This window comes from Callithrix jacchus, chromosome 3 (genome assembly GCF_049354715.1).
Source record: "Callithrix jacchus isolate 240 chromosome 3, calJac240_pri, whole genome shotgun sequence".
NCBI classification, from domain to species: Eukaryota; Metazoa; Chordata; class Mammalia; order Primates; family Cebidae; genus Callithrix; species Callithrix jacchus.
In genome coordinates, this window is record NC_133504.1 from 141,602,812 (window position 1) to 141,746,990 (window position 144,179).

At 40.5% G+C, this 144,179-nt stretch overlaps 1 protein-coding gene across 3 annotated transcripts; it reads left to right on the top strand.

Annotated features, from left to right (window-relative positions):
• The first annotated feature begins 25,890 nt into the window (after positions 1 to 25,890).
• Positions 25,891 to 73,770, top strand: KDR (kinase insert domain receptor). 3 transcript variants are annotated; one of them, XM_002745820.6, is made up of 30 exons: positions 25,891 to 26,259; positions 30,699 to 30,792; positions 33,098 to 33,294; positions 36,498 to 36,628; positions 36,861 to 37,029; positions 37,653 to 37,792; positions 38,429 to 38,606; positions 41,092 to 41,206; positions 41,294 to 41,457; positions 43,948 to 44,104; positions 45,016 to 45,139; positions 45,903 to 46,011; positions 46,839 to 47,180; positions 49,338 to 49,484; positions 49,818 to 49,949; positions 52,988 to 53,094; positions 53,520 to 53,655; positions 54,026 to 54,130; positions 55,557 to 55,670; positions 56,233 to 56,321; positions 56,956 to 57,109; positions 59,223 to 59,320; positions 61,827 to 61,949; positions 62,415 to 62,526; positions 62,748 to 62,847; positions 63,253 to 63,358; positions 64,466 to 64,617; positions 69,615 to 69,714; positions 70,206 to 70,291; positions 72,079 to 73,770. In XM_002745820.6, exons 1-30 carry the CDS (start codon positions 26,193 to 26,195, stop codon positions 72,299 to 72,301), a joined length of 4,071 nt encoding a protein of 1,356 aa, XP_002745866.2. In that variant the 5' UTR covers positions 25,891 to 26,192; the 3' UTR covers positions 72,302 to 73,770. The 3 variants fall into 3 exon arrangements, with proteins under 3 accessions (XP_002745866.2, XP_078224100.1, XP_008991591.1); XM_078367974.1 differs by lacking the exon at positions 69,615 to 69,714; XM_008993343.4 differs by lacking the exons at positions 69,615 to 69,714; positions 70,206 to 70,291; positions 72,079 to 73,770 and adding an exon at positions 65,239 to 65,307.
• Positions 73,771 to 144,179: the final 70,409 nt, after the last annotated feature.

The following is a 144,179-nucleotide window of genomic DNA, read 5'->3' on the forward strand; positions in this document are numbered from 1 at the left end:
TATTTATCATCTATTGCTTGAAGAAAATTTGGTTTTCTGTGAAGCAATGACCAATACTCTTCAATTAAGAAAAACCTGTGCCTAGTGGCCATTCTCCTGCTTAATGGTGGACTTGTCTGAGTCTGCTTCACTTTGAGTCTCTAAGTCATTTGCTGGTTAAACAGAAGATCTGAAAATCAAAAATTTGAATATTACATATATACATGTATATTAAACTATTTAAAAAATTATAAATGTAATGTATATTTTAAAATCTTGACCAGCAAAGAAAAAAATAGAGTAAAAAACTAAGTGGCAAATGCTAATCCCACTGATATTAACATTATTAACAATTTTTCATATTGCCTCCAGAATTGGTTTGTGCATGAGGTACATGCATGGGGTACAGGTATTCTTTCTGGTTGTTGTTTTAGCTAAGTGGAGTCATACTAGACATTGCTGTTTGGCAGCTTGCTTTTTGTCCATGAGCAATATATATATATATAACTCCTCCCTACTGGTAGGTATTAAAGTTATTTCCATTTTTTAAACCTTTTCATCATCTAATTTTGTAGTGAATATCCTCATTATAGGCAACTTGTAGACTTGTGCATATTAAAATAATTACATTTTGGTGTGTGTTACTCAACTCTAGTAAAGGTTTCAAAAACTAGAAATGAAACCTGAAGGCAAAAATAAAGGGTGTGCTATATCTCTAGATTTATCCTTGCCAATCTCTACCCTCAACTGCAGATATATATATATATAACTGCAGATATATATATATATAACTCCTCCCTACTGGTAGGTATTAAAGTTATTTCCATTTTTTAAACCTTTTCATCATCTAATTTTGTAGTGAATATCCTCATTATAGGCAACTTGTAGACTTGTGCATATTAAAATAATTACATTTTGGTGTGTGTTACTCAACTCTAGTAAAGGTTTCAAAAACTAGAAATGAAACCTGAAGGCAAAAATAAAGGGTGTGCTATATCTCTAGATTTATCCTTGCCAATCTCTACCCTCAACTGCAGATACATTGAATATTGACTATAGGAAAATAAGAGAGGCAGAAAATAAACATATTTAGGAAACATGAACACAGATTTTCTTGGGTGTCCTGGGATTCAGGTTTTAGGAGGGTTATGACTTGGTCATTTTCATCCTGGTAAACCATTTAAAAGAAAATGATTTCATTTGTCATGACAATGAAATCAGTTGCTGTTTTCAAGTTTCATCACCACTGAGGTTCTCCTATCACCCCAGCCCTTGGCTATTGCTCCTTCCAAGGAATGACTGTGATAGTTACTACTTACCCCGTAAATTTGATACACTATCTAGCTTTACATACTTACTTTCTAATGTACCAATTCCGAGTTCCTAATCTTATAAACCTCTTCAGGGCAAGTTTTAGGCCTTTCTACATTCTTAGTACCATCTGTGCAGCAATATGCAATGTTTTAGAAAGGATAGTGAATGATTAGTCTCTCTATGAATTGGATTCTCTAGACTCCAAGGTCTAGAACCCCACCTTACTTTCTAATGAACACCAACAGTTGAAGAAGGAAAATATTTTTTTCCCATAGTCCCGGCCCCTTCTTACGGTAGACTGATGCTTGGCATTCTAACTAAGTTTCCCAATCTGGGTGGACCAAAACATGACATTTTGGGAGACAATAGCCATGAACCTTTATTTTGTTTCCCTTCACAGGTCAGGTGGCCCTATCTGGCACATAAGTAGAAACAGATGTTGAGAAGAGTAAGGAGGTATGAAGTGCCAGTGTCTCAGTTCTTGGAAAAGGAAACACTTCACGAAAATAGGTGCCACCTGTAGGGGGGTTGCAGTCTGCCAAGTGAAACCAGTTTGGCTAAAGATAATTCAGTGTCTCAGTTCTGGGAAAAGGAAACACTTCACAGAGAATAGGTGCCACCTGTAGGGGGTTGCAGTCTGCCAAGTGAAACCAGTTTGGCTGAAAATATTCCCCCAGGGTATAAGGTAATGTTTGTTTGTGCATGAAACTGAATGAGGGTGTGTGTGTCTACGTGTGTGTGAATGCATGTGTACCTTCTGCGTCATCCACTCCAATGAACCCTATTGACCTATTCATGAATCCAGTTGCTGAAAGAACAATTTTTATTTAATATTTGACCTGTCAAAAAATAGAACTGTTAAATAAATTTTTAATAGGTGCTGAAGAAATAATTTTAAATTTTCTTATGTTTCAACTACCTCACTGAGATTTGCTAAGCTATCCAAAAGAGATTTGGTGCTCTGAAGAACTACACAAAATGCTACACAATGATTCAATATGACTTACACACCTTTCTCAGCAAAATTTGGTTACATTTGGGGGATTCACTATACTCAAGACTACTAAATGAAATCAAATTGAAAAGCCATCTCTCTGGGCAAACTGCTAAACTTCTTGTGCTTCAGTTTCCTCATCTGTAAAATGGACATAATAATTGTACATACCTCAAAGAGTTATTGAGTAGAGTGAATATTCTATGAAAGTCACACTATATAACACATGGAAAGTTATTTACGGCTACTACACTACTACTATTATGACTTCCACCACCCCTCCATCCCTTCATCTTTCCCCACCTTTCTTTAATTCAGAAAGGGTCTTCAATAATTTAATTTAAATATAAAATTCTACTGAAATTTGTAATATTTTCTAGATATGGGGATCCATAACTTTCTTTGATGTTGGAATTTAAGTCATGAGCCCTGATGTCATGAACAGAGCACTTCATTAGTGGTCCTGCAGCTTGGATTTAGTTCCAGTCCTCTTACTTACTAGTTCAGTGACCTGGAAATGCTGCCTTTTCTGAGCCTCTCTTTCCTCAACTGAAAAATGGGAATGGGTGAATGAATGGGATGATTTCTTAAGTCCCTTCTGGGGAACACTTGGGAAGATCTGAATTATGTTACAGAGATGTAGAAAAATAATTGTCATGTTTTATTCTATAAGTTGAACTCAATGGTTACTTTCTTTTAAAGAAGCAAAGTTAAAAATTATCCACTAGAAGTGAAACATCTTAGATTAGAATTGAACATGAATATTTTCTAATATGACTAAACAGGACTGAAGATTACAACATCAGACTATAAAATCTTCAGTGGCAGGGACAGTGCATTAATATGTGTCACTGTATCTTTAGAGGTTACCAAGAGCCTCGGTACATAGTAGATGTTCAAGTAAAGTTTGCTAAAATGGATCTAACAGAATTCAGAGTCAATGCGGCTTGTGAACTAAATTCTTTTCTAATCGAAGAATAGTATTTGAGTGAAGCCGGAGTTTAAATTGTGAGAAGGCTTCAAATTTCTGAGATCGGAAACATTATATTAGAATAGAAGTTCTCTGTGGTTGATGGGCCAACATCATAATTATTACCTGGAAACTCATTAGAAAGGCAGAATCACCGAACATGGTGGTTCACGCCTGTAATCCCAACACTTTGGGAGGCTGAGGCAGGTGGATCATGAGGTCAGTAGGTTGAGATCAGCCTTTTCAACATGGTGAAACCCTGTCTCTACTAAAATACAATTAGCTGGGCATGGTGGCAGGCACCTGTAGTCCCAGCTACTGGGGAGACTGAGGCAGGGGAATCACTTGAACCGAGGCGGCAGAGGTTGCAGTGAGCCAAGATTGCACCACTGCACTCCAGCTTGGTGACAGAGCAAGACTCCATCTAAAAAAAAAAAAAAAAAAGAATGAAAGGCAGAATTGTAGACTCTACTTCAAGCCTACTGAATCAGAAACTCTGAAGATAGAGTCCAACATGTTTTTTTGTTTCTCTTCTGCTCATTTAAATAGACTTTATAGTTTAGAGCTGTTTCATGTTTACAGCAAAATTGAGTGAAAAGTACAGAGCTGGCATACACTCTTGGTTCCACATATGCATGGCTTTCCCCCTCTAAATATCCTGCACCAAAAAGGTACATTTATTACAGCTGATGAACCTATATTGACACACCATTATCCATAGTCCAAAATTGACACTAGGGTTCACTCTTGGTGTTGGATATGCTCTGGGTTTTGATAAGTGTGTAACATGAATCCATCATTGTAATGTTATACAAAAGAGTTTTACTGCTCTACGCAATGTGTATTTTATTTTATTTTGTTTCTGAGATGAAGTCTCCCTCTGTCCCCTAGGCTGGAGTGCAGAGGTGCAATCTCAGCTCACTGCAACCTCTGTCTCCTGGGTTCAAGCAATTCTCCTTCCTCAGCCTCCTGAGTAGCTGGGATTGCAGGCATCTGTCACCACGCCAGCTAATTTTTGTATTTTTAATAGAGATGAGGTTTCACCATGTTGGCCAGGCTGGTCTTGAACTCCTGACCTCAGGCGATCCGCCTGCCTCGGCCTCCCAAAGGGCTGGGATTACAGATGTGAGCTGTCGCACCTGGCCAGCAATGTGTATTTTAAAAAGCTCTCTCATGCACATTAAAGTGTGACAACCATTGCATTACAGAATGGTTTGTCAAAGCTAAGTTGAAGAAATAGCCAAGAAATTAAGACGGTTTTAAATCCTACCTCTGAATTGAAACTGTACTCAATGTATCCTACCCTCCTCTTAATACACATTTGGATGCTAATAATCAGTACAGTCATTGAAAGGATTATGAACTCTGTCTAAATCCCTACTTCTCCCTTTGGTGAACTTTTGAGGTGCCCTCCTATACTGTCATACTAATTGGAAAGTAGAATACAGCTGTGGAAAGGACGCTGGTTTATTTTTACAAGAAAATATTTGGCCAGCCACAGTGGCTCACATCTTTACTCCAAATACTTTGGGAGGCTGGGGACGGTGGATCACTTGAGGTCAGGAATTTGAGATGAGCCTGGCCAACATGGTGAAACCCCATCTCTATTAAAAATATAAAAATTAGTGGAGATTGTGCCCACTGCACTCCACCCTGAGTGACAGACAATATCCTGTTTCAAAAAAATAAAGAAAATATTTTATTATTGAAAATATCATACATACACAGAAGAGCAGATAAGTGTTATACATCCTTAAATCATCATTGCTATCTTCAATAATTATCAACTCCTGGTCTATCCTATATCATCTATATTCAACCATCCCTCTCTCCATCCAAAATAATTTAAAGCAAGTCCAAGAGAATACCATTTTACTTGCAATTATATATGGTTCAGCAAATAGAATAAAATACTTCTTACTTAATTTTATGAGGCTATCATTGCCAAGATAACAAAACAGAAACAAACAAAAAAAAACCCTGAAGACCAATATCCCTCATTAATATATGTTCAAAAGTTCTTAACAAAACATTAGCAAATCAAATCTAGCCATACATTTAAAAAAACAACAGGAGGCTGAGGCAGGAGAATTGCCTGAACCCAGGAGGAGGAGGTTGCGGTGAGCCGAGATTGCACCACTGCACTCCAGCCTGGGTAACAAGATGGAAACTCCATCTCAAAAAAACAAAAACAAAAAACAAAAGCACATTACATCTAAGTGGTTATTTTTCCAGCAAGGTTGACTCAACATTCAAAAATCAATCAATGCAATTTGACAAAGCAGCAGATAAAAAAGAGCAACTATACTAATTATTCCAATAGAGTCAGAAAAAGCATTTGACTAAATTCAACCTCTATTCATCACAACTTCCAGTAAGTTAGAACTTCTTCAGCCTGATAAAAAGTATCTATGAAAAACCTATAACATCATACTTAATGATAAAAAACCATATACTTGCTTCTCAAGCTTGAATATGAGACAAGGATGTGCATTCCTGTTACTTCTATTCAACATTATATTAGAGATCCTAGTCTATGCAACAAGCCAAGAAATAAATAAAAGGCATACACTTTGGAAAAGAAGAACTAAGACTTTCTTTATTCATAGTAACTTTATTACCTACACCGAAAAGCCCCAGATCTATCAAAACCTACTAGAACCACTTTGTGAGTTTAGCAAGGGCACAGGTTACAAGGACAATATAAAAATTAATTGTATTTCTATGTAATAGCAAAGAACCATTGGAGATTAAAACTTAAAAATGATACATTTCATATTCTTTGATGTAATTGTAAATGGCATTATTGTAAATGACATCAAAGATATGAAATACTTCGGGATACATCTATTAAAATATGATCAGGATTTGGATGTTGAAAACAATAAAACACTAATGTAAGAAATCGTAATCGACTCCAAGAGGGTCCCAGTGGCCCCTGTCCCTGGTATGAAAGTACTAGAATTACTGTTCTCCCACAGTGAAGAGGACTGAACTGTAGACTAATAGGATATTGTGGACATGGCAGTATATGACTTCCAGGTCTAGGAAGGTGTGGCTTCCACCTTGCTATCTTGGGTCATTTTGCTGTGTGGAAGGCAGCTTTCATGTCATAAGGTCACTCAAGTAGCCCTATAGAGACTCCCAATATTCAGTGAAGACCTGAGTCTCTTGCCAATAGTCATGTGAGTAAGTCACACCAGAAATGTATTCTTCAGCCCCAGTCAAGCCTTCATATGACCACATCCCTTGCTGACATCTTGACTGAGAGCTCATGAGAGACTCAGAATCAGAACAACCCAGTTAGACTGTGCTCACAGATCTGCAAAAACTCTGAGGTGACAAATTGTCATTATTTGAAGCCACTAGGTTTTGGAGTCATTTGTTATGCAGGAATAGAAAATGAACACAGGTTTTTGTACCTGGAAGTGAGATGCTGCCATAACAAATATTAAAAATATGAGAGCATTTCTGTTCATGTTCTCTTACCCACCTGGGAAGATGAGATATTAATAAAGACATTGCCCAGTTGGAAAGAATGAGTGCAGTTTTAATGGCTCTTTTAAAATTCAAAATTTTAATCATATGCTTATTATTTATAATTTTCAATTATAAATTATTAATGAAAATATTCAATAATATGAAAGAATATAGAGTAATAAATAAAATCTCTTCCATCATTACTGCCCCATTTGGGTTCTCAGGAGTAATTAAGTTTCATGTGAGCCCATAAAAAGTATTATGTGATTCTTGAAAAAAATTTGAGTCATTCATATTTTTCTCATTGGGGAATAATCACTGCTAAATTTTGATGGGTATGTTTTTAGTGTGTATTCTGTACACAAGCACACACATACAGATATTTTAAAACTTTTTGAAACACAAGCTTATAAAGAATTTTAAAGGCGGCTATAGTCTGGGGTATTCATTCTAGACCCTAAAGAATTCTTTTAACTGGATGTGAGTTAGTTCTAATGTTACTCCAGTTTATTAGAATCTGACTTTTGATTTTAGGAGCTAGGAAGGTCAAAAGACAACACCACATATTCCATTATGTTCAGCAATATTTCTAGATCAGATCAACTGATTTAGATGATTTACCTTTCTTGAAACTCAATTTTGGTGTCTTCCTCCCACCCAGTCCCTGTCAAGCAGTTCTTCTTTCATTCATAGTAGCTTTTAACAAAAAGCATAACTCAGAAAAAAAGGAGAGCGTTGCCTCAACACACATAAAAAGCTTATCTTCTGTTTGAAGCTAAGACTTGGAAAGCCGTAATTCCTATCAGAATGAATTATTAGTACCAGACTGTTGACTTCAGACTTTTTTTACTTCTACTTTTTTTCCAGGGTTAGGTAGAAACATTTCGTCTAGTCAAATATTAAACAGCAATTTGAAATACTCAAGAATGCTTTAAGAACTTGTTATGAGTGCCCTTACATGTGGAAGACTCACCCTGAATCATGGCAAACATCTTAACATTCACTTACATGAAACAGAATATGGGGGGTAAAAAGTATTTAAAAGTATTCTTTTTAATTTTGAGTTTGTTAGGAATAAATTATTTTGCTCTTACGTGTTATGCTTTTCAAATTTCTCATGTGTTTCCAAAGGTGCTCTTTGGAAAGCTCACTGTGGCTCTTGAACCACATGGATGGAGTCATCCTGAAGCTATAAAGTTTTTATTTCTAAATGTTGGAAAGATATTTCTGTTCTCATGAACCAGATTTTAACATGATGTTTCTCTACTTTGGCTGCACAGCAGAATTACAGTAGAAAACAAATAAACAACAAAATAATCTGTTAATCAAATCTCCTCCCTCCAACTCCCCCCGAAGATTTTGATTTATGGTGTAGGAAGATGCCAGGTACCAGGTTTTCAAAGCTCCCCAGACCCTGCAGATTCTAATCTGTAGCCAGGATTGAGAACCACTGATTTCACACTAATAAATAAATTATCTAATATATCTCAAATAAGTAATTAAGTTAAAACTTAAAAATAAAATGATGTATATCTTGGCTGGCACGATGGCTCAAGCCTGTAATCCCAGCTCTTTGGGAGGCTGAGGTGGGCAGGTCACGAGGTCAAGAGATCTAGACCATCCTGGCCAACATGGTGAAACCCCATTTCTACTAAAAATACAAAAATTAGCTGGGCGTGGTGTTATGCACCTGTGGTCCCAGCTACTCGGGAGGCTGAGGCGGAAGAATTGCTTGAACCCGGGAGGTGGAGGTTACAGTGAGCTGAGATTGCGCCACTGCACTCCAGCCTGGTGAAAGAACAATACTCGGTCTCAAAAAAAAAAAAGCATTATCTCATAAATACTCTAAGAAAAGGAACAATATGGTAACTTCTTCGCTGAAGGGTTTGGGATCTGTAGCGGGAGTGGGAAAGCCAACTATTGAAAAGAATAGTCTTGAGAGGACTCAAGATGGCGCTGTGAGAACAACCCAGGATTGGAGCTCGCGTTGAATCCGCAAACGGTGAGTCAGAGCTGTATTTACAGACTGAACTTTGTTGCCCACAGAACGGGGAAACTCCCAAGTATAAAAAAGACACGGGATGCCAGGCAGTAGGTCTGCCTGGTGAAGCCGGCAGCCGGGGCGGCGGAGACCGGCCCTACCCAGCAATCCCCACAGGGCGCACGTGTCCGGGTGCCCTGTTGAACCGGCAACCTGAGACTTGAGAGGGCTGGACTTGAGACTGAACGAGACTTGGACAGTAGCCCAGCCCAGGGGATTGCAGGGACAGATCATTTGGGATACCCAGTGGGACGAACAAAACCGCGATTTCAAACTATCCCGAGCAGACGGTCCGAGACGCTCTGTGGGGGAGGGGCATCCGCCACTACCGAGGCAACCCGCCCCAACTGAGATACACGCCCACTGCTGACGCAGCCAGCCGTTGCCGAGGCAACCCGCCCCAACTGAGATACACGCCCACTGCTGACGCAGCCAGCCATTGCCGAGGCAACCCGTCCCTACTGAGATACATGCCCACTGCTGACGCAGCCTGCCGTTGCTGAGGCAACACGCTACAACGAAGAGACTCCGCCGCAGGGCATGGTGGAGACCACAGCAGAGCCTGCAGGAACAGGGCGAATCACACAACAGCAGGGCGGAGCCTCGGCAGCCAAACAGTGGCTAGTCTGCCTTCTAGCTGGGCAGGACACCTCATTGGACATCGAAAAATAAAGCCCGAACCCCCCAACACAGAGCATTTGAGAAAAAAAGGGTTTTTTTTAATGAGCTCTGTTGCAGCAGGATCAAACATAGCAGCCTAACAGCCCTGAATGAACAACAGAGCGCACAGCTCAGCAATTAAGCCCGTATAAAGTACAAACTGTCTCCTCAAGCAGCTCCCTGACCCCTCTATATCCAAAAGACTGACATTAGGCAGGCATCATCCTGGGACAAAGATAGCAGAAAAAAAAACTGGTAGCATCCCTCGCTGTGCCACAGCTGCTAGAGGTGCACCCCAGACAAGCAGGGTCTGGAGCGGACCTCAGCAGTCGTACAGCAAAGGGGCTAGACTGGTAGAAGGAAAACCAAGCAACAGAAATACTTCATCATCAACATTCCAGGTGTCCACTCAGAGACCCAATCGAAAAGTCAGCAACTACGCAAAAGACCAGCGGACAAATCCACAAAGATGGGAAGAAACCAGCGCAAAAAGGAGGAAAACACCCGAAACCAGAACACCTCGCCTCCTAGAAAGGACCAAAACTCCTCACCAGCAAGGAAACAAAGCTGGACGGAGAATGACTGTGACAAAATGACGGAATTAGACTTCAGAAGATGGATAATGAGAAACTTTTGTGAGCTAAAAGATCATGTATTAAATCAATGCAAAGAAACTAAGAACCTTGAAAAAAGATTTGAAAAAAGATTCGAGGAAATGATAACAAGAATGGATAACTTAGAGAGGAATATGAATGAATTAAAGGAGCTGAAAAACACAATATGAGAACTTCGCGAAGCATGCACAAGTTTCAATAGCCGAATTGACCAAGCAGAAGAAAGAATATCTGAAGTCGAAGACCAACTCAATGAAATAAAATGAGAAACCAAGATCAGAGAAAAAAGCGCAAAAAGGAATGAACAAAGTCTCCAAGAAATGTGGGACTATGTGAAAAGACCTAACCTACGTTTGATAGGTGTACCAGAAGGGGACGAAGAGAATGAATCCCAGCTGGAAAATACTCTTCAGGACATCATCCAGGAAAATTTCCCCCACCTAGCAAGACAGGCCAACACTCAATTGCAGGAAATACAGAGAACACCACAAAGATATTCCGCAAGAAGAGCAACCCCAAGGCACATAATCGTCAGATTCAACAGGGTTGAAATAAAGGAGAGAATACTAAGGGCAGCCAGAGAGAAAGGTCGGGTCACCCACAAAGGGAAGCCCATCAGACTCACAGCAGATCTCTCGGCAGAAACACTACAAGCCAGAAGAGAGTGGGGGCCAATATTCAACATTCTTAAAGAAAAGAACTTTCAACCCAGAATTTCATATCCAGCCAAACTGAGCTTCAGAAGTGAAGGAAAAATAAAATCCTTTGCAAACAAGCAAGTACTCAGAGATTTTGTCACCACCAGGCCTGCTTTACAAGAGCTCCTAAAAGAGGCACTACACATAGAAAGGATCAACCAGTACCAGCCATTCCAAAATCACACTGAATGCTAAAGAGCTTCAACATAATGAAGAATCTACAACAACTAACAGGCAAAACAGCCACTTAGCCTCAAAATGGCAGTATCAAATTCACACATAACAATATTAACCCTAAATGTAAATGGACTAAATGCACCAATCAAAAGACACAGACTGGCAAATTGGATAAAAAACCAAAACCCATCAGTGTGCTGTATCCGGGAAACCCATCTCACATGCAAGGATACACAAAGGCTCAAAATAAAGGGATGGAGGAAGATTTACCAAGCTAATGGAAAGCAAAAAAAAGCAGGAGTTGCAATTCTCATCTCTGATAAAATAGACTTTAAAGCAACAAAGATCAAAAGAGACAAAGAAGGCCATTACATAATGGTAAAACGATCAATACAACAAGAAGAGCTAACGATCCTAAACATATATGGACCCAATGCAGGAGCACCCAGATACATAAGGCAAGTTCTTAAAGACTTACAAAAGGACTTAGACTCCCACACCATAATAGTGGGAGACTTTAACACTCCACTGTCAGTACTAGACAGATCAACCAGACAGAAAATCAACAAGGATATCCAGGGCTTGAACTCAGACCTGGAGCAAGCAATCCTGATAGACATTTACAGAACTCTCCACCCCAAATCCACAGAATACACATTCTTCTCAGCACCACATCACACCTACTCTAAAATTGACCACATAATTGGAAGTAAAGCACTGCTCAACAAATGCAAAACAACTGAAATCATAACAAACAGCCTCTCAGACCATAGTGCAATCAAGTTAGAACTCAGAATTCAGAAACAGACCCAGAACCGCACAGCTTCATGGAAACTGAACAACTGGCTCTTGAATGTTGACTGGGTAAACAATGAAATGAAGTCAGAAATAAAGAAGTTCTTCGAAACCAATGAGAACGAAGACACAACGTGCCAGAACCTCTGGGACACATTTAAAGCAGTCTCTAGAGGAAAGTATATAGCAATAAGTGCCCATATGAGGAGAATGGAGAGATCCAAAATTGACACCCTATCGTCAAAATTGAAAGAGCTAGAGGAGCAAGATCAAAAAAACTCAAAACCCAGCAGAAGACAAGAAATAACTAAGATCAGAGCTGAGCTGAAGGAGATTGAGACACGAAAAACCCTTCAAAAAATCAATAAATCCAAGAGCTGGTTTTTTGAAAAGATCAACAAAATAGACAGACCACTAGCCAGATTGATTAAAAATAAAAGAGAGAACAACCAAATAGATGCAATAAAAAATGATAAAGGGGAAATCACCACAGATTCCACAGAAATTCAAACCATCATCAGAGAATATTAAAAACAACTCTATGCGCATAAACTAGTAAACCTGGAAGAAATGGATAAATTCCTGGACTCCTGTGTCCTCCCAAGCCTAAACCAGGAGGAAGCTGAAACTATGAATAGACCAATAACAAGGTCTGAAGTTGAGGCAGCAATTAAGAGCCTACCTCACAAAAAAAGCCCAGGTCCAGACGGGTTCACAGCCGAATTCTACCAGACACACAAGGAGGAGCTGGTACCATTCCTTCTAAAACTATTTCAAACAATCCAAAAAGAGGGAATCCTTCCCAAAACATTTTATGAGACCAACATCATCCTGATACCAAAACCCGGCAGAGACCCAACGAGAAAAGAAAACTTCAGGCCAATATCCATGATGAACATAGATGCAAAAATCTTCAATAAAATATTGGCAAGCCGATTGCAACAGCAAATCAAAAAACTTATTCATCATGATCAAGTAGGATTCATCCCGGGGATGCAAGGCTGGCTCAACATACGCAAGTCTATCAACGTAATTCACCACATAAACAGAACCAAAAACAAAAACCACATGATTATCTCAATTGACGCAGAGAAGGCATTTGACAAAATTCAACAGCCCTTTATGCTAAAAACCCTCAATAAACTCGGTATCGATGGAACGTATCTCAAAGTAATAAAAGCTATTTATGACAAACCAACAGCCAATATCATACTGAATGGGCAAAAACTGGAAGCATTCCCTTTGAAATCTGGCACTAGACAAGGATACCCTCTCTCACCACTCCTATTCAATATAGTACTGGAAGTTCTAGCCATAGCAATCAGGCAAGAAAAAGAAATAAAGGGTATTCAAATAGGAAAGGTGGAAGCCAAATTGTCTCTATTTGCAGACGACATGATAGTATACCTAGAAGACCCCATCGCCTCAGCCCAAAAACTCCTGAAACTGATAAGCAACTTCAGCAAAGTCTCAGGATATAAAATCAATGTGCAAAAATCACAAGCATTCGTCTACACCAATAACAGACTTAAAGAAAGCCAAATCAAGAGCGAACTGCCATTCGCAATTGCTACAAAAAGAATAAAACACCTTGGAATACAACTCACAAGGAACGTAAGGGACCTCTTCAAGGAGAACTACAAACCACTGCTCAACGAAATCAGAGAGGACACAAACAGATGGAGAAACATTCCATGTTCATGGTTAGGAAGAATTAACATTGTGAAAATGGCTATACTGCCCAAAGTAATTTACAGAATCAACGCTATCCCCATCAAGCTACCATTGACTTTCTTCACAGAACTGGAAAAAACCACCATGAACTTCATATGGAACCAAAAGAGAGCCCGCATAGCCAAGTCAATTCTAAGCAAAAAGAACACAGCGGGGGGCATCACACTACCGGATTTCAAACTATACTACAAGGCTACAGTAATCAAAACAGCATGTTACTGGTACCAAAACAGAGATATAGACCAATGGAACAAAACAGAGGCACCGGAGGCAACACAACATACATACAACTATACAATCTTTGATAAACCCGACAAAAACAAGCAATGGGGAAAGGATTCCATGTTTAACAAATGGTGTTGGGAAAACTGGCTAGCCATGTGCAGAAAGCAGAAACAGGACCCCTTCCTGACACCTTACACTAAAATTAATTCCAGATGGATTAAAGACTTAAACATAAGACCTGGCACCATAAAAACCCTAGAAGGAAATCTAGGCAAAACCATCCACGACATAGGAGTAGGCAAGGACTTCATGAACAAAACACCAAAAGCATTGGCAACAAAAGCCAAAATAGACAAATGGGACCTAATCAAACTCCACAGCTTCTGCACGGCAAAAGAAACAGTCACTAGAGTGGATCGGCAACCAACAGAATGGGAAAAAATTTTTGCAGTCTACCCATCTGACAAAGGGCTGATATCCAGAATTTACAAAGAATTCAAACAGATTTACAGGTAAAAAACAAACAAGCCCATTCAAAAGTGGGCAAAGGATATGAACAGATACTTTATGAAAGAAGACATATATGAGGCCAACAATCATATGAAAAGATGCTCATTGTCACTGGTCATCAGAGAGATGCAAATCAAAACCACATTTAGATACCATCTCACTCCAGTTAGAATGGCGATCATTAAAAAATCGGGAGACAACAGATGCTGGAGAGGATGTGGAGAAAAAGGAACACTTTTACACTGTTGGTGGGAGTGTAAATTAGTTCAACCATTGTGGAAGACAGTGTGGCGATTCCTCAAGGCCTTAGAAATAGAAATTCCATTTGACCCAGCAATCCCATTACTGGGTATATATCCAAAAGACTATAAATCGTTCTACTATAAGGACACATGTACACGAATGTTCATTGCAGCACTGTTTACAATAGCAAAGACCTGGAATCAACCCAAATGCCCATTGATAATAGACTGGATTGGAAAAATGTGGCACATATACACCATGGAATATTATGCAGCAATCAGAAATGATGAGTTTGTGTCGTTTGTAGGGACATGGATGAATCTGGAAAACATCATCCTCAGCAAACTGACACAAGAACAGAAAATGAAACACCGCATATTCTCACTCATAGGTGGGTGATGAAAAATGAGAACACATGGACACAGAAAGGGGAGTACTAAACACTGGGGTCTATTGGGGGGAAAAGGGGAGGGCCAGTGGGAGGGGGAGGTGGGGAGGGATAGCCTGGGGAGAAATGCCAAATGTGGGTGAAGGGGAGAAGAAAAGCAAAGCACACTGCCATGTGTGTTCCTACGCAACTGTCTTGCATGCTCTGCTCATGTACCCCAAAACCTATAATCCAATAAAAAATTAAAAAAAAAAAGAAAAGGAAGAATATATCTAGTGCATGGGTAATACTTTTCAAACATCTAAAATGCTGGTGTTTGTCTAGACATGTTATAATTATCTTGCTATTAGAAAGCAGGGTAATGAATGAGTAGAGATTGCTTAGCAATCTGCGATGTGTGCTCAAAGAGCAGGCCTCTGGCACTGCAGCAGGCTGCTGGGCACAGAGCATGGGGTGAAACCTCATGGTGCGCCCCGTCACAGTCACGCACTGGGAGGAGAAGTTCTGGATTTCCAAGTGTGGTTGTGGAGCATCTTTTCAATGTCTCTTTAAGATGCTAATAATCAAGAGTAGTCTTTAGTGGTTAATTGATTCCTGACTGAAGAGAAGGCACTGGATTGTACAATCTCTGAAGGGTTCTCACATTTAAATGAGTTCCATCTCAGAGGCTGGACAACATCAAAGGGTCAATTACCATGCTGTCCCATATGTCTTATTGTCCCAAGTCACTATAGATATTTAACTTCTGATGGTCTTATTTTCTTCTGATTATGGACTGAAAGACGTTACACCTTTAATATTGGAGATCAGGTTAGGTAGAAAAATACTGAGGCTAGGATTAGAGTTTGGGGTAGGAATATGAGATGGATTGATTCTTAAATATGTAAGTCTAGAATTCTAGCCAAGAGATGTTCAGAATTTGAATGGTCAATTTAATGGAAGAATAAACCATAAAGGACAGATACATTGAAAAAAAGAATTGGCAAGATTGAGTAATAGTCTGAATGGGTGGACTGAAAGATAAGTAGCTTTTTAGTGATTGTTTTACCAGGAGGTACATTTTATTGAGATTAATAAATATAACCAGCTAAGAGTCAGCTTCAGAGTGTAGACTTTGGATTCACATTGCTTTGGCTCAAATCCTAGATTCACAAGCTACTTGGGATTGGGCAAATTAACCCTCCGCAGCCTTAATTTCTGCATCTAAGAAATACGTAGGTTGATGGTGAGGATTAAGGGAGTCAACACATGTAAAATGCTTACAACGGACCTGACGCGTGGTAACTCAATGCATGTTAGTTATGATGATGATGATGATGATACTGTTGGATGCAGAAAAAAATATTTCAGAAGAATGAAAAGCTTGTCATTAATTATTTGGAAGTTTAGAGAAAACAATTATGTAAACCACACTAAACTTGTCTTTCATCTCACAATATAATGAGAGAGACAGAGACATCTACTTAAACCTGTTATGGGGCACAATATCCTGTAGGCCACAACAGATATTCTTGGAGCATGGGGAATATTGTGATCATTGATTGTTTGTCTCTTTAACATCCATTTCCCTCTACTTCCTAGAAAAATACTTCAATTTTTTTTGGAGGAATAGTTTCTTTTCTATTTTAATTATGTAGTTTTGCTGTTATTGAGCCTATTCTTAATTGCAAAAATAAACTCTGATTGACATAGCCTATCAGATCCTTCCTGCCTCTGGAAATTGGTTTAGAGATAAGGCAATGGGATGTAAGATGTGCTTAGGTCAAAGGATCTTCCCTTTTACTGCTCAAGAGACACTGTCTTTCTGCAGACAGTGTGGAGTGAGAATGTGCAGTCATTTTTTTTTTTTCTATTATGAGGACAGCCTGAAAGCAGAATTGAGAAAATCACAAAGAAAAATAGCAGGATGACGCAATGAGACTCTGGACAAAACTATCTGAAGCCAGCCCATAACTTCCAGCAACATGATCCTATGCATTCAAGCTAAAGTGAGTTGGTTTTCCTGTTGCTTACAACTTAAGGAATCCTGACTCTTGCAGGCATAGAAAGAGTAAGTCGGAGGGGGTGAGGAGAGGAGTAGGGATACCAGAGATTTTGGGGCCTCTTATTTTTATTTATTTATTTTTTTTTGAGACGGAGTTTCGCTCTTGTTACCCAGGCGGGAGTGCAATGGCGCGATCTCGGCTCACCGCAACCTCCGCCTCCTGGGTTCAGGCAATTCTCCTGCCTCAGCCTCTTGAGTAGCTGGGATTACAGGCACGTGCTACCATGCCCAGCTAATTTTTTGATTTTTAGTAGAGACAGGGTTTCACCATGTTGACCAGGATGATCTCGATCTCTTGACCTGGTGATCCACCCTCCTCGGCCTCCCAAAGTGCTGGGATTACAGGCTTGAGCCACCGCGCCCGGCCAAGGGGCCTCTTTTTAAAGAGGGGCCAACTGCATGTGGGCAGATATTGGAATAAAGCACATTCAAGGCATAGAGCATGCAGTGAGCAAGAAACAAAAAAGTATAAAGCTTCTTCTGGAGGTAGCTAGTGAAATCTAGAAGGTCGAACTAAGAGTGTGTCCATGGTATATGGGAGGTAAGTTGTATAAATAGGAAGCAGCAAAGAACAACACCTTTAAACACAAGGCTTAGAATTTGGGGCTTTGTGCTGTGTAAATGGTCAACTGTCCAAGGTGAGGGATAGATGAACTTTGCGTTTTAGGAAGATAACTTTGGCAGTGGAGTGATGAATGGACTGGCATATTCAAAGAAAAAGGCAAACTGGTCATGAGTCAAAGCAGTCTGATGAATGAAAACAGGAGATGGAGATGAGGGAAGTAAAGAATGTAGATAAAATTAGATTTGAGAGGAAAAGAAAAGGCAGGGGAATACCATGGTTCCATGGAATGAAATATAAGCATTCAAAGGGACTTTGAACTTGAGAAGGCTGACGGAGGCAGGGTAGGTGTAAAGAGACAAAAAAGTTTGGTTTTGGGCACTTTGAATTTAAGAAATGGGTGGAACATACACAGAGATGTCCAGGAAGAATTAGAGATTAGAGGCTGGAGCTAGGGTAGAAAATGAGAGTTAGAGAGCACAATTTTTCAAGTTTTCTCCATAAGGAAGATAGTCAAAGGCACAAGAAGAAACAAAATCCCTAAGAAAGTCATGGAAGAGTACAAGGCATGGTGACCAAGAATGGATTTGGAGATCCCTATGTTTAGGGTTGAGCAAAGGAATGTCAGTCAGTGAAGGACATTGGTTGGTAGGTAGGAGTGTACCTATGAGTGTTTCGAGCTTCAGCAAAGACAGAGGTTCAAGAAGAGGGTGGACAATGAAATGGCTGTTGTGGAGATGCTGGCAGAGTCAAGACCAAGAAGTTATTGCACCTGAGGAGAGAAGGTGACGGACTACCTTTTATCTTTCAAGAACTTGTCTGAAGGAAAGGTCAAACAAAGTACCAGACTACTTCAGGGAAGCAAAGTACCAGACTACTAAAGCTTGCTTTAGGGAGCAGCAAGCTCAACTTTTCTTAGGATAAGGAAATACAAGCATTTTTGCATATATCCAAAGACCATTTTAATGAGGAATATTTTTGACGTGATGCTTTAGTTACTAGAATCATTTTCTCCACAGCTGGGTCTTCTATTTATATTATGTGATCAGATGCATGAAAAGACTCCCTTACAGCCTTTCATCTGCCTATAATCAGCCTGACCAATTTTTGGATAATTATCAATTAGATCTGAATCTGTATTTTTCATTTTATTTTAAAATTTCTCTTTGTGAGCCATTCCTTGGTGAGTTTTTAAAATTATTATTATGTGGAGCAAGGCAGTGATGTATTAGAAATGAACGTTCAGAAACACTGCTCAAAGAAAACAATTTTATTTGTGCCTCCAGGGACTATTCACCAATGTTTTGGAAACTCTGGAGACTAAATTTAAATACAAAAAACATAAAACTTTTCTGCTGTCATTGACTTACTATCAACACTGGTGAAGTAGTATCACTGGGAAACATTATCTTTAGTCTATAAAAATGTGAACAGTATTGCAAACGAATACAACTAACCTGGAAGTGTATACAAGCTTCTTGTAAGGGAATGGTAATCTTTAGCACTCCTCTGGGAACCGAAAGTATTTTTTGCACTGCAAATGACACAGACGCAACATTTCAATCACGTGTTTCGTGTATAGTACGTACAAATCTTATCGATGCTTTATTTCTTTTTCTTCATTGTACTCAAAATCAAAAACAAAAATCTTCAGTCCCCACTGCTTAGTAAATTAAGAACCAACTCTTTCACTCTGTTGTGTCTATGTTGAAGTTGCATTGTTCCATTTATTCCCACAAGTTGCTCTCTGTAAAGACAAAGGCATTTGTGAAGGATACCCAAGAGGCGTGTGATTCTGGAGAGAGAAAAAAAAGCAAAGAAGGAACAAAGAGCAGCAGAAATGGAAATGACAAAAATAACTTGGGCATCATCAATGTGCTGAAAGGTGAGTATGCAGAGGGATTGTGTTAGGGCCTGGGAATACAAAATCAAGGTGAGCTACTCCCTGATTTGAGAAACATTTGCACAAACGTGTGATTATGTTATCAGATGTGCGTTAAGTGCTATGTGTACACAAGAAAAGGAAAATAATTTCCTAGTTCTGTGAATAACAAAATAGTCCACATTAATTTGTCAATGATAAAGTCTAAATTCAGTATAACTGGTTGTATTTATTAAATGGATGACTATTACCTAAATGTGGATTTAAGAATAGTCATATAAAGTACATTTTATATAGCTAGTACATATAATATTAACCCCAAAGTGTCTTTTTTTTTTTTTTTTTTTTGTGATGGAGTTTCGCTGTTGTTACCCAGGCTGGAGTGCAATGGCACGATCTCGGCTCACCGCAACCTCCGCCTCCTGAGTTCAAGCAATTCTCCTATCTCAGCCTCCCGAGTAGCTGGGACTACAGGCACGTGCCACCATGCCCAGCTAATTTTTGTATTTTTAGTAGAGACGGGGTTTCACTTTGTTGACAGGATGGTCTCGATCTCTTAACCTTGTGATCCACCTGCCTCGGCCTCCCAAAGTGCTGGGATTATAGGTGTGAGCCACCCGTGCCCGGCAAAAATGTCTTTATAATAGTTTTATTTAATTAGACCTACCACAATAAGTCTATAGTATGCAAAATAGATTTTATTAATAGACATCATCATCATGTCCTTAACCATTTCTATTAGACCTTAACAACCATCCTTCCAAACTTAACTATTTGCTCAGGTAAGATTTATCTTTGCCTATTTTTCCTAGGAGGGTCTGAATTGAAGAAGATAGCTGAATAGAAAACAAAACATATCACTTGGGACAGATATTTGCACTGGGTATGGAAGGAGGTCCAGGAGGACAAATGGCAAAAATTCATGGAAGAAAAAAATGTCCTAAATATGCAAGTGATTATTTGTATAGTAGCAACTACTTCTTTTTCTTTTGGAGAAGATCTGTGGTTTGGGGGTTGGGTGGAAGGTAGATATCCAATCAATGTGGCTGGGATTCTGCAGGTGGGGAGGGCAAGATCTAATTACCTTCTTTACATTCTTCCTTGGTCAGCCATCTCAGAGTGCCTCTTCTAAGTCACTCAGCCTTTCTTAGGAAAATGGAAGCCATTGTTATGTAGAGGCACAGGAAGTCAGTGGCATCAATTCACTCATGCCTTGAATGAGATTAGTCCCCCCAAAAAACAAAAAAAACAAAAACAAAAAGCTATTTGTATGTGTTTGGAGGGGTCTGTTTTGGATGCTTAATACCTCTCCATGTTTAAATCCTGATCCCACCACTTATAGCTATGGGACATTCGAAAAGTTACTTAACCTTTCTAAACCTCATTTCCTCACCTCCCTTAAATGAGAATAATTATAGTATCTTTTCTACTGAGTTATTATGAGCATTAAATAAAATAATCCAAGGGAAATACCTGACACATAGTAAGTGCTCCAAAAATCTACCCCTTCTTTTTATTATTATTGAAAAATGCAAAGAATGCCCTGCCTTTTATCATGTTGCTAATTAATGATGAAAAAACTTCATTGATTATTTACAAAGCAATATAACAGCTTTTTTTTTTTTTTTGCAAGACTTTTAGGAAGGCAAAGGGCTATTTACTTAAATTAAGAATAAATATTTTTTCCTCTTTGCTTCTCTTCTTTCTAAGGAATACTAATAGTGCTTGCCACCTCATGGGATGTTATGAGAAATGATGAAATGACAAATAAAGTATTCAGAACAGAGCCTGCTCATGATGTGCTCAAAAAGTGTTGGCTCTTATTATTTTTTAGCATTCTTCTCTGGTGCTGAGTGGGCTTTCAGTTGATTATTTAAATTCTTTGCATCTTTTACACATTTAAAAATTATTATATCTACTCTTATGTAAGCTATTCCAAGAAACTGTATGGGAGAGTTTGGGACTGGCACATAGTTGCACATATTTATAGTAACAAAGTTTTTTTTTCCTTTGCAGGGAGCGAGTAATCAAGTTCTCTTCAATCTCTTTCATAAAGAGGATGGAGAGTTTGCTTTCTGTTTACTGCAATATAAGGCATGATGAATTGAATCAAATACTGTTGGACACATTCAAGGCAGGCCTGGCTTTGTGGTGACATATCAACATTCTTGTTGTGATGACATATTCCATTCTTTTTCTTGAATACACAAATATATCTTAAGTTAAATGTATAAATCACACAGAGAATAAAATAAACTTAGGCGTGTGAAGAAGGTAGATAATGAGAAACGAAGGTCTGCTCATATCTCCCAAGGCACAGTTGTTTTAAGTATGGATGGGCTGTGAAACCAAGCCAACATCTGGTGAGGTAGTCAGAGGCTCTGGTAAGTTGAAAATAAATGAATATGGAAAGTGAAATAGAGTTAACATGAGAAAGTGTCATGCAAATATGTAATCAATAAATGGTCATATTAAAAAATATAACAGCCCCTAGAAAAACAGAGTGTTGATCTCTTTTATAGTATTTTTTATTTGTAAACAGGATTTATAGTATTTTTTATTTGTAATACTTGTAATACTTGGTTCGAAAAAAATTATAGAAGTATATGAAGCAAAAAGTACAAGTTCTCATCCCCCTGCCTCTGTGCCTCAACCAATTTCCAAAGGTAGGTATTTTTTGGATGTGTATCCTCTTAGATATTTTCTGCAAAATTTTCGATTATGTATATATATCTCAATGCATCTCTTCTCTATTTATATAGTTATTTCTATATCGATATGTCAAAGAAAGATAGGAAATATTTTTTTTTTAGTCAGAGTCTCACTCTGTCACCCAGGGTGGAGTATAGTGGTGCCATCATAGTTCAGTGCAGCCTCAGCCTCCTGGGATCAAGCAGACCTCCTGCCTCAGCCTCTTAAAGTGCTGGGATTACAGGCATGAGCCACCATGCCTGGCTAGGAAATACTTTTGAACAGTTGATATTCTTAATGTTGAAAACAATTTTCAGGCGATGAAGGTATGCGTGGAAGACACCTAATTGAAGGCGTTGGTAACAAGTACTTTAGGAAAAAAATTAAACATCTATTCACTCCTTATTACCATCACCACCATTTTACAGTTTATAGAGCACTTCCGTGAAGTGGTCTCATCTGAGTCTTAACAGTCCTTGAGATAGGCTAGCTAAGAATTATTTTCATTTACAAACAACGAAGCTGCTGCCTGAAATGACTGAAAGCTGCTCAAGGACATTCTAAATCCTTCTTTTCACGATATCAAGGAAAAGACAATGGAAAAGCTGGTGTTATATTGGCCTGGGCAAAATGACTTTGATTATTGTCATTTGAAACAGATTTTTTTTTTTTTACTTATGGAAACTTTCAAACACGTAAAAGTTGGTAATGTAACAAAATTTGGACAGCATGGAGGGTAATTTATGCAGTGTGCTTTGAATATGAACAACGTATATTCTGTATGTACAAGCCCAAAAAAGTAACTGGAGACAAGAAGTGCTTAAAGATTAAATTAAATTTGTCTTGGGGAGGCTGTTACAATGATCCCTCACTTAAGCTCATCTTGCTATTATTTTCACCATTGTAACCCCAGTTCCTGGTACAGAGCCTCGCGTGTAGTAGGTGCTCAAAAACTGTTGTTGAATGAATTAGCCTTCTTTGCAGTTTAGTTCTCAGCAGCACAAAGAAGACCATGCATTGTAGAATAACTAACCTTTGCAGAATGTTTCTTAATGTGTATCTAGTACTTACTGTGACCAAAATCTTGTGCTTACTAGTTGCTGGGGCTTATTCCAAGTGCCTTACATGCAGTAACTCCTTTAATTTTTGATGGAACTCTATGAAGAAGGTATTATTATAATCTTTTGTGTATTTCATAGTTAAGTTACTAGTAAGTCGGTCAAGATCACACAGATAGTAAGTGGTAGATACAGGAATAAAATCCAGGCAGTGACCCCAGAATCTGTGCACTTAGCTACTACTCTGCTGTTCTCTAGTGAATGTATCTTAATAGCATCTGTGGAACACTCAACACGTTTGGGGCACTTTTGCTAGGTGCTTGCCGTACTGCTGCTTAACTCACAAAAGTCACTGCTTTGCAATGCCAGATAATAAGAGGTTGCTGCACATGGAACAAACTAACTTTCTTTCTTTCTTTCTCTTTCCTTCTTTCTTTTTACTTTCTCTTTCTTTCTTTCTTTTAAATAGACTTTGCCATTTTTTTGTGAACCTAAGGTACTTCTAAATGCTGTGTGGGAGGGAATGTGGTAGACTGATTTCATTGAGATCCTGCCAAATTCTGGCCTTGCAGCCATCAAAGACGTATCATTTCCTCCAAGACTTCTAAAGGGGGCTATTACCACGGGCCTGCAGGTTCTGGTTTGCATTCAGAGGAGACACTATCTTCCTAAATGAGACATGGAAGAGGAAGTGTCATGAATTGTAAATAAGGCTGAGAGGGAGTTGTTTGGTGATGGAGATGGAGAAAAACTGCCTTCTCCAAACCGAGTTCCATTTCCCACCTCTTTGTCCAACTCTGCCAGAGTCCATCCTGTTTTATTTGCTAAGTTTATTAGCAGGAGGAGAGGAGTTTCTTTAAAGATTCTCTCCTCTCCCCAAATAAATACCTCCCAGATAAATATGAGTATATCTATACAGTGGAGCACCATGTCAACATTAAAAAGATGGAAAGATGGAGCTTTGTTCACAACCAGCTTGGGCAACATAGTGAGAACCTGCCTCTATAAAAATGAATGAATGAATGAATGAATGAATGATGGAGCTTTAAAGGTTGATATAGAATGAATCTCCAATGTATATTATAAAGTGAAGACTGGGCAGGGTGGCTCATGCCTGTAATCCCATTAGTTTGGGAGACTGGGGCAGGAGGATGGATTGAGTCCAGGAGTTGAAGACCAGCCTGGGCAACATAGTGAGACCTTGTCTCAAATGAATAAATCAAATTTAAAGAGAAAAAAGCCAAAGCTCAAACAGCATTGATACCAAGCAACTGCGGAAAGAGGAGGGTGATACATCTACATACTTGTGTTTAAGAATCTGCTTGGGAAAAAAGATAACATAAAAATGCCTCTGCCGAAAGAAAGTCTTTTCACTCTAAACTTTTTTGTGCTTTTCCAAAATATTTTTTGCCATACCTATTCATTATATTTCAGACAGTGTTAAAATATTTCAACTGTCAACCTGACAAAGTAGAAGCGTGAATACAGTAAATATTTAAAAACAGATGAAGATAAGCAACAGGCTACATTAATTGTATACAATCAATCTAGTTTGAATTAGGTGTAGAGATAATAATTCCATGTGTTTATCTTGGTGAAGGATGGTCCCTTAGGTTGTCACTAAAAAGCACCCCTAGGAGATATGAGACATAGGAATCTGGAAGATTCATATTTAATGAAGTTAGGGGACATTTGATGACACTCCCCAGGTGTGGGGAGATATGCACAGAAAACAAGAAGGAACGAATTTGGTCAGGAAGGAATTGGCCTTCCCCTCCAAACAGCTGCCTTAAATTAAATTTTGTCTTGGGTGAGACTGCCACAAGAAGTTCACACACTGGAGACAGTGTTGCAGTTTGGTCACGGAGCGTCCTAGCTGCTTTTGCTTCACTGCTCCTCCACTGAAGCTTGCGAGCAGCTGGCCTCCTTCCCCTGGGCCTAAGGGTATCTTAGCTGGAAGCTCTGCTCTGAAAAGGGGCCTGGCCAAAATTTCACTAGGGCTCTTCTTTGGGGAACACGATGGACAAAAGCCTTCTCTCACGGAGAGCCTCAGACCAGGGACGGGCCCTGTATACCTCCGTTCCCTGGAGCCCTGCTACAGGTTTTCTGGCGAGAGCCAGGCAGGGGTCCCAAATGTAAATGCCTTCTTGGGGCTAGGCAGGTAACTTCAAAATATTTGGAGCCGCCAAATATTGTGGGAAATAGCAGGAATGTTGGCGAACTGGGCGAGTGCGTTTTCTGATTAAGAGCAACCAGATTCAGCTTTTTAAACTACAATTACGCCGGCCAAACAAAACACCCTAAAACAAACACTCTAATACAAAAAGCAAAACTGCTGGCTGGATTCGCTGCCAGTTTGCGACCCAGCATACTTGGCTCAGTATCCGCTTCTCCCTCGTGGCTCCAAACTGCAGCAGATTCTCGGCCACTTCAGACGCTCGCGATGACGAAGAGGGTCCTGCACTTTGACGCGCCTGGTGAGGGCGCAGTGTCCCTCGCTGCGGTCCCGGTGATGCTCCCCAAATCTCTGGGGCTAGTAAGCGATTGAACCCTGGAGTGGCTCAGCGCCCGTTACCGATTACTTTTTATTTACACCAGAAACAAAGTTGTTGCTCCGAGATGTTCTCTCCTGGGCGACTCGGGGCCCGGCGCAGTCCGGGGCGTGTGGGGAACTGCGGAGATGTAAATGGGCTTGGGGAACTCTAGATCCCCGCTGGGTACCCGGGTGAGAGGCGGGGCTGGCCGCTAGGGAAAGCCCCGCCCCCGCCCGGCCCCGCCTCGCATGGCCCCGCCCCCGCACTCTAGAGTTTCGGCTCCTGCTCCCACTCGGCACTGAGTCCCGGGACCCCGGGAGAGCAGGCGGTGTGTGGTCGCTACGTTTCCTCTGCCCGCGCCGGGCATCACTTGTGCGTTGCAGAAAGCCCGTCTGGCAGCCGGGATATCCTCTCCTACTGGCACCCGCAGACGCCCCTACAGCCGTGGTCGGCGCCGGGGCTCCCTCGCCCTGTGCGCTCCAGGGTCCTGCGCCGCGCGGTGTCGCGCGTTCCACCTCCTCGCCTCCTTCTCTAGACAGGCGCTGGCAGAAAGAACCTGTGCTCGAGTTCTGGGCATTTCGCCCGGCTCTAGGTGCAGGATGGAGAGGAAGGTGCTGCTGGCCATTGCCCTGTGGCTCTGCGTGGAGACCCGGGCCGCCTCTGTGGGTAAGGAGCCCACTCCCGAGTAGGAAGGTGGACAGGTCGGGTGCGGGCGGAGAGGATCTGGAGGCCCGAACTAACTTGGAATCATAGAGCTGGAGAGTTGGACGGGACTTGACACTTGCGATCTTTCATTTACCAGTAGGGAAACTGAGGCTCGGACACTTGCCCAAGATTACCCAGGGAGTCTGTGGTCGCCTGTGCTCTAGCTCAGTTCCTTTTCCAGAACTCTGGTCTCGGACTGGGACCTCGGCTGTAGCGCATCTTGAGATGCCGACACACCCTCGGGCTGTCGGGAGGCGGGGGTGGGAAGGCGCCGGCGGCTGGCAGGCAGGAGGTGCCTCTGCCGGCGAGAACAGGCGGTGAAAAGTTGTCTGGCTGCGCGCAACATCCTACTAGCCCGGGGAAGGTAACCTTGCAGGGACCTCAGCCGGGTCTCCCAGATCGCACCGTACACTCGGTTCTGCCTCTTTGCGAGTAGAGCCGAGACCCGGCTTGCTGTTGTCTTCATGCCCGAACACACACGCACACCCGCTGCGTGAAGTGGGATCTGGTGAGGAGAAAAAATTTTGTCCTTCCTTGGTGCAGGACACCGCTCTGCTTGCAGAGAGAAAAAGGAGGAAATAGGGACTTGTCCTGGGGGCTGAGACAGCTTCTCTAAGTGTCTCCAAGTAATAAGTCAACTGTCCTGCGTAAAGCGTTGCACATCTTTCAAAGCGCTATGGTCCTTGGGGTAAGTTGCACATCTTTCAAAGCGCTATGGTCCTTGGGGTAAGAAGCTCAAGCTCTGAAAACCTTTCCCGACGGACTTGGTACCTAGTTTTAGCGCCATTCCTTCCTCTCCCTGCCGCCCAAAATTTCTGTTTCTTTGAATTAGGAACACACAGGCTCTTGATGCAATAGCTGTCTGTCTTGTCTCCCTTAGTTCCCTTTCTTTCCCAGTCCTTTAGATAATTATTTCTTTTCTGCAGCCAGTTTGCTGATTTTCAGATTTCCACCCTTTCAGGGCGAGAAAGGGGAAAAAGGATCAGAGAAAGAAAAAGAAAAGTCGAATAATTCAGGGAAAAAATATTCTTATTTCCTAAGACAAGAATCTCATGTCTTAAGAGACACGCACACCCACATACAGTACGAAGATCATCTGTCCAGGGTTATTGAATTTTCTTTATAATGACTTGGTTCATCAGGTCCAGTTCCACCATGGACACTCATTTGTCCCCGACAAGCCCTCTCTCTCCCCCTTTATGGGAAGAGAGTGAAGGTCTGGAACATGTGGTTGCTCTGTATTCCACAAACAAGTGAGTTGCTTTTAAGCCTGGGGTGTTTCTTAGTGCAGTAGTAACGGCACTGGGGTTGCCTTGAATGTAATGGTGAACTTGCCCTTTTGGAGCGCATTACTTGCTTAATTGGATTGGGCTGTAATTGGTGCCATCAAATTCTAGAGACAGAGGCACTGTTGTTTTTCCTTCCCGTCTTTGAGCTGGAAGGGTAACAGTGCACAAATTAATTAATATTGGTTATGGGATTTGAACATAGAAGGGCTTTTTATTGAGTAGTAGCATATGTACCTCTTACAGTTATTTCTTTAGAACTTTCTATAGAGCCCAGCTCAAGCTTGCCAATGAAAACTAATGAAGTTTAATGGAGGAAAAAAAAACCTCAATGTTGGTCTACAGATATGAATTTGAAGTTACTGACTGTCTTGTTGAACAGATTTTTGTTGTAGACGTGTCTCTAGAATAAAACATGATATACAATTCACACTACAATCCAAATGAGAAAGAGCCCATTATTTGGCCACATTCTTGTGAGAAAAAAAAAAAGGCAGTAAAAATGACTCTCAATTAGCGATGAGAGTCATTTTAGAATAGTTCGGCATTCTAGAATAGTTTGGCATTATCTCAGCTTCCTATGAATGAAGGACATACCTTTTCTTTTCTTTTCTGAGACAACAGTCTCGTTCTGTCACCCAGGCTGGAGTGCAGTGGCGTGATCTCGGCTTACTGCAATGTCCACCTCCCTGGTTCAAGCAATTCTCCTGCCTCAGCCTCCCAAGTAGCTGGGACTACAGGCACGTGCCACCACGCCCAGCTAATTTTTGTATTTTAATAGAGATAGGGTTTCACCATGTTAACCAGGATGGTCTCAATCTCTTGACCTTGTGATCTGACCCCCTCAGCCTCCCAAAGTGCTGGGATTACAGACGTGAGCCACTGCGCCTGGCCACCTTTTCTTTTTAAAAATATTTGTTACTTAGGAAAGTGTGTCTAGAATGTGATCTGTGGCAGTGAATTATGAGGGACCTTCAAGAGTTTCTTATTTTGGTAGCAGAGTGGGCATAGCTTATTGAGAGTCATTTTTACTGCCATTTTTTTTTTCTTACAAGAATGTGGCCAGATAACGGGCTCTTTCTCATTGGGATTGTAGTGTGAATTGTATATCATGTTTTCAGCATCTTTCTCAACCTAGTGTTCCCCAGTCAAGTTTGAAATCTGTGTTATCCAAATGAATTGTTTTTATTTTCCTTTTCTTACACAAAGTGGGACTCCATTACTGGAAGGTTTCTATTTTGCTTTTAAGCATTTTGGTTTTTTGTTTGCCTGTTTTGGGGTGCAGTTACTTCTTTCATATTAAAAAGCACTGTATAGGCCAGGTGCAGTGGCTCACTGCTGTAATCCCAGCGCTTAGGGAGGCAGAGGAGGAAGGAACGCTTGAGCCCTGGAGTTCAAGAAGTGCCAGGGCAACATAACGAAACCCCATTTTCTATTTTAAACATGAATATAACCCCCCTTCCACACACAAAGTACTACGCAAATTAACTAAACATGACCACTCAGACCAGCAGCTGTCCAAGAGTGGCCCATAGACCACTGGTGGCAGGGTAACTTGAAATGCTGGTTAAACTGCATCTAAAGTCCAAATGATCTAAAGTCTCTAGATCTCAAAAGATCTAAAGTCTTAAGAACAAAACTGTCCCAAATGTAAGTCAGTACCAATGCCAATGAATTTCTGAGATATATTGATATCACTTAATTTCCAGTTTTTAAAAAACCATGTTATTGATCAACAGTCTATGGTTATGTCAGCACCCTAGTTTGCACATCTGTGCAGGTGTGTGAGAACACATGCAGTCACTAGTTCATTCTGCCTGCAGTTGTTCACATTGGGGTCCACAGATTCAACGCATTGGATGTTTGCACTGGATATTTACTTATACTCTCTATTTATACTGTCTCATACCTCCTTCTATTTGTTCATACTCTCTTATTTGCCCTACAAGGTCAATGCCAGTTTAGGCCTAGAAAGTTGGTTTTTCTTAGTTGATGTGACTTAGAAAGCTTGGGTGCCTGCCCAGCATCAATTACTTTTTTAAAGCTGGTATTTTCAAGGTCTTAATCTGTGTTAAGACCCTAGCATAATGGACAGTTTTTCTTTCTCTCATGCTTTTCAACATGTCATAGCTCTTCACATTTAAAAAAAATTGGGGAAATTTCACACATACAGAAAAGTATATTAATATGCATGGCTGGGTGTGGTAGCTCACACCTGTAATCCCAGCACTTTGGAAGGCCAAGGTGGGTGGGTCACAAGGTCAGGAGATCGAGACCATCCTGGCTAATCCAGTGAAACCCCATCTCTGCCAAAAATACAGAAAATAAGCTGGGCATGGTGGCAGGCGTCTGTAATCCCAGCTACTCTGGAGGCTGAGGCAGGAGAATCTCCTGAACCCAGAAGGCGGAGGTTACAGTGAGCCGAGATGGCGCCACTGTACTCCAGTCTGGTGACAGAGCAAGACTGTCAAAAAAAAAAAAAAAAAAAAATGCATGTATGTGTGGAATTGGAAAATGTTTTCACTTCCTCGATTCCTCTCCCTTGCTTTTAATGTACAGTCTCTATAAGCTTATTTCAGCTGTGGCAGTTTGGTCACCAGAGGAAGCGCACTAGAAAATTGATAAAGGAAAATGAGACAAGGTCATAGATTCTTTCACTCCCTTCAAGGTACATAGATGAACTGTATAGAAACCCCTCTAAGTGGGATTCATTAATCAGCAATTTAGTCAAATGTGTACATCCTATGTTTTATAAGAAATGTCAGTGGGTCCTTTCCCAAGGGAGTGAGATCATCAGATGAAGGTTCATTTGGTTTCAATGTCCCATATCCTTTTGTAAGACCTTGAAGTTGGCAATGCAGGAAAACAGGAACTCCACCCTAGCTCCATGAATTGCAGAACTGTTGTGTTGGTTTATGACCATCTGCCCATTCTTCCTGTTATGACACAGCTTGTGAACTTTTACTGAGAATGGTGAAAAGTAAATTCCCAGTTTTATACAATGAATTGCTGAGGAGGCCTTTTAAAGTATGGAGTACGCATTGTTGATGGAAGATGTTTCCTATGAGGTCTAACTCAGTGGCAACTACATTCATTTGTTTAATTTGTTTCTAGGTTTGCCTAGTGTTTCTCTTGATCTGCCCAGCCTCAGCGTACAAAAAGACATACTTACAATTAAGGCTAATACAACTCTTCAAATTACTTGCAGGTAAGGATTCATTCTAGATCTAGATTTCCTGTGTTAAGTAACTCATTGTTTATTGAACGAAAATAATTTCCAGTAGAACAGAATTGTAATAGAGCTTGTAGTAATTGTTCATAAGAGGTGAGGTTTCTAAGAAGCGATATAATAATGAAAAATGAGAAGCATCTTCTCTCAAAAATTCTGTACAATTTTGCTGGTGTTTTTTATACTATTCTCTGCCAACATGCATACACACACACATACGCGCACACACAAATACACACACATGCCAATAACCAGTATCGACACCTGGCATATAGGAGACATATACTCAATAAATACGAATGAATAAATGAAGTTGAGGGCTATTCCCTTAATACTCCAGATATACATTTAAGGAATAGAGTTGAAGAAGTTTGGGACCATATTTGTTATGCTCAGTATGACTGTTGGACATCTTATTAGCCCTTTCCAAAAAGTTTACTTTATAATACAATTATTATAATAATTTTAATATTTAGGCAGTAATATTTAACAGCAATTTAATATTTAGCCAGTAATATTACTGAGTGCATAATTTGCATAAATAATGGACTTCCGGCTCTGCCTTGATATTTTGGAATGCCTCTTTCTCCACTTGCAGGCAAGAATCATGCTATTGATTTTTGATAACTGGAGAAATAGACTTCTTTGTCAAGAAGAAGATGTAAATGCTGCCTTTCAGCCCTTCCCCCAGAATGAAAGATAGAAGACCCTTGAGTTTAATGTAGTGATCTCACACCAAAGGCATGAAGGTGTCTTAGGACTGTGTGTTTTTGGCAGAGGCTGTGACAAGTGGAGATGATGTTGCCCTCCTGGAAGAGTGCTGGGGGTCCACAAAGGACCTTGGGTCGCTTATTGCCATTGCTTCATACTTGATGAATACTAAGCATTAAACAGAATGACACAGTTCTATTTTAGACTGCAGTATAAAGGATACTCTAGTCCCCTTACCCATACTCAGCCCTTCAGGAAAAACACAGTAGCAGATGCTGTTTCTCTAGCTTTACTAGTTCAAGACACATTTCCCACTAGATTTTCCTTTTACTAACCCTCGATAACAAAGCTTATTTGAAATCCACAAGGATTCCATGATCTCTTTTTTAAGCCCTGCATAAACATTTCTTATGTTCTGAAAAAAACCATGGAGTGTGTTAAAAGTAATTTGATTGATGTAGCCAGAACTTCTTGGAAATTTCAAGTTCTTTGAATGAAAGGCCAATAATGTTACATTCTTCTTGGTGTTGACTATCTTCTTATCTTCCTTGGGGCCTTGTAGAGAAATGCTGCAGTACAAGCCATCTATGTTTTAATGCGAGGTCCTTACAAGGTCCAATGGAATCTTAGTTCCACCTCCTTCCTTCCTAACCCCACTTCTTCCCCCTCTTTGCCCACTCTTACCTTGCTGCTCTGGCTTCCTGGCTCTTCCCTTAATACTCCAGATTTGCACCCGTCCCCGGGCCTTCCCATGTGCTGCTTTTGCTCCTGTATTACTGTTCTTCGTGATGTTCATATGACTAGCTTCATCAAGACCACCTCCTGCAGAATTATTTACCCTTTTCTTTGCATCTTCTATATTTTTCTCCATAGCACTAAACACCATCTTTCATACAATCAGTTTTACTTATTCTTTAATTGCCTGTTTTCTCCAGTTAGACTGAGGTTCCACAAAGACATTGATGTTTGTCTGATTTGTTCACTGCTCTTTCTCCAGTCCTTAACAAGTTTGGCGTGTAGTAGATGGTTAATAAATATTTGTTGAATGAAAGAATGTATTAATTAATAGAAAACTCAGGAATCTCTGTAAGTGACCTCTGAGTTTGTAACTTTCCATCATATGTCGATCCAACTTGTTGTTGGTAGAAGACTTTTTTTTGTTTTTTGAGATGATGTTGCCCTGTTGCCCAGGCTGGAGTGCAGTGGCATGATTTTGGTTCACTGCAATGTTCACCTCCCTGGTTCTAGCAGTTCTCATGCCTCAGCCTCCTGAGTAGCTGGTAATACAGCCATGTGCCACCATGCTCAGCTCATTTTTGTATTTATAGTAGAGATGGGGTTTCACCATGTCAGCCAGGCTGGTCTTGAGCTCTTGGCCTCAGGTGATCCACTTGCCTTGGCCTCCCAAAGTGCTGGGATTACAGGCCTGAGCCACCATGCCTGGCCGGTAGAAGACTTTGACTATGTCTGGTAAGAGTTTACTTAAGTTTGAGAACTAAAGTTTCTCTTTTCTTAGAAATAGCCTCATAGTCAGGCACTTCACTTTAATACCTCCCTGAAATTAATTTTTCAGGGGACAGAGGGACTTGGACTGGCTTTGGCCCAATAATCAGAGCAGCACCGAGGAAAGGGTGGAGGTGACTGAATGCAGTGATGGCCTCTTCTGTAAGATACTCACAATTCCAAAAGTGATCGGAAATGACACTGGAGCCTACAAGTGCTTCTACCGGGAAACTGGCTTGGCCTCGGTCATTTATGTCTATGTTCAAGGTAAGTGGTGAAATAAAATTCATTTCCCACGTCTCTTTACCAGTTATAAAAGACAATAGCCTCAAAGAAGAATTGAGTACAAGAAAGAGCTTGCTCTAAAGGCTGTTTGTCAAGTGGAATACAGAAAATTCTTCTCTCTTGAGGCTTCCTCTGAGAAATAAGACTCATTGATTGATTCTAGAGCTCGGGCTGTGTTACCGCTCTTCTGCCCAATTCGTTTGGGATTGATCTTTGTTTCCAGGGTAAATTCGTGTTCACTATTGGCCACTGAGACTTATAAAAGTCTTCTTATGTTTGAGAAGACAACCTAAAATTCTTGAAATTGAGGAAGATTTGGGGGTGAATTATGAAGAGATTTCTGTGGAGAGACAAGTTATCTATAGCAGAAGAAAAGATTTTCCCAAGAATTCATAGGAAAGCATTTTTGCCAAGAGCTCTGGAGTTTTTTTGCACATAGGAACTTTTTTTTTCTTACTAATACTTCATAAAAAACAATTCCCATACTCATGTGCAAATAAAGACATTGCTTCAAAGAGTCTTTCGAGGACAATGTTTCTTTCCTTTGCTTGTTTAGTCTGAGATCTTGGATGATATACCATATTTTTCTAGGATTTGCAACTTGGGATTGATACCATGGAGGCTGATTTAACAACCATATAGTATAAAATAAATGTCACACATATTCAATATTTATCATGAGCTATGCATTCTTTGTGTTTCAAAAATCTTACACTATCTTATTTTTTTCTGTGAAAACCTGACTTAAATAATGAGATTTCTATGATATAAATTTGAGGAATGTAAGGGTTGCATCATAGTTTGCTTGGATGTACCAAACGTTTTTCTTTTCAGTGAAGATAAACAGACACTTTATGTATTCATGTATATGCCTCTTTACATCCCAGAGTATTTGAGACAGGTGAAGATGACCTAGACCTTTTTCCCAGAAGCAGCTTTTACAGGGCAAGAATTTCATCAGCTTTGGGAAACACACTGGCATATATCTGCTTACATCTCAGTAGTGTCTAATATGGTTAGTGCAATAAAAAAGTGGAGACCACGTCAAAATAACTTATGCCACTAGATTCATGATATTTGAGAATTATTTTTGCCAGAGTAAGCACTGTCCAAGATAGAATGCTGTGCCCTCCTCCTCCCCTCTGCAGGATTTGAAAGAGACAAGGCTCAGATCTTGGAGAATTTCTGACTCCTTTTGATCTGGCAGTCTTGGGAGATGCAGCTCTGTCAGACGAGGGCGAGGATTTCCTGCTTTTAGCCTGTCTGGAAATACTACAAGATGAACCTCCCCCATAATATCTCATTATTTACTTCTCCCTAAGTCAGGAAACTTGGAGACATGTGAAAATTCATTTCATGAATTTCAGTAAATATTTTATTTTGAGAGGATGGGTGGTTGTTTGGGTTTCTTTTGTTTATTTCCTTCTTTTGAGATACTGAAATAGAATTGATTTACTAAACAGGTTTAGTGTTACGTCAAAGGGTTAATTTAATTTCCAAAGGCTTGTTCTGTAAGCAAGTTATGTAACACTTCATAACATCTGGATGAAAGGTAGGCAATACTAAGAAGTAGCAATCCTTAGCACTGTTTACTGGTACGCTGCCTGTCTTTCGGTATACCATTAAATTCTGCTTCCTGTCTAAGCCTAAAGTTCTAGGAGTTGGGCTGTCCAAGATTTTGGCCATGAAGTTAAACAATGGGAAAGGAAACACTAAAGTATTCTCTATGGATAGGTGTTTAATGTCCCCTCCGATCCCCACCTTACTTCCCTAGTCTTCTGACCCCATTCTCTTCAGCAATGGATGGAGCCAGGAAGTCAGCCCTGGCCTTATAAGATAATGGCTATGGCATGTGGTGGGCTAGATTGGCTGCTTTTCTGTGCTATCCAGCTGGGAAGGAAATCAAACTTCTGCTGTTGCAGGGAATTAGCTGCCTTTGTCCCCCCGTGGTTTAATTAACTCTTTCTTCTCTTTGACTCACTGTTATGAAGCACTCTGAAAATGCTTGATCAGATGTGTTGGGCATAGCAATGTGAAATGCTATCTCTCTGAGACTTCAAGCATGACTCCACACCACATCGTCTCTATCTCTGGGAAATGGACAAGTTTTCCAGCAGTGTGTTAACATTGGATGAGTAATGTTTGAATGGCCTCAAAATCTTTTTTTTTTTCGAGATGGAGTTTTGCTCTTGTTGCTCAGGCTGAAGAGCAGTGGCACTATTTCAGCCTACTGCAGCCTTGGCCTCCCAGGTTCAACTGATCTCCTGCCTCTGCCTCCAAAATAGCTGAGATGATAAGCACGTGCCACCATGCCCGGCTAGTTTTTTTTGGTATTTTTAGTAGAGATGGGGTTTTGCCATGTTGACCAGGCTCGTCTCAAACACCTGACCTCAAGTGATCTGCCCCCTTCAGCCTCCCAAAGTGTTGGGATTACAGGTGTGAGCCCCTGCACCTGGCCAGAATCTCTTCAGTTTTCTTCTCAGTCTTTGGAATGGTAGCTTTTCAGATGTTTGTCATTGAAGATATCAATGACTCCTAAATGTTAAACGAAATGCAATCACTATTAAACATGATTTTTAGAAAGAATCATATCCCTGGTGTCCAGAATCTTAAAATGCTAATGTAAAAGATTATCTCGAATCACTGAATTCAAAATTGTTAGTTGTTTCCTGTTAATCTAAAGATCCTTTAGGATCCATTCATTTGTTTTCATGGCATCTACATTATTTACCTAAAGAGAGAGCGTATTAGTTTTTTGAACATCAGTAAAACTTGTCAGTAAAGTGTACAGATTTAACTTTAAATTTTAAAGTAAATATTATTCTTCATTTTGAAAAAAGTATAATGATTAATCTTTTAAAATGTGAAATTCATAAAAATATATTCTACTTGTCAATAAACCTTGTGAAAGGAGTCAATCTCAATTGGGAGTTATTTCAAAATTTTTATATACACAAATATATACATATGCATGTGCACACACACACACACACACACACACACCCTCCTGTAGCACATACTTGTAGCCAGGTGTCTATCAACAGAACAATCTGTGGATGACTTTGCTTGTGTGAGGCGTTACTTTCAGTCATTCACTTGTCTGGTTAGAGTTTAGGAACCTGAAAAATGACCAACTTTTCTAGTAAATATTGTTAACTCACTAAAGGAACTAAATTTTCTTCTAGATTACAGATCTCCATTTATTGCTTCTGTTAGTGACCAACATGGAGTCGTGTACATTACTGAGAACAAAAACAAAACTGTGGTGATTCCATGTCTTGGGTCCATTTCAAATCTCAACGTGTCACTTTGTGCAGTAAGTTGCATCTCCTTCAATTGTCTCTTAAGTTTTTATAATTTTAAGCTAATATTAAGATGGGAAGTCTGTTTATAATATTTACAATGAGTTTTAAAGTTCCTTTAGGAAGGGTCAAATACAATGAATACAATGAATTGGTATTCTTAAAAATAAGACGAATTCTTCAGTCATACATGGCTCTCATTTTTGGTACTGGATTAAATATTTGATATTTCTTTTTATTACCCAGAGGTATCCAGAAAAGAGGTTTGTTCCTGATGGCAACAGAATTTTCTGGGACAGCAAGAAGGGCTTTACTATTCCCAGCTACATGATCAGCTATGCTGGCATGGTCTTCTGTGAAGCAAAAATTAATGATGAAAGTTACCAGTCTATTATGTACATAGTTGTGGTTGTAGGTAAGAGGACAGTTCCTTTCCATATCATTAATAACAGACAGTAAAGAGTAACTCCCTGTATTAAGATCTTGGAGATTAAGATGTACAATGAAAAAGGATATTGAAAAGTATAAGAACTCAGGATATGGTGCTGGGCAGTTCATCTGCCCTTCTCTGCCAAATAAACCCAGGTGCAATTGAGGTTGTCTCTTTTCTTGCCAAGATCAAGGATGAAAAGGAAATTTTTTTTAAAAAAGGATGAAAATGAATGCTATTATTGAAGCACATTTTATGAAAATTTCAATGTTCAGAACATTGCTTACTATCAATGATCTTAATTGTGCCTATTTTATGGAACGTTCAGCAGTTTGCTAAAGCTAGCCCTACTGACCTAGGGCTACTGACCACTGAAAGTTTACTACTTTTCTATCCACTGGCTTACAATATCTTTGTGGTCTCTGAAGATAGTACTTTGTAAAGCTCTGCTGGCCTTTTTGCTGGGAGCTACCAAGTATTGGTGAGGCCTGCAGGGAAAAACAATGTCTCACATTTTAAAGTTGCATTCCTTTAAAAAATAACCTTGTGCAAAGTTATAGGCTTATTTTCTCTCTCATCTTCTGTTTTTTTCAATTTCCTTGCTCTAGGATACAGGATTTATGATGTGGTTCTGAGTCCATCTCATGGAATTGAGCTGTCTGTTGGAGAAAAGCTTGTCTTAAATTGTACAGCAAGAACTGAACTAAACGTGGGGATTGACTTCAACTGGGAATACCCTTCCTTGAAGGTAACACTAGTGATCAAAGCCAGACCTCCAAACACTTAGATAATAAGCCCCAATGAAGTTTGCTTGAGAGATAGGGGCCTCTTTGGCTAGATAAAATATAAGAGCCTTAAAACACACACAAACACACACACACAGACACACACACACACATATACACACACACATATTTTAAGAGAATTGCAGAAGAGATAGCACCCACAAAAAAGGTGAAATACCAGGAATTTTGTCAGGCTATGAATATCAGTTTTCTCTAGGTGATTACATCCTTCCACATTATATCATTTCTCTGTTCTCCAAAGTTTTTGATTTACATTCCCTTTAAGGGAATTTCTCTTTAAGAAGTGGCATGAGATATACCTGCGCTTTAAACATTGATCACATTTGCTGATGTTTCTGCAGTGTATATCCATCTCATTTTCACCATGTGAGGTTTTAAAAATCCTAATTCAATTTGTTCCATTTATTTCTGCTGAAATCAAATATATTTGTTGTCTACATGAGGTTGAAAGTTCCAGTGTCCCTATTATTAGCATTAAATAATGTTTACCAAAGGCTAATATTAAATTCTGTGGGTAACTAGAAGCTATTGGTTAATGTTATGCCATGCTTTGGTTGTTCATTCAACTCTTTTTTCAGCATCAACATAAGAAACTTGTAAACCGAGACCTAAAAACCCAGTCTGGGAGTGAGATGAAGAAATTTTTGAGCACCTTAATTATAGATGGTGTAACCCGGAGTGACCAAGGATTGTACACCTGTGCAGCATCCAGTGGGCTGATGACCAAGAAGAACAGCACATTTGTCAGAGTCCATGGTAAGCTATGGTCTCCTTGGAAATTATTCTGTGCCTTGACAAGTGAGATAATTTAAATAAATGTAGGTCACTTAGTGATTCCTATTTTGTTCATTTGGAAGATACTTTTGAGTTCTTCTTGTTAGGGAGGCCACATGATCTGGACGTCAAGAGCGTAGCTTTGTCGTCAGGAACTTGGGTTCAAACCTCAACTTTGAAGATGAGACGTGCTGGTGTATATTAAGTGCTCACTTCATATTACTTGCTATAATTGTTGCTGCTATTAGGTTACTATAATTAGTATTAGGTAAGGTAGTTTTAAAATTTTCACTTTATTGCAAGGCTGAGAGGCCTACTTAAATAAGCATGAGCTTTGCAGACTGGGGAAACATTTGGCAACATACAGCTGACCTGTGAATAACTCAGGGGTTGGGAAACTGACCCTCTTCTGCAGTCAAAAATCCATGTATAGGCTGGGTACAGTGGCTGACGCCTGTAATCTCAGCATTTTGGGAGGCTGAGGTGGGTGGATCACCTGGGGTCAAGAGTTCAAGACCAGCCTGGCCAACATGGTGAAACCCCCGTCTCTACTAAAACTACAAAATTTAGCTGGGCGTGGTGGGGGGTACCTGTAATCCCAGCTACTCAGCAGGCTGAGGCGGGAGAATTGCTTGAACCTGGGAGGTTGCAGTGAACCAAGATCACTCCAGCCTGGGCAACAACAGGGAAACTCCTTCTCAAAAAAAAAAAACAAAAAAAAAAACAAAAAACTAAGGTATAACTTTTGACTTCCACAAAATGTAACAAATAGCCTACTGTTGACTGGAAGCCTTACTGATAACATAAACAATCAGTTAACACATATTTTGTTTATTTGTATTATATAATGTATTCTTACAATAAAGCTAGATAAAAGAAAATGTTAAGAAAATCATAAGGAAAAGAAAATATATTTACTATTCATTAAATGTGAGTGGATCATGATAAAGGTCTTCATCCTTGTCTTCATTTTGAGTAGGCTGAGGAAAAGGGGGAAGAGGAGGAGATGGTTTTGCTGTCTCGGGGGTGGCAGAGGTGGAACAAAATCTGCTTATGGGTGGACTCATGCAGTTCAAATTTGTGTTGTTCAAGGGTCAACTGGCACTGAACTGGAACTAAATTGAACTGGCTTTGAGTAAATCATCTTAATTTTTTGTTTACTTTCTTTCATTTACATCTATATCTGAGTTTACATGATAATTTGTGTGGCATCCTACTTACAAGGCTTGGAAAGGATTTTGGATTTTATGAGACTGTGTCAATAAAATGAAATTTAAAAGATTCCTTCGGTAATACTATTTATTTGAGTTATGAAAGTGGCAATAACAAGTATGATTTAGTGAGCACCTACTTCATTAACTCGTCTCACCTTCGAAGTTGATGTTGGAACTCAAGTTCCTGACTACAAAGCTGTGCTTTTGACCTCTAGGTCATGTGACATCCCTAGCAAGAACTTGAAAGTTTCTTTTGAATGAACAAAATAGAAATCACTGTGTCCTAAATTTATTTAAATTATTTCACTTGCCGAGATGCTCTTGTCAAAATGCCCAGAGAGTCATGCTCTGGCTTATGTTTTTATAGAATTACTCTTGTCCTCCAGAATACTTTAGGGAAATAGGGGCAGAAATAAGGAGGTCAGTTGGGAGGCCAATTGAAATCATCCAGGTGAGAGTTGAGGGGTGGCTTGGACAAGGGTCGTTGAGGTAGAAGTAGTGAGAAGTGATCTGATTCTGGATATGTTTTGAAGGTAGAGTGAAAAGGATCTGCTGATCAACTCATTGATTGTGGAGTAAAAGGGATAAACAGTGGAAGATGACTCGGTTGTGAGCATGAGCAACTGAGTAAATGGTGGTGTTATTTACTGAGATGGCAAAGATCGAGGAGGCAGTGAGATTTAGGGAAACGGTGTTAGGTGTGTTTATCTGCAGATGCCTGTTAAACATTCAAGTGGAGATACTTAATATATCAACCTGGAACCCACAGGAGTCAGGGCAGGAGAAGATACAACTTTTGGAGGTACATGAATGATACTTTAAACCTGAGACTAAAGGATGGTGTAGATAAAGCGGAGGTCTGAGGCCTATTAACACTTGGTGGAAGAGGTGTGTGGAGGGTATCATGGGAGCACAGGAGAAGGAGCACCCAGGCATCCCTGGGGCACTTAGAGAAAGCTGCACAGAGGAACAGGTGTTTGAGCTGAGACTTGAGAAATCACTAGGCTTGTGGGAGTGTGCTAGCGGGGAGAGAAAAGCAACACAAACACAAGCGGTGTGGGAAAAACACCGGAGGTGGGGGAGAAGCACAAGAGGTGGGGGAGAAGCTGGACTGTGACCCAGAGGGAATCTTGGAACTGCAACTGCTCAGATCCTCAAGGTCTTTGACTTCTCACTTAAAATAAAAAACTAAACCAAATGACCATTTACAGGAAGTTGACATTTATGAGAATAATTATTTTATTTTCTTCCAGAAAAACCTTTTGTTGCTTTTGGTAGTGGCATGGAATCTTTGGTGGAAGCCACGGTGGGGGAGCGTGTCAGAATCCCTGTGAAGTACCTTGGTTATCCACCTCCTGAAATAAAATGGTAACTACTGGAAATAAATGCAAAGCATCATTTCTTGTGAGAGTAAATCCTTCGACTGTACTAATTGCTGAGAATTCTTGTTCATAGGTATAAAAATGGAATGCCCCTTGAGTCCAACCACACAATTAAAGTGGGGCATGTACTGACGATTATGGAAGTGAGTGAAAAAGACACAGGAAAATACACTGTCATCCTTACCAATCCCATTTCAAAGGAGAAGCAGAGCCACGTGGTCTCTCTGGTTGTGTATGGTGAGTCCATTCAGTTTTCCTCTCCGCCCAAGATTTGTTATGATATGTTGTCTTCCTACTCAGCCAAGCCACCATTCCTCTGCCTCCTGCTGCTTCACTCACATCATGGCTGGGCCTTTGTACAAAAGTCATCTGGGGCGGTGAAGCTGAAATGTAGGACCGTGTGCTCTGGCCATGTTTGTTTAAGAGGCCATGTAAATGGGCTTTATGGTGGGAAATGCAAGATTAAAGTAGCAATACCCTCGATCACGAAATGCTGTGAAATAAGAATGCCCATAGGGACAGTTGTCAAGCTAAGTTATACTACCATTGTTCCCCTCTCACGGAATTGCCCACCTGGTATGCAGATGTGTAAGACCCTTCTCCTTGGATTTTGTGCAAAGCTTCTAGTTTGATATTGTAGTTGATGTGTCAGTGATGTACAGGTGGATTCCAACTCTGAAGGCTTTTGAAGTTGACACTGTTGGCCTGGTTGGAATCTTGTTTTCTTTTTTGACAGGAGTTCAGGATCTGATTTTGAGTCTAAAGGAAAGATAGTAAGTTTTCGATTTAAAGATGATTTGAACTTTGTGTTCGGAAACCAAATGGCACGAAGTGTTTGGAATGGAGTGGGGAGAAGGGTGCCATGGTCAGGTGAGCGTGAGAGGTGCCAAGGTGATGTGTAGATGTTGAGCAGGCTTCTTCATTGCGGGACTTCTCAGAACCTTTAATATGCTAATGCAGATTGGTGTTCTCTAGGATGACAGACAGAGAATTCAAGGTTTAACGAACCTATTTGACCACAGCTGCCTTTGTCCCCAGAGCAAATTTGTTAATCTCTCACTCCAAACAGTTTGAGAAATGCTTCTCTGCTGTAATTCTTTGTTCTCCCTTCTGGTATGGCATATTAAAATTTCAGGATGTTTTCACATGACATTAAGGTGCTTCCATACGTGTCCTGATACTCCTCTGTATGCCTGCTGAGCTTGGCTTTATTTCTTTTTTCAGGGAATATTTTAAAGATAACGGGTTCCAGAAAGGTTGCTTAGAAGTTGTGTAGGTGTAGGGGACTGGGGAGAGGAGGAACTGGGAAGTGTATAAGTAGGATGGGAGGAGGAAGTGAACAAGAAGTAAAGACAAAACATGGACAGCAGGTAGCCCATTTTATCAGTTCACAAAGCCACTAAATATTTGATTCACTTTAGCATATACTCTGCTATATGAAATAAAGATAAATAAGAAGTCAAATCTTGAAAGCATCATCTGAGGCTTTAGGTTGACAGTAATAAGGAGATAGTTTTGACTTTGCAGCCAAAAAAGATAGAAAGGAGGTTGGGCATGGTGGCTCACACCTGTAATTCCAGCACTTTGGGAGGCCGAGGTGGGTGGATCACGAGGTCAAGAGATCGAGACCATCCTGGCTAACATGGTGAAACCCTGTCTCTACTAAAAATAGAAAAATTAGCCGGGCATGGTGGCATGTGCCTGTGGTCCCAGCTACTTGGGAGGCTGAGGTGGAAGAATAGCTTGAACCTAGGAGGTGGAGGTTGCAGTGAGCCAAGATTGAGCCACTGCACTCCAGCCTGGCGACAGAGCAAGACTCCGTCTCAAAGAAAAAAAAAAGACAGAAAGGAAAAAGGGAGTGAAGAAAGGAGGACAGGAAAGAGAGGAGAAGGAAGAAAGGGGAAGAGAGAAGGGAATGGAGAGGGAGGAAGGGAGGAAGAGAGAGAATGAAAAACTCAGATGATGGTGGCAGGAATGTATTCACTAAAGATTTACATCTTCCTTTAACATGAGGTGGTTTAAGCATTCGGGTTCAGAAGTCAGAGTGTCTAGGTTTGTTCAAGGCTTTGCCGCTTGTTAACTGAGTGACCTTGGGAGAGTCATTTAACTTTTCTATGTTTAATTTTTTCTCATGTATAAAGTTGAGGACAGTAATAGTGGTTGTGGATTAAGCGAATGAATTCATGCAAAGCACTTTGAACAATGCTTGGCAAATAATAAATGTACTTACTGTGCTGTCTCAGCTATTTTCTGTAGCCTTGCCTTGATCTTGTGGACTTGAGGGGGCAGAGAGAACTAGTTCTGTAATGCAGATGAGAAGCACAGGATTTCAAGACTTGCATGAAGCCATTCAGCTTGTTAGTTTATTATTACTATTATTAGCTTATTGTAATTTTTATTTTATTTTATTTTTATAGAGATGGGATCTCACCATGTGACCCAGGCTGGTCTTGAGCTCCTGAGCTTAAGCAATCTGCCTACCTCAGTTTCCCAAAATGCTGAGATTATAGGCATGATTACAGGCATGAGCCCCCATGCATGGCTAGTTGTGGTTTTTATGAGTATTGCTAGAACTCAGGTCTCGTTTCCACATCTAGTTGTTCTTTGAAAAAGAAAGTGGAAGCAAAATCATTATACTTAAACAAAGTCAGCTTTAGTTCTGAAATCCTCTGCTTCCCATTCTGCAAAGCTGATTGACAATTCAAAAGCTGTTTTTCCTAACTTCAGTTCCACCCCAGATTGGTGAGAAATCTCTGATCTCTCCTGTGGATTCCTACCAATACGGCACCACTCAAACGCTGACGTGTACGATCTATGCCGTTCCTCCCCCGCATCGCATCCGCTGGTATTGGCAATTGGAGGAAGAGTGCCCCAACAAGCCCGGGTGAGTAAGGCCACACGCTATTTGCTTTCCTGCCACCTTGCATTTCTTACAGCTGAGCTATGATATGACTCCATCCTAAACGGAGAAGCCTAAACCGAAGAAAGCTTTCTCTTAAGGGGTACCCTGAATCTATCCATCTTTCTCTGTGTCTTCCATTTTAGGAGATGTCTTTGCTTAGAGTATCCTACTTTAGCTAAGCTCAGCCTTGTTAGGTCAGCCCAGAGGTACATTTCTCCAAACGCAGGCTATTTGCTCAGTTTGCTAATTGCTAATCTTTGGTTTTTCTCCCAATACCAATCAATTGGTGAATACCAGCTCGCCCTTTCTTATCTGTGAGATCTATCTCTCAGAGGAAGTGCTGATAGATGAGAGGCAGTGATTGACCCAGCCCCAATCCTCAGGGTCTCAGGCCCAGCTTATCATGATCTGACACAAGTCCAGACATCCTTAGGGAAAAACACAAGAGCAGCAGCCAACCTACCAACACCCTACGCAGTCCACTTCCTGTTGTTGTTTTTGAGACGGCCACTACGAGCTTCTTCCTCAGCCACTGACCATTTCCTTCACGGAGACCACGGTTCCAGAGAAATTACTTTAAGGAGCCCAGTGGCTTCTAAGTTTCCTTGCCTTCCTTTGAACTCAACTAACTCGAATTGTCTTGTTGGTCCAATTTATGAATGAAGGTTTGTTCCCAGAATAGCTGCTTCCCTCCTGTATCCTGAATGAATCTACCTAGAATCTTTTCCTTGTCAATGCCTATTTTTAATTGGCGCCAAGTCTTCTGCCGTGGTAGGCTGCACTGGGAGTTATTTCTAAGAACAGAATAACCAAAGTCTGAATCTTTTCCTTATTCCTGATTTGAGTGAAGGAAAAATTAAATGATAACATGCTCTGTTATCTCCTTCTCATAGCCAAGCTGTCTCAGTGACAAACCCATACCCTTGTGAAGAATGGAGAAATGTGGAGGACTTCCAGGGAGGAAATAAAATTGAAGTCAATAAAAATCAATTTGCTCTAATTGAAGGAAAAAACAAAGTGAGTTCAAAGTTTTTAAATTTGAAAATTTGTCTCTCTTTAATGGAAGATTGTACAATAATATGTGAGGCATATTGGAGATTAATAATCAAATAGTCTGGATATAAAATAATAGCATATAAGTCACTTTGAAAATACCATTGACTTTTAGTGGTACTGTTAACTTATTAATAGCTTATCAGAGAAAGATAAAACATCTTTACATTTTTAGCTTATCGGAGAAAGATAAAACATTAAATCTATGCATCTGTATAAGGTGATTTTGATTTTAAAACATGAGAATGAAAATATGTGGATCATGTCATATTAAAACATGTCATTAGTTTCATGGTTTCTGAAGTCCTTTTTAATCTAATGTGTGAGCTTCACAGCAGCATAATTATACAAGTTGAATAAGTATCCCAAATCTGAAAACCCAAAATCCAAAATGCTCCAAATTCTGAACCTTTTTGAGTGCTGACATAGGAAATGCTTGTTGGAGCACTTTGAATTTGATTAGAGATGCTCAGCTGGTAAGGAAACAATGCAAATATTCAAAAATTTGAAAAAATTCGAAATCCAAAACACTTTTGGTCCCAAGCATTTTGAATAAGAAAGACTCAACCTGTAACTGCATAAATTCGAGAGTGTCCAATCAGTGCAGCAGTGGGAATGGCATAGGCAGGTTGTAGTGATTGTGGAGACAGCTGGACTTCGGTCTGAGTGCTTGTGAACAAACAGCCTGCATTGTTTATGGCCTGGGATTTGTTTTTTCCCCCTACAGACTGTAAGTACCCTTGTTATCCAAGCGGCAAATGTGTCAGCTTTGTACAAATGTGAAGCGGTCAACAAAGTCGGGAGAGGAGAGAGGGTGATCTCCTTCCACGTGATCAGTAAGTACTCTTCTCTGGAGGGTTGGATCACTCACACAGTGATTACTAAGCTGTGTAATTCCCTCTTATTTTTGCCATTCATGTGAGTGGCATGGCATTTAGGAAACAGGATTTGGATTGGTCATTGATGGTTTCATTCATAAATTGAAACTCCTCAGGTATCTCCTGGGTTTATGTGAAGTCAGTGCATCCCACTTCACTGGAGAGAGAATGGTTTCACAGATGCCTTAAACAACAATTACGTCCCAGTCCTCAGAGTATGATGCAGTGCATGACTTATTGAGCTTCAGTACATATTGGTGGGCTTGCTGTGGAACAGTTGATGAGGGTGGGCTTTCTGGAGGTGATCGGAATGAGAGAGGAGCAGTGCCCTTCCAATGCTGCTGATTTTGCCTGTGCATCTTAGTTTTATGCATAAGCTTTAGCTGACTCTGCTGAATGGAATATTTCAGTCAGGGCTAATTCATTGGCATAAATGTAGCTTTCGTGTCGTTGAGCATTAGTGTTGATGAAGACCTAATTGTTAAAATTCTGTTAGGATTGGAGATTTTGCTTTGGATTTTTACAATCTTAAACATTGCATAGAACTCATAGTGGAGATGTGGTAAATATCTGAGGAATTTGTTTACATTTTCAAGTAATACCTTTTGGCCAAATAAGATATTTTGGGACCTGAATTGTCTAGTTTGTTTGTCAAGTTGTGCATCATCTGGGACTGACAGAGCTTCACTTCTCTTGGTACTTGGTAGTAGTCCGAAATCAACAAGATGATAGTGAGCTGTAGCAAGTTAAATCACCATTTAGTAACTATGGCTTTTCCATTTTAGGGGGTCCTGAAATTACTTTGCAACCTGGCACACAGCCCACTGAGCAGGAGAGCGTGTCCTTGTGGTGCACTGCAGACCGATCTACGTTTGAGAACCTCACGTGGTACAAGCTTGGCCCACAGCCTCTGCCAGTCCACGTGGGAGAGTTGCCCACACCTGTTTGCAAAAACCTAGATACTTCTTGGAAATTGAATGCCACCATGTTCTCCAATAGCACAAATGACATTTTGATCATGGAGCTCAAGAATGTATCCTTGCAGGATCAAGGAGACTATGTCTGCTTTGCTCAAGACAGGAAGACCAAGAAAAGACATTGCATGGTCAGGCAGCTCACAGTCTTAGGTAGGGAGACAATTCTGGATCATCGTGCAGAGGCAGTTGGAATGCCTTCAATGTAGTGCAATTCAAGTGCGATGCAAAGATTACTGTCCTCTAGGAGCTTATGTTGTAAACCGGTGCACACTTCCTCACCAAAAGTCGTTGAGGCAGAAAGAAGCTAATAATAATGAAATGATGTATTAAAAAGAGAAAATAACATGGTTCTTTCCAACCATGGTGATGGAGTAATTCCCTAGTATATGTAAGGGACTAGCTTGAACCAGGAAAATTTCTACTTTATCTCGGGCATTAATTTATTTAAGTAGACATATATTTGTGGAATGCCTGCTATGAGCTAGGAGAGTGTCAGAAATTCACAGTAGTGAACGTGAAGGACAGGAGGAGAGCACAGGCAACCACTGGGAACTCACAGCACAGTGAGGTCGCTGTGTCCATGAGGACAGGAATTGTTCTCTCTTTTGCTCCCTGCTGTAGCTCTAGTCATAGAGCATAGCAGCATACACTAAGTGCTCAAGAAGGCACCTGCTGCATGAAGAGTGGGATGATGGGCTGAGTTTAGGACCTAGAAGATTCCATGGGAAGGAAGCTACATTCACTATCTGTACCTCTGGGTGATCCCACATGCTTCAGCGTAGCCTAGGGTCAATGGGATGATCACTTCAATGAGTGGCTAGCTCTGTAAATTCCTCATAGAGGCACTCTCTACCCCTTGTCTAACCTCATGCCTTATGCAAAGCTGGGCAGCCATAGCTCTGTCTGTGGGAAAACCCCAGGGCGAATTTGGAGAGCATCTCTTTGTGCCACTTCTCTGCATCTTCTCCTCCTTTTGGTGTTCCTTTCCAATTCCTAGGATGTATGTGCCCTCTGTTTTTTTTTACTGTTAGGAAGGAAATTGCCCAAGTAAATTAACCTACACCACAGTTTTAGAGGGATAACGTCATCATCAGAGGCCTTGGCATATTTGAAGAGGTACTTTCTGGCAGACACTAACATAAAGTTTGCTAGTTTTAGGGCCAAGGTGTTACAAGAAGAGATACTTTGGGGTCAAGTCATCCCTGGGACCGTTTAGTCACACCCCATAGACGACCATGGACTTTCTGTTGGCTGGTCTGGCTTCAAGATTATGGATGAATTCAGAGAAAGATGTGAAGTAGACTCCTGGCCTAGCTGTGCTCAGAAAATATGTGCTCAGTTAGCTGGTTTGCTTCCCTAAAGACTCCTAACTTGTTTTCCTAAAATCTGTTCCTAGAAGTAGGCTGCAGTCCAGTACATGTGCTTAGACTTCAATGTGGTATGCTGTTGAGGTAATCTCATTTTGCTAAGCATTGGAGTAGATTTTTTCAGCATGATCCCTTTTGATGTTCAGTTGATTTGGACAAGATATTTCCACAGCACTTTAATAATCTGAAGAAAGAATAAATCTAAATTTTTCTTGTGCAGTTAAATCCTCATGGGCTTCATTTTCTTTAAATCCATGACCTTCCTGAGGGTATTGTTGTTTTGTTTGTGTTTTAGTGGAAATAGCACTGAACTGGTGTTCTAGCCTCACCAGACTCAGTAACAGTTCAACTGTTTACTTAGTTATAGGGACATGGACAAGTCATTTAATATCCCGGAACTTTGTTTGTTTCATCTGTGAGATAATGCAAACAGTCCTATTCTGTTCATTACAAAAGACCAATGTGAGGAACACAAATTGTAGCAATGAGTTTTATAAGAATTGCCAAATTAATGCAAGGCATTATTTGTTGAATGATACTAAAGTCTGGCACTTCGAAGAGAAATATGAAGGAATTCTACTGTATTATTGACTAGAACTTTCATGGGGTGGGAGTATTCCCCTGGAAAGGTTGTGTCTGATTAGAGGAAAAAATCCATAAAGGTGACTCTGAACCTTTCTTTTGTGGTGGGGTTACCAGCTAGTATCACTAATATGAATGTTAAAAGCCATTAATCTGTTTGCAGTGTCCTGACTGACTTGTTTCACTGAACTTTACCCAGTGACCAGTGGTGCTGTTACCAACTTCTGCACATTTTTAGCTTAATAAACCAACAAGTTCCTTTTCACTAAATTTAAACTGTTTAAAAGTTTGCTGACACTAGAACCAGTTCAAAAAACTTATAGCTGCATGTTCTGTGATTCTCTTTTTGTGTGTTTAGAGCGCGTGGCACCCACGATCACAGGAAACCTAGAGAATCAGACGACGAGTATCGGTGAAACCATCGAAGTCTCATGCACAGCATCTGGGAACCCCCATCCACAGATCATGTGGTTTAAAGACAATGAGACCCTTGTAGAAGACTCAGGTAAATAGAACTTGGCTACCACTCTTGGGTTGCAGAACTTTCCCAGGGTTGCTATCCAAAATGCCATATTATTTCTTGATGTAATGTAGCAAAAAAGCAGTATTGGTGTCCATGGCCTGGCTCATTTTACAGACTTAGAATTGGAATATGGGGCCTTGTTGAGTTCTCATGAAAGCCTTATAGGATATTAGTCAGCAATATATCCCACATGACTTTACAGAGTTAGATAATAGACCAAGATGAAGGGCGGCATTTATATTTTCCAAATTTCCCTGAAAAACTTCACAGACCACATCATCACAAATGAGAATGATCATTTTCTTCCTCTCTTAGGCATTGTATTGAAGGATGGGAACCGGAACCTTACTATCCGCAGAGTGAGGAAGGAGGACGAAGGCCTCTACACCTGCCAGGCATGCAGTGTTCTTGGCTGTGCAAAAGTGGAGGCATTTTTCATAATAGAAGGTCAGTGGGATAAAGAAAATGTGGTACATATATACCATGGAATACTATGTAGCCATAAGAAGGAATCTAATCATGTCCTTTGCAGCCGCACGGTGGAGCTGGAAGCCATTATCTTCAGCAAACTAACACAGGAGCAGAAAATCAAACACCACATGTTCTCACAGGTGCGAGCTGTGAGCACATAGTCACAGGGAAGGGAACAACACACACTGGGGCCTGTTGTGGGGTGGGCAGAGGGAGAGCATCAGGAAAAATTGCTAATGCATGTGGGACTTAATACCTAGGTGATGGGTTAATAGGTGCAGCAAATCACCATGGCACATGTTTACCTATGTAACAAATATGAGTATTTTGCACATGTAACCTGGAACTTAAAAGAAAAACAGAAGGTCAGTGGGAAGTCATAGACACATCCTGCAGTTTTTAAAGATTAGTTTATATCTTATAGACACACATTCACTTTGAGCAGGGCAACTACAAATGATTTTTAATGTTATTTGTACTTTGTAAATTTTCTCAGTAAGCATGTATTCTTTTAACCAGCAAACATAATTAATATTGTTGTAATTCTGCTTGCATCACATTTCCTATTCCTGTAGTTCTTACTGTGGAAAATTCTTAGCCAGGCAGAATGAATAGCCTCCTCCCCCTGATTCTATCTTTGTTTGAATGGCTTGATTCACTTATAGAAACGATGCCTTTATATTTACTTGGAAAAACATTAGAATTGCCGCCTAATCATGGCAGTCAATACTATCCAGATAGTCACAAGGGTTCGGAGATTTAATTGAACTAGAGATAATTAAGATTCACTTGTGAACAATAGACTATTGCTCTTCTGACATGGAAAATTTTTGGTTTTTATCTAAGTATGTGTGTATGCAGGAGTGATGTGGAATAGGAAAATTAATTTGTAGCAGAATATTTTATCTTAAGAAGTAGATTCCTATGGCTTCTTTTTAATAGCCCACCGGGGGAAGAATAAAAAACTGTGTTGTATGGGTAAAGCAATGGTATTCAAGGGTAAGAAAGATGTATGGTGATAGAAGGGAGAATCGATGGATTTCTATGAACTCATTCTAAGTTGTCTCTCAAAGTCTATAGATTTTGGTCCCTTTACTCTGCCAAATCTATGATGCCAAGTATTGCATCTACATATGTTGACATATTTTCAAATGTATAAGCTTGTTAGCATTTCATAAACCACACTTGCAAATAAAGATTTCAAAGCTCGTGGAAGTTCTGTCATTTCCAAAATGATTCATGTTTTAGGGCAAATCCGCGGAGAGACCGCTAGGTTCTCTCTGATGCTCTGCATTCTCTCTTGCCAGTGGTCTGCAGCTGGTTACAGGTGCCTAACTAGGCAACACTAACAGAGAGATTATAGTTACTTGTTACCTGGAGTGAATGCTAAGAAAGGCAGAGCTAGATATTTAATACTCCTGCTAGGTTCCCAAATGTCAAGTGAGAATATTAATATACAAACACATGGAATATAGACTCTTGGATCTTTTCATCCTCTGTATACAACTGGACTCTTAAATCTGTGCGTGTAAATAGAGAATTACTTCCCTAGGACCACCAGAGAAACAAAATTTACTCCAAGCATACTTGTGTTTGTGTCTCAATGGTTAACTTTTATTTTGAAAAGCAATGTATTACTTATTGTGCAAACCAGTTTATCACTTGTCTTCTGCTCTCTCCAGGCTGTAGTGGGCCATCCGCACAGCTTGTGGCCCAGTTTGATCCACCTTGCACTCTTCTGATGGGAGGCCTCAAGTGATGATTGCTTTCTGATCATCTCTTTGCTAATCACTCTTGGTGGAAAGCCTGCTTCTGCATTTTGTTTCTCCCCCTCAGAGCTGTCCTCTGAAGCCCTGAGCATCTGCAGCTTTCCTTGCTGACCTCTAGTTTTCTCTTCTCTTTCTTTTCACGAGTGGTTTGAAACTCCCATTACCAGGCCATGAGTGATATGCTCATCTTTTCCTCACTCATGCTCCTGACACAGGGACAGGGTAGTGTAGGTAATGGTTAGCTCATGGTGGACAGACCTCTTTATCTCTTGACTGAACCACCAACTAGCTATGTGCTCTCAATCACGTCACTTAACCTCGCTGATCTTCTGTTTCTTCATCTGAAAACTGAGAGTTGTCGAAGAGATTAAGTTGAACCGCATATTTAAAGTGATGACTGCGTAGTAGATACGTGGTCATTAGTAGCTCTCGGGTCAAAAAGCTTGGTTTATTTCCCTCTTTGGTTTCTTATATGATCCTTTTTCAGACATCGACTATCAGTTTAAAAGCAGACTTTTGTTTTCCTTAAATACAATTTTTTTTCTCTGTAAAGAATGATCCGTTTTCTTTCCATCAAAGACTGCTCTTTCTCTAAACACTTTCTAAGTTTGGCTCTTAAGACATTACGACTCCTATGCTTAATTACTTTAGAATTGTATTTTTGTAAGTTTTCATGAGCAGTGTTTTGCAAGCTTTACCTTTTCCGTTGACAATTCTGTAGGCCAGATGTTGTGGCTTATGCCTATAATGCCCACACTTTGGGAGGCCAAGGCAGGGGGAAGGCTTGAGGCCAGGAGTTTGAGACTAGCCTGGGCAATGTAGTGAGACCTTGTCTCTAAAAAAACAAAAGGAAGATTAGCTGAGTTTGGTGGTATGCACCTGTAGTCCCAGCTACTTGGGAGGCTGAGGTGGGAGAATTGCTTGAGCCTAGGAGTTGAAGGCTGCAGTGAGCTGTGATTGTGTCATGGTACTTCAGCTTAGAACAGAGAGAGAAACCCTGTCTCTAAAAATAAATAAATAAATAAACATTAGGTTTTTTAAAAAAGAATTCTATAGACTCCATCCAAGTTAGGGGTGTGTGACTATTGTCCTCCAGGAGTTTTCCAAGTTGGCAAGCTTGAGATCTTGCTTTAGTGCTAAAATTTGTCATTTTACCAAAAAATAATATATATATATATATATATAATATATATGTATGTATGTAAGTTTCCACTGGTTGATACTCATTCAACTGTGTCTTTCCAGGTGCCCAGGAAAAGACGAACTTGGAAATCATTATTCTAGTAGGCACAGCGGTGATTGCCATGTTCTTCTGGCTACTTCTTGTCATCATCCTACGGACCGTTAAGCGGGTAACAAAATAATTTCCCTTCTGCCCATGCACATTGGTGCTCATGATTAATGAAAACTGACTGGGGTTTTTTGAGTTGTGTCTTCCCATTGTTATTGGCTCAATGGGAACATTTTAATTTCAATACAATAACATTCTTGCCCACTTTCTTTTGGCTGGATCTCAGGGATTTAATTGATAGAAGCCACTAGAGGGGAAAAGGGCTTGGACTGTCTAGTGTAGTTAGGCTTTAGAAACTTAATTCTGAGCTCCCTTGGGGGATAAGGGGACACCAGAAGCAGGGTTATAATAGGACCACTCTCAAACTCCATGAGTTTTATTGGAAAATGAGACACGGATGAGGATCCGATAAACAGCAATAACAAGCACACAAAACAACAGCCAAACAACAGTGTGAATATGACTGGAAGGATTGATGCTTTCCAGGCCAATGGAGGGGAACTGAAGACAGGCTACTTGTCCATCGTCATGGATCCAGATGAACTCCCCTTGGACGAACATTGTGAAAGACTGCCTTATGATGCCAGCAAATGGGAATTCCCCAGAGACCGGCTGAAGCTAGGTGCATTTTTAGTTGCTATTAATTTGATGTTGTGTTTACCAGGTCATCTCTTCCTCTATTAGAATGATTACAAATGTGGTCTATTCAGATGTTGGATTCTGGTTTAAAAATATTAATTCCATCTCTTGAATTTGGATAATCATTCATTTAGCCACTTAGAAGTAGGGTCCCTGTGTAGTCATCCAAAGCAGGACATTTGGGGAGCGAAGGGGGAATTATTAAGTAATTAAGCCAAGACAAAGGAGTAAACTGGACTATCCATGTTAAATTGGAATGCATGGTCACCCTATCTAGTTGACGCCTCTGCATATCACTCTGGTGGTAAAATAATCCAAGTCCGTTTTCTTGTTGCTATTGTTGTTGATTCTAGGTAAGCCTCTTGGCCGTGGTGCCTTTGGCCAAGTGATTGAAGCAGATGCCTTTGGAATTGACAAGACAGCAACTTGCAGGACAGTAGCAGTCAAAATGTTAAAAGGTACAAGCAAAATTATATGGTGCTCTATCTGTTTTGTCTAGGCTTTAAACAGGTTGCAAGGCTTCTGTCAGTCGCTTTGTGCTTTGGTGGGCCTACTAGCCACACATGCAGCCAGCCTAAATGATGCCCTGTGCAAACTGGAAAAAGGATCCTCCTTTGTGGCTTTATGCCAGGGTGCACGGTCTGGCAAGCAAAGTTGGGGATGGGTTTCACCTCCTTGCCTGGTTACCCTTGTGCAGGTCTCAGCCAACACAATTGTATTTAGTGGTTCTGGTTACAGGAAAAAAGCACTGTGATTATATTAAAATGGTTTCTTAATATATTGTGGAATCAAATAATTATAGACCATCTAGAGACAGGGAAAGGAAAGTAGTGGAATGCAAAAATAGCATGTTTTCTAGAATTGAAATATGTAAAAGATGTTCATATGTAAAAGATAATTTGCAAAATAAGAATGGTTGTGTTAGAAAAAAATGGGTTATATTTTTAAAATTAAAAGCTTTATAAATAATTGTTAATCCTAATAGTAATGGAATTCCATTCTGGCCATTTTCATTTCAGGATGTTAGACAATAAAGTTTCTTTATTCTTTCATTGAGGAAGACAGTGCCACTGACCCTTTGTGAATAGGTTTTGTGCGTTTCAAAGCTATCTTTCTCCATTTGCCTTTTTTCTCTTGTGACCAAGGGAGTATGTAATTTTGAGGTGGCTTATCTGGGCCTGAGATGTGGACTGTGCCTGTGAATTTGAGGGAAGTGTAGCAATCCATATAGGATCAAACACATAGTCTGAGTGCCATCAGCCTCATGTGCCAACTGGTCTTGCCAGCTGGCCCTAATTTGCTTACACAGATCGGCACAGATTGGCTGAAACATTCAGTATAGCCTCTAACATGTGAAGATATTTAATACATGTTGTCACATCCTTATGAGGAAGCGCTAAAATGATAGACCCTAAGAATCATAGTGAACTTGAAATGCAAAAATCCAGTTTTGTAAAAGAAGAGAATCTGGGCATGATTCCATTGCAGATGTATTCTTCACTTTACAAAAGATTTCACAATGGATTCCCTTAAATATCAAACATTTTGGCTCACTTAAAGTATGAATTTTATGGCTGGGTGGGGTGGCTCACACCTGCAATCCCCACACTTTGCACTTGGGGAGGCTGAGGTGGGTGGATCATGAGGTCAGGACTTCAAGACCAGCCTGGCAAATGTGGTGAAATCCTGTCTCTAATATATATATATAAGAAAATAGACTTTATACTTGACTTTTGAGGAAACGCATGTGGTCTGTAAACTAGGTCACAGCTGTGTTACCCCTGGAGGGTAAGCTGCACAGTGACATGCAGGGAGGGGAAGGCCCCCAATAACCTGAAGGTAATGTCCACACCTATGATTTCCCTCTTTGTACTGTGTTTGTAGAAGGAGCAACACACAGTGAGCATCGAGCCCTCATGTCTGAACTCAAGATCCTCATTCATATTGGTCATCATCTCAATGTGGTCAACCTTCTAGGTGCCTGTACCAAGCCAGGAGGTGAGTAACTGGATGGTTTTTGTCACCCAATTTTAACATTCCTCTCTGCTAGTGTTTGAGGGAAAGCAGTTAACTCCCATGGGCTTGATTTTCTTAGCTTAGAATACTGTGTGGATTCCTAGGAATAAATACATTTCATGGAGGTTTAATTGACACTAGAATTAAATTATTCTAAAGCTTTCTCTGAATTAAAAAAATGTCCTGTCACTGTGATACAGTTTGCTACCTGTGTAACAGATGTCCAGAGAAGAGTAAACTTCCACAAAACTTGAAAGCTTAAGGGTAGTTACCCCCGCAAATGGAACTATATTAAGTGATTGCACTGAAAAGCAAGTAGATGTGGGCTTTCTTCCGAAATTTTGATTAATCTTGTGAAAATGTCTTCTGGAAAAAAGAAGAACTACAATATAATGGGATTGGGACCAACCTATTTTTACATCCCTGTCCCAGTGAAAGGTTGTAGCCTTCTTCTACGGTATTTTTGGGTTCAGCACTCTATTAAACACTTCAGTGAGAAACATGCGTGAAAACCCATTTTCCTTCCTGGACATACTGTCTACAGGGCCGCTCATGGTGATTGTGGAATTCTGCAAGTTTGGAAACCTATCCAGTTACCTGAGGAGCAAGAGAAATGAATTTGTCCCCTACAAGGTATGTCATTTCCTAATCCCACTCTGGCCATGTTATAAAATGAAGGGAAACTCAAAATGGTACAGGTTAGTTTTGAAATTTTATGGAGAACTTGTGAGGAATCTTCTCATATTACCTCTTGGCTGTCATAACTTGCTCTTTTACCTTCTGGGGGCCATATGCTTCTCTTTAATTTTTGTGATTTTAATCTACTGACCCATTGCAGAGTGTGGGCATGGGGGAGAAGGTAGGTATGATCGAGGAGAGGGGAGGGCAGAGGGTAGGACAGCACTGGGTTATTCTGTCTTTCCCCTAGCCGTATTTGGCCACATGGAGTGTAAATCCCTCTGTGAAGAGCACCCTAATGCTGAAAGTGTGTCTTAATGCAACTCAAAATGTGGCATTTGTCTCTTTAAGCTAAAGAAGGAGCTAGGCTTTGTGGAAGAAACCCTATTATGCACAAAATTGCCCCATATTTCAGCAGACAAGAAGGACATCAATTTCAGAGATTGCATAATCCTGAAATTGATGTCCTTCTTGTCTGCTTTTTAGTAGTTTCAATTATCTCCATGGTTTACTACATTTTAAAGGTTGTAAACTTTTAAAGACCCATCTTATATTTAAGGAATTTGTTTGTTCCTTTGCTCTTTTATAGACCAAAGGGGCACGATTCCGTCAAGGGAAAGACTACGTTGGAGAAATCCCTGTGGATCTGAAACGGCGCTTGGACAGCATCACCAGTAGCCAGAGCTCAGCCAGCTCTGGATTTGTGGAGGAGAAGTCCCTGAGTGATGTAGAAGAAGAGGAAGGTACTGGCCAGTGCTTTCTGCATGCTATGGTGTGCTCATATAAGAGCAGACAGAGTGATAGGGTGTCACAAGAAATTTGATCATGGGAAAAGTCCAGTACTACCTCTCAATTTGAAAGATACCCGAATTTCTAAATAGACTGCCTCCATTCTTTCTCCCCAGAAGTGAAGTGTGGAAGCCCTAGACTGGGAGGCGAAGCAGGGCTAGCCTGAGAAATCTTGGTGGCTCAAGTGGGCTAAGCAGTCAGCTACAATCATAGCAGTGTTCTTAAAATACTGGTTTAACACTTATTAGTGGAAGAGGCTATAAGCTTTCTGGCAGTTGCTTTCTGGCCTAGCTGCTCCATTGCCTTGGAGAGCCCCAGAGTGGCTCAGCCCCATGCTGCATGCTTTACCTGTGCAAGTCTTTCTATTCATTGTACCTAACCTTCTCCAAGGTGGTTGAGGAGCCATCTGTTGTTTCTATCCTACCCCAAGTGGCTTATCAAATCTTCCTTCCAACCATCAAGACTCTCTTCCTTCCAAGGGAGTCTTGATAAATATCCTGGCTTTTATTAAGTTATATTTCCAACGTTTGTTTATTTATTTATTTAATTTTTGAGATGGAGTGTCTCACTGTTGTCCCAACTGAAGTGCAATGGCATGGTCTTGGCTCACTGCAACCTCCCCCTTTCAGGTTCAAGTGATTCTTGCACCTCAGCCTTCTGAGTAGCTGGGATTACAGGCATGTGCCACCACACCCAGCTAAACTTTTTTGTATTTTTAGTAGAGATGGGGTTTTACCGTGTTGGCCAGGCTGGTCTCAAACTCTTGACCCTCAGGTGATCCGCCTGCCTTAGCCTCCTAAAGTCCTGGGATTATAGGTGTGAGCCACCATGACTGGCCTCAGTGATATTTTGTGCTCTTTATGGGTGGAGCTGTGGTCCCAGCCTAACTTGCAGAACTTCAGCTGTCTTCAGGGCATACTGTCTATCTGCTTCCTTCAGAAGGAGCAGAGACAGCCCCATGGATGTAGTGATGGGTGACAGACTGGCTCGCCTTGAGACATGAGTCTAGAAGAAGAGTGAAAAAATCCACTCTGCTTCCCTTGACAAGAGGCTACAGAGAGAACTTGCCTTTAACTCCTTTTCCCTAGAAGCTGAGAAGGTAGTTTGAGGCTGGGACTTGGTCTAGAAGCACATGGGGAGGTGGTCTGGGCTTCACATAGCTGGGCCCACACTGAGTGGTGCTGACTCTACCCTGCTCTTTCTCCTTCAAAAAACAGTGGCCAGTGAGCCAGAAACCTAAGAGACTGAGTTGTTGAGAAAAAGGCTCACAGCCTTTTTAATACTTACAAGGTTATTATTACAACTAAGTTTTTGTTTACTCTGGTATGTCTCTCCAGGAAAGAAGCCATAAGTCTTATCTGACCAAAGAGATGATTTTGAAACACCCATTTAATGTCTTACTGTTTATTTGTACCAGTTGTACTGAAGTAAATACCACTAATTTACGTAAATTTATCTTTCCATGCTTCTGTTATCTCTCAGGAAAAAACATCCTCGCAGGCCAGATTTAATGTCGTTACAGCACTTTTTAAGTTTGAAAAGGAATTAAATATATTTCTAGTATTTTTAGTTATTCATTGCAGATTATAGTTTGACTTTTGGCCTTTGTCCCAGGACAAAGCCTGGAGAGAAGAGAGTCAACAACCCCGAATATTATTGTTTTATTTTTAGAGTTTTCCATATGAAACTATTGTTTATCCCTCTGGGTACATGAAAAAAAACAAAAAACAAAAAACAAAAAAAACCAGTGTAAGTGGCACATTTGGAGAGTCCTCTTTCTTTTCCAGATTATCTAGGTCAATATTATCTTATTCTACCTCCTGGATTTACTGGTTCGATTTGGCTAAAATGGGAAAAAGCCAGTATCGTTCTTAAGGGGGTATGATGAGGGTTAATGATACTGCGAATTCAGGAGATTTACAGAAGATAGAGGCATTGACTCTCTGCTTCTATTTGCTGAAAATGTAACTCCCAAGTCTTAAAAAGATTATTGCTCTAGCAAACTTAGAAACAAATCACACCAGCTGGCGGAAATACTGACCTCCATCCTCCTGCCTCTTCGGACAGCTCCTGAAGATACGTATAAGGACTTCCTGACCTTGGAACATCTCATCTGCTACAGCTTCCAAGTGGCTAAGGGCATGGAGTTCTTGGCATCGCGAAAGGTAAGACAGGTTGAGGGGAAATCAGCTATCTTTTCAGATCACAGATTCAGATCACTGGAAATAAGATGTCCAGTGTCAGCGACTGGTGCTTGTTCGGGATTATAATTCATTCACCACTTCTGTGTTTCTTAGAAGAGCTCTAATGGGGAGGCTCTGTTTCTGCTAAGTAACGGTGGTTAGAGAGTTCACGAAACTAAGCTGTATAATAAAGACTTGCCAAACATCTTCTAAGTGTTCTGAGCACTGAGGATACTGTGGTGATCAGACAGGCCAAGCTCTTCACCGTCATGGGGTTTACAGTTCTCATGGGTAGAGCAAACAATGAGCAATATAAACAAGTAAAATGCATTGGAGGTTAGATGGGAGTAAATGCTATGGTGAAACAAAGCAAGAAGAGTTGTAGAATATACACGAGTGATTTATTTGTGTATGTTTATTCTTCTGTCCGTTGTGTCCATCTGTTTTAAACAAGATAAACAATGAAGGCTTTACTAAGGAGGGCTTTACTTTATTGACATTTGAGCAATGACCTGGAGAGGGGAGGGACTGAGCCTTACAGATATCTTGGCATGAGAGTCTATTTTTAATTTATTTTACATTCATCAACATCCATCAAAAAAGTATTTGTTAGGAGTATAATTAGAAACCAGGAAGGACAGGCTTCAGATGAGAGTGATTAAAAGAGCTAAAATTAGAAAAATAGGCCAAACAAAAGCTGAGGTAGGGACGTGACAAGTTACAATATTCCAAAGATTATAAACACCAAGCGGGAACAGGCTGGTGGCAGTGACTCCTCTGGAAGTAGTAAAATGTGTAATTTTGTATTAGATAAGAAAACTTCCGATTAAGGATCAGGAAGAACTATCAATTGACAGAATGTATTCGTGCCACCTAATGAAGAAAGAAAGACTTAAGTTATGCATTTTTTGGTTTTTCTTAAATTAGGGTGAAACCTTCAACCCATGTTTTCCCCTGGAGTTTAAAGCTTCTCACAGCATTCAAGGCCTCAGGCTCTTCAAAGTTTCTGCTAGTAGCTCTTGTGTTCGCTCTCCCAAAGGGAAGGGGGAGAACTGAGGATTTACAGGGTTTTCCAAAAGAGAAAAGTCCTTTGCACTTCTTAAAGATTATGATTTGTTATTACTATTTTTTCATAGCCAGAATTCGCCACTTAGGGTTCCTTTTGCAGATTAGGAAAAGATTGGGCATGAATGTGGGGATCCTTTGACTTCCCTTACACCTACCAGACGATGTCTTGAATCCATTTGGTTGTGGGTTTAAAAAGGAAGCTTTTTGTTTGGGGGGAAAAGTCAAAAGTACTATCTGTTTTTGGAATTCCTGGTGTTGCTCCATTGTGCTAGAAAATGTGCTTTTGAATATGCCTTGTCCAGAGGAGAGTGCCATACAGATTTGAGTATGGGAAGGTTAGCAATGCCCAGTTTATACATGATCACAGTGACTTAAGAATTCTCCTCTCAGTTGGTGTGTTGGCTCACGCCTGTAATCCCACCACTTTGGGAGGACAAGGTGGGTGGATTACCTGAGGTCAGGAGTTTGAGACCAGCGTGGTCATCATGGTGCAACCCTGTCTCTACGAAAAATACAAAAATTAGCTGGGTGTGGTGGCACATGCCTGTGGTCCCAGCTACTTGGGAGGCAGAGGCAGAATTGCTTGAACCTGGGAGGTGGAGGTCGCAGTGAGACAAGATTGCCTGGGTGACAGAGAGAGATTCCTTCTCAAAAAAAAAAAAAATTTGATTCATTTCTTGTGCTCCATAAGACTCATTTTCTTATAAAATATCAGGTGGAGTTATAGCTGCCGAGTAGTAGAGAGTTAGATGAAGTTTAGAGGATACAGAGAAAGGGGAAACTGAGAAACTAAAAGGAAGAGAAAGAATGCCAAGGTGAATCTCATTTTATTATTAGTGCACTTAGAGAATGAACCTGACTCGTGTTAGGCTGAAATTGCCTTAATAGATCTTTATGGTAACGCAGCACTTTGAAATCAGCGGAACCCCCACTGGGAAGTGTTTATCAGAGCCAGTTGAGCTTCAGCTTCATACAGAAGGGGGAAACCAACAAAGAGCACTAAACCAATGAGAGCCCTTGTTTCTGATTTCCGTGCATTCATTCAAAAAATAAATGCCATTCTGGGACCTCCTTAGAATAACACATTTTTAACCAAATATGGGGCCAGGCATAAGGGATGTGTGGATGTGACCAGAAACACATTTTTAATTGTGTCCTACAGAAGCCTGTTTATGATTCCATCATCATATTATAACTTAATTATTTAACTCCAAAGGCTGGGGCTGTTTATGGAATAAGCAGATGTGTGTCTCAGCAACGCTCAGAGTTTTTTACTGAAGTGTTGATAAGAGGTACTAACCCAGTCCTTGTTAATCAGCTGGCTTTCTGATGTGGGATTTTTTTTGAAGCATGAGATCACAACAGATGTGAAAGAGATCAGCTGTGCTGAGAACTAATGCACACACAATTCTCTTTGCAGTGTATCCACAGGGACCTGGCGGCACGAAATATCCTCTTATCAGAGAAGAACGTAGTTAAAATCTGTGACTTTGGCTTGGCCCGGGATATCTATAAAGACCCAGATTACGTCAGAAAAGGAGATGTAAGTTTCAAACATGAACCCAGTGCTCTGTTAAGTAACAGAATTAAAACTACTGGCTGGGTGCTGTGGCTCACACCTGTAATTCCAGCACTTAGGGATGCCGAGGCAGGCGGATCACCTGAGGTTGGGAGTTCGATACCAGCCTGACCAACATGGAGAAACCTCATCTCTACTGAAAATACAAAATTAGCGGGGCTCATGCGTATAATCCTAGCTACTCAGGAGGCTGAGGCAGGAGAATTGCTTGAACCCAGGAGGCAGAGGTTGCAGTGAGCCGAGATTGCACCACTGCACTACATACAGCCTGGGCAACAGAGCGAGACTTCATCTCAAAAAAAAAAAAACAAAAAACAAACAACTAAACGTCTCGTAGTGAGCTTCAGGACCTGTGTCAGGAACAAAGGAAGTTTTTTCTTCAGATATTTGCTTTATTTGGGTTCTGAGTCCTTGTTTTCTATCCCGTAGGCTCGCCTCCCTTTGAAATGGATGGCCCCAGAAACAATTTTTGACAGAGTGTACACAATCCAGAGTGACGTCTGGTCTTTTGGTGTTTTGCTATGGGAAATATTTTCCTTAGGTGAGTCATTTCTCTTTGTCCTTCCATCAAGACTCCAAAGAGAATGACAAAATTTGCCTTTTTCTCTCCCTTACTTCACATCTATCAGTTAAAACTTCCTGGAAGCTTTGGGAAAAAAAAAAGATAAATATATAGGTGAGGAGGATGTGCAAGATTCAGACTCAGGATTTTTTATAAAAGAAAATCAAATCAAAGAATGGTTCCTCCCTGTTTTCTTCTAGGTGCTTCTCCGTATCCTGGGGTAAAGATTGATGAAGAATTTTGTAGGCGATTGAAAGAAGGAACTAGAATGAGGGCCCCTGATTATACTACACCAGAAATGTAAGACTTTTAGAAGTATTCCTCTGTTCTCTTTCTTTGCTCACAAGTTCTCCTAGCCTGGAAGGCTTTCCATTATTTAAACCTTCTTCATGGCCCAGTTAGTGTCCTGCTTTTACTTTGAGGCCTTTCTTGGTAATTTCAAGCATGGAGTCATCCCTTTTTTGAAAAGAATTTTATTATTCAAAGTAACCAGTTAGTTTTTACTAGATGTTGCTTTTTATGTTTTCTTTTCTATACACATTGAGCCTCTGGAGTGTAGGGCTCTGTGTCTTACACAGTTTTGTATCCCTATTTAGCATCTCAGCTCCTGGTGGGCTCTTTATAAATGTGTATTCATTTAAGTGCTTATTTTCAGCATCCCGGAAGAAAGAAGCATTTAATGAAATCAGTGTTTTGCTGCTCTAGGTACCAGACCATGCTGGACTGCTGGCATGGGGAGCCCAGTCAGAGACCCACGTTTTCAGAGTTGGTGGAACATTTGGGAAATCTCTTGCAAGCTAATGCTCAGCAGGTTTGTCACCTGTATCCAAGAAGCTTCTACAAAGAGTACTTAGATGTCAAGGACTCCCCTACTGCCTGAACTGTCATCTCATGGCCGCCATGCCATCCTCTCAGCACTGAATAATCTACTGTGTTCTTCTTCATCAGAGTAACAGTGCTTTTCTAAAAGCTGTAATGACCCTTTTAGACAGATAGGATTCTAATTTATAACCTGGGAGCAGACCCCTCTGATTTCTACCTACTTATCTCTTTGTTATATCTTCCAATGCTCTTCTAAAGCTAAAACAAACCAACAAATATCTGGTTGATCCACAGAAGATCAACAATGGAGGAAATTTCAAGAAATTTTAATAAATTCTGCAGGCAAAAATACATCTAAGCTATGCAAAAGAGATGGTTTCTGTCTTGGTACCATCCCAGGCTCTTATAACTCCCACTGGAAGATTTTAGAGTTGTAGTCTTTACTATCAGAATGTTATTTAATCTCCAGTCAATGCTCTCACTGCAATGGAAGCCAATTTCCTCTTTCTTTTCTTTTGAACAGCTGGGGGACACTGGGTCAGCTCTATTTTTATCAATAAACCTCCCAAACATTTACAGGTATCCAATAGCCCTTTATTTCTTTTTCTTGATGCAATACTATTAAATTGTGCAAACTTTTCTCAGAAGACCCGTTTTCTTACCCATTTATTGCTTTTCTTTAGACTGTCATCAGTTTTTCCATTGCCTTGAAATGTGGAGGCTAACACCGGATACCATGCCCTCTGAAGCGCTTGCTTGTGTGGTTAGGTCTTTGTGAAGGAGCGATTTTTTCTTCTAGCTCCGTGTGTTCTCTTGTTACCCCTCTGACCACAGCCTGTGTTCTCTTCATTGTAACTGCCCTTCCCTGTGGGCTCCTTACCCATCTTGTTTTTAGTTCTCTCCTGTAATATACCTTCCATTTCAATGCCCTTTTGTTTCTGACGCATGATTTGTAACATTGTCTTAAAGTTCTGTGTTCAGATATGAAAGCCACACACCCTATGTAGCCAAGAAGCCCCTGTGGCCTTTGTTTTTCATGAAAAGGCACTTGAAGAACAGAAGCCATAACAACAGTCTTCTGTGTTTATTGTTTCAGGATGGCAAGGACTACATCGTTCTTCCGATATCAGAGACTTTGAGCATGGAAGAGGATTCTGGACTCTCTCTGCCCACCTCACCTGTTTCCTGTATGGAGGAGGAGGAAGTATGTGACCCCAAATTCCATTATGACAACACAGCAGGAATCAGGTAGTGTATATGGCCTAACATCCCCTGGGGGAGGGCGACTTCAAGGCCATCTTGGGGAGGGGGATTGGAAGTGGAAGGAAGACCTTGTCTAAGGCTACTGCATTATCCCACTTCCACATAACCTTAGCCCTGAGGCTGACATAACGGGGAATGCTCCTGCAAGAGGATCTGGGTAGGTGTGCTTCCTCCCATCTGTAGCCCACGCTGCTGCCACAGCATTGCCTTTAAGAATTCCAAGCCCTGCAGCTGCAATAGCTGGAATGCCACAGTTTGTTAATCTCCAGAATAGAGAGACCAGTTTTACAAAGACATCTGCATTTAAATTATCCCCATGTACGCTTTTATTAATGTGAATTAAATGGCTTAGGAGAGATTCAGAAGAGAAGAGTTCTGTGCGTGCATGAGAACATAGTTATGGCTCTCTGGCAAGGGTACAGAATGCCATGGGTCTGTGTCCTGAATTAGACTGGACACTGCATCTCAGAAGCCCCTCCCAAGTCTGAGTTTCAGCATTGCATTTGCATAATGGGATGTCTGGGCTTATTTAAAACACATGCACCGCAGTCCTTTTCTGATTGGCAGAGGGGTTCTGAAGGCAGCTTTCTTTTTTCTCTCTCCCAGCACCTGTGCATAAGGAAAGAGTTGGTGTGGTTTTCTACAATACGATATTAAAATTGCCTTTTTTACTAAGGCTGGGACTGCTTCACTTTGCTTTGTTTCTTTACCAGCCCCTTTGGGCGTTTTCCTTCGTTAACTGGAACCCCTGACAGCATGGGTCCAGCTTGCCAGCCTGAGTGTGCCGGGCTGCAGGGAGGGCAGGAGCTCTCTCATGTCCAGAACTTGGCCAGGTTGCCACAGGGCAGGGGATGCTAAGGGGAACTTGTGGACAGTTTGCCCCCTAGAGTCGTATGGGGCAGCAGGAACACTGATGAGAAGGAAGAAAGCTTAGAAAGGTTAGAAGCCAGCAAGTGAGCTGATCATTCCATCGAAGTCAAAGCATTAGGCATATTTTTAAAGAACTTTGCCATGTATTGTCAGATGTTGCCCGTATCGTAACACTCAGAGCCAAGCAAGGTAGAAACAACGATCTTTTTTTTTTTGGATGTATTGTTGATCATGAGACTCAATTCTATTACCTGAGGGCAGTATAAAATTGTGGTTAAAGATGAGGTATTAGAGTCAGATAGAACTGAGTAGGACCCCCGAATTTGCCTTTTAGCAGCTGTGCAACTTGGGGCGAATCATCTAGCCTCTCCCTCAGTTTCTTTATCTGTGAAATGAGACAAGGCCAGTGGTGCTATTTGAAATGGCTGTTTTGAGAGTTGTAAGATAAAATCTATTTCTAAGCACCTCTCCCTTGAAAGCACTCAGTAAAAGATACCTATTAAGCGAGCTGCTTAAAATCACATCCTTGAGATGAATCCAGTTCCTCTGGTGCCTAAGTCCATGCTGTTTCCTCCCATGCCAAGGGGGGGCCCTCAGAGAGAAACAGTAATGAAATGAGACTACGGTTCCACTCCTGTGTTTACACATTTCCAGTTCAAGTTCAGCCAGCCTTTTGGTGTGACAGTTGTTCCCACACGCTATTATTGCCTCCCCCTTTATCAGAAAGCCATTTGATCATGAACTATATTCCATGTGTTTTCTGTGACCAGATCGAGCGATGATCTGAGTCGGCAGCCTCCTGGCTCGCCGGGTGCTTTGCATATGGTGCTGAGCAGGAGATGAAGTCATGTTTGTGTAATGGAAGCACCGAACGATGCTGGATCTATAAAAGGACTGCTAACATTTATCCCCAGAAGCGTGGACAAATGTGGCACTGCACTGCCAGCACAGGCCTGGCTCCTATTTTCTGTGATTTTTGAATTGGTTTTTCCAGTCCAGTTTCTCTTTTATCTAGCCATAATTTGAAAAATAAAATGGAAATTAGAATCTTTTGTCTGCATCTCCTTTCAACCTCCTCCACCTTTTTTTCCTTTTTATAAAAATAAAACTCACGGTCACATTTTAATCATCTGGTTTCAAAGAAAAGCAGATAGAGGCATTTGCCCACGGCATGCTTCATTCCGTTCCTCTCCTGGGGTTCTGCTTCTCTGGGGAGAACGAGTTGAGGCTGGGGTACTTCTCAGGGGGCCTGTTCCATCCTCGTATGCATTTCTGGCCAAGTACAAAAGCTGAGCAGTCTTTCTCACTTGCTTTCTCCTTCTAATTTTCAATTCCATTGCATTATAAATAGAGCTGGCCAGAGACATCACTGTGGGAGCTAGCCTCATGATTTGCTGCCCCTTTAAACCATATGAAAAATATTTACTTAGCATTTATTTAGAGAAAAGGCTGAAAAGTGTGTGGGAGAAGGACCACTCATGTCTAGACTTAGCTTTGCCTCTCATTTCCCCTGTGGATCAGCTCTTGTCTCAAGTTTGCATGCTTCCTGCAAGAAAACACATACTCACTGGGCTCATCTTTCTTTGAGGGACCATCTGCCATTTTGCTCTGTCATTTTCTCCTGGAGTCTGACCTCCCACATCAAGCAGCTTATCAGAAATTTCTTTGCAGTTCTCTTTTAGAGAACTGGTTTTGGTTTTGGTGCATACCATTTTCTCCATTTTGGTTAATTGTTAGTGACGATTAAATGCCCCTTGGAGATTGATGCTTGGGATAGCCTGCTAGCTAGGTATTTCTGAATTTGACCCTACCATTAGACTGATTGAAGTGGGACTGTCCTTTCTGCACTTTCTGTCTGTTTCATACCCGACACTTACACCCCCCACCCTGCCCACTGCATGATCAGTGCCTGCATGACAAGAGAACAGCACTGTGCACATACTGGGTGCTTAATAAAGGCTTGAACAATTGTCTCTGCTGTTTTCTTCTTCCTTTTCCTGCTGATACTCTTCCAAGGGAGTCTGTATGGAGTAGAGGAAAACAAAAACTAAAAGTTCACATGGGCTTTGGTGTCTGAAGGTCAAAGTTTGAGTCTCAGTTCTGCCCTTTATTAGCCATTTTCTCCCTAATCCCTGGCTCCCTCATCTCCAAAGGAGAAATAGTTAAAAGGCCGATTTCTCCATCTTATGAGGAGCAGAGGCACCCATTGTCCGTGGAAATGCTTTGTCAGTCGTGAAAGTATCGTGCCATTTAAAAAATCGCTGGATTCAGAATTTAAGGAGCTGTCCGTTCTAAGGCAGCTGAATTATTGTCCAAACTCACCAGTTCTAGTTGGTTGTATCCCCTAGATATCTCTAGAATGAGCCCGTGTCACTCAACCTCATGGGCATTCCCTTTTTCTAGCCAAGCTGCCCTTGTTTCTCCTGAAGAAGTGCAGTATCCCTCTCATGGGCCTTACACCTCTAGTCTTATTCTTTTCAATCCAGAGTCAACTCTCTAAAGGACAGATCTGATCTTGTCAATCCCATGCTTAAAACCCTTCAGTGGCTCCTCATTGCCCTCAAAACAATAATTCATACAATCAGTTATGTGCTTTTGGATAAGTTCCTCAACCTTTTTATGCATTGGGTTCCTCATCTGAAAAGTTGGGATAGTAATACTCACCCCTAGAGAGTTACCGCAGTAAGCACGACATGAGATGCTGCTTAGATAGCATCTGGCAGAGTGCTGGGCATGTGGCAGATTATCAGAGGGGACTTCCTGAACAAGTGAATGAAGGAATGATTGACTATGGTACCAGTCTTTTTCGATAACCATTACTTTTAGGGGCTGGACTTAGGAGAAAGTAGGCTATCTTGCACCCTGTGTATCATATCCTCTAACTTGTGGAGTTTCCTGAGTGAGGATATCACCAATAAATCTCAATCTCTCTTCTCTGTATAGGGAGGAGCCAGCCTCTTGGGGTAGGAGAGAGAGACTCAATTTCCATTCTTCTCATTTGGCCCAAGGTCTATGCAGCATGTTCCAGAAAGCTGCTTGTCGTGGGAAGTAGGCTGGTATAGGAATGAAGAGTGTATTTTCTGTCTTGGTGGGCCTTTCTGGTGAATAAGTCTTCCTTTCCCTCTCTTTGGGATGTAAGTGAGGTTGATAGGATCACCTAGACTCACCCAAAGCCAAATGACCAGGAAGGAGCACTCCCAAGAAGGAGAGGATCTGTTTTCTGAAAAGTCTTATTCTTTGGACTCCTGAAGGAAGCTTTGGAATTCAAAGGAAGAAAATGAGCTTTGTGTGAGAATCATTCTTCTTCATTAGAACAATATGCCCAATGTTCTCCATGTCGTTCATCTTCCCAACATCCCTGTGAGCTAGGGTGGGAGTGCTACTACCAACACATCTTACAGATGCGACAAGAGGGGCATGGAAATATTCATGACTTTCTCAAGTTTCTGCAATCAGTGGTAGACTCTGAAATAGGCAAAATATCTTGTGACTCTCAAACCACTGTTTTTTCCTGAGACAGCAACTCTAGAGGCTAAAACCAGGGGACAATGAGACTCAGCCCACCTTCCCTTTGCACACTAAGCTTCTGTTACATGGAGGAGGAAGAGGTTGCCTTCAAATCACTGCTGGGTTCAGTATTCTTCAGGAGGTCTTCAGATGTTTCCTCTGCCCATCTTTCCTTGAACGGTTTCTCTGTGAGCATTATCCAGAAAACCTTTCCCCGGAGATGGTCAGACAGATGTGAAACACTCGGTAATATATCCAGAGCCCACTGGAGGAATCCCAGGCAATCAGGAAGCCAAGGAGATGGCAGTTGATCACTCCATCTGCTGCTGTCTTCAGTCCAGGACTGGACCTCAGAAGTAGAATTCAAAAGAACAGGCTCATCGAGACTCCTCAGTTATATTATACTTTTAAATGGAGTTTCTCAGGAAATTAAGCTTTCCATGTGTGCTAGCAGAGAAAGATTTTTATTTTGTTCTGTTTTTCTAAAGGATGTTTTGAAGGTTGCTATTAAGCTTGTGGTTGAAAGATAATGAACTTAGGTATCACTTGTGGTATCTGCAGCCAAATATACCACCACTAAAATACAAATATTTGTTCTTTTGCAGTCAGTATCTGCAGAACAGTAAGCGAAAGAGCCGGCCTGTGAGTGTAAAAACATTTGAAGATATCCCATTAGAAGAACCAGAAATAAAAGTAATCCCAGATGTAAGTGCACTTTTAAAAATAGTCTTAGAAATAATACAAAGGATGAAACATTAGCTAGATAAATATTAGCCTAAGCATTAGAGTCTTGGAGCCTCATTAAAAGACTGTCCTCGAGTGTGTGTATTGTGGGGCCATTATGGAGATGGAACTTTAGTTTTTTCACAAGTACAGCCTCTGGTACAGGGTTCAAGACTGTAGCTTTGTGACCAATTTCACTAAAGTGCAGGTAGTGTCACGGTGAAGAGCGTGATGCTAACAGGCGTTCTCAGCTGCTGCTTTGTAAACGTTCTCTTCTCCCTGGCCTGTGTCTACTCATAGGAAGCAGTTGCTTCCTTTTGTAGCTTGGACAATTTGTGGCTATGATACCTTTATGTTTTTCCACAGGACCTTATCTGATAGACATGATAGACGGGTTGAGAAATCAGCTTAATTAAATAGTTGGTCATTGTATGCGCTCAATTAATTGTGCCATCTCATTGTCTCTTCAAAAGGACAGCCAGACGGACAGTGGTATGGTTCTTGCCTCAGAAGAACTGAAAACTTTGGAAGACAGAACCAAATTAGCTCCATCTTTTGGGTAAGACTGAGCTACATTAAAAAGACAAATTTCAATAAAAATTTTTGGCAGGAGCTTAGGACTTTCGATGTAAGTGCAGAATTTTTCCTCTGGGGTCTTTGTTGGTTGGAGAAATTAGCATCAATTTAACAAATAAAAAATGGAAACAAACCACTCAATAAAATTAAGTGACATCTAAAAATAATCTTAAATAAATTAGAGGATTTGGTCCATTTTAATGAGGATTCATGAATACTAGGGAATTTCTGAGTATGTTTGCTGTGGTCAGTATTTTGTATGGTGTTGACTAAATGAAAAGGTCGTTGGATGTGCTCCCTAAAGCTGTCAATATGATTAAAATCTTTGTGGACTCTGAAGAATTTTTAAGCCTGTATACAAATGGGTGCATCTGTGCTTAAGAAGTATGACATATAAATAAGCCAATATCTACTTGTTTGAGACATTTAAATATTACTGTCTGAATTAGTAAGTATTTAATTATGGGGAAAGTATTAAAATCGGTTTTAAATATAATCTCCACTCTGTGGTTCAGTAGGAATTTGTAGTTGTCTTGAATACATGTATGTCCTCTTAATATAACAAATAAATGAAAATCTATATTTGTAAAAATAATAGGATAAGAGTAGTTATTTATTTGCTGGAGTTTATTTGCTAGAGTATTCTTACCTACAGGTAAGAACAGGGGAGGTTTTGATTTGCTTATAATCTAACTTTTATATAAAATGGGAATACTCATGGGATTTTTGAATAATGCTCATACCAAAAAAAAAAAAAAAAAGCCCAACACATTAAAATGTGCCATTGTGCTATTTTATTGTTTTCTTTAAGGCTCAAGGTAAGACATTGTGAAAGTCAATGATATATTTCATTCATTGATTCAAAAAATGTTTATTCAGCAAGTATCATGTGCCAAGCACCATGCCATTGCTTAAGACACCTACAGTAGTTTTATTGGGGTTAAATTGAAAGAAAAAATTATATTTCCCATTATTTGAAGTAACTTTTAAACTGCATATAAACATGGATTGATAAAATTCCTTTTTGCAGTTTTTTTACATCAAGAATTTGGGTAAAACAACTATTACTGGGAAAAAACACCTTAGAATGGCTTGTGAAAGTGTAAGTCCTCAAGTTTTAGATCAACACAGCCTACATGTCTAAGCTTTGACGTGATTACCGTCTGTCAGTATTCCAGGCCATTGAAAACATTCTCTGGTTGCTACTGAGTGACTGGGGTCCTCAGTCCCTCCAAGGAATGTGGTTTTGATGAGTAAAAAGCAGTGTTTGACACATCTGGCTTGATTGCACACACGCTTCAAGTTATTAAAGCTTCAAGTTGCTCAAGAGCTTTATCACCACCATACACATGCCCCGTAGTTCCCAAATTGCCAGAATGGGAAAAGCACAAGAACATCCCAAGTTCCTTGAATATCATGCAAGTGGCCCTTTGGCTCCTGTCACTGTATACACACTTGTCAATCTGCAAGGCCATAAACATGTTCCACGGGCTGGGGCCTTTCATAACTCAGGAGAACTGCCTTTCATCTCATCTGAGGCTTGAAAGACTTGGACCTGAATAAGAGGACTTATCTGCAACAATTAATTCATGCGAGTACCTGAAAATAGACCTTGTCCCTGTAAACCTGATATGCTGATTAACAACTGGGAAAGATAGGCGGCTGGGGTCTCCAGGGAGATGGCAGCCCATATGGAATGGGGTGAGTGTAAAAACAAAAGAAGAACTGCCCTCTCTCTGCCAACTCATTTGTTTGCTATTTCTTCTGCAGTGGAATGATGCCCAGCAAAAGCAGGGAGTCCGTGGCATCTGAAGGCTCAAACCAGACAAGCGGCTACCAGTCCGGGTATCACTCCGATGACACAGACACCACTGTGTACTCCAGTGAGGAAGCAGAACTTTTAAAGCTGGTAGAGACTGGAGTGCAAGCTGGCAGCACAGCCCAGATCCTCCAGCCTGACTCCGGGACCACATTGAGCTCGCCTCCTGTTTAAAAGGAAGCACCCATGCCCCCAACTCCTGGACATCACATGAGAGGTGCTGCTCAGATTTTCAAGTGTTGTTCTTTCCACCACCAGGAAGTAGCCGCATTTGATTTTCATTTCAACAATAACAACAAAAAAAGACCTCGGACCACAGGGAGCTAGTCTTCTAGGCATATCCTGGAAGAGCTTATGACCCAAGAATGTGTCCATGTCTTCTCCCAGTGTTGACCTGATCCTCTTTTTCATTCATTTATAAAGCATTTATCATGCTCCCTACTGTGGGTCTCGCCATGGGTTAGAACGAAGACGTTCAAGCAATGGCCCCATCCTCAAAGAAGTAGCAGTACTTGGGGAGTTGACACTTCTGTAAAACTAGAAGATAAACCAGGCAATGTAAGTGTTTGAGGTGTTGAAGATGGGAAGGATTTGCAGGGCTGAGTCCCTCCGAGAGGCTTTGCTTAGGATGTCGGTCCTGAGCCAAGCCTTAAGTGTGGAATTTGGATTGATAGAAAGGAAGACTAACGTTAGCTTGCTCTGAGGGAGTACTGGAGCCTGCAAATGCACTGTGTTGACTCCGGTGGAGGTGGGCATGGGGTCTGTTCAGAAATGTAAAGGGTTCAGGTGGGGTTTCTGGTTTTAGAAGGTTGCGTGCTCTTTGCCTTTGGGCTAAAGGACAGTTCCTTGTGCTGTTTCCGACTCCTAATGAGAATTCCTTCCAGACCCTTACGTGTCTCCTGGCCAAGGCCCAGGAAGGAAATGACGCAGCTCTGGCTCCTTGTCTCCCAGGCTGATCCTTTATTCAGAACACCACAAAGAAAGGACATTCAGCTCGAGGCTCCCTGCCACGTTGAAGAGTTCTGACTGCACAAACCATCTTCTGGTTTCTTCTGGATGAATACCCTCATATCTGTCTTGATGTGATATGTCTGAGACTGAATGTGGGAGGTTCAGTGTCAAGCTGTGTGTGGTGTCAAAGTTTTAGGAAGGATTTTACCCTTTTGTTCTTTCCCCTGTTCCCAACCCACTGTCACCCCACACCCTGTCAATATTTTAGTTATTTGGCCTCTCCACTCCAGTAAACCTGATTGGGTTTGCTCACTCGCTGAATGATTATTAGCCAGACTTCAAAATTATTTTATAGCCCAAATTATAACATCTATTGTATTGTTTAGATTTTTAACATATAGAGCTATTTCTACTGATTTTTGCCCTTGTTCTGTCCTTTTTTCAAAAAAAAAAATGTGTTTTTTGTTTGGTACCATAGTGTGAACTGCTGGGAACAATGACTGTAAGACACGCTATGGCACATATATTTATAGTCTGTTTATGTAGAAACAAATGTAATATATTAAAGCCTTATATTATATATAATGAACTTTGTACTATTCACATTTTGTATCAGTATTATGTAGCATAACAAAGGTCATACTGCTTTCAGCAATTGATGCCGTTTTATTAAAAACATTGGAAAACTTGAAGGAATCTTTTTGCAAGGTTGCATTACTGTATCTATCATTTCTAAAATGGAGGAGGGCAGTGGCTGGACACGGTGGCTCACACCTAAAAACCCAGCACTTTGGGAGGCCAAGGTGGGAGGATTGCTTGAGTCCAGGAGTTCAAGACCCAGTCTGGCCATCATGGTCAGATTCCATCTCAAAGAAAAAAGGTAAAAATAAAATGGAGAAGAAGGAATCAGACATAATTTCCATGTGGTTGTTTATCACTTTTACTGGTTTCCTTATTCTTTTTATAAGGGATATTTTCATAAACTGGTTATATACTTTACAAACCAATAAATGAATTTGTAGTACAAAGCATGAGGGTAAAATATCACAACTATTTTGAGGTTAAGTATGTCTGATTTAAGGTTTAACTGCTCCTTCCCTCTTCTTCATTGCAAAGAATTCATACATACACAAACACACATACACTCCCCCATGCCCACACCTCCTTGCATCCCAACCCTTCTCACATTCACACCCACACCCCACATCCCCCAAACTGCCCCCTACACACACACCTCACACACACCCCCACCATCCCCCCATACATACTTCCCACACCCACCCACATACACACACCTTCACACACATCCACACAAGCACACACTGACACACCCAAATCTCCCCACACACTCACACCCACACTCCACACACACATCCACACTTCACACACACATCCACACTCCAAACCGTACCCCACATACACCCACCCACACCCATCCACACACACCCACACACCCTCCCCCACACTTTTTCATATTCTATTCTGGGCACTTTTGAGATTGTTAAATCATAAAGATATGCGATTCCTTGGCCCTCTAGTGAACCCATGTCTGTTAGAAGAGCCAATCATGAAACCCAGGGGGTGAAAGACCCTGAGACAGGTGATCAGACCCATGACAGTGCAGGGAGAGATGGACCAGATTTATAGTCTCTGGTAACATTCTACTCTACCTAGGGTCAGAACATAAGATCCATTATTGCCATTTTGAATGATTACTTTCACCCAAATTCAGTAGGTACAGTTATTTAATAAATCATTGGCCCCAATAAGTGACCTTATTTTTTGTGATTTTTTAAAATACAAGATTTTGAAATGTTTATCTAGTCAAATATGCCTCTCCCTTTTTTAAAATGGTTCCTAGGGAGCCGGGGGAAGTGGCCTGTGCCCGTAATCCCAGCACTTATTTATATATGTCATACTTCTTAAGCACAGTTGTACCCATTTGTATACAGGCTTAAAAATTCTTCAGAGTCCACAAAGATTTTAATCAAGTGAGGCGGCGGCGGATCATGAGGTCAGGAGATTGAGATCATTCTGGCCAACATGGTGAAACCCTGTTTCTACTAAGATACAAAAAATTAGCCAGACGTGGTGGTATGCACCTGTAGTCCCAGCTGCTAGGGAGGCCGAGGCAAGGGAATGGCTTGAACCTGGGAGGTGGAGGTTGCAGTGAGCTGAGATCGTGCCATTGCACTCCAGCCTGCCAACAAAGCAAGACTCCATCTCAAAAAAAAGGGGCTTCTAGATTTTAAAAAACTTTTTTAAGGAAAATTATTCCAATTCTAAATTTTCTTCTCTTATTGCATTTAAATCCATTCGGGATTATTTTCATATATGGAGTGAAGTGAAATAAAAGTCTAACTTTTTTCTTTTTTTCAAGCAGATCATCAACCATGGCAGCACCATTTATTAAATATCGCTGTTTTCCCTGTGGTTGGCAACAACCCTATTGTATCATTGTTCAAAACTATCCTGTCACTGAGACGTTCTGCACAGCTTCGTGATGAAGTGTGAGGCTATGGCTTGTGTGTTCTTGGGAATGGCACTTCCAGATCAAGGATGAGAACATCAGGGTCTCCTGCCAGACACTGGTAAACAGTGGGTCAAGCTAGCCCTGTAAAGAGCTCCTCATCTGTTCCTGTTGTTACAGTCTCTTTCAGTAAATGAATGGAAGAGTCTAGGTTATTTGGGATGGAGAAGATCTTCTATAAAAACACAGGATTTTCTTCACTTTAAGAAAAAGAGAAGATTTTTCTCTTTCCTAAGTGGCTCCTGGCATTGCTTCCAATGCCAGAAATTTGGATTCAGCGGAAACTTCACACTTTATTAAGAAATGCTTTCAGCACCTCAGGCAGAATGATTAGGAGGTGAGGTTTGGCCTTCTTCCTCTCCTTTCTGTCTTCCATGCCTCTTGTTCTTAGCTCTCTCGTTTTTCTCCTCATTTGCCCCTGTGTTGAAGAAAAATTTGTGGTTTTTAAAAGTGCTTCCTGCAGGATCTGGTTTTCGAACCTTTCCTTGGAGGCATTTGGTGTGTTTTAGGTGAGGCTACGGCTTCTCCTTCTGGCTCCTGCCTTCCCTCCTTTGCTCCCTTGATCCGCTTCTGTCCTCCCTCCCTTCAAGCCCTCTTGTCTCCTCACCTTCAATTTCTCTCTCCACTCACCTTCTTCTCTGTGCCCCCGACCCCATCACCCCATCGGGAGAGGTGAGAGGGGTGGGGAGGTTTCAGTTCATTACCCCTGAATTAGGTTTTCCTATCAATGCACATTCCTTTGTCCTCTTCAATAAAAGGAAAGAAGAAAAGAAAAAAACCACAAACCCACAACTTTGCAGTTGCTGACTTAACACGATTTTCCTGTCCCCCAGCATGTCTTTCTTTTTACCTCTGACTCAGATCAGCAGATGATAAAATGCAGGCAAACCCAGAAAGCTAAAGTCTTTGGAAAAAAAAAATAGCTGTTCATCCACATCTTTCCACATTTGCATGTCCCTTTCCCTTAGGGGAGACTGGGAAAGTCCATTGCATTCTTGGGTACCCAGTGAACACAGCTCAAAGGGGGTTCTAACGCATTTTTATAAGATTGCATTTCCTAAATGAATCTCTTCCATTTAAGGGTTTAGGCATAAGTAAAAATCTGTATAGTTTTTGTGAAAGCAAATTTAAATTTTAACTCTTGGAAAACTTACAGACTGCTCTTAGGCGATAAAGAAATGAAAATGGTACTGTTTTTGACTGAAATGGAGAAAAGTGGCAGAATCTGGGAGGAGCAACCCAGAGAAAAATTAACAGTCAAGTTGACCTGAAGTTCTGGTAGGAGAACATACCAGCCCCAGGAGAGGTCTGACTCAGAGATAAGGGAGCTATCTGAGTTAGGAAAAAGTATTCTAATGAAGACTACTGATAAGACAAGGTTTACAGTAAACTGTGGTTGATTCAAGTGAAAGTTAATGAGAACACATCAAATTGCACCTCAGACTTCATCTGCTTCATAACACAACATATGACTTTCATGTAACTACTTAACAGCTTCAAAACAACGTTAAATTCAGCAGTTTTGTCAACTTTTTTTTTTTTAAAAATGAAAAGAAAATATATGGTTTAATTTTTTAAATTTATACTCACCTGTTGTTTATGCAACGTTGACTTTTAGACGTTGCAATAGAAAAAGCGTACAGAAGAAGAATGGTTTGTGCTCTAACTTTATTTAATTTTTTGCTCTGTTTGCCTTTTCCTTTCTTCAGCAAATAATATTTTGGGAAAATAAATTCAGGAAAGACACCAATTCAAAAACAATTCTTATTACATATTTAATGCTCAGGGTAAATTTATATGAGAGCTTTGATTATCTCTAGGGAAAATAAACGTGCAGGGACATGAAGAGCTAGACACTTGCAGCCACATTTCCTTTTAGCTATATCTCTGGAAATCAGCTCATTATTTTTCTTTAGCATAATAAGAACAAAGAAACCCATGCCATCAAGCCTCACAGACTCATAAGATTATCCTTTCTTAAACACATCATTCAGGACCAACACTTTCAATAATGCCAAACTAGCTTGTTTACTATATTTTTCATGATTTCAGATTTTAGTTAGAAAACACATATGTATTTGTAGAAAGGGCCTCTTGTGGTTGAGTTCTTCAGTTCAAGGTACTCTCACAATGTCTGCCTCTGGGTCTATGTGCAGCTCACAGGACCCAGGCACGGAATGACTCACCAGGAGCCCTCCCAACAAACGTTACCAGGAGAGGTTTAATGAGATCCTGGTGCTATGCACAGGAGATCTTTTTAAGCTGAAATAACTTACCCTGACAAAGGAGATTGAAAACATTCCATTCATTGCCACAGAGAGAACATAACTGGGAATGAAAACCCAGATACGAGGCACAGAACTCAAGCTAGCCAGAAAGTGAACAGCAATATCTCATAGTCATTCCCCGGGTTAACAAGAAAACTGGCAGACATCCCAAAACACACAATGGGGAAGCAAGGCCTGCCATAGAAACAAGGTGTCATATTCAGATTCAGCCGTTAATACTAAACTTTAAGTGAATAATATTTAATTTATATATGTTTATTTGCTTATTTTTAATTGTATCTATAAAATTCTTAAATGTGTCAGACATTCTTTTAAAAAGTTGGTTAATGCCAGGCACAATGGCTCACACCTGTAATCCCAGCAATTTGGGAGGCCAAGGTGGGCGGGTCACAAGGTCAGGAGTTTGAGACCAGCCTGACCAACATGGTAAAACCCCATCTATACTAAAAAATAATACAAAAATTAGCCGGGTGTGGTGACATTCGCCTGTAATCCCAGCTACTCAGGAAGCTGAGGCAGGAGAATTGCTTGAACCTGGGAGGTGGAGATTGCAGTGAACTGAGATCAAACCACTGCACTCCAGCTTGGGTGATAGAGTGAGACTCTGTCTCAAAAAAAAAAAAAGTTGGTTAATATGAATTCATTTAAGTAATTGGGACCCTAAGCAAGATGTAGGTGTAACAACGTAGGCCAGGTGGGTAGGCCGCTGTAGGATGCACAAAACGAGCCTCATTAATGATTTCCACAAGTATCTGTTAAGGATTTACTATGTGCCAGACAACCTGTCAGGCAGTGGTCAAAATTATTTCCTTAGCATGATGGGTTAAGGTTTATCAGCAGAACCATGGAGAGGAGGAAGGCCACTCTTATGCCAGAGCAATCTAGATATCTTTATGGTCTTACCTTGATGAATCAAGAATAGTTTTCACTATCGGCTCACTTCTTTATTCAGTCATTCTTAAGTAAAGATCTGAGTTCAAGAACCTCTTTAGGTATTACAATGCATAGATTCACCTTGGAGGCACCTAAGCCGATTTTAGAGTTACGGAGCTCATGGGAAAAACCCAGGTAAGAACCCTCTTACATAAGGCTGAGGAAATTAGACTTATTTTGTCTGTTTCACCTCATGTTGCAAAATTTACATTTCACTTGTAAAACAAGATGAGATTGTATTGGGCTCTGGAAGAACTCTATGTTGGCCGGGACTAATGGTAACACAGAAGGAATCTTTGGTGTAATAGTAAGTAATGCTGTATTGTCCTTTATATTACTGTTCTGCATTTTACTTTACTGGTTTTTTTTTTTTTTTTTTTTGAGACAGGTTTTCACTCTGTCACCCAGGCTGAAGTGCAGTAGCGCGATCTCAGCTCACTGCAACTTCTGCCTCCTGGGTTCAAGCAATTCTCCTGCCTCAGCCTCCCGAGTAGCTGGGATTATAGGTGTGTGCTACCATGCCCAGTCAATCTTTGTATTTTTAGTACAGACAGCGTTTCACCAATTTGGCCAGGCTGATCTTGAGCTCCTGACCTCAAGTGATCTGTCCGCCTCACCCTCCCAAAGTCCTGGGATTATAGGCTTGAGCCACCGTGCCCATTCTGCATTTTAGTTTTCTAATGGATGAACATCCAGATACAGAAAGAATACATTCCATCATTTTATTAGATTTACTAGGAATTATTCAGCAGGGATTGTTTCATGTAATGAAATATTTTAAAAAATATTATCAGGTAACACACACAACACTTCACAAGTACACTTGTTTCACCAAGCAAAGTGTACTCCTGTATAAATCACCTTGAGAATCTTTTCAGCAGCCTGTACTTGAGTCAACAGAAATGAATTTTCCCTCAATTCAATCATTGTGGATAGATCATGATGGATTGCTGTGCCATTCCCCTGCTCCTCTGTCTAATATGGTTGGCAAATTACCTTGAGGATCTGTCATGAAGAGAGAAAAATCATCCTCATTCTTCTCTTATCATCTTATTCATCAGTGAATTTCAGAGCTTGGTCCAGCTTTTTTTCCTGTGACCTTTTGCACTGCAGGAAGGCTTATTGCTTCTTTGACAGAGGAGCAAGATGTGATGCCAGAATCCATTCCTAAGTTGGCTCTTACAAAATTAGCTAATAAAGCTCACTTAAAAAAAAATACCAGGAAGCATTAATTTTGGATAACATATATACAAGAGCAAATGTAATCACAGCCTAATAGAATTTAAAAATAAATATATATAAAGTACTTCATTTGCATTATTTTTGTCTGTTTCATGGTGATAGGCATCTAAGTAGCCCTGCAGTCACTCAGGCATGAGCAGCTGGAAGGGTGGAAAACTGCTATTGATCATCTGCCACATGTCAGGCATCGAGCCTCATATATTATCTCATTAAATTTGTGCAAAGTCCCTTGCATTAGGTGCTGTTATCACCATGTTACAAGTGAAGATTGGCAGCTAAGGCTTGAAGCCTCAGTATGAAAGGTCGTACATAGCAGGACTGAATCCAGTCTACCGAAAACATGGGAGACATATTCTTACTTGAGATAGAAGCCAGGATGAGATCTCTCTTGATGGCAGGCAGTGAGCTGATTTATCCTATAATAAATCAACCAACTAAATGACAGTTACATATTAAGGTGATATGGACCTTTAAGTGTTTTAGTCGATATGTCTTGGCTTCAACATTCCCATCTTTAAGACAGCTTTACCTATGAGATAATTCCACTAGGCAAGGACTAAACATAAAAGCCCAGTGTTGTAATGCACATCTAACTTCAAGAGGAAAGAGTGCATTACTCACTAGCTGTGTGGTCTTGGGCAAGTTCCTTAACCTATCTGTGTTTTACATTTCTCATCTGGATGAAGATTAAATGAGACGTGTATAAAGCAGGTAGCACACTATTTCATATATGGCAAGCATTCAAGAAAGCTTAGCTATTTTTATATTCTTGTAATGGTGCTAGCAGTAGTGAAGCGTGGTAGACATACGTTTTTGAACAACAGTTCTCCAAGATTGTCAGTTAACCTGCCATCACCAAACTTCATGGAGGCCTTCAAAGAAATGTACTGCTCTTCCTGGTTCCTTTGGTTTAAAGACCTGCACGAAGACTTTTTAGCAGGAAGAACAAATTGCTGGGATACCTGGGAAGGCTGGAGTATAATAGTCAAGATTCAGAAAGAGCTCACTGGTCAGGATTCAAAGGCAGCATCAGATAAATCAACTAGATATTTCTGCACCAATTTTGGAGTGGGACACCAGGCTTAGCAACAGGTTTAAGCTTGTTAGTTTGCTAATTAGTTATGTTAGTTTGTCAAAAATCAATTAGCCAGTCATCAATTTACTAAAGCTCAGATTGCCAAATCATCAATTTGCTGAATGACTAACTCATTAAATTAATCAGTAGACCAAAATTCTCCAGCATTCTTTACAAAGTTTATAGCAACTTGAATTGATGATTTCTATGAAGTCTTGATGGGTTGATTTTCACTCTGCCTTCATAGCAGGATTTATGAAGTTTCAATTTTCCAAAAGTTGAGGAATACAGTCATAACCTTTCATAAATACATTTTATCATTTTCAGTGACTTATTCCAATTTATCCATTTTGGTATAAAACTATGTTACAGATTTTCCATTAATATGAAAATTACATGGAAGAACCCAAAATGATTGTATTAATTGAAGTGCTGAATTTTTCTCACCAATTGGTAGAGATGCAAAATTAAGTGTTATGTACCAATTGAGGCGTCATTGAAAGAACGGTAAAAATGTTCAAATGTTGAAAAAATTTCAAATGGTATTCCAAAGGAATCAGAAAAACTCAAAAGTGGCTGAAGCATTTCTAGAATGTTTTTGTCTATGATGTTGACTGCTTTGTGTCCAGCACTTGGAACGGTGTCTACAATAGAAGGCCCTAAACAGCTGTGGAATGCAATAATAAAATTGGTCATTTGGTGAACAAAGTTTTATCCAGTCGACTCTCAGCAAATTGATTTTCAGCACCTTTAAGTTACTCTCGTTGACACCAGCAAGAACAAAAATACTTAGGGACTTCTGTTGAATGTGTTTTCAGAATATGCTTGAGTTTCCAACGAAGCAAGGGAAATTATCAACTGTGTAACCAGATAAACAGGTAGAGACAAGAAAGTGAATTATCCTGTTGTCTACAAGCTGGTCAGACCCCTTGGATTTTGACACTCAATACTCGTGCTCACATTTAAGAGGTAACTTGACAAGCTGCAGCATAGCCGGTAGAGGCTGTTCAGGATGGTCTTACAGAAAGAATGGTTGGGAAGCTGGGAAGTAGATAGGGCTCTCTTTCAATATATAAAGAGGTTTTTAAGGAAAGTGTTCTGCTTTTTTTGTCTTTCCAAAGGGCAAAGTTAGACAATGGATAGAAATGAGAATGGTAGACCCTGGGTCATCTGATTCCCAATCACATGCCCTTTCCTTTATATCTTTCAAGTTCTTCCCTTCCTGAAGGAGAGGAGGTTGTTCTGTAAGGTTGTTGGAAGGGAGTTAAGAAATTGCCAGGAGTTAAGGAGTCAGAGAGGCACTTGGACCAGGGGGCCTTCAAGGCCAAGTTCCCTTTTACATCAGCATATTAGACACTAAGCAGCTGGACTCTCAAGTGAGACAGACCTGTGTTTGAATCCTGGCTCCACCATTTAGTGGCTGTGTGATTATGTGCAACTTGGTCAACCTCTCTGAGCCTCAGTTTTCTCATTAATAAAATGCAGATAACAATAGTACACACCTCATCAAGTTGTTGTGAGGATTCAATAAGATAATATATGTAAAGCACTTAAGACAGTGCCTGGCACATAACAAGCAGTAAATGCCTTAGCTTTTTTTTTTTTTTTGTAGAGATGGGTTCTTGCTGTGTTGCCCAGGTGTCAAGTGATTCTCCTTGGCCTCTCCCTCTCAAAGTGCAGGAATTATAGGTGTGAGCCACAGTGCCTAGCCAAAATCACTGTGGTAAAGATGCCCATTCTGCTATAATCCTATGAGGAAAATGTGTTTTCTCCACTTTACCGATGAGAAAACTGGGGCACACAATCGGAATCAAACCCTGGGCCATTCAGCTCTAGAGCAGAGCAATTATCCCCCAGGCCAACTCGAGGGGCCTCCTTACCTATTATTACAGATCAATGAAAATGAATGCACTGTGTCTACCTTGCTTTTTTTCAATAAGTGACAACCAAGGTTTCTGTTTCAAACTGTTAAATGAGACACTCCTAAGAGCTTACCAAGTTCTTTCTGAGGGCAGGAAAGTTATTTTTTTTGTTTTCAAAATAGCTGCTTCCACAGATGACGCCCAAATATATACACAACACTTCAGTCTTTGCCGTGGACTCCAGACTTCTGCTTTGTTCAAGGGTCCGGGCGGAATGGAGACAGGAAGAGGAGCTGAGACACAGTGGCCGAGGGGCCGAGTCCAGGATGGGGGAAGCAGGGAAGTGACTCTGTGAGTCACAGGCTGGACAGCCTGCCCCTCTGCTCTGGGCTCTTCACACAGGGAGACATTTCCTGCCCTTTGCACTCCACACTGCCTCCCTGCATGAGTTTCTTAAGACAAGGTCTTTAGCTGAATTGTTACAAGCCAAGGGAAGGAGTGTTTTTAGTGTCTGCCAAGCCTGGGAATCTCCCAAGCCTTGAGAAAACAGTATGAGAGGCAAATTGGCTTCCCTGCGTGGACCTCCCTCGTCATGGCGGTGAAAGGAAGCCAGGAGCATGGACTTGTTTCCTTGGGGGCTGGAAGGGCTTAGCTAGCTGGTGTTAGAAAGCCAAAGACTTTTATCCTTTAAACACAAGTGTTACTATTATAATAGTCCTCCCACGGCAGCCCTGGGAAGGACAAAGACTTCACTTTGACTTTGACTAAAGGTGTCCCATGATCCCCTGGGACTTGCATATCCAGGCTCCACATTGCATGAAGGTTGACATCGGACGCGCTGGTCACCTTGTGAGTAGAACCCACGTTCTACTGGTTATCTGGGTCTGGACCCTCGACCTTTGACTGGTTTATGGAGGACAGAAGGCAGGGACGAATCTTCCCCCTTGGCTTTGGCCTGCTGGTTCCTAGTTCAGGTTGGGACCCTGTTGAGGCCCGTCCTTCGGCCCGTAGCCTCATTAGACCCCAGAAGGCGTTCCTGGGGTCCTTTGGAAACTGCACAGACCCTCTAACATATGGCACTGATAAGGATCTCGGCCTTAGAGATAAGGAGCTATTTAAGAGAATCTGAGGAAGCCCAGGGTTTGTTTTCATAAAGCTGGACAATGTAAAGTGTAATCCCTACACAGATGTAATTAGCTGTTAAGTGTATTAAGTCGGTGAGGAAAGGGCACTGTGGCTGGTTCATAAATTATTGTGAGTCCACCCCAGGGAAACCAAATCAATGGCAGGTATTTTTTCCTGCAAGATCATTAGAATGGCAACTAGTGATGGATCAGGAGGGTGAGCTTATGGGATCCCAAGGAAACAGGACATGGAGGAGCCACAGGCATGAAGGACCAAGGGCCCTGGGGCCTTTTGCTTCCGTAATAAAGGCAGCTTTGAAGAAGTCATAACTGCCTTGGCTCAGTGTGGCAGCCCCTTAATGTTTTCTGCTAATTCCAGGGTTTGACAGCTGTGATGTTAGATTGCATGGAAGTGCTAGGGGATCCTGGTGAAGGTCGCTTCCCCTGCAGAACAGCCAAATAGATGCCAGGCAAGCCCATTAAAGCTGTAGCTTTGCATGCAGTTAACAGTCCGTCTGAAGGAATGGAGACTGTAACTCTCATTACTAGCCAAGCAGCTACTAAATGGCTTTCACTTCCTGTGCCACTGTCATCTCCGCTGACTTAATATTAATAATAATAATGATAATAAGATTAGTAAGAGCTAACTCCACTAGGCAGAGTAATACACAGTTACATATCTGCTATCTAATGTATTTCTCACAACAACCCTATGAGCTGGCTACTAATATTATCACCAATTTACAGATGAAACTGAGGTTTACACATGTTAACTTTTTTTTTGCCTTAGGGCAAAGCTACCCTTCAGTGCCCACATACAGCTCCTGGTGGGACGTTATCTCCTGAAGGCTCTGGAAATGAGCACCATGGCATTTAGAAGATTTCCATCCATGCCTGCCCCACCCCACCCCCCCAACACTTTAAAAAAATTGAATACTGTGCTGTCTTAAATCACAGAAAATGGCAATTGATAAGACACATAGCTAAACACGATAAAAGTTATATAGCTGGTAAGTAGTAAATCCGGGTTTTAACCCCAGAAGCTGGTTTTAGAATTTATGTTTGTAACAAACAATTTAGGGCTCATTAGTAACATTTCTCAATGCCCTGTGGAAAAATCTGCCATTTTTCAGACTCCAATTGGTATCAAGACCAACCAAAAGTAAGTGACAAAGATGTATTGACAGAGCTTATAACCACATGTTCTTTTACATATTCTCTTTTTGCTTGGTCTAGCCTGATCTTTGGAAAATTTACTGGGGCTTTTATGTCATAGTTAACTTCACGTTGTTTGGGAACTTTTTGAGATGGTGAAAGAACAGAGCAGTCAGTCAGTGAAAAGCAGTTGCTATCATATGCTTGGATTTCTTCAATATTTTATAGAAATGCAACTTTTCAAAGACATAACCAACAGTTGGGATGGGATGCTGGGGAGATTATCACAAGTTAAAATTTAGGATTTTACAGTAATATCTGGCTGGGCACGGTAGCTCATGCCTGTAATCCCAGCACTTTGGAAGGCCAAGGATGGGTGGATCACGTGAGGTCAGGAGTTTGAGACCAACCTGGCCAACATCACGAAACATCTCTACTAATACAAATATTAGCTGGGCATGGTGATGGGTGCCTGTAATCCCAGCTACTCAGGAGGCTGAGGCAGGAGAATTGCTTGAACCTGGGAGGCGAAAGTTGCAGTGAGCTGAGATTGCACCTTTGCACTCAAGTCTGGGTGACAAGAGTGAAACGCTATCTCAAAAAAAAATAAGTAAATCTTGAGAAAGTTTCTTTCCTTTGAATTGGCCAGTTAGCTCTCCAGTAGAAGGCTCTCTGAAGAATGTGGGAGCCTGGGCAGCAGCAGGTGCTTCTGGGGAGATGGTTGTTGTACAGATAACTATCTTTTTTCAGGATGACATTCTCTTTCTCTTCTGGTCTTCTGTATGCAACTTTCATTCAGAAATATTTGAAAACTAAGAATACCTGCTTTGCAAATACAATTTACATTCACTAAAGGCAAACTGTGGTGATGTCACTGCTCTCTTTAAGATGCTATCTGAATCTTCAATCCACTGATATGTGATGAAAACAATGCCTAGGGATAGAATCACTTAAGTGGAAGCTTTGATGATTTCTCTTAAACAACAAGAGATTCTCCCACCAGACACTCACTTAAAAGTTAGTCCCAGGCTATTCCTGGCCTCTACAATCTGCTGGGTTCTCAGTCTACAAGAATTAAGCTCTGTATTATAAAACACTGAGTCCATACGTGGAGACAGTATGACTGTCTTGAACATTTAACACACCAGGTGAGCAATAGACATAGGATAGCAAGACAGTAAGTGGCTTTGTGGCTAAGCAAGGACCAGGTAGGTCTGGAGCAGGGAGTGCCCATGTCAGCCAGGATATGCTGGGAGGAAAACATAGTTTACTCTATATCTTATCAATTGCCATTTTCTGTGATTTAAGACAGCACAGTATTCAATTTTTTAAAAGTGTGTTGGGGGTGGGGAGGGGCAGGCATGAATGGAAATCTTCTAAATGCCATGGTGCTCATTTCCAGAGCCTTCAGGAGATAAATTCCCACTGGGAGCTGTATGGGGGCACTTAAGGGTAGCTTTGCCCTAAGGCAAAATAATAATCACAAAGCGATCTTTACTCTTTCTGATAAAGCTCTCTCTCTTGCCTACTGGCAGAAGCTGGTGAACATTACATTTGAGTTAAGCACTAAAAGCAGCAGGGTGCATTGAGATAAATTGCTGCAATTATTAACTTACTTGCTGTTTAATGGCACAAAAACCATCAGTAGTGTGGTGGGCTTGACTGGGTTCCCACAGTGATTATGAGTTTTTTGGGTCTGGCTTATTATGTTTTACTGGTAGCCCACAGCTTGTGCTAATGATACATTCATGCCCCGGAAGGGTTAGTGCCCAAAAGGTGCATGGTTCTCTCCTGAGGCAAGTGTGCTCCGGGGACCTGGGCAAATAGAGAGGTGGGCCAGTTTGGAAGTAGTCATTCTCATTTGGGATTCTCTGGTTTTTTTCATTATTTATCTCAAGAGAAAGGTTTGTTATGCTGTTGCACCCACCAGCTATTCAGATGTGGTACTCTCAATGGTCTGTATTGAGAACTGATGCTGCAAGAGATAGCTGAAAACTCATTGAACTCTCTTAAACAGGTACTACTTATAACAGCCTCTGCTAAACATGATTTTTAAAATGTGCTTGTGGCTGGGCACGGTGGCTCATGCCTATAATCCTAGCACTTTGGGAGGCTGAAGCGGGTGGATCATGAGGTCAGGAGTTCAAGACCAGCCTGATCAACATGGTGAAACCTCATCTCTACTAAAAACACAAAAATTACCTGGGCGTGGTGGCACATGCCTGTTATTCCAGCTACTCAGGAGGCTGAGGCAGGAAAATTGCCTGAACCTGGGAGGCGGAGCTTGCACTAAGCCAAGATCATGCCACTGCACTCCAGCCTGTGCGACAGAGTGAGACTTTGTCTCAAAAAAAAAAAAAAAAAAAAAAAGAATGTACTTGCATCAAAAAAACTTTTTGAAGCTTGCTGGCAATTGACAGAAACTCAAGATATGAAGATTGTAAAGCCCTGTCCCTTCTACAATGTATCAACTAAAACCATGTGATATTTAAATACTATATTCATTTGACAGTCCTACCCAGATTCAATATTTGCTAAAAATACAGTGAAAAGTAACTCTTTACAAAATATTTCTGGAAAACATAAAATATATACTTTTATTAAATGACTGAGCAGGTTCTTTCACATTGCTAATCCTTAATGTGCTACAGATATCTAAAGTCACCTGGAATTGGCTTTGGAGGCCCAGGAAACAGAAGAAATGAATAATGCTGCACTTTAGAAGACAAGTTTCAGTTCCAGGAGGAACCTAGGTGTGAAAATCTCAAAGCAAATCACTGACTTGAAGGTTTAAAAAAAAACCAACAAAAACAGTGGAGATATTCTCAAAGGCGCGTATATCAGTCAAGATGCTTTCTGACGTCACTAACAGAAAACCCTCACTCAGAGTGCTTGACCTCTGAAGACCCTGACTTTACATTAGGAAAACTTGGGGATGAGTGTTATTTAAATCTCCCTAGGGATTCTGAATTATAGCAAAAGTTGGGAACCACTGATTTAAACAATAAGAAAACTCATCACCTCATAAACCAGGAAGTCTGGAGGTAGGGCAGGCTTCAGCCTTATTGAAATCAGCAGCTCAGTGAAACCTTCAAGGACCCAGGCTTTCCCATCTCTTGCTTTTCTGTCTTCAGTGGCAGTTTCAGCATCACACAGGAAGCAAGATGGCTGTATTTGGCCAAAACACGATAAATATGGAGGAAGAAGACATACTATCTCATCCTGAGCTCTCTCTCAGAAGCAAGCAAATGATCCCCAGAAGCACTCGTCCCTGCCTCAGACCTCACCTCACAGTTCTTTGGTCAGCGGTGGCCCACATTGCTAACTCGGTCACTAGCAAGGAGAATGGGATTATCCTTAGACCAATCAGAGTTCCTCTTGGAACTTGGGGTGGGATGGCCAAAGCCTAAGGCTTCACTATGAAGCCCTTGACTGTGTGCCTAAACCAACGGGTTCCTGATGAAGGAAAACGAAGTGCAGGTGAGAATAGACAACCAAGGCCCACCAGACTGTCATTTCTGTGAGGATGAGTTGAACTGGAATGAAATGAAATGTTTGGTTTATTTTGCTTTCCATTGCTTTTTTTGGGGACACAAAAGTACCACATATTCTTTGTGAAAATTAAAAAAAATTCAAGATATTATAATCACTTATTACTTTTTACCTTGAGATAACATTATTAATATTTGACATCTAACTATATATATCTTTATACTATACATATGGCTATTTAATATGTATATGTTTAGATATGATTATATATTTCTTTATATATAAATACAAACATAGATACACATATATACACATAAATATATACATACATATATGCAAATAGCATGAAATTATAATATACATGGTATTTTGTAAATCTACTTTATTACTAAAGACACAATGTGAACATTTCTTCATATTACTAAATACTCTTGTAAATTCGGATTTTTTTTTAAAGAGATGGGGATCTTGCTATGCTGCCCAGGCTGGAGTGCAATGGCTAGTCACAGGTGTGTCTTACTACTGATCAGCATGAGAATTTTGACCTGCTTGGTTTTTGACCTGGGTTGGTTCACTCCTTAGGCAACCTGGTGGTCCCTTGATCCATATTAATGCTGAACTTGGTACAGGTAGATGATGGTACAGTGTATGACAGCCTAGAGCTCCTGGACTCAAGTAACCCTCCCAGCTCAACTCCGCCCCGCGGTAGCTGGGACTACAGGCACATGCCACTGTACAATGGTCACACTGTATTCCATTGTAACATGCGCCCTAATAACCTGTCTTTTGTTGTTTGACATTTATTTCTTGTTGATGTTTTATTATAAATAGTGATTTGATAAACATTCATTGTGTCCATTTATTTTCTTTTGGAGATCTATTCCTGGAGGCAGAGTTAAGGTGAAGGACATTTCTAAAGCCTTTAACAACTATTGCTAATTTATCAACAGTGGTACAATACCTTAGGAAAGTCACTTAGGTAGACTGTGGATTTGTCTAGCTGTATTGTAAACCTAAAAAATGTGTATGTACTAATTCCTTTTCCTAGGAATTTATACTGAGGAATTAAACTGAATTAAACAAAAGTAGGGGGAAGGCTACCTGCATGAACATTTTATTAGTAGCATTATTTAAAATAGTAAGCTTTTGGAAACAATCTAAATGTATTTATTTCTCTTTTTTGGGGGGGGGGGTTAGGGCCTGCTCTGCCACACAGCCTGGAGTGCAGTGGCCCAATCAGAGCTCCCTGCAGCCTCAAACTCCTGGCCTCATGCAATCCTTCTGCCTCAGGCTTCCAAGTAACTGGGATCACAGGTGCATGCCACCATGCCTGGCTAATTTTTAAATTATGTTTTGTAGACATGGGGTCTTGCTATGTTGCCCAGGCTGGCTTTGAACTCCTGGCTTCAAGTGATTCTCCCTCCTTGTAGCCTTATGAGAGACTTGAAGTGGTGGCACCCAGTTGAGTCACACTGAATTTCCGACTCAAAGAAACTGTGAGATAATAATAGTTGTTGCTTTAAGTATCTAAGTTATGAGGAGATTTTTTAATGCAGCAATGGGCAACTCATACACAAATTGTTGTATATAAAACACTTAGAACAATGGCTGAATCGTCCAAAAAGTTAGTTTTAATATTCTTACTAGAAGTAATCCTAATACGATTACATTCTACTTTGATACATCTTCTAAATCATTCATTTCTGTGAACCTAGCTTCACCAGTGGTTTGTTTGTCATGCAATTTTCGTTCAAGTTTAAGATTGCTGTAGAGGAGTCTTATATGATAGTTTCACATATGTCTCTGACAGCTTCTTATAGATATTACTAGACCTGGATCATTTTTTTTTTTGGTCGGTTTCTTAGCTCAAAATTCCTGTAGTACTCATACGAGATTTAGGTTCTAATTTCCCACAAGCGATTTTTTTTCTTTTCATTCCTTTTCACTCATAACCAGATGACCAGCTTACTCTATTGGTGCTTCCCAAGCACCAAGATAACCTTTCCTGTCCCCTGACTTCCTGAGGGAGCCCAGATCTTCCTCCCTGACATGTAAGTGCCTTATCTCCTATCCTTGTTAGGGATTCACATTGCAGGCTCCAAAGACCTTCAGGTCAGAAATACCTGTGATCTATTAACCTTTAGTTACATGTCACCTAAAGATTTTCTGGCATTTAAAGATTTTCTTTCTTTCTTTCTTTTTTTTTTTGAGACGGAGTTTCTCTCTTGTTACCCAGGCTGGAGTGCAGTGGCGTGATCCCCACTCACTGCAACCTCCGCCTCCTGGGTTCAAGCAATTCTCCTGCCTCAGCCTCCTGAGTAGCTGGGACTACAGGCGTGTGCCACCATGCCTGGCTAATTTTTGTATTTCAGTAGAGATGGGGTTTCACCATGTTGACCAGGATGGTCTTGATCTTTTGCCCTCGTGATCCACCTGCCTCGGCCTCCCAAAGTGCTGGGATTACAGGTGTGAGCCATCTTGCTTTCTTTGAAATATCTGCTGTGGATCCCATATTTTCTAACTCTTCATTTCTATGTGTTTGAGAGGTGGAGGAGGCTACCTATACCTGTGTGGCATGTTATATTGACCTATGATTGTGTCTTATTGCAGAAAATGATTCTGTCTTTGAGGGAAACTTGACTGTTAAATAGAAAGGATTGTTTTAAGAGTACCTATTTTTCACTATGGAAAAGGCTGGAATGGAAAATAACTGTGACAGGTTTCAGGTGAGGTGTATTCAGTCAATCCCAAAACCTCGTGATGACTGCCTGAGAGTGGGAACAAAATGACTATTGATCAACTCTGCTGGCATTCGATTAACACACTCAACAGAGATGAGAACGTGTGGCCCTTGTCTGTGAGATGTAAAACTTCGACTGTTTCTATGCATGATCACAACAGTGAATTCAAATGCTTCGGTACGAAGAGAAGATTTAAGTGAAGGTATTATTTCTCTTTTACCAGTGGTAAGGCATCCAAGGAAAAGTTATCATCCTGAGCAAAATGTGTTAAGGAACTGACACATTGGTTCGATAAATTCAGGGAGGCAAGCTTAGGCACTGTATGGTCTGCTTGGACCACCGTAGCAGAAATTTATTATTTTTGCTGCTCTGGAGGATAGAAGCCCAAGATTAAGCTTCTGGCCAGTTCAATTGCTAGTAAAGCCTCTCTTCTTGGCTTGTAGATGGCTGTCTTCTTGCTGTGTCTTCTCACAGAGAGAGAGAGAGAGAGAGAGAGAGAGAGAGTGTGCTAGCTCTCTGATGTCTTTTCTTATAAGGACACTAGTCCTTATAAGGGTCCCACCTTTACGACATTTAACCTCAATTACTTCCTTACTCCAAATATAGTCACACTGGAGGTTAAGGCTTTACCTATGTATATGTGTGTGTGTGTGTGTGTGTGTGTGTATGTGTGTGTGTATATGTGTGTGTGTGTGTATATATATATATATATTTTTTTTTTTTTTTTGAGATGGAGTTTTGCTCTGTCACCCAGGCTGGACGGCAGTATCATGATCTTTATCTCGGCTCACTGCAACCTCTGCCTCCTGAGTTCAAGCAATTCTCTTGCCTCAGCCTCTCAAGTAGCTGGGACCACAGGTATGTACCACCATGCCCAGATAATTTTTGTATTTTTGGTAGAGATGGGTTTTTACCATATTGACCAGGCTGGTCTCAAACTCCTGACCTCAAGTGATCTGCCCTCCTTGGCCTCCCAAAGAGCTGAGATTACAGGCATAAGCCACTGTGCCTGGTCTTTTAATATATAAATTTTGAAGGGACACAAATATTCAGTCTCTAACAGGCATCCTGCCAGAACTTACAGGAAAGCTGCATGTAACAAAAGAAGAATGTCGAACATGTTTCTGGAAAAGACGTGAAGTTTATTCATGTACTCATGCAGTCAACAATTCGTGTCTCTAAAAATAAAGATGAAGGCTACTGTTTTCAAGGGATCTTTAAGAAGAAAGGCAAAGAGAAGGTGACGAAGAAGGAGAAGGAAAAGGAGAAGGAGAGAATGGAATTACTATTTCTGACATTTTCTTTCTAAAGACATTCCTACAAGTCATACATACAAAAAGACTGTCAAGATAACCTGTTGCAATGAAGAATACTCATGCTTACCATTTGAATATTTACCTAGAAGGAAGAAGAGGTCTTCAGTCCATTTATGATTCCTTATAAAGAAAAGTTCACATGGTGAACGGTTATGAAATATTTCATAATTAATGTAAAGTATGATGAGCAACAACAGAGATGCATTCTACAGATATAATGTTGAGAGATAGATGTAAGTGACAAAAGACTACCTACGGTTAGAATTTGTTTAGTCAAAGTCTATTTATATCAAGTTCGAAACCAGACAAACCTAAATTATATTGTTTTAGGACACATACAAACATATTAAAACTGTAAAGAACAACTAGGATTATTTTTAATCACTAGAGATTGGATAGTGATTGTCTCTCAGGAGGAAGTAGGGGATGTAGCTGGGTAGGTCATGTGAAGAGCTTCTGGGACACTGCTCATAATCTATTTCTTGAATTAGGTAATGGATATGGTTTGGCTTGGCGTCCCACCCAAATCTCATGCTGAACTATAATTCCCAATGTTGGGGGAGGGACCCGGAAGGAGGTGATTGAATCATGGGGATGGATGTCCCCCATGCCGTTCTTGTGATAGTGAGTTTCTCAGGAGATCAGATGGTTGAAAAGTATATGGCACTTCCCCGTCCCCACTCTCTCTCTCTCCTGCTGCCATGTGAAGAAGGTGCTTGCTTCCCCCTTGCCTTCACCATGAGTATAAGTTTCCTGAGGCCTCCCAGCCATGCTTCTTGTGTAGCCCGCGGACCTTTGAGACAATTAAACCTCTTTCCTTCATAAATTACCCAGCCTCAGGTAATTCTTTATAGCAATGTGAGAATGGACTAATACAGTAATTGTCCTCAAGACAATTTTGGGATTTGGTTATTAATATAGGTATAAACATTGTAATTATTATTTTTGCTGTATGTATGTCATACACTATTCTAGATTATGATATATCTCATATTGAAAAGAAAATATATAGAGAGAAATTTTATTTTTCTATTTTGGTTGACATTCACATCTCATGAAATGAAGTGTGTTTCAGCAGTGGAATCCTGTTGATAATACCGAACCTGTACCACATGGTAGTCTACTCATAGACTGGGTGCAGCGGCTCATGTTTGTTATACCAGCACTTTGGGAGGCTGAGGCTGGAGAATCACTTAAACCCAAGAGTTTCAGATCAGCCCTGGCAACATAGCAAGACTTGTTTCTACAGAAAAGAAAAACAAAAAAAGCCAGGCTTGATGGTGCATGCCTGTGGTCCCAGCTACTCAAGAGGCTGAGGTGGGAATATTGTTTGAGCCTGAGAGGTCAAGGCTGCAATGAACCATGATTGCATCAGTGCATTCCAGTCTGGGTGATAGACTGAGACCCTGCCTCAAAAAAGAAAAGAAAGAAAAGGAAAGGAAAACAGGAGTTCTACTTCTAATAGCTTGGCATTTCGACAGTGGCCTCTTAATGCTTGTCCTAATTCAGGCCCGTGTGGGAAGGTTTTCAACATGAAGATCAAGCACTTTTCTGGAAAAGCCATCTTAAATTTATTCATGTATTCATGTAGGTCCGCATAGGAAGGTTTTCAACATGGAGAAGAGGGACACTAACGAGAGAGTGGCAGATTGCACTGAAGACATTCTAAGTACTTCTCGATTCTACGCGAGATGAGCATCTTCCCCAGGTCTATGGTCTTATGTGCCACCATGGGTGCTATTCTTGCACTCTTGTTTAGGGATGGCCATGATCAGAGCAGGAACATTTGTACACATTCAGTGCTTAGACAGAGCGTCTGTGAGAAGGGGGGACTGTGTTCTGTGGTGTCTATCAAGGGCATGGAGGAACAACAAACCCCAGGAAGAGTTCTCTCCTGAGAACAAGTATCCAAAAAATACACTACTATGCTGAGTGGAGAATAATAACTCTGAAGCCACTATTTCTGCTGGAGGCAGAAAGAGCTTTCTGGTTTAGATGGGCTTCTGTTGACCAGGGAGGGAGGAAGAGAGAGACTAAAGGCCAGGGAGGATGTGCTTCCTTCCTCCTTCTAATTGTTTAGGCAGTTACTACACACACACACACACGCACCACGGTCTACAGTAGGTGTTTGCCAAGAGTAAACTGTCCACATATGCACATGGGTAAAAGCAATCCAGATACAATGGCCTTTCTACATTTATTAATGTATTACATTGCACAGAACATGCATAGCATATGCTGTGCTAGATATTTGTAGCAAATAAAATTTAGAGTCAGGCAGCTTATATTTGAATGCTTTGAGTCTTATAGCAGTGTATCCTTCAATGAATTAGTATCTTGGCTAAGCACTGCTTTCCTCACCTCATTCCTACCTTTCAGGATTATTGTAAGAACGGGCAACGAGGTAAGCTGCTTAACACAGTTACTAGCTTTAGAGTACTTGCTCAATAAATGGTAACAGCAGTAAGAATTACTGTTTTACTTGTTCTCTCATTGGGAAGACATACTAACCATTTAGACAAAGGTATAAAATTCTATATTTGATCAAGACCTTGTTGGCTGGGAAGTTGTTTCCACTGGTTCAGAGTAGAGAGGACAGTTGAAATGTGATCATTTATTTTAAAAGTTTTCCACAATTTCCAATAGAAGAGGTCCTCATTCCTTTATTTTTTTCAACAAATATTTAACAAGACTTTGCTTTGTGCTAGACACTGTACTAAGTATGGGGATAAAATGGTGAGCATGATAGATATGTTTCTGCCTTCATGGAGTTTGTTACAGGAGGCTTCTCCCTGCCACAACCTTGTATCCTTTTTAGGGTTATATAGGAAATGTTCTTTGGATTATATTAGAATAAAAAGATCCTTTGCGATGTCCATTTATAGACCTTATCCTCTCAATAGGTCTCTTGATCTGAGTGTTTTTGGAAGTAAATGCTTGCTGCATTTGGAAATTCTAGTAAATCCCAAACAGGCCACAAGCCATGAACATACCATGGCAAATTCAGACAAGGAAATCTCCTACAACTTCAGGAACCTGGGCATTTCCGACATCTTCTGGAAGGATTTGAAAACCACTTAATATAGATATCCTGTAAAATCCCACTCTACTGGGTTCTTTGTTTATCCAGTTTTTATAGAGGCATTTTCTTCTAACTATAAAGCGCAGGTCACAGCAAAGAAAAAGGAGCAACTCTCTAGCTACTCACCTGCTGTCTGTCCTCTACTCCTCTCCTAAATAACTTTTTGGCTTCTTTATGTTTTTAATTTTTAGCATTTTACTATGAAAAACTCAAAGCTACAGCATAGATGAAAGAATTGTAAACACCCCGTGATACGGGGTGGTATCACCCCGACACGGGTCTACTAACATTTAACTATATTTGCTTTATCATTAATCTATTCATCTATTTATCCCTCTATTAATTCATCTTTTCTTTATTGTATCACAAAGTAAATTGCAAACACCAGTATGTTTTCCTTTAAATATTTCAGCATGCATAATATTAAGTAGAGTTTTGTATTTATTGTAGTTTTTTCTTTTAATGTAAAATTTAGCAACAAAATATGCATAAATCCTAAGTGTAGATTTGCTGATTTTGACAACTCATTTAGTATGAATTATATTTAGTATAATTATTGATATGGTTAGTGTTCTGGTTATCTATTTCTTCATAAAAAATTATTCCAAAGGTTAATGATGTATCAGGAATGGATCAGGAATTGAGAAAGGGCACAGCAGCAATGGCTGCTCTCTGCTCCTTGGTTACTTCCAAGTTTTGGCATCATAAAAAAAATTCTATTAATAGCTGTGTGCAGACTTTTGTGTGGATGTAAAATTTCAGTACATTTGGGTAAACACAAGGAAATGCAATTGCTGGATCATATGGTTAGGGTATGTTTAGCTTTGTAAGAAAGTGCCAAACTGTCTTCCAAAATGGCTGTACCATTTTACATTCCCACTGGTAATAAATGAGAGTTCCTGTTGCTTCACATTCTCATTAGCATTTGTGGTTGTTCGTGGATTTTGGCCATTCTAATAGGTATGTAATGGTACCTCATTGATGTTTTAATTTGCTATTCCCTAGTGATATATGATGTTGAACATGTTTTTATTTGCTTTCTTATCATCTGTGTATCTTCTTTGGTGAGGTGTCTGTTCTGGCCTTTTGCCCATTTAAAAATAGGATTATTTTTATTTTTGTTGAAGTTTAAGAGTTCTTTGTGTATTCTGGATAACAGTTCTTTATCAGTATGTCTTTTGCAAAGATTTTCTTCCTTTCTATGGCTTGTCTGTTCACTTTCTTAACCATATCTTTTGTAGAAAAAAGCTTTAAAGTTTTTGAAGTCCAACTTATCAATTATTTCTTTCATAGATAATGTCTTTGGTGCTGAATTTAAGAAGTCATCACTGTATCCAAGGTCATATAGATTTTCACCTGTGTTGTCTTCTAGGAGTTTTATAGTTTTGTATTTTATATTTAAGTCTATGATCCATTTTGAATTTTTTAATGAAAAAGATCATCATTGCTCCATTTGTCTTTGCTCCTTTGTCAAAGATCAGTTGACTATATTTATGTTGGTCTATTTATGAGCTTTCTATTCTGTGTCATTGATCTACTTGTCTGTTCTTTCACTGATACCACATTGTCTTAAGTATTGTAGCTTTATAGTAAAGCTTGATGCAGGCAGTGTCAGTCCTTCACCATCATTTTCTCCTTCAATATTGAGTTGATTATTCTGGCTCTTTTGCCTTTTCATATACACGTTAGAATCAGTTTGTCAATATCCACAAAATAACTTGCTGATATTTTGATTGGGACTGTATTCGATCTACAGATCAAGTTGAAAAGAACTGATATCTTGGTAATATTGAGTATTCCCATTCATGAACATGGAATATCTCTCCGTTTATTTAGTTTTTTGATACCTTTCATCAGAATTTCCTTCATATAAATGTTGAACACATTTTCTAATGTTCATATAAAAATTATTTTTAATGATAATATAAATGGTGATGTGTTCTTAATTTTAAATTCCACATTTATTGCTGATATATAAGAAATGTTTGTGTATTAACTTTGTATCCTACAACCTTCCTCTAATTGCCTACTAATCCTAAGAATTTGCTGTTCCTTCTGGATTTCCTATATACACAATCATGTAATTTGTGAATAAAGACAATTTTACTTCTTCCTTCCCAATCGATACATCTTTTATGATCATTTCTTGTTTTATTGCATTAGCTAGGACTTCCAGTACAATGCTGAAAAGCAGTGTTGGGAGGAGAGGACATCCTTGCCTTGTTCCTGATCTTAGTAGGAAAGCTACAAGTTTCTTGCCATTAAGTAAAAAGTTAACTGCAGGGTTTTTTAGATGTTCTGTATCAAGTTGAGAAGATTTTCCCTCATTATTGGTTTGTTGAGAATTTTTTTAATGATGAATGGGCATTGGATTTTTCACATGCTTTTTTCTGCATCTATTTATATGGTCATGTGACTTTTCTTCTTTGACTGGTTGATGTGATGGATTATATTAATTAATTTTCAAACGTTGAGCCAGACTTACATTCCTGGGACAAATGCCACTTGATCATGGTGTATACTTATTTTTATACATGATTGGATTTGACTTGCTAATATTTTGTTGCACATTTTTGCATTTATGTTCATGAGTGAAATTGGTCTGCAGGGTTTTTTTCTTATAATGTCTTTGTCTGGTTTTGGTATTACAGTAATGATAAAACCCAAGGAGGTCAGTCTCTGCTAATATAATTTCTCCCGAGGGCAAGCCTTATTATGAAGAACAGAATGTTCTGATATATTACAAAATAATTCCTTTTCCCCTCCCAGCTGCCAGAGCGCAGGGGATTTTTTTCTTCTTCCCCAATACTCAATATTCACTTTCATGAGTTTGACCTCAGGAAATCTACTCAGGAGGGGTAGATCTTCACCCTACTCAGGTAGATCTCCTGGAGGTCAAACTCATAAAAGTTTGGAAGCCTTCCTGTAACAGGGTTCCCTGAGAATTTTTAACTCTCAGAGTTTATTTGCACTGAGTTTCCAGCAATTTATCAATAATAGTTTAGGTTTTTCTACTGTAGTACTTGTTCCCAAGGGGGTTTCTGCTCATGAGTTTCTGCTTTAGTAAGGTGTGGTTCTCTGTATTCACCTGTCTCTTCAATTTTGAGGGCACTGGTTTTCCTTGTGACTTCATTTCTCTGATGGAGCTAAGAAAGGTTGTTTAATTAACAGTTTGTCCAACTTTTTGCCTATTAGGACAGAATGGTGACTTCTAAGTTCCTCTCATAATTGACAAGAAACTGGAAGTTCATTCATCATTTTCCTCTTTTTCTTTCTTTCTGCGCGCCCAAGTTTTTATCTGGTATTATTTATCTTTAATTCAAACACTTTCTTTAACATTCATCACAGCATAGGTTTGTTTGTAGTAAATTCTCTCAGCCTTTCACTTGAAAATGTTTTTATTTTACTTTTCTTTGAAGAATTTTACTTAGGTGGATATAGAATATTATGGCAATAGTTTTATTTCCTTTAAAGATACTATTCCATTGTCTTCTGATATGTTTCCTGTCTTGCATAGGTTCCAGTAAGAAATTAACCATCATTCAGCCAGGCATGGTGGCTCACACCTGTGATCTCAGCACTTTGGGAGGCCGAGGTGGGCAGATCAGATGAAGTCAGGAGTTGAGACCAGCTTGACTAACATGGTGAAACCATGTCTCTATTAAAAATACAAAAATTTAGTGGGGTGTGGGGGTAAGGAGTGTAATCTCAGCTACTCAGGAGGCTGAGGCAGGAGAATCACTTAAATCTGGGAGGCAGAGGTTGCAGTGAGCAGGGATCATGCCACTGAACTCTAGCCTGTGTGACAGAATGGGACTCCATCTCAGGAAAAAAAAAGAGAAAGAAATTAGCCATCATTAATATCATGGTTCCTGGTATATATGTTTTTATTTTTTGACTGCTTTTTTTTTTTTTCCTTTCTTTTGAGGCAGAGTATCACTTTGTCACCAATCTGGAGTGCAGTGGTGTGATCTCAGCTCACTGCATTGGCTGCCTTTTTGTTTTTTTCTTTTTGAGACAGAGTCTCGCTCTGTTGCTAGGAGCCAGGCTGGAGTGCAGTGGCGCGATCTTGACTTACTGCAACCTCCACCTCCTGGGTTCAAGCAATTCTCCTTCCTCAGCCTCCCAAGTAGCTGGGAATACAGGCATGCACAACCATGCCCAGCTAATTTTTGTATTTTTTAGTAGAGATGGGGTTTCACCATGTTGGCCAGGATGGTCTCAATCTCCTGACCTCATGATCCACCTGCCTCGGCCTCCCAAAGTGCTGGGATTACAGGTGTGAGCCACTGCTCCTGGCCCATTGGCTGCTTTTAAGATGTTCTCTTTCTGTTTATGTTTAATCAATTTGACTGTCATTTGTCTAGGAGTGGCTTTCTGTGTATTCATCTTGCATGAGACTTGTTGAACTTCTTAGATCCATGTGTTCATGTTTTCATCCAATTTGTAAAGTTCCCATTATTATTTCTTCAAGCATTTTTTTTGCCTGATTCTCTCTCTCTCCTTCTCATTTAGGACTGTAATTACATGTATGTTACAAACTTGACATTAAAAGAAAGAAGAAAACTATATTGTAGTAAGGTGGTTTCTTTCAGCTGGATCCAATCTGCTTTGCAAAATTCCTCCAAGCAAGAACAGCATCTTGCCTTCATGTACCTATTGGACACCTCAAGCTCCCAAGGTATACTCCTTGTGAAAAAAAATGCTTTTGGAGGTGTCCTCTGTACGGGTGGAGGGTAGAGCCTGAGAAACAGGGAAAAAGCAAAGAAGTTGACAATGTCAAGGACATAACAGTGCCTCAGATGTTTCTCCGGTCAGTAGCAGCCACTTTCCACATTCAGTCTGAAAGAGAGGCTGTATAAGGACAGTGAGTTTGGAATTTAAAAGCAAAGTTATATAGACCTAAGACTTTTTTTCCCCAGTGGTTCACATGAAAATTTAAGAACAACATTGTTGTTCTTAGAGTGATTTCAGGATTCCATGCACCTTATTGGCATTTGAATACATAGTAAGCAATAATGTGCTGGCAAGAGGGTCCTTTGGGGGAAAAATCTGTGGCACCTGCTGACTTTCATGATGTAAATAGTGCTACCCTTGCCAATTGCAAGCTCCACCATGACATTCCTGAGCATGGCTGGAAAGAACCATGAAAGGTCAGCTCTGTTGAGCTAGTGCAAACCAGCTCCATCACACACTGAGCTGCAGGACTGTGTTTAGGGCTAATAGCTATTGGCATATTCAACACTTGTTGAAAATAGACATCATCGAGTTCTAGAATCCACTGCCTGTCACTCTATGGCCTGCATTTTGGTCATTGTTTCTCCAGCTTTTTGAAGTGGCTCAGTAAATCTCACCACTGCAGACCCAGACCCTTTGACTTAATGAAGATTGATGTCTTCATTAGATTTGGAAAAGGAATGCTTGAACATTTTACTACCTGGTTGCGGGTGCCTAGTACTCTCTGTTCCATTGCCCATCTCCCCCACCTCCTGTGACACATTCCTGAAAGTGCTCCAGGAAAAAAACGTTACAGACTTGGCAGATCAGTGTTTTCTAATTGTGCAATGTCCTTCCTGTGAAACCCCATTCTCCAAAGGCAGTCATTCTGAAACAGGAGCTAGAAATGGGGGTCTAGGTCATCCCCTGGGATGGCAGAATAAGAGGCCAAGTGGTAGTGGACTGGGACAGACTAAATCTATAGGAAATAGCATCTACGTGTGTCTCACCAGTTTTATGGATATAGAAAACCTTTCTAAGAGTTCATTGGAGGAAGAAAGGGACGAAATATTCCACTTTCATTTAGATTATATTTTGCTCCTTACAAAACAACTTCATGAACATGATCTCATTTGCTCATCACAACAGATTGATGAGACATAAAAATATTGTAAATATAATAAATACAATAATATAACATGATTATTGTGTATTATATATTGTATATGTAATTGTATATATTGATATGCAATTATAAGTATTTAATATAGTATATAAAATATGTTATATAATATATCAATATGTAATTATATATGTGACTACACATATGTAAATATATGTAATATATAGTATATATAAGATAACAAGAAATAATAATATAATAAATATTAATATTTATTTTCTGTCTATAGCTGAAGACACTGAGTCTTGGGGAAGATAAATGATTTGGTTAGATTCACACATTTTTTTTTTTTTTTGATGGAGTTTCACTCTTGTTGCCCAGGCTGGAGTGCAATGGCTTGATCTCGGCTCACCGCAACCTCCGCCTCCTGCATTCCAGCAATTCTCCTGTCTCAGCCTCCCGAGTAGCTGGGACTAAAGGCATGTGCCACCATGCCCAGCTAATTTTTTTTTTTTTTTTTTGTATTTTTAGTAGAGACTGGGTTTCACCATGTTGACCAGGATGGTCTCGATCTCTTGACCTTGTGATCCACCTGCCTCGGCCTCCCAAAGTGCTGCGACTAGGTGTGAGCCACCATGCCCGGCCCACGCAGATGTTAATGACAGGGGAGGAACTTGAAGACTGTCTGATTCCAGTCTAAAGCTCTCTTCATATCAGACTGATGCATGTGTGGGTGTATGTGGTGATTCAAGAGGGTTTCTATCAGCCCTGATTATTTAATCACAGATGCTAGGTGGATTACAAACTACCAAAACTTTTAAACAAACTGGAAATTATGCTACCTTTAAGCAACTTCAGTGGACTCCTGGGTGCCAGAAGTTCTCAAAGATATAGTTTAGTAACACCCCACTTATCCAGGCTGGCAGGGAAGAAGATATACTGCAATAATAAAATGTCCATGTGCTTGTTAACGTACCTAAAACTTTCAAAGTTTTTATTTTAATTTTTGTGGAGACAGAGTTCCACTCAAGCTCAAGCTGGTCTTGAACTTCTGTCCTCAAGCAAACCTCCAGCCTTGGCCTCCCACCGTGCTAGAATTACAAGCATCAACCACTGAGCCTGGCTGAAGCTTCCGACTTTTAAATGACGTCATTTAAAATCATGCTGCACATCACCTAGTATTCTTAAACACAGAATGCCAAATATACCTTATTTAACATTTTCTTCTTGACTTAGGGCATCACTGTAAATCTCAATATTTTTCAGATTTTTCTTTAATTCACAACCCTCTGGGGCTCTACACTACAAGGTTGCAGTCTGCGGTGCTTTTTGGAGTTTCTGTTTCTTATTTGCTCCATTGGTGCACTTACCTTTAAGGAGTCCTGCTCCCTCTTCTCTCTTGTTCGTTCTAATTCGTTAAGAAGTGAGGAATCGACTGGGCGCAGTGGCTCCTGCCTGTAATTCCAGCACTTTGGGAGGCTGAGGCAGGCAGATCACGAGGTCAGGAGTATGAGAGCAGACTAGCCAACATGGCAAAACCCTGCCTCTACTAGAAATACAAAAATTAGCTGGGCATGGTGGCATGTGCCTGTAATTCCTGCTACTGGGGAGGCTGAGGCAGGAGAATCACTTGAACCTGGAGATGGAGGCTGCAGTGAGCTGAGATTGTGCAACTCCACTCCAGTCTGGGTAACAAGAGCAAGGCACCATCTCAAAAAAAAAAAAAAAAAATAAGTGAGGAATCAGCTTAGATAATTAGACTTGTTGCTCAAGCAGGAGCAGATAGGTTTTAACTAAAGGCTTGGATGACCCTTCTGCAGTAAACATTTTCTATCGTCTTCCTTAGTTTCATGGGTTGATAGGGGCTGTTGCAGTGCTGCTCATATCCGTTTACCAAATGAGCTCTCTTGTCACTCAGCTCTGTGGGTGTTGGTGATCAATGGCTTGCAGCTGCACCTTTCACTGAAGCCTCGCCCTTGGCCTATAGGAGCCGTCCCATACAGAAATACCTGAGAGGTTATTCCCCAACTTCTGGGTGTGCTTCGCAGCCAACCAGTAATGCAAGGGTATAAAAGCCCAGCCCCCTTGCCTCAAATTGGGACAATTCTGTGAGGCCATCCTTGTTCCAGTGCTATCTGTGGGACCAGATGGAGACTGAACTGCAGCTGACCTAAGACAGGAGGCTTCCTGCCCCTGCCCTACTTTTTACTTTCTCACCTATATTCTGGAGACGTAAGATAACAAAAGATCCCTATTCTCCTCCCTTTCCTTCCACTCAACATTAAGAGAGAAGAGAAGCCTAATCATGAAAGAATGTAGGATGAGAAAAAAGCATTTTGCAAAAGATATCTTAGAATTTCATTCAGTTGTCAAACTTTGCTCTAAAGCCTACGATATGAGTTGCTGTACTAGGCTCTGAGTATATGGAAACAACAGACACAATCTCCCCTCCCGTCACCCTTTTGAGAACCTCACAGTCTGATGAGGAAACCAACAAGAAAATAGGGCAATTCCCATACCTCTCTGTAAATGCTATTACTAAAGTTAGAACTTATTCATTTAAGAAATATTTCTAAGCATACACTATGTGCTACACATTTGAGGTATAAACTGCAGAGTCCAAAGGCTGGAGAAGATGTGAAAACTTTTACTTTGGAAATGATACTGGAGGAGGTTCTAGTAGGGCAGGACGAGTTTCCCAGGTGAAGAATGTTGGAGAACGTGTTCAGATTGAAGGACAATGTTTTGAAAGGGATAGTGTTTGGGGGGAACTGGAACTGAGGAGGGGTTTATCACTGCAGGAGATGAGGAAAGGAAGGCAGGGATGGAAGTGAAGAGCTTTCTCTGCCAGGCTAGAAACTTGAGGTTTTATTCGGTAGGTAATTTGGAGCCAAGATAGCCTTCTGAAACTTGAAATATAGTCAAGACCATGTCAGTAGGATCATGACTGTCATCCACAGGACGAATTGGGAAGGAAGCAGCCTGGGTGCCCATAGTCCCATTGCTGCACAGCTTGACAAGCAGATGCCTATATCAGGCCTTTGTGTGCAGTGCACAAACCATGCAACAGTATGTAACAGCACTAATGTCCTGTGGCATCATGGTTTACTTATGGTGTTTGTGTTTCTTCCATTAGGAAAATGAAGAATTCCTTAAGTTCTCACTTGAAAATTTGATTTGTAAGGGAACTGGAAGTTTACCTGCTGAGTGCTCCACATGTCAGAGGTGAGTAACTACTCATATATGCCTCTTATTACATCAAGAAACAACCCAGGGAATCTCTGCCCTAGACCCCATATGCCATCACCATTGCCTGAGAGGCCACCAAGGCAGTCCCGTTTCCTCTGACTCACCAGGCCCTCATCCAGCCTGGGAGATGAGATTTTAAATTCAGGTGAAAGGGTAGGAAGGGAGTAGGGTGGGGGGGCTGGGAAGAGACAATGTGAGGTCACTGTGGCACCATGGGGAAATGGAAGTAGTGGGGATGGGTAAGAGTGCAGAAAGAAAGGAAAGAGGCAAGAAATCAGAACTGGAGGGAGGTCATTAATATGCATGCTCTTTCCTTCACAATATTGCAGTGAGAAGGGTCTTTCTGCTCAAATTCTGTGTTATGTAACATGCAACAGTTTGTAAGAGCCTTAATGACCTGTGGCATCATGACTTATGGCATCTCATCTAGCCCGGGAGATGGGATTTTAAATAACAATACCAAGTATTTTGATTATTTTATTATTGTAGGAAAAATATATTTTCACACGCACAGACTAATTCCTGCCTTTGTTCGTGTTTTTCCTAATAATAATATAAACAACAACAATAATCAACATTGTTTGAACAGTTACCCCACGCTTGGCACCGTACGAAGAGCTTTGCCTCTATTTATCTCACTCAATTCTTCCCCTGAGCCTATGATGGAGGTATTGTTGTTAGTTATTTATTATGGAGGAGGAAAGTGAAGGCTGGAGAGGTGACACAGATTGCTCAGAATCACACAGTTGGTGAGCGGCACATTTAGGCCTATCTGTCTTGTTTCACAATCAACATTTAAACTACTGTGCTCCATGGCTTTTGCAGGTGTTGGCTCCTTTCTCCACCATTTCAAATGCTTTTCATCCACCTCAGGTTCCTTCATTGATGTAACTAATGTTACCGAGCACCTTGTACATGCATTGGTGCTCTCGTATGGAACTTTCCTACATGGATTTCTACTTTCTTTAAACACTTTCAAGCCTTCAAGGTAGACAGTACATTTTATTACAGGTTGTGTAGTTCTCTAAATGTTTTCAGAGACTTTATTTTGTTTCCCCCCACCAAAAGATTTTTCAGTCATTGCCAGGCCAGGATCAGGCCTTCAAGGCTCTGATCTCCTCACCAGCACCCAACGTGGTGTCGGGCTGAAGGCAGGAAGCCCCTGGCTCCTAGCCCTTGACATCAGTGAGGTGAACCCCCTCCAGTGGCTGCATTTTCAGGAAAAAGGAATGCATGTGTGGATCTGATAAGGTCTGGGTGATATCTGAAGAAGAAGATGCTCTATTAGTGAGGATCATCTATGTTTACCTTTTAAATCCACAGAAGCAAGCCGAGATAACAGCCAGAGTCCGTGAACAGAAGTTCATGAAGATCATTGCTTGACAGGTCAGGGTAAAGGTCTCCTTCTTTCAAAATATGTGAAGGGGCAGGAAACGTGTGCACCAGGTGTCATCATGGCTGCCTGGGAAAGATAATTCTGCCTACTCGAAAAGAACATCGTGCTCCATGCATCAGGTTGTTTTTCCAACAGCTATTTTCTGCCTTTGAAAATGAGCATCCCTGGCTCCCCATTTCTTTTTGGAAATCCCTTGGGCCACACACAATAACAAAAGGTGTCTTATATTTATACAAAGCTGTCCTCAGAAAAGCTCAAGGACCTGAACAAAGCTTGTTTTCATGTATAAGTGTTCTTATATAATCCCCGAGGGGAAAGGAGCGGAGGGTGACAATTGAATTAGGAATGTTGTCGTTCCCAGCTAACAAAACGGAAAAGTGAGGCCCCAGGGCGTGACACACTGATGGTCACGACCTGGACAGGAAGTCCATCTTCCCTACTTCCTGTCCAGGGCGCTGCACCCTGGGCATCATTGCCTTGTCAGAAATCCTAGAGGATTTGAAAACCCAGAGGAGAGGACTGGAGGGGAGAGACTGGGAGAGAAAGCCCAGCACCGTGGGAAGGGACACAGCAGTCTCACTGCCTTCAGTGACTGGTCCTCACTGGTTAAGATTTTGCAATTGTGAAGTGAGAGTTCCTTTTGTCCTCTGTGGAACTGATCCTGGGGAGAATTAAAAAAAAAAAAAAAATCCACCCGAGATAGTACTTCAACAAAAAGAATTTAATCACCCTCTTTAGGAGTTACAGTTAAATCACAGGAGAGTTGAAAAGCCTGGATGACTTAGAGAAGAGCCATCTGAGCAAAGGGCATATGTAAATATTTATTCTGCACTTGGATACAACAGTAAGGCATAAGCATCATGTAGCAGGGCAGATCAGCACCAGATAAAGGGATCTATGAATGCTAGAGGGATCCAAGGGAAGGGCAGTTACTTTTGACTGTGGCTTTGTGTCAGGACTCCCTGGGGTCCAGAGGGCAGCCTTGCAACTGAGGCTGGAAGGATTGGTGAGGACAGTGTTAGGAGGTGTCTTCTACACTGCATGGAGGTGGTAGCTCTGCTTTAAAATCAGCTGGGGATCCTTAGAAAACACTCCACCTCTAAATAATCCAATTAAACTGATGAGCGTAGCCCAGGCATTGGTATTGCTGACAAGTTCCTAGGTGGTTCTACGGAGCAACCAGGGTAGACAACCACAGAAAGAGTATGGACTTTAGAATTAGACAGTCCTGTTGTAGCATGCTGTGTCCTCGGGCAAGGCCCATGGTGGGCAGTGTGAGTCTTCCACAAATTCACTGTTTTTTTCCACTTCTGCCCACTCCTGTGAAGAAACTCCTCCGTGAGAGAATCCTTCCTTGTTGACAAACTTTTCTTGACTGAGAAACCTGAAATTGGGAATTGGGAAACCTGGATTCCATCCCGGCTCTGCCAGTGAGGCACTACACAGGCTTGCCGTGGCGCATAGGGAGATAAAGCAAAGACATTCAGGTTGTTTTTTTTTGCCAGGTACTGCGCCAGGTATCCAACACATCCTGGAGTCTCCATTTTCCCATCTGTTGATGTTCAGAGATCAGTACTTGCAGGTTGTAAAGTCTACTTAATATGCTATGACCAGAATTCTTTTTAATAGAAATCTAATAGAAAAATGTAGTGTACTGCATGGAAGAAGTGCAAGGATTACGATGTAAAATTTCGTTTCAGTTATAGATGGATGTGCATACGGAGTCATGATGTAAAATGTGTTTCATATTGTCAGTTGCAAGTTAAAACATTTGGGAGAGCTCATTTTGATAGGATATATCCTAAACCCGCAACAATACAGAGAAGATACCATGGTTTCTCTACAAAGAATCACAGCTGTCCTGCTCAATCTTCACAAACTTGTGAAGCATCCCATCTTTTGTTTTATGTCATGTATTTTCTTAACCACAATGAGAAAAAAATTTGAGAAACTTGGGAGTATATGCTTTCTAGGACCCCCTTCCTTCTACTCTATAGCCCAGGGCTATCCGGCCTACATGAATTTTGCTTTCTGTGACCTCCTTTTTGCTAATACTATGTAATTCTGACCAATCATTTATGTTTTCAAGAGGGAGGCAGGACGCTGCACCCTTTTGAGTTAGCTAAGTCAATGCTTGACTGAATTTCTTCACTTATTAATTAATGACCCAGAAAATATATATAACCTCCGTCAGCCTTAGGTTTCTTGCAAGAGATGATAACACCCAGGACACGTGATGGCTATAAGATAAAATGAAATGCTGTAGGAAAAACCCTGAGCACAATTCACCTTGCTCATAGAAGTGCTCGGTGTGTGGTAGCAATTATTACCTGACTTCCCACCCCATCCAGATTTTAAGGTACAGTCTGTAATTTAGTGCCTGGCATATATCAAGTCATAAATTGTACAAAAGTATTCCAGCCTGAAGCAGACCCTAATGTTGAAGAACAGCTCTTCTCTTTTGGCAGGCTCTGTTGAAATACAGGTCTTGGAAGGAGTATCAGGTCCTCCACCTACACATCCCCTCCATGCTTTTCCTCTAGCATGGCCAAAGCAGAAGGAGGTGGATCCTGGCTACAGTTTACTCCAAGGATCAAAACGACCCTATTTCAGTGCTATCAAATTCAACAGACAGATGGATATGGGGGATCAGCTGTGTCACAAACTGGGCATCTGCCTTAAAAGGTTTTAGAAAGAAACACAAACAAAGAACTGAGAAAGAGCTGGTGGCCAGAACATTGAGAAACTGGGTGTGAGATTCAGACATTAGACCAGAAATAAATGGCTGTCATCAAACTGTAAACAAATAAGCAACTCAGTAGGTCCTAATTGCCTCAGAAATAGGCTGGGAACCAAGGCATCACCTTATAAATGATTCATTTCAGGAAATACCCACTAATCAATTACTAGGGCTTCTGTGTAATAGTTTCTTCAGATTTATAGGTGGTGAACGTGTGAATTGGATCATTGATTCTAGAATGAGATAAGCAGCAATACTGGTAACCTAATCTACTTAATCCAACTAGCTACAGAGACATTAGCTGCCCTTAGTGGAAGCCAGCCAATTACTGAAGAGTGGAAAGAAATCCATTCATCACGGCAGAGCCTCACCAGCCCAATCTCCCAAGGGCATTCAGTTATGCTGAGAAGATGTTGATGGAGAAGAGGATAATGACCCATAAATAGATATATGGGAAAGGGTGGAGGGGTGGTGGGGAAGGGAGAAGAAGCCTCATAAAGTTGCACAGGAAAAAATTGGGCCTTAAAAATGATAAAAATGATTTAAAAACAACGAAAAGAAACATACAAATAGTATTACAAAGAGGATTGTTGAAAATAGCATTAGCTGCAGGTCTACATGTGTACTTCTAAAAGAAAACCTGATTTGAAATTATATAGTAAAAAACAAATGTATGTGAATAGTGTTGCCCCACCTAGAACTATGTTGCTAACACAATGGTTTTTCAGGAAAGAAAAGGCAAGGATGCCTGGAAATAGCTGCATCTACTCAGCCCCCATCCCAAGCAATCAAATGAAGTCCAGGAAATTCCATATATAACTAAAAGAATAGACATCCGGGAGCATTTTTGCCACCGTTAAGATTAGCGGAAACAGACCCCCATCAAAGTTTAACAAAGAAGAAATAAAGGTGAATTAACTGTGGTGGGTTCCTCTGCCTCCCTCCTGAAAAGGTGGTCGCCACGCAGGCGGGACGGACGATGCGACTGGGCACTGGCAGTTGCCTTGGCTGATCTGACAGTCTTTTGTTGTGAGCCCACCCCCACTCAACAGCAACACAGGGGAACCTACTTCTCCAAGGAAATAATGAAAACAAAAGTATCCTCCTGATTCATCCTCACAATCCCTAAAAGTGTTTTTTTTTTATTTTTTGAGACAGAGTCTCGCTCTGTCGCAAGGGGCCAGGCTGGAGTGCAGTGGCGCAATCTCGACTCACTGCAACCTCCGCCTCCTGGGTTCAAGCAATTCTCCTGCCTCAGCCTCCTGAGTACCTGGGATTACAGGCACGTGCCACCATGCCCAGCTAATTTTTGTATTTTTAGTAGAGACGGGGTTTCACCATGTTGGCCAGGATGGTCTCGATCGCCTGACCTTGTGATCAGCCCGTCTAGGCCTCCCAAAGTGCTGGGATTACAGGCCTGAGCCACCGCGCCCGGCCAAAAGTGGTTGTTAAATAGCAACGGCTTATGATTAGCCCTTTTGGGATCTTGTTTGAGAAATCCTTGCCTCTCCAGATGTCATAAAGATATTCTCCTACTTTTTTTTTTCTGAAAGATTTAAAGTTATTCCTTTAATAATAAATTCTTCCTTCTCTATGAAATTAAAAGACGCAAAAAGCACAAACCAAAAGGAAGAGATTAATAAATTTCACGTCATTAAAATAAAGAACTTCTGTTTACCAAAAATATCAGAAGGAATATAAAATGGTCAGCCACAAAATGGAAGAAAAACCTTTACATAACATCTAACTGACAAAGAAGGGACTAGGACCTGGAATATATAAAGAATGCCTATAACCTATTGAAAGCTGCGCCCAAAATCTGATTAGGTAATCCACGAAAGAAATATAAATGAATATTCAGCATATTTAAAGTCCCTCAACTTCATTAGTAATCAGAGAAATGTAAATTTGCAAATTAGAATTATAATGAGATTTCATTTTATACCCACTAGATGTACAAAAAAATTAGGAAGTCTGACAATACTAAGTATTAATGAGGATGTGGAAAACCAGAATCTTATACACTGCTGTTGGGACTGTAAATTAGTACATTTTCTTTGGAAAACAGCTCAGCATTATCAATCACAAGTAGAGATGACATTCCTGTGACCCAGAAATTCCACTCCTAGGTATGCACCCTAGAGAAACTCTCGCCCATGTGCACCAGGAGATATGTATACAACTGTTATAGAAGTGTATTAGCTACAAAAATTAGCTGGGTGTCATGGTCATGGTGTGTGCCTGTACTCTCAGCCACTTGGGAGGCTGAGGCAGGAGAACTGCTTGAACCTCAGAGGTTGCAGTGAGCCAAGATTGCGCTACTGCACTCCAGGCTGGGCGACAGAGTAAGACTCCATGTCAAAAAAAAAAGAAGTGTATTGACAAACACACAAGCAAAGCTAAACAAATACTGTCAAAGAATACTTACATTGTAGTCAACTGTTTTTAAAAAGCAAGGATATAATAAACACAAAATTACGGATGGCAGTTATGTCTGAGGGGAGGAGGATGGAAGTTGGGTTAGCTTCAGTCGTGGGCACAGACTGTTTCATAATAAATTATTCTTGAACTTCTGGCCTCAAGCAATCCTCCTGCCTCATCCTTTCAAAGGACTGAGAGTACAGGTGAGAGCCACTGAGCCCAGCAAACACTTTGAATTTTAAATTTTTAGTGAAAGACCCAGTGCTTGGAGTCTTGGCATCTTTAGACTATATAATCCTAGCACCACTCATATAGCTACAAACCCCTTTTAAGATGGCTATTTCGATCTTTTGTATCTTTGGGTTTTACCCACCCTCCCAAAAGGATTATATAGTTTATCAGATGGCAGGACTTTGAAGGCAGGAACTCTGTTTTATTCATCTCTGTATGCCTAAGACTTGGGAAAAGATGTGCTTTACAGGTTTTTAAAAATCTTTTAATTTTGAAATAATTATAAATTCACAGAAAGTTGTAAAAATAATACAGAGAGTTTCCATTTACATTTCACTCAGTTTCTCTCAAAGATTATAGCTTATATAACTATAAAGCAATATTAAAACCAGGAATCTGGCATTGGTAGAATACCTGTGCATAGTTCGTACTGTTTTATCATGTATGTAGATTCATGTAATCATCACTGAAGTCAAGACACGAAACTGTTCCATCACCACAAATATCTCCCTGAGGCTACCCCTTTGTAATCATGCACAGCGCCCTCCCTCATCATCCCTAGCCCCTGGCAGCCACTACTCTGCTTTATACTTTCATAATTTTGTCATTTTGACAATGTTATGCAAATGGAATCATATGGTGTATGACTTTTTAGTTTTTTTGATGCAGGGTATCATTCTGTCACCCAGGCTGGAGTGCATAATCATGGTTCACTGCAGCCTTGACCTCCTGGGCTCAAGTGATCCTGCCACTTCAGCCTCTAGCTGGGACTATGCATGCACATGCCACCACACCCAGCTATTTAATTTTTTTTTTTTTAATTTGTATGTGGCTCAGGCTATTCTCGAACTCCTGGCCTGAAGCGATCCTCCCATCTCAGCCTCCCAAAGCTGGGATTACAGGTGTGAGCCACTGTGCCTAGAAGGTATATAACTTTTTGAGGTTGGCTTTTTTCACTGACAGAAATGTCCTTGAGCATTGAGTTGGGTCATTTTTTTAAAACCATTCTGCCAACCTCTGCCTTTTCATTGGTGCATTCAGATCATTTACAATAATGTAATTGATATGTTAAGGCTTAAGAATGACGTTTTATGTTTTCAGTTTATTTTCTCTCTGTTCTTCAGATTGGGTGATTTCTTTAGTAGAGACGGGGTTTTGCCATGTTGGCCGGGCAGTTCTTGAACTTCTGACCTCAGGTGATCTGACTGCCGCCTCCCAAAGTGCTGGGATTACAAGTGTGAGCCACTTTGACCAGCCAGCAAACATTTTAAATAATGGATACTCAACCTGTAGCTGTTCTCTGATGTTTGGTAAAACTCAGTGGTAAAATGTTCAAGGATTACTTTCGCTTTGCAAAAATATTTAAAATTATTGACTTTATTTCTTTAATAAATGTAGGATTATTCAGATTTTCTGTCTTCCTGAATTAGTTTTCTTATTTTTTTTCCCTGAAATGTATTTAAATCTCTTAGTTTTCAAATGTACTTGTTATTAATGTTCACTTGTTATCCTGTCACTCTTCTGCATTGGTAATTACATTCAATTAATTATATCAAATATTGTTTATTCTTTTTCATCACAATATCTTCAGAGGTTTGTTAATTTATTCATTTTTTCAAAGAACCCACATTGGCTTTGATGATATTCTCCGGTTAATCTTTTTATCATTTCATTAGCCTTAGCTTTTATATTTACTACTTTTTCTACTTCAGCTTTTATATTTATTATTTTTCTACTTTATATATTCTGCTACTAACTTCTTAAATTATATATTTGGCTTGCCAACTTGTTAGTCTTTCTTTTTTAGAAAAGCATTTTCCCCTAAGTATTGCTTTTGCTGTATCACATATGTTTTCATTCTCTTTTCATGTTAAAATTTAAAAAATTGTTAAATAATTTATTCTTTGATTGGAGTTATTCAGAAGCATGTTCTTAAATTTTTTTTAAAAAAGAGTTTGGTTGTTTCACTATTGGTTTCTGGTATAGTTGCATTTTAGCCAGATAACTTTTGTGTAAACTCTGATTTCTTGAAATTCTTTGAGATTTATTTAATGGCCTTACACATATTCAGTTTTCAAATATGTTCTATGTAAGTTTGAAAAAAATGCCAATTTACCAAATTTTATATACATTCTTTCATATATGGTCATTATATCAAACCTGTTAATTATATTAATCAAGTTAATATTCTTATTGGTTCCTTTGCATACTTGATCCCTCAGTTACTGAAGGAGACATACTAAAATCTCTTACTGCAGTGGTGGATTTATCAATTTTATATTTGTTATACCTTGTTAGCAACTTTAACTTTTAAAAAACTATGTAGTGATTTATTGCCTTAAACAATCTTTTGTTTCTATAAGTTGATTTTGTTTGATATTAATATAGATTTTATTTAGTATTTGCATGATAATATTCATCCTTTAGTCTCAATCTATTTATGTCCTTAGTTTTTAATTGGCTCTCTTGTAAGTAATATACAGGTAAATGTTTTATTAAATATAGTCTGACAGTCTTTGGCTTTTAACTGGTATGTTTATGCATTTACATTTATTATGATTACAGCTATGTTTAGATTTATTTTACCTTTTATGTTGTGTTTTCTATTTGTCTTTATTTCCATTTATATTTCATACGTCTTTTTCTCTTTTTAAATACTTTCTTTTGAATTGAGTTTGTTTTCTCATTTCATTTTTCCCCTCAATTAATTGCAAATGATATCTTTATTTTTATTGTTAAATATTTTTATTGTTTAAATTTTTATTGTTTCCCTAGAAATTTAGAATGTATTTTAATTTAGTACAGGCTAAAGTTGATTCATTCACTTATTCTTTTCCCAAATAATGTAAACAACTTAAGACACCCTTAATTTTGTTCACTCCCTCTCAACTTATGAGTAATTCCTATTACTATCCAGTATTTTAGTTCTTGTAGTCTTTAAGCCCTGAAATTACAAAGTTCTTTAGATTAATCCACTCATTTAACATTTTGTTTGCTCACCATTTCTACTCCCATCTTAGACTTCCCTGGGGTTTCATTTTCCTTCTTTCTGAAGTAAATCTTTTAGACATTCTTTTAAAAAGAGTTTCTCAATTTGTATTTTCTGAAAATATTTTTATTTTGCTCTTGCTCTTGAAAGATTGTTTCTGTAGTAATATCATTCTAGGTTGATGGTTATTTCCTCTCTGCTTAAAAAAAAATCCATTATTTTCTGATTTTTCTGTGCCTAATGAAAATAGCCACTACTTTCTCTATTGAGAAATTAGATGTCAATCAAATTTGTTCTCATATCAGTAATCTGACTTGTTCTCTGGCTACTTATAGGATTTTCTTTTTTTTTTTTCCATTAAAAAAAGTTATAGTCCCTTCTCTTTTCCTCCCTCCCTCCCTTTCTTTCCTTCCTTGGTTTGATGTTCTGAAGTACCTTACAATGTATCTAGCCTTGAATCTCTTTTTCTGCTTTATTTGGTTTTCTGCATCTGAGGACTTCTGTCTCATAAATTTGGGAAAATTCTTAGTCACTATCTCTTTGAATATTGCCTTCTTCTACATTTTCTCTACTATCTCTTTCTTATACTATAATAAGATAGATGGTACATCTCTTAATTATAGTCTCCATGTCTTTTTTTCCCAAATATACATATTCATTTTATTTTGTTTTATTAAAAAAATTTCAGCACCTAGAAATCAACATTTTTTTTGTTTTTAAAGGATTCATAGCTTAAAACTCATAGGGTTCTGTTAGTTTTATAAATATGTATGTTCAAAATATTTTGATTAAGAACATTTTGATCACAAGGCCAGCATATGTTACTGTGAATCCAGTTGAAATCCAGACCAGTAAAGATTTGGTTATCCAGCTTGTAATCTTTTCTGGAATTGAAACATCACAGGAAAAAGTCTTGTCTGGTACAGTTGCTTATAATGGCACTTTCCTCTCCATTGCTCAAGTCCTTATTTCAGGAGCTCTAATCCAATTTTCTCAGACCCCGTCTCCCTACTGGCCAACAAAGGTTTCATGCTGGGTCTTGCAAAATTAAGCTATAAGCTTTTCTTCCACCAAACGTTTGAATCTGAGCACAGATGTCAGAGTTAATCCTGTCACCCCAGGCCCTCTTAAACCCATAGAAAAGTAGATTTGTCTTACTGCCTTTTTAATGGTGTAGAATTTTTCTCTGCTCAGCAGCTCTCCTCACTTTGTTGGTTATATCTCATTGGATTTATCTTTTTCTGAACCAACATCATGGGAAGAACTTTTGGCAAGTGGACTGTATTTCTTTGTAGGGCTTAAAATGTGGGTCATAGACATCTCTAGAGACTAAATATTCACTGGAAATCCTTATCACACTCTAGCTGTTTGTTCTTAAAACAAAACTGTCATCAGTCACCCTGGAAAACAGAACCTGGGGTCTTAAGGATGTTGTAGCAGTTACTTGATATTACAGCTAAACTGAGTATGCCCAGTAGTGTTAATTGGGGTCAATTTCCAACATGCTTTTGAGGTCTATGATGCGACCACTACAACCCAAGTCTCTTAAAGGGTGCAACGTTATCAACAGTTTAACTAGATCCATGGTCTTTTAGATAAGTCACTTACTATCATAAGTGAACATCTAATTTGAGGTCAGGTTTCCTAAGTAAGCTTTTGGCTTTCAGACCAATCTCTAGTAAATTTCTTATATCCCTGGTTCTTGGCAGTACAGTTTAAATAATACAGAAATACTTATTTCAAATCCTGACTCTAACTCTTTTTAATTGTGTGACCTTGGGCAAGTTACTCAAACTTCATTAATTTTTTTCATCTGAAAAATTGAGACAGTATTGTTTACCTCAAAGGTTTGTTGTGAGGATCAACGAAAATGATGTATATAAAACACCTCGTATATCCATGCTCAATAGGTAATAGTTCTGATTGCCTTACTGATAAGATCATGTCCTTAGTTCTACCAAGAATAGGTTGCTGACTTATTGTCAAGAAAAGATGGGCTGCAGATTTAGGTACAAAATGGTATGGAGAGCAAGAACCACCAGCCAAGCTGGAGACTGGCAGACTGATTTTCTATGCTCATCTTGGATTAGTCTTTGGTAAACGTGTTGCAGTATTGCAGGAAATGTGAAGCCAAGGGGAGGACTGGCTGAACATGAGACAGGTTGGGTTTATGCAATTGTTTTGCAGCCCTGGTCCTCTCTGCTGTCACAGCTCGAGTCCACAATTTCTCATTGTGTACCAGGTCTCTGATGCCTGCTGCTCCTCTTTCTTCTCACTCTATGATTTAAGAGGTCATTTTGTCTTGTGTGTCAGAAGATGAGTCCTAAGGCACCGGAAAGAGCTGTGTTGGGTGACATGGTGGTGACAGAGGCGTGCGAAAAAATGACCTAAGAGACCTGCTAGATTATGTGCTGGATGCTGCACTAGGAGCCTAGGCAACAATGGCCCATGAGACGCGATCTCTTTCGTCAAGGAGCCATCACAATTGAATGGATGGGACAGACAAATGTACAGACAGTGTCACTGTAGAGCAGCTGGTGACTCTCCTAGGAGGTCAGAGAAAGGGACAGTGGTGCTGAGAAGTAAAGGTATATATAAAGAGGTAGCCAGAAAGAGCAGACATGTGTGCACGCATGTACTGAGTGTTTAGTGAGGTGTAGGTGGGAGCAGGAGAGTCAGAAACAGACAAGTTAAGATGCATTTGAAAATTGCACCTGCTGTGAAAATACACCTGGTGCAGGCTGGGAGGTGAGAAGGAGCAAGGGATATTTGAGAAGCTGTTTGCTCAACTGTGATTGGTGCCACTGGTGTCATATAAGGGACTCTGTCATCTACAGAGGATTCCCTAGTGACCTGCCCAGGAACGAGGAAGAATCTTCTGCCATCAAGAGCCTACTATTAGAGCCAAATTCTTTTTTCACTACTTGTCTTTGGTATTCCTTTCTTCTTGTCGCTCTTCCTCTTCCACCACCTCCCAGAATGTATGTTTGTTTTTGCATACCTTGTGCTTTGTTGAGGGGTTTTCCTGCGAAGTGGGAAATCCCAGAGAACAAACCCACAGTGGTCAGGTCTAGGGTGAGGTCTAGACCTTCCTTTTAAGGGGCACCTATTCACCAGGCATAAACACTTGCTAGCTCCATGTGGCCTTGAATCCTGATCCCTGAGGACCTCTTTACCATCTTTTCTCAAGGAGAAGGTTTTTCTTTTAGACCCAGAAAAAGAACCATGGTACCTCTTCTTGCATCTCAGTTCTGCCTCTCAACTCCTGACTGAAGCTGCTTCACAGTCACCAGATCCTGACTCGGAAAAGCATCTCTGTCTCTGAAACAATAGTCTCTCTCTCCTCCTCACCTGCTTTCTTTCTCTGTCTCCTCTCTCTATCTCTCCCTTCCATCCCCGCTACCCTAATCCCTTACAAAAAGGTCTCTTGGCTGTCCCTGTCTTCAACTTTTACAACTTTTATCATAACCACCCACACTCCTGGTTTCCCAGTCGCTCAGCCTTTTCTGTGCAATCCCAAATTCATATGGTTTTCTAAAAGTGTAATTAACTCATATTTATTGAGAACCTAATATGTGCTAGAGGCTTCACATATATGAACTCATGTAATCATTGAAAAAAATCTTGTGAGGTAGGTCTTATTATCTGTATTTTTTTTAATGAAAAAATGGAAGTTCAAAGGTGTATGGTAATTTGCCCAAGATCACAAGCTAGTAATTTTAGCAGAACTAAAATTCAAATCAGTTCTGACTTAAAAGCTCATGAGTTTCACTTTGCATTGTATACATTTTTTTTTCTGATTATGAAATGTTTTTGTAGAAACTGTGAATAACACAGAAAAGCAAAGATGGCCCCTCCTGTATTTCTACACCATAACTGATTATTACTACTTATGATTTCTGTTCTGTCTTTATGCAGTTTTAACTATATAGTTATAAAATTGGAACATATATATGACTATATAGTTATAAAATTGGAACATATATATGAGTATATGTTAATCTATTATTTGTATATACATAATATTCTGTACTATTTTTACTTAGTATTATGCCTTAAGTATTTTTCATATCACTAGATAGTTCTCAAAAATGAAATTAGATTTTAAAAGAAAAAATAAAACATTAATAGAAAAATGGTTGCATATCATACAGCATATTATATGCTGAATATAATACAGCATATTGTATTATATGCTGAATATAAGATATTATATTCAACCATTGCTGTATTATATGCAACCATTTTTCTATTATTAATGTTTTCTTTTTTTTCAGGTTTTTTAAAATTATACTTTAAGTTCTGGGGTACACGTGCAGACCGTGTAGGTTTGTTTCACAGGTAGACACGTGCCATGGTGGTTTGCTGCATCCATCCCCCAGTCATCTACATATTATATTCAACCATTGCTGTATTATATGCAACCATTTTTTTGTTAGTAATGTTTTATTTTCATTTGGAAAAGCATATAAGCATTTCTGGGATGATAATACTTGTGAAAAAAAAATCTGGAGCTTCTATTTAATTATTTTTTAATTATTAGAAGTAAAAATTTTAGGTGTATAATATTTTGAAGATTCTTGACCTATGTCCACAAATTAAATTCAAGAAAAACTACACTTATTCACATTGTTATCAGAAATATGTAACATCATCTCACAGAAAGCCTCCTAACAATAAATTCTTAAAAATATTTGTCAGTTGTTGACACAAGAACAGAAAATGAAATGCCGCATATTCTCACTCATAGGCGGGTGATGAAAAATGAGAACACATGGACACAGGGAAGGGAGTACTACACACTGGGGTCCATTGGGGGGAATAGGGGAGGGACAGCAGGGCGGGGAGCTGGGGAGGGATAGCCTGGGGAGAAATGCCAAATGTGGGTGAAGGGGAGGAAGGCAGCAAAACACACTGCCATGTGTGTACCTATGCAACTATCTTGTATGTTCTGCACATGTACCCCAAAACCTAAAATTCAAAAAAAAATATATATATATATTTGTCAGTTGTTTGCTGACAACAGTGACATCACTGTTTAGATTTGTAATTCTTTGATTTCTATTAAATTGAATATTCTTCAAATGTTTACTAACCATTTATATTTCTTCTCAGTTTCCTTTTTTTAGAGCAGGGGTTGGCAAACTACAGCATGGGCAGAGTCTGCTTTTGTAAATAAAGTGTCATAGGAGCACAGCCACACCCTCTCACTTATGGAAATGCTCTCTCGCAGTTCTGCAGAGTTGGGTAGTCATAACAGAAACTGTATGGTTCTGTAAATTCTCAAATAGTTCCTAGATGGACCTTTACAGGAATGTTTACTCACCCCTGCTCTAGAGAGCAGACTCCTGGATCTGTCAATCTCTTATTCTCTTTATCTTGGGTTTTCAGTACTTTCTCCATATGTCTCAGGTTGATTTTTTTTTTTTTACTTTACTGACAGTCAGTAAGAGAGACATGTCTGGACTAGATGCTTGCCTATAGGTAGGATGCAGAGATTTCCCTCAGTCACCCTTGTTGACCACCAGCCTGCTTGTTGATTCCCTTCTCAGGTCTACAGAAAAGTGATTGTATATTTTGTTGTCTAATTTCCATTATCTGGCTGGTGCTCATGTAGCGTGGCTCTGGGTTCCAAATGACAATTTTCTGTCTTCAGCCATAGACTGTTTCTCTAATACAAATCATTAATGATATCATTAGTATTTTTACTGCTTTTGAAAGACAATATAATTTTTAAAAGCATGGTTTCTAGAACCAGATTGGATGAAAGATCAGGTGTGTCACTTACTAGCAGTGTGAGTCTGGATACATTATTTTTTCCTTGTGCCACTTTCTCATCATCTGTAAAAACCATGGGGCGTATGCTATTACCTTCCACACAAGGGATGTGAAAGAGACAATGCTCACTGAGATATTCATGAGCTTCCCAACATTTCCCAGCTTCCCATGCTCTGATGGGGGCCATTTGACTAGGTCTAATTGGTGGACTGAGGGTAGAAGCATCATGTGTCGTTGCAAGGCTGATGAAGTTAAGAGCTGGTTTGCCTTCTACCACAGTGCACTTGGGTAGTATCACAAGATGAAGAGAGCCTGAATCCTTGAGTCACCAAGTGGAAGAGAGTCTTTGCTTGCCTAAATCAAACTTGGCATGAGCAAGAAATAAACTTGTGTTGTGCTAACTTAATTACTGAGATTCTGGAGTTTTAAATTTCTTTTCCCACAGCATAGTTTAGGCTATTCAAATATAGGATTATCTTCAGAACTAATTAATACATAAAAAGCATATTAAGTTCTGTAAAATGTTTTTTTTCCCCTTACTCCTCTTCTTATTATTAAAAGGACCACAATTCTTAGAATGGACTCTCTGTTTTCTACTCACATCTTTATTATTTATTTATTACTTATGAGGAGCCAGACTTATAGAATACATTTGCTACACACACTCACACACACACACCTGATGTTATTTTAGGGAGGTTGTAGTCCCCAAATAGATCTAGAAATTTGGGTTCGGGTTGGGTAAGAAACGGTTTTTTGTCAATCTCAAAAGATAGCACTCACATACTCAATTCTTCTTCGACTCTGTCTCTGAGCAAGATAAATTAATCTATGTGTCTTTCTACCTTCTCTCAGGCTGCTGAAGTTGCTCTGCTTCATGAGAAAAGCATAGGCCAACCACCATTTTGTTTTCTCAGTACATGTCCTTGCAGATGAACTCCTCAAACCAAGTGCTTTGCAGTTAGTAGAAATTTCTCCCACATCCTGCAGCAGGGTGTTTTATCTTTCAGTGTGATCATTTTCATCTTTTTTCTTGCCCTTCATTGATTCTTTATTAAACCATCAGTCTTGTTTCTTAGGGTCACACATCTCAGGCCTCAACAGACATTCATTTAGTTATGCCTCTCATGCCTCAGGACATTCAATCCATACATTCTCAATAAATTTATTTGCCTTCTAACCTTGATTGTTTTGAATATTCTTTCATTTGTTGAAACACAGAACACAGGAGCACAGATATAACTTAGAGAGTTGCTGATGTTCAGTATTCTCTGTCCCTCATATTGTTGTTCATTCAAAATAGTAAACCATCTTATGGTTCTCCCTTAAGATATGAAAGTTATGATCTAACTTTATTATTCTTAGATACCATAACTCGATTATTCACTGTCTACATCTTGAGCCCCAATGTGCATCATCTCTCCATGCTATTTTGGAGTCAGTAAATTTAAAAAAGTATAAATGGACCAATGATTCAATTTTGGTGGAAAAATGAGTAGGGGGCACATCATAATGAACCTTAAATGTCAAACCCAAGGTCATTAGAATTCTGTACCATAGGGAAGTTGGTAATTTGGTGCAATATGTGTTATGGAAAGGTGATCCTGGTAAGAAGCATAGAAGGCAGTAAAAAGGAGAAAGACACTGAGGCCTTGGACAAAGGGAGTGGGAATGTGGATAGAGCCCAGAGAATTTGGCTTACCCATTCAGCCTTCAGGAAATAGAGAGGAGAGAAATATAGTTGAGAGGAAGGTAGAATTGATACAACTTGGTGTCAGGTTGAAGAAGCCAGAGATAAGTGACTCCAGGGTTTTGATCTGAGCCACTGTGAGTACTGGTGTCATTTATTTATCAAAATTCAATTCACGGGAAGAGTAGATTTTTAGAGAAGATCATATATTTATTTACTGGATGTGCTGTATTTGAGAGGTCTTTGGGAGATTCTGTTGAGAAGTCTGAAAGGCATTTGTATATATAGGCCCAGAACTCAGAGGAGGGAACCAAAGTAGAGGGAAACAGAGACGCCCCTCAGGTAGTCAATCATCAGCTTTGAACAAATAGCTGGGGGGTGGGAGCACTGCAGGGAGAGCCTTGAGGGGTCTGAAGGAGCAGCTGGACCATCCTGCGGGATGGGCTGCAGTGTCACCAAAGGATGACATTAGTCTCCCGTGCAGTGTGAATGGTAGGGACTCTGAAATTCTAAAGGAAAGAGAATCTTGAATTGGGAGGAAGTAGGTTTCCTGCAGTTTAGTTGCTGAGATTTGGAGGCAGCAAAAGCTGATATATTAATGTGATCTCACCCACATGCAGAATAGCTTCCCTATTTATCCTTCAATCATTATCTTGTTATTCAGGACAGGAAGGCCTCCTACTTAGCTCTTCAGAGCATTACCTTGGTCCTTTTCTCCTTCCATCAGCACAGAGACCATTGCCCCAGACTGCAGCAGTACATTGTGGAAATAGCTGGGGCTATGGATACTTTCAATTCTGAACTGAAATGCTGGGTAGAAATTACTATCTATGGAAAGCTCCTTAAACTACTTTGCTTCTTTGAGCCTCCATTTCTTTTTTTGTAACCTCACATGTTGAGAAGATGAAATGATACAAATATTTGGTGCAGCTGGATTTCTTTCTTTTAATTGATAAGTTTTCTTTTGCTTTCATGCTAACATCTTACTCAGAGACATTTGTTTTCTTTTCCACAAAAGAGTGCTTTCAGAAATGCAAATCAAAACTCTAATGAGATGCCATCTTACCTCAGTTAAAATGGCTTTATACCCCAAAGACAGGCAAATGCTGGAGAGGAGGATGTGGAGAAAAGGGAACCCTTCTACACTGTTGGTGGGAATGTAAACTAGCACAACCTCTATGGAGAACAGTTTGGAGGTTCCTCAAAAAACTAAAAACTGAGCTACTGTATGATCCAGCCATCTGACTGCTGGGTATAATAAATTTCTGAAAGAAAGGAAATCAGTGTATCAAAGAGCTTTCTGCACTCTTATGGTTGTTTCACACTGTTGGTGAAAGCTGAGATTTGGAAGCAACCTAAGTACCCATCAACAGATGACTGGATAAAGAATGTATAGAACATATACACAATGGAGTACTATTCAGCCATAAAAAGGATGAAATTCAGTCATTTGCAACAACATGGATGGAAATGGAGATCATTATGTTAAGTGAAATAAGCCAGACACAGAAAGACAAATATCACATGCTGTTGCTTATTTGCAGGATCTAAAAATTGAAACAATTGGACTTATGGACATAGAGAGTAGAAGAATAGTTATCAGAAGATGTAAAGGGTAGTGGAGGGCTGGTGGGAGGAGGTAGGGATGATTAATGAGTATAAAAAATAGAAAGAATGACTAAGATCTATTATTTGATAGTGCAACAGGATGACTATTGTCAGTAATAACTTAATCGTACATTTTAAATAATGTGTGTGATTAGATTGTTTCTAACTCAAAGGATAAATGTTTGAGAGGATGGATACCCCATTCTTCATGATGTGTTTATTTTGCATCTCATGCCTGTATCAAAACATCTTGTGTAGGCCAGGCGCAGTGGCTCACGCCTGTAATCCCAGCACTTTGGGAGGCCAAGGCGGGTCAAGAGATTGAGACCATCCTGCTCAACATGGTGAAACCCCATCTCTACTAAAAAAATAAAATAAAATAAAATAAAAACTAGCTCGACATGGTGGCATGTGCCTATAATCCCAGCTACTCAGGAGGCTGAGGCAAGAGAATTGCCTGAACCTAGGAGGCGGAGGTTGCGGTGAGCCAAGGTTGCGCCATTGCACTCCAGCCTGGGTAACCAGAGCGAAACTCCGTCTCAAAAAAAAAAAAACAAAAAACAAAAAAAATCTTGTGTATTCCATAAATATATACACCTAGTATCAACATGCACTCACAAAAATTAAAAATTAAAAAAATGAAAGTAACGTGATTTTGTTTTTAAAAGATTTTTTTCATACACCTTCTGGCAAAGGTTGTAGTACCTTTCATTGAGGTACAAGAACTTCACCCTCATTTTAATGAGTGTTGGTTTTAGCTTCCATTCAGGTATGTTTCTGATAGACTCCGAGTAACTGACTGGATTACTCTTTCACTTTGGTGAAGTTTCAGAAATCCATTGTTCAACAGAGCAGATGGGTTCTCTCCTCCTTTTTATGTGCCCTTGCAAACTGCCGTCAAATCCTCTGACAATTCAATCTTGTCTGACAGAACTTTGTTTTTCTGAACACGATGGGTGAAGATCACTGTTGTTTCTGCTGCCTTTTCTGCCCGGGAGGGCCTCATCTACCTCATTCACCTCCTTAAGGTTTGTAATCTCAAATTTCTGTTTTATTTACTCGCTGTGATCATTGATTGAATTTCATATCCTATCAGTAGAACTTGGCCTAGGCAACAATGTGGATTCCTTTAATCTTTTGTAGGTGGTATAGAATTTTACTGGGATGTTCACATGATCAATAAAGGGTAGGGCTCTGTCCATCAAAACTCTTCTGGTCATAGCGTGGTTACAGCTGCAGTGAGAAAAGTAGTTTCCAAACTATTCAAGATGAATTTTAGTGTTTCCTATAGTCTTCCATCCAGCTTCTTCAGGTCAGATTCTTCTTTTCTTTTTGAGACGGAGTTTCACTCTTATTACCCAGGCTGGAATGCAGTGGCACGATCTCCGCTCACTGCAACCTCTGCCTCCTGGGTTCAAACAATTTTCCTGCCTCAGCCTCCCGAGTAGCTGGGACTACAGGCACGCGCCACCATGCCCAGCTAATTTTTGTATTTTTAGTAGAGACGGGGTTTCACCATGTTGACCAGGGTGGTCTCGATCTCTTGACCTCGTGATCCACCCTCCTTGGCCTCCCAAAGCAGGTCAGATTCTTAAACAAGGTGGGGTCTTATCTTCATCGTTGTTAGCCCTGGTCCAAGGACACTGAGTGCATTCAAAGCTCCTCGTAATCCCTGACCTTGCATTCCAAAGATACCTGGAAGGTGAAACTTAAGTATGGAGGGTATTTCCAAAGTGAAAGCCATTCTCTCTTGGCCAGCCTTATAGGTTTGCTAGGAAATGAACTATTGCTATAACATTTAGCATGTTATCATCTGACATTTCTTTGTCCGTTTTAAGAGTTAAATACTCAGAGTTTTATATTTCAAAGTGGCCTATATCATACTATGAAGAGCATTTTGTTTTATCTTAATCACCTTCAGAAAAATAACCCTAGGTACTACCCTTAGATGCTCAAAGGCTTTCCACATAAGTCCTATTATTCTAAATACTTAAAGTGATGAACTAGTAAAAGATTATTTTACAACTTCTGAGAATAGCATCTTAGTTTACTGAAAGGCTTTTTTACATGACCATGGCTTCTTTTTTTGTCTTTAGAGTTGACCTTCTGTTTTCTGAAGTTACTTTAAGGATTATGTTTCTAAAGGAAAACAAGCCTGACATAGAAACCACTTCAGCGCCTGTTTATCCAGCGTGCAGGGTGAGGACACTATTAGGCGTGAAAAAACAATTTCACGGGTATTAGGCTGTGGTTCCAGGACTCACCTTCAAGGACTGAGGGTCTTAGGCTGCTGCTAAGAAATGTTGATGCCAGTGCCCCTGGGGAAGAGGCTAGATTGAATATTGTTGAATTTGTTTTCTGAATAAATATTTAGAAACATCCACCCTTCACTTTTCATCTTTTTGCCTGCACACCTGATTAAACATTTATAAAAATAACTGCAAAGTGAAATTATCACCACAATGAGGACCAGATGCAATTGTACCTCCTGGAGAAGAGAGTGAAGTGGAGGTAGAAGAAAAGCATGCAGGGATGACTAGGAAGGGAGGACATGTGGGGGCAATGACAGATGTGTCTCAGCCGAAGGCTGGGGAGGTTGTTTTGGTACCATCCCTGTCTCTCAACCAGGCCTGGCAGGCTCAGGGTGAGCCAAGAACTCATAAATACCTCTAGTAAGTGAGTTAATCATTTAATAAATACGAAAACTATGCATGGGCCTCAAGGTTAAAGGTTAATTGGCAGGGTTTCAAAAACAATTTCATTAAGTAGACAATAATAGACTACAACTAATGGCTTGTGTTCCCACATTAAAACAAGAAACTGGTTCAACTGAACTAATGCACCCTGGGTTCCACATAATAAAAAGGTATTGAAAGACTGAGACAAACTGAAACCTTAAGATATAAGTAAAAGAACCATATGATATGTAGCATATAGTGGATATTGGAAAGTTACTGTGTATATGCTAATCTCACTGAATAGAGATAGTAGTTCTATGAGGCCAGGGCCTTGTCTTTATCTTTCTGTTCCTCGCGGCATGTCTGATTAAGTTAAATTCAATACATGGGAATTCAATTCAATTCATTTCTGCAATGCAATTCAATGTAACACTTGCATTGTGCTTATGCATTGTGTATTCAGAAAAAAATCAATATAATTCTTACAGTGTCAAGAATTCCTTACTTGGATTTAATTTACCTGAACCTCCAAATTGAGAAAAAGGAAATGATACGCTCATTATTTAATAAGATTAAAGTGTATGTATTAAGCAGGTAGAAGAAACCCAGCTGTGATGTTTCACCCAACAAAGTCAAGTGGACTTAAAGTGAAGAATTGCTAACAGCAGTAAGAGCATCAGCAATAAACACTCAGAGGAGAGATGCTATTCTAAGTGTTTTACATGTTAATATACTTAATCATTATAAAATCCTGTATGGTAGCAACTATTCTTAACCTCATTTTGCTGAGGAAGAAACAGAAGCGCAGAGAGGCTACATTACTTGGGCAAAGTCATACAACTTAGGCTCCAGAATCTGCTCTGGACTACTGCATGACTGTACTGTGAAATGGGATGGAATAAAGGTAAAAGCAAAATACCATGAAATTACACGATAGGGAGTGTTTCATCTAATAAATTCAAGGAAAACATTATAAAAGAGGTGCCATGTAAGTTGAAGGAATACGTTAAATTTCAGCAAGTGGTGAAGAAAGCATGCTTTAAAAAAGGTGTGAACTTGGATAGAGGAATAGAGGAAAGAAAGGAGGATATTTCAGAAGAAAGAAAGGAACGAGAAAGAATATGGAGAAAAAGAAACTCTATGCTATTCGGGAAAACAGTGGATAAAGCAGTTTGGCTGGAGAAGACATGTGTATTGCTGATGCAGGAGACCACCGAAGAGAGGTATGGATGAGGGAAGTATAAACCTGGTTACTCAAGGCAGTGGAGGCAATGGGAAGCTATTGGAAACCGTTCGGCTAGAAAGTGACATGAGTAGAAAATGTTCATGGCTGCCTCTCCACCAAAACTTAGCCTCAGAACTTGGAAATCCATTCTGCCTGATCGCTGAGTTTAATTGGAAGTCAAGGCCAAAATAGCATGGATTTCAAAAGACTCAGATCTTAGCTGTACAATTAGGCTATACTGTTTGCTTTCTTTTTTATGTGTAGTTTCTAATATTTCAGTATTTGTTTTTGATGATCAAAATACATGACAATATTCCTGTCCTTATGGAGCAAATAATCTAGTGAAAAAAGATGCAATATATAAGATAAAGTAGGTATAGCCAGGCATGGTGGTGTGCAACTGTAGTCCCAGCTACTTAGGAAGCTGAGGTGGGAGGATTGTTTGAGTCTGTGAGGTTGAGGCTGCAGTGAGCCATGATCACACCATTGCACTCCAGACTGGCAGAGCAAGACTCTGTCTCCAAAAAAAAAAAAGATGATGGTCGAAGAGGAACAACTCCAGAGTGCAGTTCCCAGTGAGACTGATATGGAAGGTGAGTGATCTCCACATTTCCAACCAAGGTACCAGGTTCATCTCAACGGGATGGCTGGAGAGTGAGTGTAGCCCAAGGAAGGCAAACCGAGGTAGGGTGGGGTGCTACCTCACCCAGGAAGTGCAAGGGGCGTGAGGACTCCCACTTCCTACCCAAGGGAGGCCATCAGGGACTTTTCCAGACACTCCAGCACTCCGGCTCAGATACTGCACTTCTCCCATGGTCTTTATAGCCCACAGACCAGGAGATTCCTGCCTGGTCTGACAACACCAGTGCCTGGGTTTTCAGCACAAAGCTGGGCAGCTGTTTTAGCCAGCGCTGCGGGTTTCCAGCACAAAACTGGATGGCTGTTTTAGCTGGGTGCCTGGAATGCCTGCAAAAAAGAACCTCCCATTTCCCTGAAAAGAAGGGGGCTGAAGGCAGAGAGCCAAGTGATCTGGTCAATGGGTCCCACCCCCACAAAGACCAGCAAACTGAAACCCACTGGCTTGATATTTTTGCAGCCAGCACAACAGTTAGAGCTCAACCTGGGAGGGTTGAGCTTGGTGGTGGGAGGGGCGTCTGCCATTATGGAGGAAGTTCTAACCTTGACTGTGTAAATAAAATTGCAAGGAAGTTTACAAAGCAGATGGTGAAGCCCGTGGCAGCTCAGCAAGGCCTCTGCAGGCAGACTGTCACTAGACTCCCTCCTTGCTGGGCAGGGCATCTCTGAAAAAAGGCAACAGCCCATCAGGGACTTATAAATAAAGCCTCATCTTCCCAGGACCGAGAACCTGGGAGAAGGGGTGGTTGTGAGTTCCGCAGCAGCAGACTTAAATGTCCCTGCCCAGTAGCCCAAAAGGGAGCAACAGAGCTCCTAGCAGAGCACTTGAGCTCTGATAAGGGACATACTGCCTCCTCAAGTGGTTCCCTGATCCCTGTATATCCAAAGAGATACCTCATACAGGAGAGCTTTGGATGACATCTGGTGGGTACCCTTCTGGAACAAAGCTACCAGAGGAAGAAACAGGTAGCCATCCTTGCTGATCTGCAGCCCCCATGGGGGATTCCCAGGCAAGCAGGGTTTGGAATGGACCTCCAGCAGTCCTGCAGCAGAGGGCCTGACAATTAGAAGGAAAACTGAAAAACAGAAAGAAATAGCTTCAACATCAACAGAAAGGATGTCCACTTTCAGGGACCCCATCCAAAAGACACCAGCTTCAAAGACCAAAGGTAGATAAAACTATGAAGATGGGATGAAACCAGCACAAAAAAGACTGAAATCACAAAAACCAGAACACCTCCCCTCCTCCAAGGGATCACAACTCCTCACCAGCAAGGGAACAAAACTGGATATAGAATGAGTTTGATGAACTGACAGAAGCAGGCTTCAGAAGGTGGGTAATCACAAACTTCTCTGAGCTAAGGTAACATGTTCTAATCCAATGCAAAAAACTAAGAACCTTTAAAAAAAGTTAGACAAAATTCTAACTAGAATAAACAGCTTCGAGAAGAACATAAATGACCTGATGGAGCTGAAAAACACAGCACGAAAACTTAGCTAGGCATACACAAGTTTCAATAGCTGAATTGATCAAGCAGAAGAAAGGATATCAGAGATTGAAGATAAACTCAATAAAATAAAGTGAGAAGGCAAGATTAAAGAAAACAGAATGAAAAGAAATGAACAAAGCCTCCAAGAAATATGGGGTTATGTGAAAAGACCTAATCTATGTTTGATCAGTGTACTTAAATATGATGGAGAGAATGAACCCAAGCTGGAAAATACTCTTCAGGATATTATCCAGGAGAACTTCCCCAACCTAGCAAGGCAGGTCAACATTCAAATCCAGGAAATACAGAGACCATCACAAAGATATTCCTCAAGAAGAGCCACCCCAAGGCACACAATCGTCAGATTCACCAGGGTTGAAATGAAGGAAAACATGCTAAGGGCAGCCTGAGAGAAAGGTCGGGTTACCCACAAAAGGAAACCCATCAGATTCACAGTGGATCTTTCAGCAGAAACCCTACAAGCCAGAAGACAATGGGGGCCAATATTCAACATCCATAAAGAAAAGAACTTTCAAATCATAATTTCACATCCAGCCAAACTAAGCTTCCTAAGTCAAGGAGAAATAAAATCCTTTACAGACAAGCAATTGCTGAGAGATTGTTACCACCAGGCTTGCCTTACAAGAGCTCCTGAAGGAAGCACTAAACATGGAAAGGAACAACCGTACATCCAGCCACTGCAAATATGTACCAAATGGTAAAGATCATCGACACAATGAAGAAACTGCATTAACTAACAGGCCAAACAACTAGCTAGTATCAAAATGGCAGGATCAAATTCACACATAACAATATTAACTTTAAATGTAAATGGGTAAAATGCCCCAATCAAAAGACATAGACTGGAAAATTGGATAAAGAGTCAAGACCCATTGGTGTGCTGTATTCAGGAGACCCATCTCATGTGCAAAGACACATATAGACAAAAAATAAAAGGATGGAAGAACATTTACCAAGCAAATGGAGAGCAAAAAAAGCAGGGGTTGCAATCCTTATCTCTGATAAAACAGACTTCAAACTAACAAAGTTCAAAAGAGACAAAGAAGGGTATTAAATAATTGCAAAGGGACTAATGCAACAGGAACAGCTAACTATCCTAAATACATATGCACCCAATACAGGAGCACCCAGATACATAAAGCAAGTTCTTAATGACCTACAAAGAGACTTAGACTCCCACACCATAATAGTGGGAAACTTTAACACACCATTGTCAATATTAGACAGATCAAGAGGACAGAAAATTAATAAGCCTATCCAGGGCTTGAACTCAGATCTGGACAAAGCAGACCTAATAGACATCTACAGAACTCTCCACCCCAAATCCAGACTATACATTCTTCTCAGCACCATATTGCACTTACTCTAAAATTGACCACATAATTGGAAGTAAATCACTCCTCAGCAAATGCAAAAGAATGGAAATCATGACAACCAGTTTTTCAGACCACAGTACAATCAAATTAGAACTCAGGATAAAGAAACTCACTCAAAACCATACCTGGAAACTGAACAACCTGCTTCTGAATGACGACTGGATAAATAATAAAATGAAGGCAGAAATAAAGATGTTCTTTGAAACGAATGAGAATGAAGACACGACATACCAGAATCTCAGGGACATGTTTAAAACAGTGTCTAGAGGGAAATTTATAGCAGTAAATGTCCACATGAGAAGTGAGGAAAGATCTAAAATTGACAACCTATCATCACAATTAAAAGAGCTAGAGAAGCAAGATCAAACAAATTTAAAAGCTAGGACGACAAGAAATAACTGAGATCACAGCAGAACAGAAGGAGATAGAGACACAAAAAACTCTTCAAAAAAAAATCAGTGAATCCAGGAGCTGGTTTTTTGAAAAAATCAACAAAATAGATAGACTGATAGCCAGACTAATAAAAAAGAAAAGAGAGAAGACTCAAATAGATGCAATAAAAAATGATAAAGAGGATATCAAAAGCTAGCAGACAACAAGAAATACCTGAGATTAGAGCAGAACTGAAGGAGATAGAGACACAAAAAATCCTTCAAAAAATCAATGAATCCAGGAGCTGGTTTTTTGAAAAGATCAACAAAATAGATAGACTGCTAGCCAGATTAATAAAAAAGAAAAGAGAGAAGAATCAAATAGATGCAATAAAAAATGATAAAGGGACTATCACCACCAATTCCACAGAAATACAAACTACCATCATAGATTACTACAAACAACTCTATGCACATAAATCAGCAAATGAAGAAGAAATGGATAAAATCTGGACACTTACATCCTCCCAAGACTAAAGCAGGAAGAAGTTGAATCCCTGAATAGACCAATAACAAGGTCTAAAGTTGAGGTGGCAATTAATAGCCTAGCAACCAAAAAAAGTCCAGGTCCAGATGGGGTCAAAGCTGAATTCTACCTGACGTACAAAGAGGAGCTGATACCACTCCTTCTGAAACTATTCCAAACAATACAAAAGAGGGAATCCTCCCTAACTCATTTTATGAGTCCAACATCATCCTGATACCAAAACCTGGTAGAGACATAACTAAAAAAGAAAATTTCAGACCAATATCCATGATGAGCATTGATGCAAAAATCTTCAATAAAATACTGGAAAACTGAATGCAGCAGCACATCAAAAAGTTTATCCATCATGATCAAGTAGGCTTCATCCCAGGGATGCAAGGCTGGTTCAACATACACAAATCTAAATGTAATCCATCACATAAACAGAACTAAAGATGAAAACCACATGATTATCTCAACAGATGTAGAGAAGACCTTCAACAAAATTCAACAGCGCTTTATGCTAAAAACTCTCAATAAACTAGGTATTGATGGAATGTATGTCAAAATAATAAAAGCTATTTATGACAAACCCACAGCTAATATCATACTGAACGGGCAAAACTGGAAGCATTCCCTTTGAAAACCAGCACTAGACAAGGGTGCCCTCTCTCACCACTCCTATTCAACATAGTATTGGAAATTCTAGCCAGAGCAATCAGGCAAGAAAAAGAAATAAAGCGTATTTAATTAGGAAAAGAGGAAGTCAAATTGTCTCTGTTTGCAGATGACATGATTGTATATTTAGAAGACCCCATCATCTCACCCCAAATCTCCTTAAGGTGATAAGCAACTTCAGCAAAGTCTCAGGATACAAAATCAATGTGCAAAGATCACAAGCATTCCTATACACCAATAACAGACAGAGAGCCAAATTATGAGCAAACTCCCATTCACAATTGCTACAAAGAGAATAAAATACCTAGGAATACAACTAACAAAGGATGTAAAGGACCTCTTCAAGGAAAACAACAAACCACTGCTCAAGGAAATAAGAGAGGACACAAACAGATGGAAAAACATTCCATGCTCATGGATAGGAAGAATCAATATTGTGAAAATGGCCATACTGCCCAATTTATAGATTCAATGCTATCCCCATCAAGCTACCATTGACCTTCCTCACAGAACTGGAAAAAAACCGCCTTAAACTTCATATGAAACCAAAAACGAGCCTGCATAGCCAAGACAATCCTAAGGAAAAAGAACAAATCTGGAGGCATCATGCTACCTGACTTCAAACTATACTACAAGGCTATAGTAATCAAAACAGCATGGTACTGGTACCTAAATGGTACCAAAACAGAGATATAGACCAATGGAACAGAACAAAGGCCTTGGAAGAAACATCACACATCTACAACCATCTGATCTTTGACAAACCTGACAAAAACAAGCAATGAGAAAAGCATTCCCTGTTTAATAAATGTTGTTGGAAAAACTGGTTAGCCATATGCAGAAAGCTGAAACTGGACCCCTTCCTTACACCTTATACAAAAATTAACTCCAGATGGATTAAAGATTTAAACATAAGACCTAACACCATAAAAACTCTAGAAGAAAACCGAGGCAGTACCATTCAGGACATAGGCATGGGCAAGGACTTCATGACTTAAATACAAAAAGCAACGGCAAAAAAAGCCAAAATAGACAAATGGGATCTAATTAAACTCCAGAGCTTCTGCACAGCAAAAGAAATAATCATTAGAGTGAACTGGCAGCCAACAGAATGGCAAAAAAATTTTTGCAAGCCACTCATCTGACAAAGGGCTAATATCCAGAACCTACAAAGAGTTAAAACAGTTACAAGAAAAAAACAAACAGCCCTGGCCGGGTGGGGTGGCTCACACCTGTAATCCCAGCACTTTGGGAGGCCGAGGCAGGCAGATCATGAGGTCAAGAGATCGAGACCATCCTGGCCAACATGGTGAAACTCCGTCTCTACCAAAAATACAAAAAATAGCTGGGCATGGTGGCATGTGCTTGTAGTCCCAGCTACTTGGGAGGCAGAGGTGAAAGAATTGCTTGAATCCAGGAAGCAGAGGTTGCAGTGAGCCGAGATTGCACCACTGCACTCCAGCCTGGCGAGAGAGCAAGACTCTGTCTCAACAACAACAACAACAACAACAACAACAACAAACAACCCCATCAAAAAGTGGGCAAAGGGTATGAACAGACACTTTTCAAAAGAAGACATTTGTGTGGCCAAGAAACATATGAAAAAAATGTCATCATCACTGGTCATTAGGGAAATGCAAACCAAAACCACATTGAGATACCATCTCACACCAGTTAGAATGGTGATCATTAAAAAATCTGGAGACAACAGATGCTGGTGAGGATGTAGAGAAATAGGAATGCTTTTACACTGTTGGTGGGAGTGTAAATTAGTTCAATTATTGTAGAAGACAGTATGGTGATTCCTCAAGGATCCAGAACTAGAAATTCCATTTGACTCAACAATCCCATTACTGGGTATATACCCAAATGATTATAAAGCATCCTAATATAAAGACACATGAACATGTCTGTTCATTGTGGCACTGTTTACAATAGCAAAGACTTGGAACCAACTGAAATGCCCATTAATGATAGACTGCAGAAAGAAAATGTGGCACATATACACCATGGAATGTTATGCAGCCATAAAAAAGGATGAGTTCATGTCCTTTGCAGGGACATGAATGAAGCTGGAAATCATCATTCTCAGCAAACTGCCATAAGAACAGAAAATCAAATACCACATGTTCTCACTCATAAGTGGATATTGAACAATGAGAACCCATGGACACAGGGAAGGGAACATCACATACTGGGGCCTGTTGTGGGGTGGGGGGCTAGGGGAGGGATAACATTTGGAGAAATGCCTAGTGTAGGTGATGGGGGCATGGAGGTAGCAAACCACTGTGGCATATGTATACCTATGTAACACATGCCATGGTGGTTTGCTACCTCCATCCCCCGATCCTGCACCATCTGCACATGTACCCTAGAACTTAAAGTATACTTAAAAAAAAGATAAAATGGGTAAAAATAAGATAATTAAATAAATTATATATTAAATAGTGAATATTCCTGAGAATATTAATAAATATTCCATAATATAATATTAAATAATAATATTAAAAATAATATATAAATTGTAGTGATAAAAGGAAAGAAAAATATAAGAAAGGAAGAGGGACAAAAGGGTGATCATGTTGAAATTTAGATGTGGTTTCAGGAAAAACTTCTCTAAGAAAGTGACCTTCAAGTTCTTACTTGAAGTTGAGAGGGAATTGTGTGAATATTTAGGGGAAGAGCACTCCAGGAAGAGAGCAGAGCAAGTGCAAAAGCCCTGAAGTGGAGGTATGCCTGAAATATCTGAGGAAGGAGGCCAAGAAGCTGGAATAGAGAGAATAAGGGCGTTAGTAAGTGGGGATGCAGTGAGTGAGAGGCAGATCACATGGGCCACACAGAGTACAAGGGCACAGCTTTTATAGCTACTGTGGTTATGGAGCAGAGGATTAAGATGATCTGACTGATGTTTTAATTGAATCAGTTAAAACTGATTCAATAAGAATGGGCTGTGAGGATAAGGGTGAGATAGGAAGCAAAGCTGGGAAACAGGGATACTATTAAAAGCTGGGTGGTAGCAATGTAGGTGTTATTAAATTTTGAATATCTTTTGTAGATAGAGCCTATAGGATTTTCTGATAGACAAGATGTGGAGTGTAAGAGGAAGAGAGAAGTTAAGAACAGCACTATGGGGAGAGAGATCCAAGATGGCCGATTAGCAGCAGCTCAGGATTGTAGCTCCCAGTGAAAGTGCAGAGAGTGAGTGGACACCACACTTCCAGATGAATTGTTGTTGCCCACAGACCAGGAGATTCCCAGCGGAGGAGCCCCATGGGTGTCCAGTGTGACTCTTTGGGCCGGCGCGGCTGTTTTGCCAGCGCCCCGGCACGGTGGTTCTCAGTGCGGAGTATATGGGACTGGGTGCCCTTTTAGTTGGTGTTTGGAGCTCTGGGAAGGTAGTGTTGCCCATTCAGCTGACTGAAAAGGGGACTGAAGCAGGGAGCCAGACAGGGAGATTCCCAGGCAGAAAGGCACCACAAATCTCAATGCTACTGTTTTAGCTGGCGCAGTGGGTTGCTGCAGGGGAAATTACACAGATTCCAGCGCCTTTTCAGCAGGCAACTGGAACACCCAGGAGAGAGTCGACCGTTCAACTGAAAAAAAAAAAGAAGAAGAGGCTCTGAGACAGGGAGCCAGGTGATCGGGCTCGGCTGATCCCACCCCCACAAAAAAAAAACAGCAATTGGAAGCACTGAACATTGAGAGTTTCACAGCAAGCACAGCTGAACCTGGGAAGGTCCAGCTCTGTGCGTGAGGGGCGTCCACTGAAGGAAAACTAAGAAACAGAAAAAAACTTCATCACCAATAAGCTGGATGTCCACTCAGAGACCCAATCTGAAAGTCAGCAATTACAAAGACGACAGGTGGGTGAATCCACAAAGATGGGAAGAAACCAGCACAGGAAGGCTGAAAACACCTGAAATCGGAATGTCTCTCCTACTACAGGGGATCGCAGCTCCTCATCAGCAATGGAAAAAGGCCTGATGAAGAATGAGTGTGATGAATTGACAGAATCAGGCTTCAGAAGGAGGATAAGAAGAAACTTCTGTGAGCTAAAAGAACATGTTCTAACCCAATGCAAAGAAACTAAGAACCTTGAAAAAAGGTTTGATGAAATGCTAATGAGAATAGACAATTTAGAGAGGAATATAAATGATTTAATAGAGCTGAAAAACACAAAAATACAAGAACTTCATGAAGCATGCACAAGTTTTAACAGTCGAATTGACAAGCAAAAGAAAGGATATCAGAGGTCGAAGACCAACTTAATGAAATAAAATGAGAAGACAAGGTTAGAGAAAAAAGGCTAAAAAGGAATGAGCAAAGTCTCCAAGAAATATGGGACTATGTGAAAAGACCTAATCTACATTTGATAGGTGTACCTGAATGTGATGAAGAGAATGAATTGAAGCTGGAAAATACTCTTCAGGATATTATCCAGGAAAACTTTCCCAACCTAGCAAGGCAGGACAATACTCAACTCCAGGTAATACAGAGAACACCACAAAGATATTCCTCAAGAAGAGCCACCCCAAGGCACATAATCGTTAGGTTCACCAGGGTTGAAATGAAGGGGAAAATTCTAAGGGCAGCCAGAGAGAAAGGTCAGGTTACCCACAAAGGCAAGCCTATCAGACTCACAGCAGATCTCTCAGCAGAAACCCTACAAGCCAGAAGAGAGTGGGGGCCAATATTCAACATCCTTAAAGAAAAGAACTGTAAACTCAGAATTTCATATCCAGCCAAACTAAGCTTTGTAAGTGAAGGAAAAATAAAATTTTTTGCAAACAAGCAAGTACTCAGAGATTTCATCACCACCAGGCCTGCTTTACAAGAGCTCTGAAAGAAGCACTTCACATAGGAACAACTACTATCAGCCATTCCACAAACATACCAAAAGGTAAAGAGCATCACCATAATGAAGAATTTGCATCAACTAATGGGCAAAACAGCCATCTAGCATTAAATGGCAGTATTAAACTCATATATATCAATATCAATCCCAAATTTAAATGGACTAAATGCCCCAATCAAAAGACACAGGCAAATTGCATAAAAAGCCAAAACCCATTGGTATGCTGCTTCCAGACCAATCTCACATGCAAGGACACACAAAGACTCAAAACAAAGGGATGGAGGAAGATTTACCAACCAAATGGAGAGAAAAAACAACAACAACACCAAAAAATCCAGGAGTTGCTATTCTTGTCTCTGATGAAATAGACTTTAGAGCAACAAAGACCAAAAGAGACAAAGAAGGACATTACATAATGGTAAAAGGATCAATGCAACAAGAAGAGCTAATGATCCTAAATATATACGTACCCAGTACAGGAGCACCCAGATACATAAGGCAAGTTCTTAATGACTTACAAAGAGACTTAGACTCCCACATAATAATAGTGGGAGACTTTAACACTACATTGTCAATATTAGATCAACGAGACAGAAAATTAACAAGGGTATCCAGGACTTGAACTCAGACCTGGAACAAGCAAACCTGATAGACATTTACAGAACTCTCCACCCCAAATTCACAAAATATACATTTTTCTCAGTATCACATCACACCCATTCTAAAATGTGACCATTTTAGCCATTCTAAAAGTGACCACAAAATTGGAATAAATCACTCCTCAGCAATTGCATAGCATTTCACAGGTTTAAATGAAATATTGGTTGGCTACTTGTTTGTTATTTTCCTCCCTTATTCCTTCCTGTTCCCATTGTTAAGCACATTTATTGGCATTAAAGAGGTTTTTAATACCCATTTTTAGACTGCCTTCTAGCCTGGGCAATAGAGCAAGATTCCCATTCTCTCTCCCTCTTTCTTTCTTTCATTCTTTTCTTTTCTTTCTTTCTTTCACTCTCTTTTTCCTTCTTCTTTTCTTTCGTTTTCTTCCTTTCTTCTCTTTTAAAAAAAAATGAACAGCAATACGGATTTTGGCCTGCTTGACTGGATAATGGGAAGAGCTATTTTTTTGGTAGTGACGGAGGGAGAACTATCAAGGGCTGAGTTTTGGATGGGATTGGTTGGAGATACCTATTGGACATTCCAGTAGACATTTCGGATAGGAAGGTTTATGTAAGATCTGGAGTTCAGGAAAGGGGTTTAGGCTTGAGGCACCCATGTTGGATTGTAGCACATGGATGGTACTAAAGCCATAATGTGAATGAGATCACCCAGGCAGTGAGTGTCCATAGGGATGAGAAGGCCCAAGTACTGATCCATGGGAACTGAACAATCAGGGATTGCAAGGATGAGGACAACCAGCAGGAAAAGCTGAGAAGGAATGACCAGGGAGGTAGGAGGAAAACCCAAGAGAAGAAAAGATTTCAAGGAGAAGGAAGTTATCAACCAGGTCAAGTGTTGCTGATGGAGCAAGTCAGATGGGGCCAGACTTAGCAACAAGGAGGCCGTCATGACATGGAAGAGAGCAGCCAAGGTCAAAAGGAGAGAGTATGGCTGTGTCGAGAAGCTGACCTTTTAGCAATATCACTCTCTTGGCTCGGCATCTTCTTAGGTGAGTGCCTGGTGGAGAAAAAGTCGTTTTTAAAAGAGGACTTTCAGGGAGCTCTGCCCTTGCATGGCTTTCATGATTGCATGGCTTTCATGATGTGTTTCATGTGTGGATTTTAAGTGTTAAATTCATTGATTGAACCCTCCTTTGGGCCAAAGCATGGTGCTAGCAATTGTGCTGGTAAGAGTAGAGGAAATTCACAGAAATAGAAGACGTCATGCCAGTGATTGCTATAGTGCCCATCATACTTCTCCTTCCCTCACGTCTGGAAACGTGTGTCTCTGCTGTTTGGATGTGGCTAAGGTTACCTTACCCCCAACCAAAAGCAGGCAGGTGACCTAGGTCTGGCTAAACAGAATGGCGCCTGCCACAGTGAATGGTTCAAGAACCATGCAGTCACCATCTCACCAAAAAGCTCCACCCTCTTGCCTAATAGTATGCTTGGCTTGGGGAGTAGGGGGTGAGTGGGGTGAGTGGGCTGAGATGGGGAGAAGTCTTCAGCTCCCCCTAGAGGCCAAAAACTGTCAATGCACATAAGCCAGGTGGCTGGGTGGCTTCTGGCGGGCAAATGGCAGGCTCCATTCCATAGAGGAGTGGGCAGTTGTTACCGTGTGGAGGTCCCTGGCGGAAGGGCAAGTCACATGGGTAACCTCCCTTTCCGACTGGCTTCCGACAGCTGACTCAGTAAGTACTTCACTAGAGCGACCTCAAGAACTGCCCGGCTGTTCTGCGTTATCAGCATCCACTACAAAGCCACATGATAAATGACGGCCTGTTTCCTTGCTTCTGTTTGTGAGGGCATCACGAAAGGACATCACACTCAACAGACGCGCTGGGCCCGCTCTCTCCCTGCCCGCAGCCTCCACACCCCGCTCCCCAGTGTGTGATTGATCACAGGGATGGCACAACTCCAGCCCTCGCTGGGGAGAGAGGAAGGCGTGGGGCAGTGGGGATTAAAGCGGATAGAAAAGTTAAAAGTGAGATTTTTTATTTTTGCAATGTGCCCCTCTGCTAACCGTTAGTTTGAAGCTTCCTGAATGGAAACAAATCAGGAAATAGCAGTGGGACTAATAAACTCTTACTGGGGAACAGCTGGGGACAGCATTGGGGATCATGAATAATACCACTATTGTGTGGGACCTTGGGCCATACGTAAACTTGGCTAATATTCATGTTTCTCTCAATATCCTCATAGTAGCCCCACAGTTTATTTTTCTGGACAATGAAAGTGTAATTCTGGCTGAGCTTGGTGGCTCATGCCTATAATCCCAGCCTTTAGGAGGCCGAAGTGGGAGGATAGCTTGAGCTCAGGAATTCAAGACCAGCCTGGGCAACATAGGGTGACCCCCATCTTTACTTTTTTTAAAAAAGGAAGTGGAATTCCAAAGGTTAAGTGACTTGTCCAAAGTCATACGCCATGAATTAAGACAAAGTGAAAACTTGAAATTGTGTTCTTGCAATATAGTCTCTTCACCACTCCGAGCAGGGTGTTTGCTATGCGCTTGATTCTCCTGGCTATGTCCTCCTGCTACCCCTTCTGCTAGGGGAAATACAGCTCATTGCCATCTCAGCTCACATGGCTGACAATATTACTTCTTAACACCAAGCCAGAAGATGAATACTCTGGAACCCCATTGCTTTCTCAGGTGATTGACCTGATCGACCCGGTATTGCCTTAAACAAAAGCACATTAGACCTTAAAGATTGTATCATTGTTTTTTATTCTCCTGTCCTTCTCTTTGTGGTAGGGAGTTTTGTTATCCTGATCTTACAATTTAAAACATTTTTTTTTTTGCATTGATTTTAGCTTCTCCTTCTGTTCCTTCATTCATGCATTCATTCATCAAATAAATGTATGAAACATCAATGTTGACTGAGTACTGACTATGTCAGGTGCCAGGCTAAGTTCTGGAAACTCAATTTAGTCTGGGGACTTAGAAAATCTTTCCCCGAGGAGTCCTGACTAAGCTGGGACTTGAAGAGTGAGTAGGATTTAGCCAGAAGTGTATTGCAAGACAGCAGGTATAATCATTTGGAAGCAGTAAAAAGCAGAGCCCCTTAGATAAATGCCAGTGCCTTCAGTAAGCAAAGAGAGGGACTCAGAAAGATACAGCTCTAGAGGAATGAAGGCTGCTGGGGAGTGTTGATTGTCTCCCAAGCACACTGGTGCATTAGTGCATTCTCACACTGCTATAAAGAACTGCCCAAGACTGGGTAATCTGTAAAGGAAAGATGCTTAATTGACTCACAGTTCAGCATGGCTGGGAGGCCTCAGGAAACTTACAATCATGGCAGAAGGTGAAGGGGAAGCAAGGCACCTTTTTCACAAGGTGGTGGGAAGGAACAGTGCTGAACTAAGGGGAAAAAGCGCCTTATAAAACCATCAGATCTTGTGAGAACTCACTCACTAACATGAGAACAGCATGGAGGTAATCACTCCCATTATTCAATTACTTCCTATCAGTTTCCTACCACAACAGTGGGGATTATGGGAACTACAATTCAAGGTGAGATTTGGGTGGGGACACAGCCAAACCACATCAACTGGGAAGCTATGAGGGCTGTAAATACACAAGCTTCTAGTTCACCCTCTCTTATTCTAGAACCTAATTGCTACAAGAAAGCCAAATGTATTTTGAAAAATCACCTGAACACCAGGTGTGTTTTTTTGAAACACCCCTTCTCCAAGAGGAAGAGGTAAGTGTGACCCTGCCTGCTCCTCTTTAACAATGGGGTGTGAATTCACCCTGGATCTCTGATTACAGTAAATTCACCTGCCCCAATGGAGGGAGGGCAGGGGCAGTTCTGTGAGGTGTTGGTCATCCCTTAGCCAGATCTAATTTCAAGAGTGGCCCTGAGCAGAAAACAGTTAGGAGAACACCAGGGACCAAGGTGATCCACAGAAGGGCATTAAGCAGCAAGCAAAGCCAGGAAAGAGCAATTCAGTCTCACAGTTCTGTGAGCCAAGGCCAGACTCTGGGAGAGTTTCAGAAGGCACTGAACCATACTCATAATCGCAAGCAGATTCAAAACCCAGGGGTTTTGTCTCCAGCTGATTTGTCTTGGGTGTGCCCTTTGGATTCCAGGTCTCATTCTCCACCCAGAGAGTGGAATCTTGGAAGCTGTTTTCTTTTTTTGAGCTTTTAACCTTTCCTTTCACTCCAGTTCACCCCAATTCCAGAAGCTGCCTCATTTTTTTAATCATTGAAACCATTTCACCATGGCTCCTTCTGCTTCAAAGCCACTCTCTCTGCTGCCTACAGAGAATAACTAACTGCCTGGTCTCGGACCTCCCTGACAGTGAAAGAGAGAGATGCCAGATGTTGTCATCAACTAATTATCATGGTCCTGCCCCAGGGCCTTTGCTCAGGCTGCTGTGCCAGCCTGGACACTCTTTATCAGCACATCTGCCCAGCTACTCCATTCACAGTAAACCCACGCTCAAATTTTACTTTCTTCCTGAGGCCTGAGGTATCGTATTTAATACCTCACTTGCCCAATCCCCCTTTATTTTTCTTTTCTTGTATACCTATCATATGGCATATTATCTAACTTATTTACTATGTTTATTGTTTATTTCACCCAACTAGAATATAAAGTCACTGAGGGCATGGGTGTGTCCCCAGTGCATAGAGTAGAGCCTGGCTGCTCATTAAGTATCTATTGAGGGATGAATGCTCTTTCAGCCTGATAACGCATTACCTTCCCCATGATTACCTTCACGCTGTATTGGCAGTGGATGCTGATATCATCAAGGTGCACTGTGCAGGTGCCATCTCTGCTCCAGGGTCCTCTGAAATATTCTTGATATTCAGTACGTTCCTCCTGGACACATAGGAATAAAACAAAGGATAAAGAATTAATCTCTGATAAGCATGAAGGATCAAAGAGAAAAGGTTTGATGCCAACAGGCAGATTTATAAACAAATGCTTTTTAACTGGGGGTGGATTTCTGAGCTCTGGGAACTGTCCCTTGGTATGAACTCTCATGAAGTCAGAAGGTGGCAAGCCAGCAAACACGGACCCTGCTGCAATCAACAAGGTCAGCACAGAATTTACATGCAGGAAGTCATCTATTTTTAATATCGCAATTGCTTTCCTGTTTTCCTTTATTCCAAATGTTACCACCGGAGCCCAATTCCAAGAGTTCTGTTTGAATGCTTTCCTCTCTTATTTTTCTTTTTTAAATTTGGTTGCGACCTTGTATTCCAGAGAGCAAATGTTCTCTTGTTATTTTAAGAAAACCAGGAGGCTGGGTCATCTGTCAGGCTGAACAATGCTGGACGGATCTAAAGTGTTGGTCCCAAAGGTGGTGATTCTAAGTGGGAAGGTTGAGAGTGAGCTCCCTCTGGGGAAATGTAAAAGGGCAGGCAACAAGCAAAGGGCTGAATTTGTGCTGGGTGAGCCAACCCAGAGAAGCAGGAGATATGTTGCCAAGCTGGCAGAACTTGCAGTAAGTATCCAATAGTCCAGCCCCCACCCCACTCCTACCTCACCACATCCCCGTGGAGTTGAAGAAAGACATTCCTTTCATGCCCAAAGCAGTCCAAGTCCCTCCTAGATTTTTCTGGCTAATTATCTGTTCCTCAGCTGAGGTTTTGTAGACCTCTTATTTTCCAAGCACTAAGATGCCGAGTTTCAGCGACTGTTTGATGATCACTCAGCAATGAACCCTGTTTGCTTTATCTTTTGATGACTAGCTCTTTGCAGTGCCATGGTTGGCAAAGGCTGGGAGGGAACAGAAGCAGATGTGGTCAACAGATTTCCTGAATACAAATTCTTTCTTGTAATGCAATTA

Excerpts from the sequence above, each read along its gene's own strand:
- KDR (XM_002745820.6), top strand. The coding sequence starts at position 26,193 with ATGGAGAGGAAGGTGCTGCTGGCCATTGCCCTGTGGCTCTGCGTGGAG. Across the intron at positions 38,607-41,091 it reads CACATTTGTCAGAGTCCATG|AAAAACCTTTTGTTGCTTTT; the intron begins GTAAGCTATGGT and ends ATTTTCTTCCAG. Across the intron at positions 57,110-59,222 it reads TGATGTAGAAGAAGAGGAAG|CTCCTGAAGATACGTATAAG; the intron begins GTACTGGCCAGT and ends CTCTTCGGACAG.